This window comes from Elephas maximus, chromosome 2 (assembly GCF_024166365.1).
Source record: "Elephas maximus indicus isolate mEleMax1 chromosome 2, mEleMax1 primary haplotype, whole genome shotgun sequence".
Taxonomy (NCBI): domain Eukaryota; kingdom Metazoa; phylum Chordata; class Mammalia; order Proboscidea; family Elephantidae; genus Elephas; species Elephas maximus.
Genome location: NC_064820.1, coordinates 179,297,570 through 179,441,748, shown reverse-complemented (window position 1 = coordinate 179,441,748; position 144,179 = coordinate 179,297,570). Strand labels below are relative to the sequence as shown.

The 144,179-nt window shown below is 36.8% G+C and overlaps 1 protein-coding gene across 1 annotated transcript; it reads right to left on the bottom strand.

Moving 5' to 3' along the window:
- Positions 1–24,813: 24,813 nt before the first annotated feature.
- Positions 24,814–143,673, bottom strand: GABRG2 (gamma-aminobutyric acid type A receptor subunit gamma2). Its single transcript, XM_049874270.1, has 10 exons — positions 143,567–143,673; positions 110,126–110,277; positions 108,527–108,594; positions 105,153–105,373; positions 102,001–102,083; positions 98,691–98,828; positions 41,081–41,233; positions 30,214–30,419; positions 27,967–27,990; positions 24,814–26,561 (listed from the first exon to the last, which is right to left on the bottom strand). Exons 1-10 carry the CDS (start codon positions 143,671–143,673, stop codon positions 26,286–26,288), a joined length of 1,428 nt encoding a protein of 475 aa, XP_049730227.1. The 3' UTR covers positions 24,814–26,285.
- Between the last annotated feature and the right edge of the window lie 506 nt (positions 143,674–144,179).

The window sequence follows — 144,179 nt, the reverse complement described above, 5'->3', positions numbered from 1 at the left end:
ACCTTTTATTTCTTTGTCTAGCCTGATTGCCCTGGCTAAGACTTCCAACACGATGTTGAATAAGAGCGGTGATAAAGGGCATCCTTGTCTGGTTCCCGTTCTCAAGGGAAATGCTTTCAGGTTCTCTCCATTTAGAGTGACATTGGCTGTTGGCTTTGCATAGATGCCCTTTATTATGTTGAGGAATTTTCCTTCAATTCCTATTTTGGTAAGAGTTTTTATCATGAATGGGTGTTGGACTTTGTCAAATGCCTTTTCTGCATCAATTGATAAGATCATGTGGTTTTTGTCTTTTGTTTTATTTATGTGATGGATTACATTAATGGTTTTTCTGATATTAAACCAGCCTTGCATACCTGGTATAAATCCCACTTGATCAGGGTGAATTATTTTTTTGATGTGTTGTTGGATTCTATTGGCTAGAATTTTGTTGAGGATTTTTGCATCAATGTTCATGAGGGATATAGGTCTATAATTTTCTTTTTTTGTAATGTCTTTACCTGGTTTTGGTATCAGGGAGATGGTGGCTTCATAGAATGAGTTGGGTAGTATTCCGTCATTTTCTATGCTTTGGAATACCTTTAGTAGTAGTGGTGTTAACTCTTCTCTGAAAATTTGGTAGAACTCTGCAGTGAAGCCGTCCGGGCCGGGACTTTTTTTTGTTGGGAGTTTTTTGATTACCGTTTCAATCTCTTTTTTTGTTATGGGTCTATTTAGTTGTTCTACTTCTGAATGTGTTAGTTTAGGTAGGTAGTGTTTTTCCAGGAATTCATCCATTTCTTCTAGGTTTTCAAATTTGTTAGAGTACAATTTTTCATAATAATCTGAAATGATTCTTTTAATTTCATTTGGTTCTGTTGTGATGTGGTCCTTCTCATTTCTTATTCGGGTTATTTGTTTCCTTTCCTGTATTTCTTTAGTCAGTCTAGCCAATGGTTTATCAATTTTGTTAATTTTTTCAAAGAACCAGCTTTTGGCTTTGTTAATTCTTTCAATTGTTTTTCTGTTCTCTAATTCATTTAGTTCAGCTCTAATTTTTATTATTTGTTTTCTTCTGGTGCCTGATGGATTCTTTTGTTGCTCACTTTCTATTTGTTCAAGTTGTAGGGACAGTTCTCTGATTTTGGCTCTTTCTTCTTTTTGTATGTGTGCATTTATTGATATAAATTGGCCTCTGAGCACTGCTTTTGCTGTGTCCCAGAGGTTTTGATAGGAAGTATTTTCATTCTCGTTGCTTTCTATGAATTTCCTTATTCCCTCCTTGATGTCTTCTATAACCCAGTCTTTTTTCAGGAGGGTATTGTTCATTTTCCAAGTATTTGATTTCTTTTCCCTCGTTTTTCTGTTATTTTCTCTAGTTTTATTGCCTTGTGATCTGAGAAGATGCTTTGTAATATTTCGATGTTTTGGACTCTGCAAAGGTTTGTTTTATGTCCTAATATGTGGTCTATTCTAGAGAATGTTCCATGTGCGCTGGAAAAAAAAGTATATTTTGCAGCAGTTGGGTGGAGAGTTCTGTATAAGTCAATGAGGTCAAGTTGGTTGATTGTTGTAATTAGATCTTCCGTGTCTCTGTTGAGCTTCTTGCTGGATGTCCTGTCCTTCTCCGAAAGTGGTGTGTTGAAGTCTCCTACTATAATTGTGGAGGTATCTATCTCGCTTTTCAGTTCTGTTAAAATTTGATTTATGTATCTTGCAGCCCTGTCATTGGGTGCGTAAATATTTAATATGGTTATGTCTTCCTGATCAATTGTCCCTTTTATCATTATATAGTGTCCTTCTTTATCCTTTGTGGTGGATTTAAGTCTAAAGTCTATTTTGTCAGAAATTAATATTGCTACTCCTCTTCTTTTTTGCTTATTGTTTGCTTGATATACTTTTTTCCATCCTTTGAGTTTTAGTTTATTTGAGTCTCTAAGTCTAAGGTGTGTCTCTTGTAGGCAGCATATAGATGGATCGTGTTTCTTTATCCAGTCTGTGACTCTCTGTCTCTTTATTGGTGCATTTAGTCCATTTACATTCAGGGTAATTATAGATAAGTAAGTTTTTAGTGCTGTCATTTTGATGCCTTTTTATGTGTGTTGTTGACAATTTCATTTTTCCACATACTTTTTTGTGCTGAGGCGTTTTTCTTAGTAAATTGTGAGATCCTCATTTTCATAGTGTTTGACTTTATGTTAGTTGAGTCGTTACGTTTTTCTTGGTTTTTGTCTTGAGTTATAGAGTTGTTATACCTTTTTGTGGTTACCTCATTATATACCCCTATTTTTCTAAGTAAAAACCTAACTTGTATTGTTCTATATCGCCTTGTATCACTCTCCATATGGCAGTTCAATGCCTCCTGTATTTAGTCCCTCTTTTTGATTATTGTGATCTTTTACCTATTGACTTCCATGATTCCCTGTTATGTGTATTTTTTTTTTTTTAATTAATCTTAATTTGTTTGTTTTTGTGATTTCCCTATTTGAGTTGATATCAGGACGTTCTGTTTTGTGACCTTGTGTTGTGCTGATATCTGATATTATTGGTTCTCTGACCAAACAATATCCTTTAGTATTTCTTGTAGCTTTGGTTTGGTTTTTGCAAATTCTCTAAACTTGTGTTTGTCTGTAAATATCTTAATTTCGCCTTCATATTTCAGAGAGAGTTTTGCTGGATATATGATCCTTGGCTGGCAGTTTTTCTCCTTCAGTGTTCTGTATATGTCGTCCCATTCCCTTCTTGCCTGCATGGTTTCTGCTGAGTAGTCAGAACATATTCTTATTGATTCTCCCTTGAAGGAAACCTTTCTTTTCTCCCTGGCTGCTTTTAAAATTTTCTGTTTATCTTTGGTTTTGGTGAGTTTGATGATAATATGTCTTGGTGTTTTTCTTTTTGGATCAATCTTAAATGGGGTTCGATGAGCATCTTGGATAGATATCCTTTCGTCTTTCATGATGTCAGGGAAGTTTTCTGTCAGAAGTTCTTCAACTATTTTCTCTGTGTTTTCTGTCCCTCCTCCCTGTTCTGGGACTCCAATCACCCGCAGGTTATCCTTCTTGATAGAGTCCCACATAATTCTTAGGGTTTCTTCATTTTTTTTAATTCTTTTATCTGATTTTTTTTCAGCTATGTTGGTGTTAATTCCCTGGTCCTCCAGATGTCCCAGTCTGCATTCTAATTGCTCGAGTCTGCTCCTCTGACTTCCTATTACGTTGTCTAATTCTGTTATTTTATTGTTAACCTTTTGGATTTCTACATGTTGTCTCTCTATGGATTCTTGCAACTTATTAATTTTTCCAGTATGTTCTTGAATAATCTTTTTGAGTTCTTCAACAGTTTTATCAGTGTGTTCCTTGGCTTTTTCTGCAGATATCCTAATTTCATTTGTGATATCATTAAGCATTCTGTAAATTAGTTTTTTATATTCTGTATCTGATAATTCCAAAATTGTATCTTCGTTTGGGAAAGATTTTGATTCTTTTGTTTGGGGGGTTGGAGAAGCTGTCCCGGTCTGCTTCTTTAAGTGGTTTGATATGGATTGTTGTCTCCGAGCCATCACTGGGAAACTAGTTTTTCCAGAAAATCCGCTAAAAAAAAAACTGCAGTCAGATCCCTATCAGAGTTCTCCCTTTGGCTCAGGCTATTCAGATGTTAATGAAGCCGCCTGGGAAGGGTGGGGGAGGGAACAGAGAGATAGGAGAGTAGCACCTCAGAATATAGCCAGAGTTGCTTGTCTTGCTTGGAATGACTGTTATATCTGAGATTCTCGCGGGCGCGTCGCCTATGTGTGCTGGCTGTGTGGAGATTGCCCCCGGGGGGTCTGGCCCACTGGAGTCACGGTCAGATCCTCCGCTTCCAGCCCCACGCCCAGCGTCAAGGCTCCCCTACTGGGACGGTGCACTCTCAACTCCAAAATCAGTCGCTGCCTCCCGGGGACTTCTCGTCTCTCCAGCCGCGTGGCCGTGCCGCCCCCGTGAACTAGGTGGGCCCCCTCCCGGGGTTAGTTCAGATGGGTGGAGTAGCTCCCTGTGCTTGTGCCGCGACCGAGTGTCCTGGCTGGAACGCTGTTCTCCCCACTCCAATACCAGTCGCTGCCTCCCGGGGACTTCTCCTACCGGCTGCGTCCCACGCCGCCCGCGCGACCCGGCTGGTCCCCTTCCCGGGGTTAGTTCAGGGGGTGGAGCAACTCTCCGTGTTTATGGCGTACCTGCGTGCAGTCCTAATCCCTGCGGGACGGTTCCCCGGCTCGGATGCTGCTCTTTCTGCTCCAAGATCAGTCACTGCCTCCCGGGGACTTCTCCTACCGGCTGCGTCCCACGCCGCCTGTGGAACCAGCTGGTCCCCCTCCCGGGGTTAGTTCAGGGGGGTGGAGCAGGTCTCTGTGCTTGTGCCGTACCTGACTGGTACGCTGGCTCCAGGCTCTGGAAACAATCGCTGCTTCCCCGTATTAGTTCGTTCTCCGTCTCTAAATCTGTGTTTGTTGTTCAGGGTTCGTAGATTGTTATGTATGTGATCGATTCACTTGTTTTTCCGTGTCTTTGTTGTAAGAGGGATCCGAGGTAGCGTCTGCCTAGTCCGCCATCTTGGCTCCGCCTCCTGTAAATCTTTTGATTGTGATAGTTCTATCAAATTCAAAATTAAACTCTGAAGCTTTCATATATATTTGCAAGACAGTGATTTTTTTTAATAACTTTTATTAAGCTTCAAGTGAACGTTTACAAATCCAATCAGTCTGTCACATATAAGTTTACATACATCTCACTCCCTACTCCCACTTGCTCTCCCCCTCTTGAGTCAGCCCTTTCAGTCTCTCCTGTCTTGACAATTTTGCTGGCTTCCCTCTCTCTCTATCCTCCCATCCCCCCTCCAGACAAGAGTTGCCAACACAATCTCAAGAAGACAGTGATGTTTTTAAAGAAACTTTAAAAAAGACTAAAATTTAAGAACAAGCTGAATTTATGACTTAAGCTATATTTCTAAACATGTATCAAGAAACATTGCATTTCCCCCACTTCGTGTTTTAAACTATCAGTTTCTCTACTTAGCTATAAAGTGTTACATATTCAATAATTTTTATGCATGTAAGTTTATTATCAGTTTTGATAATAGAATAATATGTAATTCCAACAGCTGGAAAGTACACATTTTTCCAATGCACATGGAGTATTCTCAAGAATAGATAACATCTTAGGCCACAGAGCAACCCTCAAAAAATCCAAAATATTGAGATAATGCAAAGTATCTTCTCTGGCCACACCACCATTAATGTAGAAATTAATAACAGGAAGAACAAGGAAAAAAAATCAATTACATGGAAACTGAATAACACCCTGTTTAAAAATCGCTGGGTAATAGAAGAAATTAGAGATGGAATAAAAAAATTCCTAGAATCAAATGAGAATGAAAACACCTCATACCAAAACCTTTGGAACACAACAAAAGCATTCCTCAGATGTCACTTTAGAGTAATAGATGCACAAACCAAAAAAGAAGGGACAAAATCAAAGCTTTAGCTATACAACTCAAACAAATAGAAAGAGAACAGCAAAAAAAAGCCCACAGCCACCAGAAGAAAGGAAATAGTAAAGATCAGAGCAGAAAGAAATGAAATAGAGGATAGAAAAACAATAGGAAGAATAAACAAAATGAAAAGTTTGTTTTTTGAAAGGATCAACAGAACTGAAAAACCACTGGCCAAACTGACAAAAGGAAAACAGGAGAGGACACAAATAACCCAGATAAGAAATGAAATGGAGGACATTACAACAGACCTAACTGAAATAAAAAGGATCATAACAAAATATTATGAAAAACTATACTCCAACAAATATGCAAACCTAGAGAAAATTGACACTTTTCTAGAAACACACTACCCTACCTACCCAAACTAACAGAAAGTGATGTTGAAAATCCGAACAGACTCATAGCAAGAAAAGAGATTGAGAAAGTAATTAAAAAAAAAAAAAAAAAAAACCTCCTGCAAAAAAAAGCCCTGGCCCAAATGACTTCACTGGAGAATTCTAACAAACATTCAGAGAAGAGCTTACACTAGTACCACTCAAACTATTTCAGAACATAGAAAAGGAAGCCATACTTCCAAATTCGTTCTATGAAGCCAGCATAACTTTGATTCCAAAACCAGCCAAAGACAACACAAAAAAGAAAATTATAGACCAATATCTTTCACTCATATAGAAGCAAAAATTCTCAACAAAATTCTAGCCAGTACAATTCAGCATCATACAAAACAAAAACAAAACACTATGATCAAGTAGAATTCAGACAAGATATGCAAGGATGGTTCAATGTTAGAAAATCAATCAACATAACCCACCACATAAGTAAAAGGAAAGAAAAGAATCACATGATCATCTCAATCGACATAGAAAAGATATTCGACAAAGTCCAACACTCATTCCTGATAAAAACTCTCAATAAAATAGGTATAGAAGGGAAATTCCTCAACATAATAAAGGGCCTCTATACAAAACCAACGGCCAACATCATTCTTAGTGGAGAGAGGCTGAAAACATCCCTCTTGAGAACAAAAAGACAAGGATGCCCTTTATCACCATTCCTATTTAACACTGTGCTAGAAGTCCAAGCTAGAGCAATAAGGCAAGAAAAAGAAATAAAGGGCATCCAAACTGGTAATGAAGATGTTACACCATCCTTATTCATGGATATGATATACATAGAAAACCCAAAAGACTCCATGAGAAAACCACTGGAACTAATAGAAAGATTCAGGAAGTTAGCAGGATACATGATAAACAAATATCGGTTGGATTCCTATACACCAGTAAAGAGAATGATGAAAAGAAAATCAAGAAAACAATACTGTATATAATAATAAAATAGTCCCTAAAAAATAAAATACTTAGGAATAACTCTAACCAGGGATGTAAAAGACCTATACAAAGAGAACTAAAAAACATTACTGCAAGAAACCAGTATTTTCCTACATAAATGGAAAAACATACCATGCTCCTGGATTGGTAGACTCAACATTGTAAAAATGACAATTCTATCCAAAGCAATTCACAAATACAATGCAATCCAGATACAAATACTAACAACATTCTTTGAGGAGATGGAAAAACTAATCATTAACTTTATATGAAAAAGAAAGAAGCCCCAGATAAGTGAAGCATTATTGAATAAGAAGAATAAAGTAGGAGTACTCACACTTCCTGACTTCAGAATCTACTGTACAGTTACTGTAGTCAAAGTAGCCTGGTACTGGTAAGATGACAGATACATTGACCAATGGAACAGAATTGAGAACTCAGGTGTAAATCCATTCACCTGTGGTCACCTGATCTTTGACAAGGGCCTCAAATCCATCATACGGGGAAAAGACAGTCTTTTTAACAAATGGTGCTGGCAAAATTGGATGTCCATCTGCAAAAAAAATGAAACAGAACCCATATCTCACACCATACACAAAAGCTAATTCAAAATGGATCAAAGACCCAAATTTAAAGCCAAAAAGTATAAAGTTCACAGGAGAAAAAATAAGATCAATGCTAGAGGCCCTAATACATGGCATAACCAACATCACACAAAATCTAGAAGATAAGCTAGATAACTGGGATTTTCCAAAAATTAAACACTTATGCTCATCAAAACATTTCACCAAAAGAGTAAAAACAGAACCTACAGACTGGGAAAAAAAATTTGGCTACTACAAATCTGACAAAGTTCTAGTCCCCAAAATCTACAGGAAAACCCAATACCTCTACATCAAAAAAACAAATAACCCAATTAAAAAGTGGGCAAAGGAAATGAACAGGCACTTCACTAAAGAGGACATTAAAGCAGCCAACAGACACATATGGAAATGCTCCTAATCACTAGCCATTAGAGAAATGCAAACAAAACCACAGTAAGATACCATCTCAAACCAGCGTCACTGGCAGGAATCAAAAAAAAAAAAAAAAAATGGAAATAACAAATGTTGGAGAGGCTGCAGGGAAATTGGAACTCTTACGTACTGTTAGTGGAAATGCAAAATGATACAACCATTCTGGAAAACTATATGGTTTGTCCTTAGAAAGCTAAATATAGAAATAACATATTACCCAGCAATCCCTCTCCTAGGAATATAACCTAGAGAAATAAGTCATCACAAGAATAGATACATGTACATCCACGTTCATTGCAGCATTGTTCTCAATAGCAAAAAGGTGGAAACAACCTAGATGCCACACACTGGAGTATTATTCAACAATAAAGGACACCAAGGAATATGTGAAGCACCTCATAACATGGATGAATCTGGGGGGCGTTATGCTGAGTCAATCACAAAAGGACAAATATTGTATAAGACCACTACTGTAAAAACTTATGAAAAGGTTTATACTCAAAAATAAACAATTTTTTGATGGTTACAAGGGAGGGGAGGGGTGGAGATGGAAAAACATTAAATAGACAAGAGCTAAGTGGTAACTATGGTGAAGGGTGAGGCAGTACACAATACTGGGGAAGCCATCACAACTTGTACAAGGCAAGGTCGTGGAAGCTCCATAAAAGCTCCATAAACACATCCAAACTCCCTGAAGGACTGAAATGCTTGGCTGAGGGCTGTGGGGACCACGGTCTTGGGGAACATTAGCTCAATTGGCATAACATAGTTTATAAAGAAAATGTTCTACATTCTACTTTGGTGAGTAGCAACTGAGGTCTTAAAAGTCTGTGAGTGGCCATCTAAGATACCTCACTGGTCTCACCCCTTCGGGAGCAAGGAAGAATGAAGAAAACTAAACACACAAGGGAAAGATTAGTCCAAAGGACTAATATACCACATCTGCCATGGCCTCCACTAAACTGAGTCCAGTATAGCTAGATGGTGCCCAGCTACCATCACTGACTGCTCTGGCAGGGATCACAATAGAGGGTCCCAGGCAGAGCTGGACAGAAATGTAGAACAAAATTCTGACTCACAATAAAAGACCAGACTTACTGGCCTGACAGAGACTGGAGAAACCCAAGAGTATGGCCCCTGGACACACTTTTAGCTCAGTAATCGGGTCACTTCTGGGGTTCACCTTTCGGCCAAAGATTAGACAGGTCCATGTAGCAAAAGGAGAATAAAGGGGCACACAAGACCAGTGGCAAGGACTAGAAGGCAGAAGGGGACAGGAGAGCTGGTAGTAGGAACCCAAGGCAGAAAAGGGAGAGTGTTGACATGTCACGGGGTTGTTAACCAACATCATAAAACAGTAAGTGTACTGTTTAATGAGAAGCTAGTTTGTTCTGTGGAAACCCTGGTGGCGTAGTGGTTAAGTGCTATGGCTGCTAACCAAATGGTCGGCAATTCGAATCCTTCAGGCGCTCCTTGGAAACTCTATGGGGCAGTTCTACTCTGTCCTATAGGGTCGCTATGAGTCAGAATAGGCTCGAGGGCACTGGGTTTAGTTTGTTCTGTAAACCTTCAGCTAAAGTACAATAAAAATAAAAATATGCAATAAATATCATAAATTGCTTAAATGTAATATTTCTTAGTTTGTATGAATACCAACAACCACATTGTTCTGTAAAATCTTTCTAAATTGAATTACCACATTATTTGTTACATTACTAGTAACCGAGCAGAAGGCTTTTCGATTTTTCTCCTTCTTTTCCTTTAATTACTACTTCATTCTCAAAAAAGGTATTGACATAGATTCACGAATGCTAATTACCACAATATTGTATTTAAACACTAGAAAATTTGACAAAATCATCAATTATAAATACATTGGTGGCAACAAAACCAACAGTGTGTGGTCATAGCACATGTGGACAAAGCCATGTGATTTGAAGCTCCATTACGATTGGGAAATAATGACTCTGATTGCAGTGTAATTTGTTGTTGTTGTTGTTAGGTGCCCTCGAGTTGGGTACTGACTCATAGTGACCCTATGCACAACAGAACGAAACACTGCCAGGTCCCGTGCCATCCTCACAGTCGTTGCTATGTATGAGCCCATTGTTGCAGCCATCTCGTTCAGGCTCTTCCTCTTTTTCACTGACCCTCTATTTTACCAAACATGATGTCCTTCTCCAGGAACTGGTCCTTTCTGATAATATGTCCAAATTTTGTGAGATGAAGTGTCCCCATCCTTGCTTCTAAGGAGCATTCTGGTTGTACTTCTTCCATAACAGATTTGTTCGTTCTTTTGGCAGTCTGTGGTATATTCAAAAGTCTTCACCAACACCACAATTCAAAGGCGTCAGTTCTTTTTCGGTCTTCCTTACTCACTGTCCTGCTTTCACATGCACAGGAGATGATTGAAAACACCATGGGCTGGGCCAGGCACACCTTAGTCCTCAAGGTGACATCTTTTCTTTTCAACACTTTAAAGAGATCTTTTGCAGCAGATTTGCCCAATGCAATGCATCTTTTGATTTCTTGACTGCTGCTTCCCTGGGTGTTAATTGTGGATCCAAGTAAAATGAAATCCTTAACAACCTCAACCTTTTCTCCATTTAGCATGGTGTTGCTTATTGGTGCAGTTGTGAAGTTTTTTGTTTTCTATATGTTGGGGGAAAACCCTGGTGGCATAGTAGTTAGCAGCTACAGCTGCTAACCGAAAGGTCGGCAGTTCGAATCCACTAGGCGTTCCATGGAAACTCTATGGGGGCAGTTCTACTCTGCACTATAGGGCTTCTATGAGTTGGAATTGACTCTGTGGTGAAGGGTTTGGGTTTTTTTTGTGTGTGTGTGTGTGTGTTGATGTGTAATCCATACTGAAGGCTGTGGCCTTTGATCTTCATCAGTAAGTGCTTCAAATCCTTTTCACTTTCAGCAAGCAAGGTTGTGTCATTGGCATAAGACAGGTTGTTTATTAGTCTTCCTCCAATCCTGATGCCCCGTTCTTCTTCATATCGTCCAGCTTCTGGGATTATTTGCTCAGCATACAGATTAAATAGGTATGCTGAAACATACAATCCTGATGCACACCTTCCTGACTTTAAACCACACAGCACCCCCTTGTTCTGTTCAAATGACTGCCTCTTGATGCATGTACTGATTCCTCATGAGCACAATTAAGTGTTCTGGAATTCCCATTCTCTGCAATGTTATCCATAATTTCTTCTGATCTACACAGTCAGATGTCTTAACATAGTCAACAAAGCACAGGAAAACATCTTTCTCGTATTCTCTTTCAGCCAGGATCCATCTGACATCAGCAATGATATCCCAGGTTTCACGTCCTTTGCTAAATCTGGCTTGAATTTCTGGCAGTTCCCTGTTGATATACGGTCGCAACTACTTTTGAGTGATCTTCACAATATTTTGCTTGCATGTGATATTAATGATATTGTTCTATAATTTCCACATTCGATTGAATCACCTTTCTTGGGAATAGGCATAAATATGGATCTCTTCCAGTAGGTTAGCCAGATTTCTTGGCATAGGCAAGTGAGCACTTCCAGCACTCCATCCCTTTGCTGAAATATCTCAATTGGTATTCAGTCCATTCCTGGAGGCTTGTGTTTCGCCAATGCCTTCAGTACAGCTTGAACTTCTTCCTTTAGTACCATTGGTTCCTGACCATATGTTACCTCCTAAAAAGGTTGAATGTCAACCAATCCTTTTTGGTATAATGACTCTGTGTATTCCTTCCAGTAGAACCACAGTAGAAGGTTCAAAAATTAAATTAGCATAGAGTTTTGGCCTTGTAGGTATATTGATATATGTAAGGTGGGCTTACAAAAAATGTTTTGGTTGTTATAACTAACTCAGGGATATTTTTATTAAAAATATAATAAATTTCTACTGAAACACTGCACAAAAATTTTATAGACAGTCATTTTGGTGTCACCACCTGTGAGAGTGTCACCCTGTGCAATCTGTAACCCCTGCATCCGCCAGTAACATCATTGAGTCCTACCCTGTCCTGTAGGCTCACTATAAAGCAGAAACTACTCAACAGTGCACAACAAGAGTGTTTAAGTTATATAGAGTAACCAGAAATCATCTCTTTAACCACCTACCTCTGATTAGGCATTGGAACATTATACAAGAAGAAAAAAAAAAAGCACAAAAAATTGGTTTTGGTGACTACTTAAAAAATTAACTGAATAAATTATAAATAATTGCTAACTTATCAAGAAAGCAAGTATTTTTAGCCTTCCCCCTACTGAACAGAATCTGCCTGGAAAACTCTAAGGAAATATTTTTGGTTCCCCACCAAAATAGTTGCCTCTATCGGATGCCTTTGATGGACAATTAGTGACTAGCAAACCTCATTAATTTTTTTTTTTAATTTCATTGTGTTAGTAAATGTTGGCTTTTGTGATGGTCTTACAGCAATATCTGAAGAGAGAGTGCCTTGGAAGATTATTACGATTATGTGTGTGTGTGTGTGTGTATGTGTATATATATATACATATATATATATAACAAAAAACAAACAAACAAACCTGTTGCCATCAAGATGATTCTGACTCATAGAAACCCTGTATAACAGGGTAGAACTGCCCCACAGAGTGTCCAAGTGGTGCCTGGTGGATTTGAACTGCCAACATTTTGGTTAGTAGCTGTAGCTCTTAACCACTAAGCCACCAGGGTTTCCATATATGTGTATGTGTGTGTGTGTATATGCGTGTATGTGTGTGTGTGTGTGTATATATATATACCCCCAGGTGTCTGACAGTTTGTCGTACCATGGGGGCTTATGTGTTGCTGTGATACTGGAAGCTATGCCACCAGTATTCGAACATCAGCAGGGTCATGAAGAATATTGAATATACCATGGACTGCCAAAAGAACAAAAAAATCTGTCTTGGATGAAGTACAGCCAGAATGCTCCTTAGAAGCAAGGATGGCGAGACTATGTCGCACATACTTTGGGCATATTACCAGGAGGGATCAGTCCCTGGAAAAGGACATCATGCTTGGTAAAGTAGATGGTCAGCGAAAGAGAGAAAGACCCTCAGGGAGATGGATTGACAGTGGCTGCAACAATGGACTCTTGCATAACAATGATTGTAAGGATGGCGCAGGACTAGGCACTGTTTCATTCTGCTGTACGTAGGGCCTCTATGAGTCGGAGTCCACTCAATGGCACCTAGCAACAACAACAACAACAACAAATATGTATATACACACACACATTCAATTCCCATTAGTCACAGATTCCTTATTTGTGAATTCATTACTCTCTAAAATTTATTTGTAACAACAAAATATTCATACGCACAGTAGATGTGTTCAGAGTGGCAAAACATTTGAGTCACCCAATGCGTATGCTTTCAACTGAGATTGAACAAGGTGACACTGCCTTCCTGTTTCAGTTCTCATAATGTAAACAAATTTTTCATTATTTGTTTGTTTTTCTAATTATCTATTTTGTCACACATGGTGTTTCTATGTGTTGGAATCTATTGAACGGCAACTAACCACAACAATATTCAGTGCCATGTTTTTTGCATTTTTGTTGGTGATTTTGCTGGGTAAAATGTCCTCCAAATTGAAGGGCTCATGTGTAGTCTATCCAGTGTGTTTAAAATGGCCAATGCTGAAGTGCTGTCTAGTGTTTCTAAGCACAAGAAGGCTGTGATGTGCCTTAAGTAGAAAGTGAGTGTGCTGTATGAACTCTGTTCTGTCATAAATCATAGCTCTGATGGCCATGAGTTCAATGTTAATGAATCAATAATGTACGTTAAATAAGATGGCTTTAAACAGACATGCAAATAAAACAAGGTTATATGGTTGACAAAAATGCTGTGACCACAGATTCCCAGGAAGCTAACCCTGTATTTCTCTTAGGAATGATGTTCAGTATTCACCAATTCAGTATTCGTGGTACACTGACTTACAACTCACGACTTATTCATGTTACGATGAACCTTACTTACGACCGTCCTATTTTTTTTTGTATATCTTATCATATTGTAAGTAATATGTCCTATACACAATGTTGCAACTCCTAATTTGCTGTTATCGTTCTCAGATGTTCAGTGACAGATATTAATTTTATGATTTATTGTCCAAGGATTAGCTGAAGTTTTTTTCCAAACTGAACCAGGGGCTTCAGTTGTTTGAAAACATGGACCCAATTGCTAATAGCTTTGCTAAAGTGGATAGGCAGATCACGGAAGCAGTGAGATGTTAACATGAAATATATAAAGAAAAAAAGAAAAGGGCCATAAAACAGCTCTCACCAATTTTCTTTCTAAAAGCTCCATCCTTATTCCCAGGGATAATCCAGATGAACCAGAACCTTCCACAAGTAGAGTCGTTACTGCAACAGACGAAATGTCAACATCATACAACTCTTCTTCATTGTTGGAGTAAATTTTTATGATTTGTGTATTTTTTATGTATATATTAAAATATGTCTTTAAGTTTATATGTAATGCTTCCAACCCCCAAAGACAAATAAAGATTGGATTTATAAAGATACTGATGATAAAAGATAATAAAAATGAAAACTAAAAAACAAAACAAAACAAGGTATTTTACTTACTTTGGAATGGACTTACAAAGGGTAGTCAGGACAGAACCCCATTAAAGCAATTATAGGACATAATTACCATGAATAATGACAAACTGAATAAATAATATAATGGAGCCCTGGTGGCACGGTGGTTGAGAGCTCAGCTGCTAACGAAAAGGTTGGCAGTTCGAATCCACCAGCTGCTCCTTGGAAACCCTATGGGACAGTTCTAGTCTGTCCTACTGTATCTCTATGAGTCAAGATTGACTCAATGGCAACAGGATTGGTTTTTAGGTATATATATATATATATACACATAACATATACACACACATATATAATTTTTTAAAAATGAAGTATTTGACTTATAACCAATTTATGATGGAGAAGTTGGAAGAGAACCCTGTTATAAGTTGAATACTACTTATAATTATATATATATATATATATATACATATATATATATGAGGAGCTCTGGTGGTGCAGTGTTTAAAGTGCTCGACTGCTAACCAAAAGGCTGGATGTTCAAACCCACCAGCCCCTCCATGGGAGAAGGATGTGGCAGTTTGCTTCGATAAAGATTTACAGTCTTGGAAATCCTATAGGGTCACTGAGTCAGGTATGGTGTTTTTGGTTTTACATATATATGTAAAACCCAGAAACCCAGTGCAGTGGAATCGATTCTTTTATATATATATATATATATATATATATATATATATATATATATATATATATATATATATATAAAGATTCCTATTTTAAAGTATCATGGGCATTTTAAATGTAATTTTCATAAATAATAGTCTAGCAACATTAGTTTTGCAGATTTTGGTTTGAAAACTCATCTCTCAAGTGGCTATTATGGGTGCAATAAGATTCCAATGGTGAGAAGTCTAGCCTCCACTTTTAAAGAGCTTACAGGTTTACAGGGCAGGCTGTCAGGCATACATTTTTGTGAATGCACACATGTGCCTGTGCTTGTATATTAGTTTGTAATGTAATATGATTTCTTATCATCGGTGGTCCATAGAAGTTTGAAAGCCACAGACCTCAGGGTGGCAACAGGAATGTATTACTTTAATAATTATTACTAATTCTCTAGTGCAAAACTGGAAATGTCAACTATTTAATATAACATCTTTCAGAACACTTCAAGATTCTCTATCGTTTAGTACCCAGGTAAAAACTGAGCCACTATCACTGTTCCTGAAAACCAATATCTGTTCAAAATGAATGCAATTTCACACATATGACAGAAAATACATTTGTAAAAGAAAAACTGATTCAGTATTCTGTTAGATACTAGTGTTTTTTTTTTTTGTTGTTGTTGTTTTTTAAATAAAAAAGAATATGTATTATCCCAGGAAAATCCCCAGGTCCACCACTTTCTAGACTTATGTTCTATTTCAGCCTCTCCATATAGACAGCATTGGGAATGGGTAAGGATTTTGTGATCAGGTCTTTTTTTCCCCATTAATAATTCTCACCATACATTGAATTTCAATTTCTTTTACATTATACTGTTAACGGTAATTACAGGATGTTTGTGCAATAGTTACCATATCTACAATGCATAACACCAGAAAAAAAAAAAACCCAAAGCCATTGAGTCGATTCTGATTCATAGTGACAAAGTAGAACTTCCCCATAGGTTTCCCAAGGAGCAGCTGGTGGATTCGAACTGCTGACCTTTTGTTCAGCAGGTGATCTCTTAACCGCTGTGCCACCAGGGCTCCATGCATAGCACAGTGATAGATAGTAGTCACTTAAATCATTTATTGAATCAAATCAAATCTTCATTAACTAACAATAGTATTTTTGGAGAATAAAGAAAAAACAGAAAGAGAAAGAGTAAAAAGGGAGAGACATAGTCAGTAGAGGCTTAGGAGAGGAAAGGAACCAAATTTAAGTTCCAGGTAGATTTGTCATCTTCTGTTCAAAAGGAAGAGCCCTGGATGCGCAATGAGTAAAGAGCTTCGCTGCTAGCTGAAAGATAAATGGTTCAAACTCATCAGCCACTCCTCAGAAGAAAGATGTGGCGGTCTGCTTCCATAAAGATTTTAGCCTTGGAAATCCTATGGGGCAATTCTGCTGTGTCCTGTAGGACTGCTGTCAGTCAGACTCACCTTGACAGTAGTGGGTATTTGGGTTTCTGTTCAACAGGATTCTCGTTTGGCCCTAATGAGGAATCAGTCTCTTCTGTGATTTGTAAGAGTAGGGGGCACTGTTCAGTGAGAAAGTCATAGTCTTGTACCCTGTTGAACCTTGGGCTCAGAGTGTCAATACCAAGCTGGTTTGGCTGTAATGATTTTAGGTTAAGTTGTGCTAATTAAATTTTAATTGTTCCTATAGGCATTCTGTTTACAGAAACAGGACTGTGGCTTTGCTATTTTTAGTTTTGAACTCAGCATAGAATTATACCCTTGAGCTCCCAGTGACTCAAAAGCCCTATCTCTTTTTAAGCTCAGCTATAGCAGATGGGGAATATTGGCTCAGAATGTCCACCCTTTGTTATTAACGCTAAAGGCAGCTTTGGTCTGCAAAGCACTGAGCGACTTGGCACTCTTGCCATGGGGCTCGCCAAAGAGACATGTCTATTAACTCACATTAACTCCCAGAAAGTAGTTTCATAAATACATTTACTTGCCATTATAAAGCCAATTGGAAAGTTATTCATGTTGAATAGAAATCACAGTATAAAATATATGAGTCATCAGAGTTTCAATGCAATTCATTTTAAAAACTAGTTTTCTTCATGGGATAAGAGTCCAACTGAAAATAACTCAATGTCACCATTATAATCAGAAGGTTATGATGAGTAAGATGTGGACAAAGGGGCTCTGACATGCACCACATGGGCAAATAGTTGGAGAGGTTTTCTGCATGAGAGTTTTGCTGGATGATTTCCATTCTCCTCCATCTCCATGATGTTGTGTGCTCAGTGAAGGCAACCTATCTGGCCCACACTACCTGCATTTCCTTGGCCTCTAGGCTCAATTCGGCTTTGATCAATAGGGTAATTTAGATCAATAGGGTAATTTAGAAAAGGAAATTATGAGTACTTATTCCTCCTCTTCCTCCCTGCCTGGCCACTCTTTGGCAGCGGCTATAACATTTATCTAAAGCCACCGCTCCTGTTGGATGGCTTCTCTTCTACAGCTTTTTTAAGGTCCTGGTAACTTGTACTTTCACAACTAGACTAGTGTGGTAGGCAGAATAATGACTCCCTGAAAATGTCCCCACCTAATATCCAGAACATTTGAATATGGTGCATCACTTGGTAAAAGGGACTTTGTAGATGTGATTGAGTTAACTATCTATAGATAGATCCTGGCTTATGGGAATGAGTTCAATGTAATCACAGGGTCCTTATAAGAGGGAAGCAAGGGGGTGAAAAATAAGAAGTTGATATGACAAAAGAGACAAAGATTAGAGTGACACAATTGCTGGCTTTAAAGATGGGAGAAGACCACCAAGGAATACAAGGGATCTCTGTTGTTGTTGTTGTTGTCAGGTGCCATTGAATTGTCCCCAACTCATACCAACCTTATGTACAACAGAACGAAACACTGCCTGGTACTGTGCCATCCTCACAATCATTATTTTGAGTCCATTGTTGCAGACACTGTGTCAATCCATCTTGTTGAAGGTCTTCCTTTTTTTTGCTGATCATCTACTTTTCCAAGCATGATATCCCTTTCCAGGGACTAAGCCCTCCTGATAACATGTCCAAAGTATGTGAGACATAGTCTTGCCATCTTTGCTTTTAAGGAGCTTTCTGGCTGTACTTCTTCCAATATAGACTTGTTCCTTTTTTTGGCAGCCTATGGTATACTCAATATTTTTTGCAAACACCATAATTCAAAGGTGTCAATTCTTCTTTGGTCTTCCTTATTCATTGTTCAGCTTTCTCATGCATATGAGGTGATTGAAAAATACCATAGCTTAGTCCTCACCCGTACCTTACCCATTGCCATTGAGTCAATTCCAACTCATAGTAACCCTATAGAACAGAATAGAACTGCCTCATAGGGTTTCCAAGGAGCACCTGGTAGATTCAAACTGCCACCCTTTTGGTTAGCAGCCATAGTTCTTAACCACTACACCACCAGGATTTCCATTAGTCCTCAAAGTGATATCTTTGCTTTTTAACACTTTAAAGAGATCTTTTGTAGTAAATAAGAGATGTCTAATACAAAATCTGTTGCCTTCGGGTCGATTCCGACTCATAATGACCCTAAAGGACAGAGTAGAACTACCCCATAGGGTTTTCAAGGAGAGCCTGGTGGATTTGAACTACCAACCTTTTTGGTTAGCAGCCATAGCTCTTAACCACTATGCCACCAGAGTTTCCAAGAGATCTCTAGGTGCTGTAAAAATCTGAGAAAAACATTATCCCATAGTGCCTCCAGAAGGAGCACAGCTCTGCTGATATTTTTTTTCGCCAGTGAGATTTCTAACCTCCGTACCTGTAATATAATAAATTTGTGTTGTTTTAGGCCACTAAGTTTGTGGTAGTTTGTAACTGCAGCAATAGGAAATTAACACAGAAGTTAGGAGCTTTCTGCTGTTGCTAGGCCTAAGGTACTAAAACATCCTTTGTGGGTGGACCCTAACCTTACCCACAACTGTGTAAGTAACCTTTTCATGAATTTCTCTTCATTTGTCCCTTTGAGTGTACTGCGTGCTTTTTGCCAAGACCCTGATTGTTAAATGCTTATACTTCTTTTTATTTAGCAAAGCCACTTTTAGGGTTATATACTATGAATGTATGCTTTAACAGTGCCTGACAAAGACTCATTGTAACATTATTGATAACAAAAAAAAAATTAGAGATAATGCAAATTTTCAGAGCTAAAAGACTGGAGAAATAAATTATGGTACAGATGTGTAACAATAGAATGCTGGAAAACATTTATTCCACATGTATACATGAATTATTATGTAAAAATTAGGCTACAAAATATCCATGTATCTATCTATCTACCTGTCTATCATTTATCTAACTATAGAAGTATACATGTTGTTAAATATATGAGGAGAGAGAAACGAAGACCGAGAAAAAGATAAATGATGCTTTCAGCAGTTAACTGTTCCTAGTGAATTAAGGATAATTTTTTTCTTTGTAATGTTTTACATTTTTCAGATTTCCTACACGTTTTTCATTAGTAATCAAAAAGAAAAAAAATTTTAAAACAAGAACTAAGATTTCATCATATTTGGTGGAATGCTTTTTATTGTAGAGAAAACTTTTCCTGGTTTCACTTACAGAATAATAATTTCTTTTACCATAGCTATATGTGTGCAATTTCAATATGGTTATTTGTATTCTTGTTTAACTCTTCTATCATATTATGCACACTTGAGAGCAGAAAATGCTCTGAAATTGATTTCTTCCTGCACTCACAGCTCTCTGTGTGAGGCCCACAGTACATGTTTACTAAAAGAATTATATTGAACTTAATTTATAGATGCTTAATCAAAACTCTTTTGATGAGGAGCTTATTTTCAGGTTCATAAAATATACAAAGTGACAGAGAAAACTATGAGACAAATTTATATAGCAGGGATATAGACAGAAGACAAACAACCTGATTTAAGATGCAAATGAGTAGTGAATTATTTATATCATATTCTTGTCACAGACTTGTTGATTTAAAATTTGTTTGCTAAGAAGATTGGATGAATGTAAGTACTTAGCTGGGATAAACATTAGGATTGAAGCCATTCAAAAATCACATCAAGTACTGAAAGAGATAAAATAAAATAGCATATTGTAGTTCAGTCAAACTGGAAAGACTCCATGGATCAGTAGAATCCTTAATGAGAGACTGTTCAGCGTGGTAAGCAGATAAAGGCTCTTTAAGAATATGGAACTCTACTGAAGAAGACTCAAAGGAGTAAATAGGACAAATGAACCTAGACAGCTGTGTGGAGATATGACACAGCTTCATAGACTTTGAATATTAGATTATAAGAAATAAAATCAGACTGTAATAAATAGAAGAGGAGGGATGAAAGCAAAGTACGTCAGAGGACAAAAGGACAAACTCACTTATTTACATATAAGAAATTGAGTCAGCAAAACAGAGGTATTTGGGGAAATCTCCAGATGTGACCTGAGAATTCTAACCATGGTCCAGCAACAATTTTCCCTTTTTATGAGGAAAAACAAGGTTTTTATCAATGAGAAACATTCTTCTTAAGCAAGATAGACTATGGTTTTTTGCTCTTCCTTTTGTGATACTTTATATCTGCTAAAGTATATAACTAACATCCAATCATACCTTGGTAATAGCAGTTACACTTTACAATAAAACTATGAATTACGTGCCATTATTATCCCCATATTTCAGATGAGGAAACTGAGAAAGAGAAAAGTTGTATAACAGACCAGAACTTGAATCTAGATCATCTGGATCAAGAACCTCAGCTTTTCTATTTTCTTACACAAACAATAATTAGGGAAACCTTGCTTTAGTGTCCCAAATACGGCAAAATTAAGTTACAAATGGATTTTGCAACCAGTCTGCAATTTCTAACCTTGTAGTGAGTGACAACAGATGTATTACTCATATCTGTTTGCTGAAAGCATGGAAAGAATGAGGCTGCAGAGACTAGTGATAGGAAACCCCTTAGTTGTCTATTGTCATGTGTGCAGAGAGACAAAGGCCAACTTCAAGGCCATATTTTTTCTGATGATTAAATTTAAACAGAATTCCGAGAGGTGCGTTCCTAATGCCTGAACATTATATTTGATAAGATATAAAGGAAGTGAAAAATTTGTTTACTTATTTCTGTTGCTAGGTATTCTAAAATATCTGTCTCACTGCAATTAAAACAATCAAAGTAAGGTCAAGATCAAAGAAAGAGGGCATCCCCAAGTTGGGTAAATCCGAAAGCATTCACAGAGAGATAACACATTCTAGATTTTTAATTTCAAATCTTGAAATATTTTGAGGTATTGTAGAAAGAGCAATGCTGGGATACCTCTCCCAGATCTGCTGTTTACTAGTTCTATGATTTTTAGCAATTCACTGAACACTGAAAAACATATTAGAGTTATTGGTCTAGTTCATTCTCTCTTTCTCCTACACATATGACAAAAGTCCATAGTGACAAAGCATAGAGATAGCTATTTTTGACACAATCTCCAAAGACTGCATCATTTGATTAATTTAATTTGAACTTCAGAGACAAAAATTGTTTGCTACTAGTCAGGATAATATTGAGATTTAAAAAAAATATGATGAATATGCACTCAGCTAAAGATAAGGGGTTCAGTTAGACAACAGACAAGATGTAAGTGATAACTTCATTTTTTACGTGCCTACAAGGTGAGAAATAGGTATTTAAATTGGATCCAGAGAGTTATCTGGGACCAATAGAATGAAAGGCAGAGGAAGCTTAGGGAAGCTGTGTTTGTAACGGATTATGCTGTACTATTTTATCCTTTGGAGAATCTCAAAGGACTTCAAGGAAATAAAGCATTGTCTCTGGAGAATGGCTAAAGTCTACTCAAATCCCTATGCTTTTAAGTTTGGGGGTACATAGAAAGGTTATCTGGCTTTTAAAATTTTGCAGTATGTGAATTTTTTTTTTTTTTCAAAAAGAGACATGAATTTTTAACATATATTTTAAAAGAAAGTTTACAATGCAAATACTATTCTGTTCTACCGCTCAATTCATTGTGTAGTGAAAAGCTTGCAAGTGGCCATCCAAGGTACGACAATTGGTCTCTATTTGCCTGGAATAACAGAGGAAGAAGAGTCAGGAATACAGGAAGAAATGGAATATGTGGCTAACTGTCTCCGTGAACAACTGCCTCCCTTTCCATGAGACAAGAAGAAATGAATAGTGTTTGGCTATCATTACTGAACATTTTGATAACAGATTCTATTGAAGAATCCTGATCAGAAGAGGAAAATTCAAAACAGAATTTAAAATTCTCATGGAATCCAGACTTTCTGGAGCCACTGAGGCTGGATGAATCCCTGAAAGTATTGCCCTGAGATAATCTTTAAACCTTATCCCCAAAATAGTCCCTGAAGTTGTCTTTAAACCAAACAACCATTTAGCTCAAAAAAAAAAAAAAAAAATTTTTTTTTTTTTTTTTTTAGTAGAGAATGGCTGCCTTGAGCATTATGCTTTTTAAGATCTATATGGGAATAAATTGATAAAAGCAGCTCGAAAGATTAGTTAGGAAACTTAGGCGGCAGTGAGTTTATGCTAATGGGGGAGGAACAATTCAGAAAAGGAGGGTGAAAAATGATCATATGACTTAAATGTAATCTATGTCACTGAATTGTACATGTAGAAATTGTTTAATTGGTGTATGTTCTGCTGTGTATATTCTAAACAAAAACAACAAATTAAATAAATAAACGAAACATTGTGCTGTAGAGTCACATTATGGTATATATGCTTACTGCTGGGTTATTTTGAAAGCTAATTTCAATAAGAGTGATGGGGTCGGGGGGGGAACATGGAGCCATAGTGGTTAATCAGAATGTTGGCGGTTCAAATCCACCAGCCGCTCCTTGGAAACCCTGTGGAGTAGTTCTTCTCTGTCGTATAGGGTCACTATGAGTTGGAACAGACTTGATGACAATGGGCTTGGTTCTTGGGGAGGAGCATGGAAGCAGAACATTGGAGGAACTGTAATCGAGGGATAGATCTTTCAACCAGTTCTTGTATGCTACCGCATATTGTTGTTAGTTGCCATTGAGTTGGCTTCAAATCATGGTGACCCCCTGTACAACAAAACTACAATGTCGCCCTGTCTTGTGTCATGTTTATAATTGTTGGTATGCTCTAGTCCATCTTCATAGCCACAGTGTATTTTGAGTGCCTTCCAACCCAGAGGGTTCATCTTCCAGCACTATTTTGGACAATGTTCTGTAGTGATCCATAAGGTTTCCATTGGTTAATTTTTTAAAGTAGATCACCAGACTTTTCTTCCTAGTCAATCTTAAGCTGGAAGCTCTACTGAAACCTGTATACCATGGAGGATCCTGCTGGTATTTGAAACACATGTGGCATAACTTCCAACGTCATAGCAACATGCAAGCCACCACAGTACAACAAATGAACAGGCAAATGATGGGCTACTACATGGGGAGGAGTTATTATACCTAATCTATAGCTTGTAAAACAGAGGCTTAGAGAAGCTGAATGACTTGGCAACTGGCATACAACTGGTGAATGGTAGAATTGGCATCGCAACTCTGTCAGACACCAGAGTCCATATTTATAACCACACCTAATGTCTTGAGGTACCAGAGGCTTATACCATTTCTGGCTTCCTTCTGCACTTTACAGCCAAAATACATCACTTAATTCTTTGAAGTGAACAGGGTCATTATGAAAAACACAATCACACAGCATATAAATAGGGATCACTGAAAGGGAAGACAGTGTTGGGGAATGAAACAAGAAAAAAAGGTCACAATATTTAAGACAAAGTAGTCCAACCAGATCACTGAGATGCCACTATGTATTAGGATGCAGCATTTTTATTGCAAAAGTCCACAGGTTAGGCAATTCCTTTGTGAAAATGTTTTCAAATACATAGACAGGGAGCAGCTGATAATTAAGCTAGGTTATATATAATAGATATTTGTATTGCCAATACTATGCACACATTGGAAAGCTAGCTTTTTTGTGTCCCTATTACAGAACACATTTTGAGCTGACAATAATAACATATTTCTCACCATTGAAATTTGCCAACAACTCTCCCAAAGTGTCAACATTTAATATCCTAACAATTAAAAACAAGAAAATAATTCATTCTATTTACATGTGTTTGAGGTTATATACTAGAGCTTGGTATATTAAGGGTTTGCATATCTGGCAGCTAAATGTGTTTCAAGATTCATCCAGATGACTTGATGATGACTTAAATGGTTTTATATCACAAAACCACATTCTTCTTTTCTACTGCTTTTAGATTATAAAATCTATGCTAGCTATGACTAAGTTCCAACTTAGAGCAACGATGGCCATAAAGAAGAACTGACAATGGTCAGTTTCTAAACATAAGGATGCTGAATGAGTGCGTGAAGGTGAGGCTCAACTGATCATGTTTGAAGTCAGGACAATCACTTCATTTGATGACAATATGGTCAAATGAGGCCATAGTTATAGGCTGAAACTTCATGAAAGTCATTAATTTGTTCTTTCATTATTTTATTTAGTCCTTCAGTTCATTTTTTTCTTCAAAGATTATTGAATAGTACATTCTGAACGCTAGTCAGTTATGATCTTGCCTATGCCTGTCATATGTCCAAAAGTAGAATTGTGGATGTGTCAGGACAGACTCATCCCCAGTCCTAGAAAAATGATACACAGGCAACTCTAATTATGCCTTAGTAGAGTCATTTCTGGCCCTGGTGGTACAATGGTTAAGTGCTTGGCTGCTAACAGAAAGGTTGGCAGTTTGAACCTACCAACCACTCCAAGGGAGAATGATGTGGCAATACGCCCCCTTTAAGATTTACAGCTTTGGAAACCGTATGGGGCAGCTCTACCCGGTCCTGTAGGATCGCTATGAGTTGGAATTGACTCAGTGGCAATGAGGGTAGAGTTGTTGTTTTACACAAACTTAGGACATAAAAAGTGCTTTAAAAATAAGCCTGTACCTTGCCTAAAATAAAATTTGGATGATGAACATAAATAACCAAGGTTCTTTGGATCCTTCTGATTACTTCTATGAGATCAAGTATTACTTGACAATGCCTATGTGAAAAGATGACTCACTGGTTCCAAGTCAGAACAGAGAGATTCACCAGAGCATTTCAGGTGAATTTGCTTCAAACCACATTTATTGAGCACTGACTCTGTGCCAGGCACTATGTAAGGTGCTGAGGACTCAAAAGGGAAATTACAGGGATTCTGCCCACAAGGCACTCACATCACTAGAAGCAGATCTTGAGATGGAGACTATGCCTTATTATGATTTATCATCGTAAAAGAGAGAAAAAACAGCAAGCATGTACAATTAATTTATACACTATTTATGAAAATGGGCATATTTAGAGGTGACAAATATCAATTATTCAGTCAATATTTTACTTAAAGTATCATAATATGTCATACAAATTTTAAAAATAAGCTGTTTGAATATCCATGCATGAGGGAGAAGCAGCAAAAATCCTCTCCTCCAATTCCAAATCCAAACCCTTATACATTCATGATTCTTTTATAGCCCAAAGACACAAAATAAAAGACAATACTTTATGATGATAACTTCAGTCCATTTATTTTGGCTCTAAAGAGATGCATGCATTAAACTTGAAGTATTCTAAGCTATTGAAATATTTACATCATTTTACATGTGGTATGAGGAAAATTTTCATCCTGTCTTGGGATAGGGGTGCAATAGATGTCTAATCTAGGTTTTTATATTTATAGGGAGTTGTGATTCTTCTTATATAAAGGAAATATTCTATTAGGATCAAATTTACCGTAACTTGACCCCATGTGAACATAGGATACATTTCCTGTGACTTTCTCATCTAATTGTATCATGGATTAAGTTAGGATACCACCACTGTAGATATTCATGGATTTCATTATTTCCATTTCTGTACCTAAATATTATCTTGTTTGGTTTCAATGTTCTTACTCTAATTTCACTTTGCATTGCAGGTTTCAAACACAGCAAACATTAAAGTTCAAATTATATTAACCAAAGGAGAGTTGGGCACAGATAATATGACATTAATACGGTTTACCAGTTAGGACAAAAACAAATTCAGATCATTATAATTAATATAGAAGATTATTTTAAGTGGACTTAGAAGGGCCATGTTCTCTCCATGAGAGTCAGTGAATAAGACCCATATCAATATCCCCCCTTCCTCTTTACAGGTAAAGGTAGGAGACCCAGTAAACCAGATTGAACAAGCAGAAGGCCGTGGGGAAGAAGATCCGAGCATATGAGTCCATTTTGGCAATACGGATATGTATCCTCCCGTGTCTCCAAGCCCCTGTTCGGCAGTCTTCAAAACAGCAGAAAAAACTGGCACAGTCCTTGCCATCCAGACACTCATACCCGTATTCTTCATCTCTCTCTTGAAGATGTGTGGCATTGTTCATTTGAATGGTTGCCGATCGTGGGCGGATATCAATGGTAGGGGCCTGAGACAAGGGTAGGCAAGGGGAGGGACCAGAGTTAGTTACACTTGATAGATCCTAGAATTTTTGTCCACGATGTCACCAATGTGAATAATGGATCTGAAAATGGGTGCTTAGGAAATTGCTATGACATCGTGATCTACAATGGTGAAATTGAACTTAGAAAGAGAGCACATTTGCCAATTTCAACTTTTGAGCTTAAGCAGCGCAGCTGAAAATAATACCACCAAGCTAATAGCTATAGCAAGAAGATTGAACACCAAAAGAACTCAAAGTTTGAAGATTTAAATCAAACAACTACATGGCATTTTATTCTAGTAGCTATTAGATATGAAGTTAGATACATGGAGGCATTTAATGGTGCTGCATGTGAGTGGAACAGAGAAATAAAAATGCATCAATTTAGAAATCAACGTTTGTGTCATGCTTGCTTATAAGCAAATAGTAAACTCCATCACACTGAGCAAATACACTGTTAATAGAAAATGTTAAAAGAAAAAGAAAACTAGCTATGTATATACGTAGTGGATTGCTGGGTTTATACCACAACAGCCTAATTTATGTTTTAAGGGAATCGAGTATTTTGTCTAACATTTAACATCTAGAAATCTCAAAATGTCGGCAATGTTTACCTACATGTAAATAAAAATTCATAAAAAATGTTACTATCTAGCTGTCAAACACTTTTTAGCATCTGAGAAGAAACTAGTAGCAATTAAACACATGCTAATGTAATCTTTGCTGCCAGACCAATTATGAAATTTCTATAAAATTAATTGATTTATTTAATGTTGCTTAAGATGAGAAATTTTGAGGTTAATATAAACAGAAATCCTAATGTCTCTGAAAAAGCCATCAGAATTTAACTGAAAATAGAAATGTCATTGTCCAATAGGCCCAGTGATCACATTAGAAGGAAAGGATGAATGTTTTCACGTAAACTCTTTCAAAGAGAACATTGTTCTTATAGAACTGAAAAGTAGAGTTCAGACCCAGAGATTATTTTTAAATTTACCTATCAAAAAACAATCCCATTTTGTTAGGAGCAAGAGTTAAATTTTAGTTGTCAAAGGTCATGTACACAGGTGTAGCCAGCGAAACTGGGTCCCATCTTCATCTGAGAAGAGGAGGCCAGTCTTGACTTTGATATTGAAAGAAGACCTCTTTACTAGTGACATTGCATAGGTTTTATAGTGTTTGAACTTCATGTCCAAAACTTCTGTAAATTAGTGTAGTATAGCTGAGTCAAGTGTAGAAACCTGTAAACTTTCTTCTGTCTTGTATGTGTTACCTCTAGTACAATGCTTAAATGACTACTTATAAAAATAAATAAATAAAGCACCATGTAAGCGTTAATAGTTACAGTCAGCAGTGGCATGCAGTGAATTTCCATTCCAAAACATTATACCTTGAAGGAAAACATCCGAAGAAGCTTTGGGTTTGTAGACAGAAAAGAGAATAGCATTTTTTTTTTAACGAAAAGAAGGAAAGAAAAAAAAGAGAGAGAGAAAAAGAGAGACAAAATAAGATAAATTAAAAATACATTTTGAAAACATAGTGAGATGAACTGAAATTATAAACACAAAAGGATAGTACTGAGCTTAGGATAAAAATATATACCAGAAGTTGCAAAATAGAATCTTGTGATTTCCTGTGAAATTCTCAATAAATCAATCCAGAATTATCTGATTGTAAAAGCTAGTGTTGTCCAAATGTGAGGAAGCTTATTAGTGCCTGGTTATAGAAATACTATGATTGCATTTTCTAATTATCATCAAGGAGGACTTAATAGAGTTGAATTTTGACACAATGAGCCAAAGGGCATATTAGCTGAAAAAATTCAATTTTAGCTTCTCATTCAAAATTTAGGCTCTTACTTGTTTTGATAAATTACCTTATTAGCTTAAAAGAGAAAATACATGTAATTCCCAGGTAATTTTATTTTTTCAGCTCCCTTAGCCCCCTTTCACCTCTACCTTCTCTTTTTCTTCTGCCATCTCCGTGTCCCTAAATAGATTATCTAACTGTTTCCATCTCTACAACGAGATGCACTCTTCAATGACATAGCTTTTGGAGGGAGTCAGAGAGTTCTTTCCAAAGAATTCTTCAAAGCTTATTTGAAAGCTCATCCTCACATCCTTGTTTCTGTGAGCAGGTAGAAAAATGCCTCATGTGAATAGAACCATCTTCTCCAGGGAGAATGAAATGGAAAAGGGAAGAGGGGGAACAAACAAGAAATAACACGACAAGGAAAGTAAAGAAAACGATAGAGAAAATGGAGAGACAGAGAGAGGCAAAACAGACAAGGAAGGGAAGGACTGCGTAAAGCATAATAAATATTTGAAAAATTAAAAGGAAGCATTTTAAAAAATGAATCATTATTATTGGTGCTTCTTTCTTTACTTGTTACAAAGTATTACATCTAAAAAAAAAAATGCCACTTGTATAATTTCACTGGGGATCCTGCAGATGAAACCTAGAATCAGCTAGACTCTCTCAGTATAATTCAGTCCCCAGTGTTCACAGTTCAGATGGGGAGCCACTCTCATGGCTCTTAGAGCAGAAGACCAGGAAAAGCCATCAATCCAAGAGCATAGGGAAATTCCCTCTGACCCCAACTTGGAGGGAAATGAACCTTAAGTTTCATGGGGGTTCCTGTGATCCAGACATTTTGTTCTGATGGATAAATGGATAGCTATGTGTTCTCCTCAACATCAACAGTATAAGACAATTATTTTACACACATTTAGTCTCTGTTAAAAGTTTGGTGGCAAGTTGAAGTCGTCTTACCTGTTTCCAAATCATGCAGACACTGAAATCAATCCCAATTGAGAAATGTAGAAATCATGAACATCAACCATCATCATCAACTACTAATGGTGAGAACTTTCGTGTACCAGATCCTCCACAATGCTTTTACCTCCATTAACACATTGATTTCTCACAAAAGTCCCAGAAGTAATGTATTTTTATAAATACCCATTTGATACATGAGAAAACTAAGGCACAGGGATGTTAAGTAACTTGCCCAAAAAATAGGTGAGCCATGTGTCTTAAAAACAAATCAGATACATTTTGAGTATGAAATCAATAGAAGTTCTTTGGTGGAAACACACACACTCAAGTGCATGCATGCACACACACACACACACACAAACACCTATACACACACATTAAATTATTTGCAAAAGTGCAGTCACACTTAAAAGTTGAAGAACCTTTGGCTTCCCATTGAAATGTCTTGGATGAAAAGTTTAATTTAAAACATCAGTAATTTAAAAGTATTATACTAAGGGTACCAGGAAGATGAAAATCAATGAAACCTAGGCTAATAAAAAAAAAAAAAAAAATAGCATCTAGGAAATGGATACATTTCCCAGCAGTGGTAACAGTCCACATGCAAAGAGGAGAGCAGGTAATTTATTTGCACAACTACTGTAACTCACCGATCACACCCACTGGGGGAGTCTGCCTTAGAGAGTCAGTTCTCTCCATAATGGAACTTATGGCCAAACTCACACATTCCGTTTTCATCTTGATGCCCTAAGTGCTAAGGCTTCCCCTGCAGATAGGCTAACAAAAATCAAAGCTAAACAAAACCAGGTATTCTTTCTACATAAGATTATCAGTGACCTCAAAGGGAAATACTACATACAGGGTTTTTCTTCTTTTTGTCTTTGTCCTTGCTTGGTTTCCGGTTGCTAACAAAATAATGCAGGGTGCCATACTCCACCAAAGCAGAGAAGACAAAGATGAAGCAAACAGATACAAAGAGATCCATCGCTGTGACATAGGAGACCTTGGGGAGTGATTTCCTGGCAATGGTGCTGAGGGTGGTCATCGTCAAGACAGTGGTGATACCTGAACAGAGGGAGATAGAGCAGACGAACGTGTGAGTACATCAGCAAGTCAGGTCATTCATCACTCCTGAAACAGAACTTGGTTTATGACTTTCGATAAGTAGCCTCAGGACTAGCAAAGGAGGTGTTATGGAATGAACTGTGTCCCAAAAATACGTGCTGTAAATCATAACCCCTCTATCTATTGATGTAATCCCATTTTGGATTAGACTTTCATTTGTTATGTTAATAAGGACGTATCGGTGTAGGGTGTGTTTTAAGCCAATCATTTTTGAAATACAACAAGAGCAGGTTAGATAGACACAGAAGCAAGCAAGCACAGATAGAGGAAAATAGATGTCACACCACAGGAAGATCACCAAGGAACTGAAGGCTAGAAGCTGAAAAGAAACAAGGATTTTCCCCTAGAATTGACAGAGAAAGAAAGTCTTATTTTAGAGCTGGTGCCCTGGATTCAGACCTGTAGCCTCCTAAACTATGAGAAAATAAATTTCTGTTCACTATAGCACCTTTTATAGCACCTACTTGTGGTATTTCTGTTATAGCAACACTAGGAAACCAAGACAGAAGGCATAAGTGGAATTCAGTCACTCCCGTCTGCTATGTACCAGTCATGGGAAAAGGCACTGGATATTTACTACAACTAAAATAGGAATGTCCCTGCCCTCATGTACCTTATGTTTTAGTGAGAGAGGTGCTCTATGAATCAAATATATAAAGAAAAGTGTAATTACAAATGTTGGTATGTGCCAGGGAGAATAGCGGGGATGATGAGAATCTAGAATGCTGAGGGAAGGCTTCTCTGAGGAGGTTATGTTTAAGGCAAAGTTTAAAATATAAGAAGAAACCAACTGTTTTACCACTAACACAGGAGAGAAACTAAGGAAGGATGCTGAGGAAGCAAATCCAGAATCATTGTCTGTTCTCTGAATTGTTAGCATACCTGACGTCTGGGCAGGGGCAGGAGGATCAAGGTGATGTTGGTGAAACAGAAATTACATAATGCAGCAAAGACAAAGCATTTGTATTTTATTCAAAGTGCAAGGAGAAATCAGGGGAGGTGGTATGTGTGGGTGACACGGTCTGATGGATGAATTTTTTAGACCATTGTAGGATGGAAATTAGCATCTCAGAAGTAACATAAGAGCTTATATGTCCTGAAAACTAAGTGCTTCAACAAAAAACAAAACAAAAAACAACCCCTTTGCTTTTGAGTTGATTTCGATTCCCAGCAACCCTATTGGGCAGAGTAGAAGTGCCCCATAAAGTTTCCAAGACTGTAATCTTTACAGAGGCAGACTGCCGCATCTTTCTCTGGCTTAGTGGCTGGTGGCTTCCAACTACCAACCTTTCAGTTGGCAACCACGTGCTTAGCCACTGTGCCACCAGGGCTCTTGCTAAGTACTTTAGGTGCATCGTGTCTTTGAATCTTCACAGCAGGTATTTTCATAGATCAGGAAAATGAGTCTAAATGATCAGCTCTACATTCAACAGTAAAGTAGTAGAAGGATTTGAGCATGGAAATTGAATATATGATTCTAAAAAAAAACCCTTATTTTACTCATTGTACAATAGCAGTCAAGAAAACTGGCCCTCCACAATGGTTGTTTAATGACCAGGGACAAAACTGAGACAACCTATACGTATCAACCAGAGAACGATCAGTGGCTTTACTTCTATAAAAGCTGTGTTACTTTGATTTAGTATTAGAATGAATTCCAGCTTCTGCTGTACAGACTTAAGTCATCTTAATAGTCTGGTCCTCGGTTGTCCCACCTGTTGGACGATATATTTGCAGACCTACCCTTATCTTATCCTTCTGTGATTCTAATTCAGCATTTTCTTTCATAACTGGAAAGCATCATTTTGTACTCCAGAAACCACAAGCTCTTTCCATCTCCAGCTTGGTAACTTACATTTCTGATGGGGTGGGAAAAAAGAAGTTTCCATCTTCTAATTATGTGAAATTCCGAAGATAACTACTGACCAAGAGACTTCCAGAGGGCAATCAACTTCCTCTACCCCAAATGGAGGTTCTGGGAGCACTCAGAAGGTAAAGGAATCAGGCATAAGAGACTTGGATAACAATGGTAGAAGAAGGCTACAAGGCAGAGCAGCTGTAGCTATCTCCCTGTAAGTCACACAGGGTCATTATGAGTGGTAATCGACTACAAGGCTCACAACAACAACAAGACATGAGTAACTGGTATAGTATGTAAATATTAAAAAAGAGCATATCTCTTCTGGATCTCTTAAGCGTTGATTCTTCAGAGCCGTTTTTGAGGGGCTTACTTATGTTTCAGGGACCCATGTGGCTCTCTTAGTTCATTTAATCTTAATACCAAGTTTCCTAAGTGCATGTTGTGCTATTTTGTGTTACTAAATTCCACATAAAAAGGAAGATAAAGGCTGGCTGAAATAACTTTAAGGAAAGAGAGATCATCAAGAGAACTGTAGCTATAAAGGCCATCTAACCTTTTACTACACTATTATTTATTTTTTAAATTTTTATTGAGCTTCAAGTTACTACACTATTATTACTGGTTATATAATAAGCTGCCTCCTTTCCTGCTCTCTATACTCTGTGAGAGGCAGCTAAGTCATCTGTCTTGACCATTGTAACCCTACAGTTGAACAAACAGCTGCCACTCAATAAATGTTTGTTGAATGACTCAATGAATAGGGTATATATGAAGGATAAAAAAGCCTCAACCTACATTTGAGAAGTGGAATCCATATTGACAACTGGTGGGATACCTTTTTTAATGCAAATAACAGTAGCTCACATTTATTGATTTCTCCCTTTGGCCAGGCTTTGTGCCAAGCACTTTATATATTATCCTCAGGATGGTCTTATGAGGTAAGCACTATTATTTCTTTTATTCAGGTGAAATAACTGAACAAAGAAAGATTAAGACACTTGCTAAAATTTGTAGATGGTAGAGATGTGATATAAACCTAGGAAATCTGACTTCAGATGCTATGCTTTGAACCAAATTGTTATATTCCCTCTCTAAGAATAGGCTCCAGGAATTCAGGGAATATCAATTGAGACGTTTCAACAAAGAAATGCAGCACTGGAGGTGCTCACTCATCTATGCCAAGAAATATGGAAGACAGCTTCCTGGCCAACTGACTGGAAGAGATCCACTTTTATGCCTATTCCCAAGAAAGGTGATCCAACTAAATGTGGAAATTATAGAACAATATCATTAATATCACACATAAGCAAAATTTTGCTGAAGATCATTCAAAAACAGCTGCAGCAGTGTATCGACAGGGAACTGCCAGAAATTCAGGCTGGTTTCAGAAGAGGACGTGGAACCAGGGATATCATTGCTGATGTCAGATGGATCCTGGCTAAAAGCAGAGAATACCAGAAGGAGGTTTACCTGTGTTTTATTGACTATGCAAAGGCATTCGACTGTGTGGATTGTAACAAATTATGGATGACATTGTGAAGAATGGGAATTCCAGAACACTTAACTGTGCTCATGAGGAAGATCAAGAGGCAGTTGTTCGGACAGAACAAGGGGATACTGGTTGGTTTAAAGTCAGGTAAGGTGTGCGTCAGGGTTGTATTTTTTTCACCATACCTACTCAATCTGTAGGCTGAGCAAATAATCCAAGAGGCTGGACTATATGAAGATGAATGGGGCATCAGGATTGGAGGAAGACTCATTAACACCCTGTGTTATGCAGATGACACAACGTTGCTTGCTTAAAGTGAAGAGGACTTGAAGCACTTACTAATGAAGATCCAAGACCACAGCCTTCAGTATGGATTGCACCTCAACATAAAGAAAACAAAAATCCTCACAGTTGGACCAATGAGCAACATCATGATAAACGGAGAAAAGATTGAAGTTGTCAAGGATTTCATTTTACTTGGATCCACAGTCAATAGCCATGGAAGCAGCAGTCAAGAAATCAAAAGACACATTGCATTGAGTAAATCTGCTGCAAAGGACCTCTTTAAAGCATTGAAGAGCAAAGATGTCACCTTGAAGACTAAGGTGCGCCTGACCCAAGCCATGGTATTTTCAATTGCATCATATGCATGTGAAAGCTGGACAATGAATAAGGAAGCCCAAAGAAGAATTGACGCCTTTGAATTGTGGTGTTGGTGGAGAATATTGAATATACCATGGACTGCCAAAAGTACGAACAAACCTGCCTTGGAAGAAGTACAACCAGAATGTTCCTCAGAAGCAAGGATGGCGAAACTGTGTCTTACATGCTTTGGACATGTCAGGAGGGATCAGTCCCTGGAGAAGGACATCATGCTTGGCAGAGTACAGGGTCAGTGGAAAAGAGGAAGACCCTCAACGAGGTAGATTGGCACAGTGGCTGCAGCAATGGGCTCAAGCACAGCAACGATTGTAAGGATGGCTCAGGACCGGGCAGGGTTTCGTTTTGTTGTGCATAGGGTCGCTATGAGTTGGAACCAACTTGAAGACACCTAACAACAACAACAACAACGATAATAGGTGGGGGCATTGGTAGTTCAGTAGTACAATTCTTCCCTTCCAGGAGGTAAACCCAGGTTTTGTTCCTGGCCAACGTACCTCATGCACAGTTATCAACCATCTGTCAGTGAAGGCTTACCTGTTGTGATGATGCTGAACAGGATTCAGCAGAGCTTTCAGGCTAAGATGAACTAGGAAGAAAGGCCTGCAGATCTACTTCCAAAAATCGGTCAATGAAAACCTAATGGGTCACAATGGTTCTATCCCAAACCAGTCATGGGGATGACTCAGGCCTGGGCAGTGTTTCATTTCATTTAGCTGTGCATGGGGTCACCATGAATTGGCAGATTACTCCAAGTCAGCTAAGAACAACAAGAAGAATCGGCACATAGACTATGTGGCATGAAATGTCAGGCCGTGGGAAGAGCTATTACAGATTCCAAACTAGGGATGTGATGTGAGTCTGTGGATCTGACACATTGTCATGGTGGAAACTTAGGAAGCTTTAAGTTTTTCATCTACAAATGGAGGTGGTGAGAGAGGAAAAAAAACAAACAAGCTCGTGGGGCTCTTGTGAAGATTAAATTAAATCACATGGATAAAGTTAGTCTCAATAAATGCAAGGTATTATTATCATTTATTTCAAAGTTCTTCTCAAACTGAAAATGCTTCTCCTAGGTTGTCTACGCATTAATTCGTGTAGGAGTTCTTGGTTATATCTAATTACAGTTGATATTTTTATAGAGAAATTGAACACTAAATTGGCACCATGACCTTCATTTCAGATTCAGGCCTCAAGCCATACTTGGCCTATAAGAAGTGAAAATGTCCCTGTATATCAGAAATAAGTTCACTTAAAAAAATTTAGTATGTGATAACTTAGGTGAAACAAATTCTGACATGTAAGTTAAACACTGATCTAGCAAATTGAGAAGTTATTTAGGATACATGGGAGTTCATCACAAACATGTAAAAACATAATGTGGAAAAATTGCTTCATGATATTTTCAAGGTTCTGGCTTGAACCATAGACAAGAGAGCTGTTATGACATCAACAATAAGAAGTAGTGGTTTTAACAGATTGATCAGCCAGCAAAAGACAGCTGACATGGTTTTTAAGTCCAGTTTTGCTAAGCAAAGAAAGGAAACTTCTCTTACCTGAGGTAGATGAAAAATATCCATAGCTTTCATCAATTTTCCAAATCTTGGCATGAGGGATGTTAACTTACCTCAAATTACTTGGGTGAAAAATACTAATATATATATTCTTCATTCCATTCATCCTCATTACACCATGACTAAAGGTACATTCAGGTGTTGTAAGCTCCAAGAGCACTCTATCCCATGTCCTGGTGGTCTGTGCTCAGAACACAGCCAGATCCCCCAGCCGTATGGTATATTTATCTCATTCATCAAACAGTATGGCTTTAATTGTGTTCTATGGCAATAAGCTTAAAGTCTGCAGGTGTTTAAGGTCATCACATTTAACTCTTGATCCTAAACATTGAAAAAGGTGATGGGGCTTAATAAAATCTAGGGCAGTATTTGAAAGCATGCCTGCACATTAGAATCACCTGGGCAAATTTTTAAAAATCCCTACACCTACTTGAGACAAATTAAGAATCTCTCTGGTGGTTGGACTCAAGTTATCTGTATTTTTTACAGTGGCACAGTGGTTAAGCACTCGGCTGCTAACCTAAAGATTGATGGTTCAAACCCACCAGCTGCTCTGTGGGAGGAAGTTGTGACAGTCTTCTCCCATAATGATTACAGCCTTGGAAACCCTATGGGGCAGTTCTACTTTGTCCTATAGGGTCGCTATGAGTCAGAACTGACTCAATGGAAACTTTTTTTTTTTTTAAGTATTGATATAAATATGCAGCTAATTTTGAGAAGAACTGATCTAAGGAAGTCAACGGTGCAGCATAGGTAAAGATAGAGAAACTGTCTCAGGCCCACTCCCCACCTTCCCCCACAAATGGCCTCATGCCCATAGCAAATCTTTGTGCCATTAGCTGAGGTACAGATCTATACCAGACTAGCTGTGTGATCTTGTGGAAGTCATTTTACTGTGTAGAACCTCTGCTTCCTTAGCTCTAAAAAATATGATAATGATAATAATTTTTATCTTTATCACAACTGCTTCAATGGAATTGTTGCGAGGCATAGAAAAGGCTTGGAAAACACATTGAACTTGCCTGACATGTAAATGATCAAGAATTATTCTTATTGTGCTCCATTGAGTCGACTCTGACTTATAGCAACCCTATAGGACAGACTGCCTAGTAGAACTACCTCATAGGGTTTCCTAGGCTGAAATCTTTATGGGAACAGATTGCCGGGTCTTTTCTTCCACAGAGCTGATAACGGGTTCTAACCACCAACCTTTCGGTTAGCAGCGGAGTTCTTAACCATTTTGACCAGGGCTTCTTGATGAAGAGCTTGGATCATCTAACTGCTCTTTGCTTAGGGCCCTCACCCTCAGTCCTTGACTCACTCACCTTGAATCCTTCTCCCATCACTGTCCTTTGTCAATGAGCAAATGCATGGCTGAAATGAGCTACTCCAGTGTTCACAGAGGGAGTTAGATTAGGACTCTTGGTTCAAGAAGATAGGTTGATATGAAATCTTATCCTTAAAATATTTTCAAGAGGTATAAATTGGAATTCATCAATGCATTTCTTTAATCCATTTATAAGGACCCCAAACAATTTATAAGAGCATATACTAATTGAATAATCATTGAGGTACCAGCTATGTACCAGGCACTGTGCTAATGCAGATGATGAAAAAGATATTTATATTCTGATGTGAGACACAGACAGCTAAGTATCCAATGCAATACATTCTACTCACAGTGATGAGAAATAGTCCTAAAGTAATAGTCTCAACATATTTTTAGTTAGCATGCAGCATTTGACAAGATGTAATTGTTGAATAGGACTTGTAACACAGAGTACAGCATATAACAGGAGGAATCAAAATAACTTCATTTTTAAACAGATGGAAGACTAAATTGGGCTTGGAAGAGGACAAATATGCAAATGATGTCCTTTTTCTTTTTTCTCCCACGTAATTGTATGTAATATCTTATTTAACCCTAATAATATCTCACCAGTTGGGTGCAAGAAATTATACATGTTTCACTTATGAGGAAACAGATTTAGAGAGATTAAAGGGCATTTCATTACCATCTCTGTATGTGGGTTAAAAATCCAGATTAGCTGCTGTCTTAGTTATCTAGTGCTGCTATAAAAGAAACACTACAGGCGGGTGGTTTTAACAAAAAGAAGTCTATTTTCTCACAGTTTAGGAGACTAGAAGTCTGAATTTAGGGTGCCTGTTGTTTGCTCTAGAGGAAGGCTTTTTCTTTCCGCTGGTTCTGCAAAAAGGTCCTTGTTTCTTTAGGCTTGCATTTCTGGGCGATCTTCACATGGCTTGACATCTCTCCTCCATCTCCGGTTTTTTGGTTTGTTTGTTTAACATCCTTTCTATCTCACAAGAGATTGACTTAAAACACACTCTACACTAATTCTGTCTCATTAACATAAAAAAACCAATTCTCAAATGGGATTATAACCACAGGCATTGTTATTGTTGTTAGGTGCTGTAGAGTCAGTTCATATCGACCCTGTGCACAACAGAACAAAACATTGCCGGGTATCTGCCATCCTCACAATCATCGCTATGACTGAGCCCACTGTTGCAGCCACTGTGTCAATCCATCTTATCGAGGGTCTTCCTCTTTTTTGCTGACCCTCTACTTTACCAAGCGTGATGTCCTTCTTCAGGGACTGATCCCTCCTGACAATATGTCCAAAGTATGTGAGGCGCAGTCTCACCATCCTTACTTCCAAGGAGCATTCTGGTTGTACTTCTTCCAAGACAGAATTGTTCAGTCTTTTGGCAGTCCATGATATATTCAATATTCTTCACCAACATCACAATTCAAACACGTCAATTCTTCTTCAGTCTTCATTGTTCATTGTCCAGTTTTCATATGTATATAAGGTGATTGAAAGCACCATGGCTTGAGTCAGGCACACCTTAGTCCTCAAGGTGACATCTTTGCTTTTTAACACTTTAAAGAGATTTCCTGGAGCCAGTTTGCCCAATGCAATGCGTCTTTTCATTTCTTGACTGCTGCTTCCATGGCTGTTAATTGTGGGTCTGACTAAGTAAAATGAAATCCTTGACAACTTCAATCTTTTCTCCTTTTGTTATGATGTTGCTTATTGGTCCACTTGTGAGGATTTTTGCTTTCTTTATGTTGAGGTATAATCCATACTGAAGGTTGTGGCCTTTGATTTTCGTCAGTAAGTGCTTCAAGTCCCCTTCACTTTCAGCAAGCAAGGTTGTGTCATCTGTATAATGCAGGTTGTTAATGAGTTTTGCTCCAGTCCTGATGCCCCATTCTTCTTCATACAGTCCAGTTTCTTGGATTATTTGCTTAGCATGCAGATTGAATAGGTATGGTGAAAGGATACAACCCTGACATACACCTTTCCTGATTTTAAACCACGAGATATTCCCTTCTTCTGTTTGAACAATTGCCTCTTGGTCTATAAACGGGTTCCTCATGAGTACAATTAAGCGTTCTGGAATTTCCATTCTTTGCTATGCTATCTGTAATTAATGATACATACAGTCAAATGTGTTTGCACACTCTACAGAACACAGGTAAACATCTTTCTGGTATTCTCTGCTGTCAGCCAGGATACATCTGACATTAGTTGTGATATCCCTTGTTTCTCATTGTCTTCTGAATCCAATTTGAAGGCTTGGCAGTTCTTTGTTGATGCACTGCTGCAACCATTTTTGAACTACCTTCAGTAAAACTGTACTTGTATGTGATATTAATGATATTGTTCAATAATTTCTGCATTCTGTTGGACCACCTTTCTTTGGAATGTGCACGGATATGAATCTCTTCCTGTCAGTTGGCCAGTTATCTGTCTTCCAAATTTTTGGGCATAGATGAATGAGCTCTTTCAGCGTTGCATCTGTTTGTTGAAATATCTCAATGGTGTTCGGTCAATTCTTGAAACATTGTTTTTCACTAATGCCTTCAGTGCAGCTTGGATTTCTTCCTTCACTAGCATCAGTTCTTGGTCAAATGCTGCCTCCTGAAATGATTGAACATTGACCAATTCTTTTAGGTATAGTGACTCTATCTATTTCCTCCATCTTCTTTTGATGCTTCCTGAGTCATTAAATATTTTGCCCATAGAATCCTTCATATTGCAGCTCAAGACTTGAACTTTTTCTTCAATTCTTTCAGCTTGAGAAATGCTGAATGTGTTCTTCTCTTTTGGTTTTCTAACTCTAGGTATTTGCATGCTTTATTATAATACTTTGTCTGCTCATGCTGCCCTTTGAAATCTTCTGTTCAGTTCTTTTACTTCATCATGTCTTCTTTTTTGCTTTAGCTACTCTATGTTCAAGAGCAAGCTTCAGAGTCTCTTCTGACCTATTCTCCAAGGCAAATAGCACCATATGTGATTGGTTGAATAAACTGCACATAATCTTAAAAGTGTGTGGGGGACTCCCCATAATTTCAAATGCAATTTTCCCCAAAATATTCTTTTCAATGGCTCTTCTGTAAAGAGCTAGTCACTGTATATGGATGTCTTCAAAATATCCACACAAAAATTTTGCATGTTAGAATTAACAGCCAGTGGTGTGATGGTAGATAACAATTGACTCTCTATTAAAAAAAAAAAATAAAGAAAAAGAAGGCAGCCCTGATTTGTACCGTTTGCCTAAGTCATGGTGTAAATATTTCCACCTTGATTGATTTCAAGCTACCAATGAGGCATCACTGAATATGGAGTTAGGAAAAGATAAAACACAATGAGCTCTCAGCAGCTGGTATAAGCAGCTCCAGCAAAGCACTACCCAGACTTCTCAACTACTGGAACTCGGAATGGAAAAACAAACAAACCTGAAGTAAAGGCTACATTTTCCAAACTTTTCCAACCAAAACAAACAAAAATCTCTTGAAAATACAGGGTTTTTTGAAGTTATTTTAAATTCATTAACAAGTAAACTTCCTAAAGAAACTCAAAAAACTAATGACTTTAAGAAATTGCTGGCTGAATTTAAAAGCAAATCAACTTAGAAAGGAAAATCAAGATAACTTTGTGCTGGGTACTTATTTTGGGACACTACAGTACAAGGAAATGTGTCTCACCTAGAGATGTTCTTGCTGGAACAGCATCCTTATTGATCCAGAAAGACACCCAAGATAGGACAACGATGAGTGTGCAGGGAATATAGGTCTGGATGGTGAAGTATCCCATTCTTCTGCTCAGGTCAAAGTAGACAGACATGACCACATAATCTCCTACAACAGAGCAAAGATAACACCATGACACCATAACAAAAACTGGTGTAAAAAAAAAAACAAAAAAAACAACGGTGTGCACAATTTAAATTAAGGATTCTATACAAGGAGTATGGGGCCCTGGTGGCATAATGTTAAAGAGCACTCAGCTGCTAACCAAAAGGTCAGCAGTTCAAATCTACCAGTCGCTCCTTGGAAATCCTATGGGGCAATTCTACCCTGTACTATAGGGTTGCTATCAGTCAGAACCGACTCAACAGCAATAGGAATGTAGGTATACAAGCGGTAAGGAGCCCTGGTTGTTAAAATGCTCGGTTGCTAACCAAATATTTGGCTATTTGAGCCCACTGGCTGCTTGGTGAGAGAAGTATATGGCAGTCTGCTTTTGTAAAGATTTACAGCCTCAGAAACCCTATGAAGCCGTTCTACTCTGTCTTATAGGGTTGATATGAGTTGGAATCAATGCAACGGCAATGGATTCTTATACAAGGGGTGGGGCACATGTGTGCCGTATATGATTAAACGCTTGGCTACTAACCAAGAGGTTGGAGTTCCAAACCCACCAAGAGGCCACCTGGAAGAAAGGCTTGCAATCTGCTTCTGAAAGGTCACAGTCATGAAAACCCTATGGAGCACAATCCTACTCTGACCCACATGGGGTTGCTATGAGTCAGAATCATCTCAAAAGCAACTGGTTCTTATTTTTATTCATTCATTTTTTAAGAAGGGATATATTCTACCCACTTGGGTTAAGAAAACAATCAAACAACAAGCCAACACCCTGAATTGAATCCTGATCCTTATAGAAGCACTGTAAGAACTAGAGGGAATAAAATATTTTCTTTTTTGAGATGTTCTTTGACCTTGTCTTCTGTTCTTACTTAAAGCACACAATACAAATTTTTGTGTTTGGTGTGGACAGCAGAGAACAGTGCTTCTATACTGTTCCTGTCTTGCCTACAATGAATTCTGAGGTTTGCAACAATTTTCTTTTGTTCTCAAGACCTCTATTCATAAAAAGCCAGAGAGGGATATCCTGGTACTTGACATTAATAAATGAATATATTACTCAGAATTTATAACCAAATCTCAGTGCTGAGACATATTTATTATTGGATTTTCATTGAACCATATGGTTTTCCTTCACAGAAATTACTTCAATTTGTAATTGATTGTTGTGATGTCTTTCTTCCCTGTTGGGCGTTAGCTGCTGAGTCCATGAACAGTGCCAACTTTAGCCCACCATTGCACCACCAGTGCCTAGCATACTGCTTGACTCCAAATATGTATGCAATAACATTTGTGGAATAAGTGAATGAATGCATTTATAAATTTTAAACATAAAAAAGAAAAAAAAATCAAGAAGCTGTATTATGGAACATATAGATTAAAACAGGAATTTATATAGATTGTCCAGCATATGTACTAATAAAAATACTAAAGAATCAAATAATCATCATATAGGTATGAATGAAAAAAAAAATTAACGTTATCTAATTTGAAATTTCTGAGTTTTTAAAATGATGATTTGAAAATTGCTTTTAAAATCTCATGCCATTTATTTTGGATGATTCCCAGTGAAATTTTAGGGAATTTCAGTTTTTGAAATTAGAAAATATACTGTTAAAATATGTCCCAGTTTTTCTCTATGTTTTCCTTATACCCTTTGAGAGCACCAACTTTAAAGACTATGTCTTCCCTCAAAATGAGAAGTGAATAAATGAGACCACTTTTCAAATGTGGCTTCTTTTTTCTTTACTAAATTATATTTTGCTCTAATATACATGGATAATTAAATCCAAATCATGTGTCTTAGCTTAATTATTTGGCTTCCTGCCTGTGTTTCTCTATTTACTTGGCTGATTTAGAGCTGATTTGAAAATAAGGTGTTTTAGAAGCCTCATGCCGAGCAGACTGACTTAGCAGGGTGAGTTATTAATACTCAGGCCAGTTCTTCCTTCCACTCTCAAGCTTCATTATGAGGATTTGCTCTTCCAAGCTGCCAAGACAGAAAATCTTCATGGGCAACTCTTTAAGGGAGTAAAGGTTCTCCCTTAAACCTGCAATGTTTCCTGAGTGGGGTTATGAATGCCTTCTAACAGTACCTTTTGGTAGAATGATGGACTAATACTTGTCTGAGTCAGGTGTGGTTAAGGCAGTGATAGTGACAACTGACACCGACCAGGGAATTGAGCCTCCAGTGGAACACCAGTCCCCTCAACGACCAATTGTTGTTGTTTTAGCTGTCATCAAACCGGCCCCTGATTCATGGTGACCCCATGTGTTACTGAGTAGAGCTAATCCATAGTGAGTTCTTTAGCCTCAGTCTTTATGGAAGCAGTTTACCAGGGCTTTCTTTAAAAAAAAAAAAAAAAAATTTTTTTTTTTTTTTTTTCTTTCACAGAGCCACTAGGTGGATTCAAACTGCCAACTTAGGTTAGCAGCCGATCACAAAACACTTGTACCACGCAGTCTCCTCCAACATCGATAAGTAGCAATCATTCCTGAAAACTTCAAGATAGTAATGTCTTGCTGGTGGTAACTAAATTTTGGTTAACTCCATGATATTATACTTCTCACGGTCCAGTGGTTAAGAGCTTGGCTGCTCATCAATAGGTCAGCAGTTCAAAACTGCTAGCCACTCCCTGGAAACCCTATGGGCCAGCTCTACTGTGTCCAATAGGGTCACTATGAGTTGGAATTGACTCCCTGGCAATGGGTTTGTTTGGTTTGGTATTGACTTATCTGAACATACGCTATTTAAAGTCATAGGATTTCATAAACTAGTTTGGTCCCTGCTTTTGTCCTAATTTAGACTAGGGCAGAGACTATTCTAAATTAAACTATTCTGAATGCTAGTCTAATTTAGAATAGACACAAGCTATGATTGAAGATGAAAAACCTTTAATTTGAGATGACCCCTATTAATGCCTATATTTTTCTCTCTTGTTTGTTTGGCCAGAATATCAGAAGCAAATGCAAGCTCCCTTACTTTAGACAGAAAAAATAAGCCATTAGAAAAGATATATTTTTTAAGTGATAATTTCATAGGGTGTTTTCTTACTCCTCTTTTCCATGTCTTTGAGAATTCTTTCTCCATATTTCAAATGTGTGGAAATGAAAATTTACAAATTATAGTATTTGAAATATCTAAACAATGTTAGCAACTTCCTTCCTCCTCTCATATAAGTCAATAAGAATCTACACTTTGGCCTTAATGACCTGACTCTTCTAAAGGTGAACTCTAAAGTTGCCTCAAGTTAACAAGATAATTATCTCAACACAATTCACTACTTCCCCTTAGGGTAGAGCCTAAACTTCTTTGGCCTACTTATCTATCAATTTCTTTTATACGGTAATAGCTTCCGAGCATCTTTCATCTTTGCGCGCAAATCCCAAGCTTTTCTACCACTGTATTACGGATTCAAACTTGGAAACAGGCCGTTTAAAAGCAAAGCTGCTTCACAGTGTCAGCCTGATGCCGTCTTATCTCTCAGACCACATCGCTTTTTGTATTCTTAAAAACTCTCGGGCAGAGGAGCCTATAAAATCAAATCCTCTTAAAGCGCCGCATCAGTGATTCCCCAAGCCCGAAAGGTTTAAATGCCAACCAAGTCAAAGGTGGTTATTTCAGCCGCTTCAAATTTATTCTATTGATTCATCTTACCGTAAGCTATTTAAAGTCACAGCAGTTTATAAATTAGTTTGGCCTCTGCATTTATTCTAATTTGGGATGCTATAGACTCAGGCAATGATGGAGGAGAAAAGGTATATAATTTGAAATAACGCCTATTAATGTCCTTTTTTCTTTCCTTTTTTTTTTTTTTTTTTTGTGAGCTTTGTCCAGATTTAGGAGGAGACAATCAACATCAGTAAAAGAGACAGCTGTAATCTTTTTTTTTTTTTTTTAAACTGTGGTGTTAAATAGCCATGTAAATATTTTAAAATTCAGTGTTTATTAGAATGTTCAGGCTTTTATCTCAAACATGAAATAATTTTAAATCTTAACAGTTCATGATAGAGAAGTCTTTTCCTTTGTTGAATCCCTGAAATAATAAAAATAATTATTTTCTAGTTACTGGTAATGAGAGCCTACTATGTGCAGGCATTGAGCTGAATTGTTCGCATGTATTTTCTCTAAATATCCCAAAAACTCTGTCAGGGTGGTGAAAAAAACCTAAGACTCAGGTATACTTTCACTTTCTTCCTCTGTCATCATCATTTTTACCTTGTTGTATGCCCTTAGGCCTTTTCCTACTCATAGCAACCCCACGTGACAGAGTTAAAATTGCCCTGTATGGTTTTCTTGGCTGTAATCTATGGAAGCAAACCAGCAAGTTTTTCTCCTGTGGAGCCACTTGGTGAGTTCGAAGGACCAACCTTTGAGTTACCAGCTAAGCACTTAACTATTACTCCACCACAGCTTATTTTTACCTTACTCCACTGAAAGGTAGTTGCGTGGAGTCTACATTATTCTAATAGGTTCACTTTGGATGCTTAACTTCCTGCTATACTCTGCTTTACGATAATGGTGTTTACTTACCTAACACACAAATACGAATTTAGAATGGGCTGAATATCCCAATTTAAGCATGAATATAAATATTACACAAGGAGATATATTTATAATCTTACTGTGGTGAAAGGCTTTTCAAACATAACATAAAACATAAAAGGCATAAGGAAAGACAGGTTTACTTGAACTTCTATATTATAAAGAAGGCTATAAAGTCAAAAGGAAAAACATGACACTTGAAGAAAATATTTCCAAAATAATATTAATCAAAGGTTAATGTTACTGATAAACAAAGAATACCCATCAGTCATTGAGAAAAGGAACCCAAATTTTTCACTATGATAAAAAAAAAATGAACTGATAAATCGTGGGCACTAAATGTATGAACAATTCTCAACTTCAGTCGCGATCAATGAAATGCAAAGTAAAAGAAGAGTATTTCGTTTTTAGTCTATCAGATTGGCAGAAATCAAACTGATTGGTGATATCCAGCACTGCCCAGATGTAAAGTCTTAAAGAACCATGGCAGAAATTCAAAAATTAAATTTTTAAATAAGTATTTATAAAAATATCAAAGTTTTACTTTAAGCATTATTGTACTCATGAATATTTTTACTGGATAACTTGCTGAACTTAATCCTTTGAGGTGTGGATATAAAGTCATGTGAGCTGTTAACAATCCTAACTTCTTGCCAAGAAGGAAAAAGGGAAGGGAAATCAGCTTTATCAGAGTGGCTGCATTGTGCTTATTAACGAATTGATCTGTGATTTGAGCCTCTAAGCCAGATCCAATTAGAGAGAGAGGAGAACAAAAGCGCTTGGCTGTCAAAACAGAACCATCACAGTCTTCCAAGCTAAGTTTGCTAGGTAGGTGTGTTTTTATTTCAAAGCTTTATCATTTTTGTTTGCTCTATTATTTGTTTAAACTCATATGTTGGGGGGGAAAAGCATCAGTTGGGGAAAATATAATGAAAAATAAAGTGCAATGTATAGTAATTTATTCCCATGCTAAATCCATCCTTTTAAAGACTTTCTTTGACTTTTCCCCTAAGGGGAGTAGTGTAGAATCATGGTGAAGAACAGGTGATACTTTAAGTTAGATTCCCTGGAAGCAGAGCTTGAGTCCAGGATTCTTTCAAGGGTGACTTGAACTCTTAGATAAAGAGGCGTAAGGGAAGCATGACAGGGCAAGGGAAAAAAAAAAAAAAAAAACTAAACATGGATTTGCTTCAGCCTGATTTCATAGGAGGGACTGGAACAAACTGCAGCACAGAGTTAGTCCCACCTTGAGGCAAGGTGGATAGTCATTTGTACCCCGTAGGTGGGGGGAAGGGTCTTCATCTGCTATGACTCTACTTTGATCAAAGACAATTCTCCAGAAAAGGAGACAGTGATGAGCTGTTAGCAGCCACCACCTGTAGCATTGAGGGGATGGATGCACCATCTCAGGAATGGTGATGATGAGGGGCATGGAAGGCATTGGTACCCTCCACTGCAAGAGTTGTGGTGCCAGACTGCCAACGTTCAAACATCCTAGTCCTATCACTAACTGGTTGTGTGATTTGAGGTAAATTCCTTTACTTTCTGGGCTTCAAATTCCTTATCAATAAAGTAGGGATAATGATAGAACTCACCACATAGGGTTATTATGAACATACTAAGAGTTAAGACATATACTGAGATTGCTACAATTCCTTCTACATAGGAAAAGACTCATTAATGTTAGTTATTAATTACAAAGAAAGGTAGTCTATGTATTATAATTAGCACCATTCTAGCATATAATAAGTATTTGGTTTAGCATATAATATGTATAGAAGAAATATTTGTGAACATTCAAAAGTAAAATTAGAAGGCATCTTATAATTCATCTATACCAACCAACTCTACCCTCTTGAAAATTAAGCAGTTGAGGCCAATCGAAGATGGGCATTTTATTCAGACAGAGCTACCTAGTGGCAGGCCTGATACTCCTGCCTCCCAAATCAATAGTATTTCTGTAGTAAACAACCTCTTCATTATGAGCCAGTGGTTAGAACCATGTAGATAAAGCAAAAAAGTAGATAGTTAACCAATTGTTGAATGTGGTTAAAACAGAAAGCCGGTTTAAATAACTGGGACCCCCAAACAGAAAGAGAAGAATTGCCTTCATTTGTTCTTGAGCTTTATACAACAGGCATACTAGGTCCAAGATTATGCTAAACCCCAAGCCAGCAAACCAAAACCTAGCTGGTTTCTACTTCCTGTAAATTCCTGAACTTCCCAGGAGGCGAAACCTAAGTCAACCAATCCAAGCTTGCTGCCTCAGCTGTAGCATATGAAAGTCCCAATATGCCATATAAGGAAAGTAACAGAATTAACCCATCACTCTTTGCCCAGTGTTACTTTCTTGTTCTTACACCACTTTCCCCATATAACTCTGATTTCTTCTGCTTGTCCTTTGGAGCTCTTGTCTGACTTCCAGACCAGATGTCCCCACCACCCCCCCCATACCCATTCATGAATTACAAATAAATCTTAATGAGTTAATACACCAATTTAATCTAGTGGAAATTTTTATTTTTAACACTACCTTTTAGAGGCTGTAAACTCGTTTGTCTATAACATCAGCCTATCTGACTCAAAAACCATAGTTGAGTTTTCCTCTTGGAGAATAGGTTTAGATGAAAGGAACCTCAATATTTGCAAAGCCTCCAGAGAATGGTGGCTTTTCTAGGTTCACACAGTGAGGTATTTGCTAATATCTTAATTCTCTGCACCTAACAGACAATTGTCTTTATTACTGCATTAGTTTCTCTTTCTCACTCTCAGAAAAAGCCACCACAGATACTTAGTCCAATGTGGCCTTTTGTAATGTCATTCATTATTCTGAGCCCATCAGAGTCTAAAAACACAGCAAAGGAATTCACCTTGGGATATATATGAATAAAACAACTCTGTCTCAGAAATCTGAAGCTGAAGATACAAATGAATAAATTTGCCACTTTGATCCATTCAAAGGGAATACAATTTCCCAGCATAATTAAGTCTAACTCCTACAAACATCTGACTAGATACTAAAACATGTTTTACATGAGTACAGACTAGTTCAGAGCAGCATGAAATATATGAGAATCCAGTCCTAGGATTTAAATCCTAGCAATGCCATTAACAAGGTTCAGGGACTTGGGTAAGTCATTTAAATTCTCCCAGTGAAATAGGGATCATCATATATATTGCCAAGGGTGTTGTGAAAGGTAACGAAATAACCTTTCATATGTAGTTACTCTTAGGTACAGTACTGTTGAGATACCAGCACATCTCTGAATTTGTCTTTCCCAAAGCCAAAAACCCATTGCCGTCAAGTCGATTACGACTCATAGCAACCCGATAGGATGAGCAGAACTGCCCCATAGGGTTTCCAAGGAGGGTTTGATGGATTTGAACTGCTGACCTTTTAATTAGCAGCCAAACCCTTAACTACTACACCACCAGGGTTTCCTTATCTTTTCCAGAAGTCCCATTTCTGAAGAAATTTTGAAATGTGAATTCAGATTTCGCTCTTAGCTCTCCTGGCTCTAAAGTCACTCATTGGTTCATTTTCAGCGGTTCAGAAGGGAGATAATAATAAAGAGCACAGACAACAGTATAGCAAATCTGTTTCTGTCAACTCTCATAAAATATATACACAAACACAAACAAATATATATGGAGAGAGAGAGAGAAAGAAAGACTGGTTTAAAAAAAGAAATGGTATTTACAGGGATATCAGTGAACATCTGAGAAATCCTGAGAAAACTTGTAGTAGTCATTTACCTCCAGTCAACCACACACACTGAGGTAAGTGCTAGCTGAGGAAGGACTCTGTGCTCTGTGGAGGTAGAGATTATAATCTATTTGTCACAGAAAAGGGGACAATATGTCATAGTTTGACATAGAAATGATGAGACTACACTTCATAGAGGAAATGAGCGGAAATCCTATTTTGTTACATAGAAATGATGAGACTACACTTCATAGAGGAAATGAGCAGAAATCCTATTTTGTTACCTGTGGAAAGGAGCAAGATTTCCCAATAGAAAAATGCATTTTCCACAGACCTGTCCCTGGAAAATGGTACCTTTAGCCATGGGCTCGTTCCATGTACTGTGAAGAGCGAAGCTTGTTCTCCTGGAAAGTTGTTTGGCATTCATCAATTCGTAAAAACAAAAGAATATCCATAACAAGAACCGGGCTCTTGTGCCAAGTTGGCCAAAGACTAAATTTGTAATATTAGGGGGTTTCTTTAACAAATCACACTGATTTTCAATTTTCCTTTATGTGACATAGAGGTGATAAAACCCACCGTAGAAACCTCACAGAGTAATTGCAAGGATCGATAACTGTTATAATTACTACCATTTTTGAACACTTCCTATATGCCAAAGATTCTACCATGTACTCTAAATATCAGTCCAAAGTTATGTCTCAGTATTATTAGACATATTTTACTGATTAGAGTACAAATTCTCCCAAAAGTGTAGTAAGCTGCTTACAGCTACTAACAGTGGAATAGGCATCTCGCTAAGGTCTCACTCTAAATTCAAGGCTCACACATTATTTTCCACTAATTCTGAAATGATAACAAATGCAATTAAGATTCGAAGGGCAACCATGAAATACGGCCTCAAATTATAATTAGATGGATGTTGCCTTTTACGTCCTCAAAGAAACATTTTTCATTCTTTATAAATCTTTATAAACTTCATTTATAAATTATTTTTATTATTTATGAATTATAATTTTAATATACATTTTTATTCTTTTTTCAGCTCCTACTTAATTTAATTCATCATTTTTCACTTCTGCCAGTGTTTGAGAACCACCAGAAATTAAAATGTTAAAGAAGGAAAAGAAAGGGAGAGGAGATGGAGAGGAAGTAGAGACCACCTGGGAGCATTCATAAAGCAATATGTCTAAAAATGCATTTCATTGAGCATTGATTCCATAAGATACTAAAAATAATGGGTCCCCTAATCAGGAACATTGTATTTGGCTGCATAGCAGCCTACACTATTATAAGTTCACTGTGCACCTTGGCAGAGATGTGGCTCTGCACTATGAAAAGAAGATGCCAAGCACGTGCTCTCATGGAACCTGTTTTTAGAAAATACTTGCTATTGCCTACAAAACAAATATTCAGAGGTTCTTGCTATGGGACATACTCTTCTTTTAGGGGCAGAGTCTTCTCCATCTTCTGACCTATTGAACAGGAAAATCCGCTGTTACAAGTTTGGGGAAGCAAAGATTCCATTCTTTCATCTGTCCACTTCACTTGTTTCTCTTTATCTGATTGGTAAAATAGGGAAACTTGGCACTTATGTTTCTCTTTTCTGAATGGATTTTGCTTCTGTTTTTCATTTGGTAAGCACGCTAATATCAAGGTACAGCCTTACATTTAGAGGGTGATCTGTAGGCCTGTCTCACTCACTCTACTTTGGGTAATCAATAATTACCAGGCAGTTATTCTCTGTATGCTGTCTTGCACATTCACATCTCTCTTGGGTTAGTTAATCCCAAAAACTAGACTTGGATAAAAAATATTAAGAATCCCAATTATGACTACAAACCAATTCTCCAAATGGCTACACCTAGGACTGAAGATGATATTTGCTCTGTTGTCCAATTTATGAATGCATCTCACAGCTGGTTCCAAAATCAGTAAGTGAAGATAGAAATATTATTTATGATTATAACCCAGAAACCACTTCTGGAGAAATAAGCATGTTAGTAGACCAACATGTTGTCGTCAAGTTGATTCTGATTCATAGCGACCCTATGGGACAGAGTAGAACTAGCCCATATGGTTTCCAAGGAGCGGTTGGTGGATTTCAACTGCCGACTTTGCGTTAGCAACCAAACTCTTAACCACTGTGCCACTAGGGCTATGCTGGTCGAAGAATTTTATTTTTATTGTGGTTTTTATTCTTTCAGTGGGCCTGGTATAAACTTTTTTTTGAAGCCAGACCTGATTAGGCTAACGCAGGCACTGACATTTTCTTAAAGAAAAGGCTTCACAGAGGTAGAGAAACTTAATGTTACCAGAATACTAAGCTTTCTAAAACAGCTTTGAAAGCAGCTGGGAAAAGAATCTTCAAATTCAAGGCAACTGCAAGCAATGGTTGCAAAAGGTCAAATCACAAAATGTTCCCCAAGATGTCAAATCACTCCTGGGGATACTCTGCAAAATTATAGGCTTAAAATCTTGACCTCACTTGTTTTTGCTCTATGCCTAAGCAGTCAATTTTAAGGCTTTTCATTTTTTTCCCCCTCCTGAAATTCTCTCACCCAGAGAGTTGTGTATTTTGTCGTATTCAAGGCTATTTTTATAATATTTGTCAAAAGACCCTTACCAATACTCAAAAAAATTATTATAAGTTATAACATACTACATAAAACTTATTGTCATTGAGTCGATTCTGACTCATAGTGACCCTATAGGACAGACTAGAACTGCCCCATAGGGTTTCCAAGGAGCACCTCGTGGATTCAAACTGCTGACCTTTTGGTTAGTAGCCAAACTCTTAACCATTACACCACCAGGGCTTCCAACATATTACATAAAAAAAAAAAAAAAATTTTTTTTTTTTTTACATAGTTCTTATTGATGATTGGCTAAGATGATTATTTCCAGGATCTTAAACTTATTTTTTAGAATTTGTTTTAAAAAGGCTCAATTTGATTAAATAAGAAAACTTCACATTTTGATGGAAAAAGGACTGGTCTTAAAGTCAGCAGGCCTGGGTTCTAATTTCTGTCAACCATGATCTTGTTGGTAATCTTGAGTAAATCCTTTTCCCTTTCTGGTTCCCTTTTTCTCTTCTCTCTAAAATATAACTCAATGAGATCATGGATCTAGTGGAAACTCTTTGTAAAATGTTAAATGTGCTTTTAATGTTAAAAATGTAATTATTAGTATAACCGTATAAACCTGCATAGTCGGAATTGACTCAACAACAGGTTTGTTTGTTTGTTTTGTTGTTTTTTCTTTAGTTGAAACATATATCCAGATCTCACCAATGAGAGGTCTAAAATTTATATAAAAACAAAGGAACAGGGTATTTGAAGAAAACAAACAATAACCTCAGCTATTTCTTAGTGTGCCATTCACTAACTGTATGACCTTGAGCAGGTTACTTAACCTCTCTGGTATTAGTTTTGTAACATGGAAAAATAAGGATAACAGTTATCCTTATCTCATAGGGTTGTGATGAGGGTTAAATAAAATGATTTGTGGGGAGTATTTAGGACAGGGTTATAAAAAAAATTTTTTTTTTTTTTTTAGCAGGTGCTTAATAAAGAGCATAGATGATTTTTGCCATATATGCATTCATGTTTTCAGATAACTCAGAGGGTCTCATGACCTTGAGAATCTACTTGGATATCAGAGCTGTTCATTTTTATTTGTATTTATAGTAAATAATTTCCTAGTTTGTCCACCTGTCAGGAAATCCCATCCAAAGTTTAATTCCATCTCTTCCTCCTCCCTTGCACTGTAATGACTGTTGTTGTTGTTCTGTTGTGGCTGTTAGGTGCTGTTAAATCAATACCTACTCATAGCAGCCCCATGAGTGTGGCAAAGTAGAACTGCCCCATAAGTTTTCCTAGGTTGTAATCTTTATAGAAGAGGTGGCCAGGCCTTTCTCCTGTGGAGCTGTTGTCCCCTTGGGGCCAAAATCAAAAGGGCAGAACAATGCATTCTCATCGTTCCATTGACAAAAGTCTGTTACAGGAAAGAACACAAGAGAAGGCCACAGCCCAGCCGTGTATGTTCTATTAGAGCATTGCTGGCCTTGTGCTCTGTGTGTGACTCTTTGCAGGTTCCTGAGTCCACCCCAGTGTTGGTGACATCTGCCCTACCTCAATCCTTTGTGGAGCACACTGGCCTCCTTCTATGTATTCAAAAGGCTTTGTTTGTGACTTGATTGCATAATAAAGTAAAATAATAGGATGACTTGGGGAAAAGCATGCAACCACACCCATTTGCAGATTGTATTTGGAATTCTGACCTCAGGTTGTTTTGGTTTTCAATTTATACGTCAAAGAATAAATTCTAGAGTCAGCCTGCTTATCTCATGAGATATTGTGTCTCTTTTGTCTTAAGAAGGGTGGGCTGAGGAAGGGGACTCATGTCAAGCATTCTCTGTCCATGGGGAAGTGAAAGATTGTGCTTTTGAGCAGAATGCTGGTCCCACCAGAACAGATTTCTGGGAGTAACTGCTCTGAGATAACTATGATGGGAACCCGGGTATGGAGGCATCTGTCCCACATCTGGCTTCTGCTATTGCAGGGATTGATATAGGGGATTATCACAGGCCCTCCAAATCGGTTTTTTGAGTTGGCACTTGCATTATGTTCACAGATGGTACTCTGTGTCTAATCAGCATCAGAAACAATGGCATAATGCTCACCAACACTGAAACTGTCTCTGGCCTCATTGTGTAGGGAGTTTGCAATGCTTTCAGCCCTAAATTAGAATCTGGATTTGCTCTTACAGTGTCACGCTAAAAGGGACTTGAGAGATCAGATCAGTTCTTCCATTTTACAGTTGAAAAGCAAGCTCTGAAAGGTACAGGGTCTTGCCAAAGGTCATGGATCAAGTCACAGAATCTGCCCTGGGAGTCAGGTCTCTCAATTCATCCCAGAGTGTTTTTTTTTTTTAATATTCAGTAATACTGTCATTTAAATAACTAAACTATGAGTTCTACAATTGAACACCGGAATTACGTATTAAAAATTTAATAGATTTTTCTCTCCTCTTTTCCCATGCTTGAGTTCCTGAATAAACTTCAAAGTTAACCAATCCTGCTGTGGAGTGATTACTTTTATGATTTACAAAGAATAAGAAGGAAAAATAAGTCTTAATTTTAAAAAGCGATATCATTTGTGGAAACCCTGGTGGAGTAGTGGTCAAGTGCTATGGCTGCTAACCAAAAGGTTGGAAGTTCGAATTCACCAGGTGCTCCTTGGAAGCTCCATGGGGCAGTTCTACTCTGTCCTGTAGGGTCACCCTGAGTCGGAATTGACTCAACGTCAATGGGGTTGGTTTTGGTTTTTTCTATTATTTACTGAGGCAGTACTGTTATTCAATATTGAGGCAACAATTTATCAGCAAGTTGCTCAGGAGAGATTTCTGAAGAAGGATTTGACAATGGCATTAATGAAATTGTATCCTATTTAGAAGGAATCCAGTGTTTAAATAATAAGGTCATTGAACTCCCTCTCTCCCTTTCTATAAGCTTTGTTGCAGGAGAGGAGAACAAACAAACAAAACAAAACAAAAAACAACTCACTGCATCTCGGCAAGCAGTTTCAACGGGATGCGCTTTTTGTAGAATGTAATCACATGAATTTACATCTCCTTTACCTCAAACAATTTCTGAACAGCATATAGAATTCAATGGCACAGGAGTACTAATGGGAAAATCTGTGACTTCTAGTGTCAGGCCATTATAGAATTGATAAAAAGTTGCTTTAAGACAAGCACTAGTACTTTTCATCTTTGCAATGAGGAAGATACTTTTGGTGATGTTTTAAGACTTCTTAAAAAGGAGAAGACACCTCTCTTTCCTTGTTTACCACTTGTCAGCTTTTGTGGGCAGTCTATAATTGGGTCTAATGTCAAATTCATCAAGCTTACATATAGCTCATCTCTTGTGGAGACGCAAGGAAAATTTTGATGGCATAAACATTTCCCACAAACCCTCTTGCTCTTCTATGCCAGTCTGGCCATTGTTCTTAGTAAGAGAAGGCACTGTTAATACAGGGAATAGATTATAAACAAACTCCCTTCATTCCTAGTTCTAAAATCAGTCTTTCAAATCACTATCACTTTAGAGTAAGTACAGAAGATACACCAGTAGGAAAGCAGGAGAAAGCGTGCAGCTTAGATTATTTAGAATCAGAAAGACGCTCAAGGATCATTGAATCCAGCTATAACTGAAGCTCTAAGTGTTGAAATTATACACCCAGGGCCACACAATTAATTACTACCAGTTTTGGGATATAGAATTCCAGTTGCTTGATTCTTAATGTGAAATTTTCTTATAATGACTCTCCTTTGAGAGCACTGCAAAGATTTTTGCTTCATGCTACTGAAAAAACACAATAACCGTAACCACACCCAGTAACCCGCTGCCCTGTAATCTCTTCTGATTCATAGCAACCCTATAGGACACAGTAGAACTGACCCATAGGATTTTGAAGGCTGTAACCCCTGGTGGCGTAGTGGTTAAGTGCTATGGCTGCTAACCAAGAGGTCAGCGGTTTGAATCTGCCAGGCACTCCTTAGAAACTCTGTGGAGCACTTCTACTCTGCCCTATAGGGTCACTATGAGTTGGAATCGGCTCGAAGGCAGTGAGTTTGGTTTTTTTTTTGGAATCTTTATAGAAGACTGCCGCATCTTTCTCCTGTGAAATGACTAGTGGGTTCGAACCGTCGGCCTTTTGGTTAGCTGCAGAGTACTTAACCACTTTGCCACTAGGGTCCCTTTACCATAAACAGAAATATACAGTTTTAGACATTATCTTGACCAATTGTTTCAGCTTAGAAATGAGGAAACTGAGGCCCTAAGAAAGGGCCCATCACTCCCTATTCTGCCTCCTACTGAATTTGAAGTTATGGGTATTCCTCTGTTACAGTTCTCCAGGTGTGATGTGGCAGAAGAGACATAGGAGAGAGGAGAAAAGAGCTGGACGTGAGGGAAAATTGATTATCTGACTGCTGAGAATTGTGCTCATAGCAACAGCATTTTGCAAGTTCTGATTTTTCCCTCTCAGTCTTCCAGGGAAGCCAGAGCCATTTCCAGCATTGTTTCTTGGACATCTGTGGCATACTGTTATGTAAAACAAACCCAGACAAGGAAGGGGATGCCAGCAAATGGTCTCGTCTCACTTAGTCAACTGTTCTCCAGGGAGAAACTGACTGTGTCTCTCTGCCTCCAAGAGTGGAAGAATGCCACTTGCTCAATGTGAGTTGAATGGCCCAGATGAGAATCTGAGCTGAAATCAATATAGCTCTTCACTGTATCTCAGCCAGGAAAGAGAATTCAGTATAGAAAAGCAGAAGAGATGCTTGGCTTGGCATGAATCCTTGTTTTCTAATCCCCAGGAAAGGAAGGGCATTCAGGAAATTGGACTGGCAGTTACAAGAAAATATCAGGCTTTTCCCTCTGATTAATTCTGAAGACCTAAGCAAAAACATGATAAAGGCTAAATTTATCTCTCATGTTTCACATTTCTCTGGTATTTTTCTCTTGATGATCTCTGTCCTGTGTGGTCAAATATCTCTTTTCCACTCCCTGCCTAACTTTAAGCAGGTCCTCCACCAGACTTAGCTACCATTAGCAACATGCTGTGCTGTAAGCCTGTTTAAAACAACAACAAAAATACAAACAGCAGTTACTGTCGAGTTGATTCTGGCTCATAGTGACCCATGTGTGTCAGAATGGAACTGTGCTCTCAACAGGGTTTTCAGTGGTTGTGATCTTTTGGAAGTAGATGGCCAGGTCTTTCTTCCAACCTGACAATCTACTGAGTGGATTCAAACTATCAACCTTTTGGTTAGTAGCTGAGCACTTAATTGCTTGTGCCACCCAGGGCAGTAGAAATAGTGCAGGCTTTGAGTCAAATCTGGATTTGCACCCTGACTCTGGTTCTTATAAGATACATAACTTTGGGCAAGTTACTTAACTTCTTAGAACTTGAGTTTCTTCATATCTACATTCTTCTTCCTTCTTTACCACATTCTCTGACTTCTGGCTGATCTGGTAGAAATAAGACATGAGAGGCTAGATGGCTAATGAATGAAAAAAATCTTAATACATTGGCTTTCTTGGGGCATTTGTATTCTATAGGGAATTCCTGCAGACACAATGCTTTAGCTCAGTGGACAAGATCCTTAACAGGGGGATTTCAGGTATCATGACAGAAATGAGGCTGGGATTCTTTCTAGGGCCTTTAAAAGCATGTATTGAGAAGACTGATTCTCTAATCTGTCTTTAAGATCAAACTTCATTATTGTTCACTTCTGGGAATTTGTGCTTCCTGTAATGGCGGGACTACATGGTAAACAAAGATACTCCTAGTCTTATGAGCTTATATAAATCTTAGGTTCAGTCATAAACCCTAAAGCAGGCCATATAGCTGATTAGATAGAGAGGATACAATAAAACAATCTCATAAGATTCTGGAATAATCTTAATGTTTTCTACTATAGTTTTAATTTTAGGTGAAAATCCATTTATGCCAAATATCTAAAGAGGAGGAAATTGTGAAGGAAATAACATTAATATTCAAAACACGAGGGTCTTCTTTGTTGTTGTTCTTAGGTGCTGTTGAGTCGGTTCTGACTCATAGTGGCCCTATGCACAACAGAACGAAACACTGCCCAGTCCTGCACCATGCCCACAATTGTTCTTATGCTTGAGCCCATTGTTGCAGCCACCGTGTCAATCCATCTTGTTGAGAGTCTTCATCTTTTTCACGGACCCTGTACTTTACCGAGCATGATGTCCTTCTCCAGGGACTGATCTCTCCTGACAACATGTCCAAACTATGCAAAATAGTCTCGCTATCCTCATTTCTAAGGAACACTCTGATTGTACTTCTTTCAAGACAGATTTGTTCTTTCTTTTGGCAATGTATGGTATATTCAATATTCTTCACCAGCACCACAATTCAAAGGCATCAATTTTTCTTCTGCCTTCCTTATTCATTGTCCAGCTTTCTCATGCATATGTTGCTATTGAAAATACTATGACTTGGGTTAGGGGCACTTCAGTTTTCAAAGGTGACATCTTTGCTTTTTAATACTTTAAAGAGGTCTTTTAAAGCAGGTTTGCCCAATGCAATGCATCTTTTGATTTCTTGACTACTGCTCCCATGGGTGTTGATTGCGGATCCACATAAAAAGAAATGCTTGACAACTTCACAGGTCTCTTAGTGTGGGCAAATTTAATAACTTTGCTTTAAAAAAATCCTTAAAAAGAATGAAAAAGCTTCATTCAGGTAATCCTGCTCTCTTAGTCTCCATTACTTAAGTGTCTACACTTAAGATTTTTTTCCCTCTCTTCTCATCCTTTGAGACTCTTGTTGTATTGTTCATTGGCTTCAAGTAGGTTCCAACTCATAGCAACCCTATGCACAACAGAACAAAATACTTCCCGGTCCTGTGTCACCTTCACAATCCTTGCTATGTTTGAGCCCATTGGTGCAGTCTGTACTTAAAAATGTTTCCCTCTCTTCTCATCCTTTGAGAGTAGCACTACTGAATTCTAATGATGGTTGATTGCAGAGGTAATGGCATCTGGACATTACCTCTGGAATTTTGGATTTATGAATTCAAAAAGTTCAGGAAGATCAATCCTATTGGAAATTAAATGGATTTTTAACAACCAATGTGTATTTATCACTTGCTATGAGTCCATATTTTATGAGTCCATTCCAGTGATATAAACTAGAGATACAAGAGTGAACAAGACAGTTCCAGTTTTCAAGATGCCATTCATGCATAATGAGAGACTACAGGTAAATAGACAATTCAAATCATGATTATAAGTGCCAGGAAAAAGGAAAATAAAGGAGAGGGGTGCAAATATATTCTCAAAAGTTGTTATAGCTCATCTGAAACATGAAGGACAAATAGGAGTTGGCAAGTGAAAAATACAGGAAAAACATTCTATGCAGAAAACTGCAAGCGCAAAGACTCTGAGGGAAGGAAGAGTCTGACATATTTGTGTCTATAATGTGGAGTGTTAGGATTAGGTGAAGAAGAAGGAAGAGAAAGACGAGCTTGAAAAAGTCGACACTAAGGTTCATGTAACGAGCCCTGGTGGTGCAGTGTTTAAACTCTCAGCTGCTAACAGAAAGGTCAGAAGTTTGAAGCCACCAGTTGCTTCGCTTAACCATTTTTGCCACCCAGGGACCAGGTCATTCCCCTTCATTTCTTGACTCACTCAGCGCCAGTCACACTGGCCTTCTGTTGTTCCTTGGACACTCCAGGCAATCCTCTTCCCTTAGGAACTTTGTAGCAATTACCAAGCAATGTCTAGTAATCTAGGAATTCTAACTCCAAACTGGCACACAAAAACACAATAAACCTGGTACAACTATTTTGGGAAACAAGGAGTTTCTACTAGAGCTGACTATATCCATACTTATGACCTAGCAATTCCACACATAGGGATATAGCCAAGAGAAATGCATGCATGCGTACACCAAAAGACACGCAAATGAATGTTTACAATACCCTTATTCACCGTTGTCAACAAGTGAAACAACCAAAATGTTCATAAAAAGTAGAATAAATAAGTTGTGGTATATTGATGAAATGGAGTATTATATACCAATGAAAAGAAACGAACTTTTGCAACAAAGAACAACATTGATGAGTACAGCAAACCTAAGGTATCAGACACAAAAGAGTACATATTGTATGATCCTATTTACATACATTTCAAAAACAGGCAGAATTAATCTAAACAATATAAAAACCAGAATAGTAACAGAGATAGTAGTAAGGGTATAATGGCTACAAGGTTAATGAGGGAGATTTCTGTGCTGTTAGTCATATTCTGTATTTTTATCTGGGTGGTGGCAAAGGGGTTGTGGTCACTTTGTAAAAATTCGTTGAGCTGAAAACTTAATATGTATGCATTTTTCTCCAGGTATGGTATTCTTCGATAAAAATGTTCACTTAAAAAATTAAAGAAAATATTTTTTATTGCTGTAGCCTTAAGAGCTATTTTAATCCAAGCTTTACCTTGTAAAGCAGGGGAGGGTCTAGAAAGATTTGTTATTTGGTTTCTCTGCTTTATATTCTCAAAGGTCATAAGGTGGCATTTTCACCATCTGAGGTTATTTCTGTTAAATGAAATTTCATAGACCCTCATAATAAAGTTTTATTTTTTTTTAAATAATAAATTATCGGTATTTTTCTTGGTTTCATTACCAGGGGCTGTAATGAAACTAATAGAAAAGAGACATAAAGTATATGGTCATGGGTTGGGGATAAGAAAGTAAGGAATGAGTTCAAAAATATGTTAAAAGTCTCTATACCTGTGATGAAAATGTCATTATGCGACATGACGTATGGAGTGAAAAGTTCTTTTTAATCCCACCTCTGCCACCATTAGTACATTTTGCAGGAAGTGCTGCTTAGCTTCATTAGCCCTCATCTCCCCCACCTGTACTGAACAGACTGGACTTCAAGTATAAGAACTCAAAATCTATAACATAACTTACTTATGGAAGGTTGTAAAGTCCAAGATACAAATGAGCAGCTTTGGAAATTGAACTCTTTTAGAGTTTCTTTTAAAAATATTCTTGTTTTATACTTAACATATACTCATCTGTATCTCATCATTTATGGTGTTGTGGCTACAACAGAGTTTACAAATCACCAGGTGGATAAATAGCTTCACTCCTCTTAGCCCACACTCATCTCTGTTTATCATTCATGTTGTCACTGACACCTACAGAGTTTATTCATAATAGATCAACATGCAGTTTAGTTTTCTTGGGGCTAGCAATTTCCACTTCTGTCCTGTATAAGAATGGTCCCATGTGTATCCGGATTTTTCTATGTTCAGGTATAATTTTAAGAAAATAATTTAATTCTTGAGTAATTAAATTTAGTTCTGTGTTTTTTTTTTTTTTTTTTTTTTTTTAAAGCCAAGTGCTGTATTTTACTCTGTATTATTCATTTAATCAAAATAAGCTTTGTGGTAGGTCTTAGTTTCTCCATTTCATAGATGAAGAAAAGTCCATTTAAAATAGATAATTAATACGAGCAATTTGCTAAACTGGTAAATTGTGGGTTTGAAGTTCAAACCTCAATTTCTCTAGCTACTGAGCCCATACTTTTTACCATGCTTGCTTGAAAAACCAAGGTCAAGTGGATGTGAATAAGTCTAAGATGACAAATTAATGTCTGCTTAGGTATTTCCGTTTGAAGCATTTGACCACATCACCATACGTCTCTATTTCCGTTTGAAGCATTTGACCACATCACCATACGTCTCTATTAGTACTTTTGGTCAGATGTGTGGTAAGAAAGAAACCACACGTTTGTTACATTCCTGTCGAGTCTGAAAAAGGAACAGGCATTTCCTTAGCATTCCGATCTCCCTGGTTTATTTTTCTCAAGAAGGTTAAGGCACACTCGTTTTCCTGAAGCTGTTGGAAGACCTGTACGTAGAAAGCCCAGGTGGCAACCCTCAGCAATAAGAAAGTTACAGCTAAGAGTATCGGGGAACAAAAGAGCATATCAAATACAACTGAGGAGAAATTAAACAATATTCCTGTGAAATAGGAACACCGAATTCAATGCACAATGTGATGGGGAAGAAATTTGTTGGGGTGATAATGGATCATTCATACAAGAGGAAATAAAAAAGGCTAACTTAACCTTAGCGTCTGAGGCAGCACTTATCAAACTTTAGTGTATCTAAGAATCACCTTGGGGTCCTGTTTAAAATGCTGATTCCAGGACCCCATCTCCAGAGGTTCTGATTCAGCAGGCCTGGAGTGGGGCCTGGATATCTGTATTTTGAGTAGGTAGTTTGGGCAGTTCCGAAGCAGGAGTGCCTATAACACAGAGTGAGGAATCATGCTCTAAATCAAAGTAAAGGGATAAAGGGATAATTAATAAAGATTTTGAATGAAGCAATAGTTGAGTGATTCCAATCCTACTTCTTTTTATTTCAAAGCACTTTCTTTGCCTTACAGGAGAAAATAACGAATTGTCTCTAAAAGCCATCTTAAGGGTAAACATGAGTAGATAAAATAATCATTTTGATTCCAATCCTACTTCTTTTTATTTCAAAGCACTTGCTTTGCCTTAAAGGAGAAAATAACGAATTGTCTCTATAAGCCATCTTAAGGGTCAACACGAGTAGATAAAATAATCATTTTGATCAATGGTAGAGATATATGTACAAGCATAAAATCCCTTATCCCACAGCTCTTGGGGATAGGTGTGTTTTAAGGCATTTAAAAAATATATATTTTACCAAGTTTACACTATGCATATGACATAGGTTATGTAATAACCCAGAAGCATCTGGGGCTGCACACGTAGTCAAACATATCAATGTTTCTTCAGGGAAATATGTGAATATCATATTTTTACGTAAATAACATGTGCCTTATACATTTGTTTTCCGGCTGCACCCATCCCCTGTGAAGCACCCTCATAAGCACTATCATGTCAGTCCTTTTCTACATGTTACTATAAAAAATTAGCATAGTGTACTTACCAGAATACCTTGTGGGGCGAGGGTGTGACCAGTGCACATTATATGTGTACAAATATGATATTCATACTAAATGAGATAATGTTTATAACCAACTTACTTTTGTTATATTAATGTGATCATATCAGAGTAGGGTGGATTTTAATCTTAATTACTCCTGAATGATGTCTCATGAAAAGATCAGAAGAGACACAGACATACATGGGTGAAGACGTACAGACATATGTCATTTGAGGGCCCTCCTAAAGCAAAAATACTGAGGATTGTCAGCAGATGCCAGAAACTAGGAGAGAGGCCCACAGAAGGATCTGAAGTGGCTGAGATCCTGATCTGGACTTTGAGCCTCCAGAATTGTGAGGCAATAAATTCCAGTCTAGGCTTAAGCCATATGAACCTTTGGTTGCACTTATTATTTAAGCCACTTGAAGATGTTTATCTTATATTTTTGACTGAAACAACTCTATTTTACACATATTTTGATTCTAAGTAAATCTCTTTTGGCCTACATTGAGGAAAAGTGAATGTGGGTATCTTTATATACTGGAAAAGTGTGAACAGTTTTTTGTTTTTTTTTCTTGAGTAGAACCAATAACTACGTTTTAGACTTTCCCCAAGTATAAACTGAGCCTCCATCAGATATTCGCCCAAAAAGACGCAACATAGGGATACTTAATATCTCTCCATTTCTCGTGAACTTACAATCTATTCAGAAAGGCAAGAAATCTATGAGAAATAATTTAAAAAACACAATTTTCTTGGTTGCATTGTGGCTGCTGTAAGTGAAATAAATGGAAGCTTTGAAGACAACAGTGCGTGCAGCCATAGCCAGGGGAAATTTCATACACACAGTGAGACTAGGTCTTAAAGATGGTTATGATTTGACCATAAAGAAAGGACATGAGAATTTCCAAGAAGAGGAATAGAATTGTAGTGGAATGATAGTGGAGAAACTAACACCACCCAGTCGTCCACTTGGTGTCAGCTATGGGGCAAGGCCCTTTCCCTATACCATTTCTTTTTGTATCTCAGGACAACCCTGTGATAGAGACAATATTAACCATATTTTCTAGACTAGTAAACCCAGATTCAGAAAGCACAAGTAATTTTCCCAAGGCCACACTTTACATGATAGTGGTTTAAGTTATATTTAGAAGAATTTCTACAAATTTATGTTGAAAATATATTTTCTTATATGACCACAGGTTCATCTTGAATATTCCTGTCCTGCCAACAATACCACACAACAAAGAATTTGCTTGGGGTGGGGAGGGGGGTAAGTGAGAAGATAATTTGTCTGTTCTTTGTCAATATTTTTCTTGATGTAAGAGGGTCACTGATTGTTTGATGTTAGAGGAGAACTAGCACCCAGAAAACAAAGCTAAAAAACAAAATAAAACTCCCATAACAAAACACAAAATTTTATGTAATTTTCACCTAAAGCCTATAATATCAAAACAATTTTAACACACAATAATAAATACTGCCATGGCTGAGGCTTACAATGTGCCAGGAAACTGGATTATATATATATATATTTCTTTTTCTCCTCATTTTTTTGAAAATATTTTATTGTTTTTTAAGATGAAAAGTTTACAGTGTATTAGGTTCTCATTTAACAATTTTTATAAAAAATCATTCCATCATATTAGTTATAATTTTCACAATGCATCAGCATTCTCATTATTTCCATTCTATTTATTGTTTCCGTTGATCTAGTTTCTCTTCTTCTCCTTGACTTCTCATCTTTGCTTTTGGGTAAATGTTGACCATTTGGTCTCATATTAAGAGCTCAGCTGCTAACCAAAATGTCGAGATTTCAAATATACCAGCCACTTCTTGGAAACCCCATAGGACAGTTCTACTCTGTCCTATAGGGTCTCTATGAGTCAGAATCAACTTGATGGCAATGGGTTTAGTTTTTTTTGTTTTTTTTTTGGTCGCATGTAGTTAATTGTTTAAGGGACACATTATCCATGGGTGATATTATTATTTATTTTATAATCTAGTCGATTATCTGGCTGCAAGTTGACCTCCAGGAGTAGTTTCAGCTCTAGGTTAAAAAGGTATCTTAGGGTGATAGTCTCTGGGGTTCCTCTAGTCTCTCTCAGTCCGATAAGTTGGATCTTTTTTTTTTTATGAATTTGAGTTTTGTTCTATATTTTTCTCCCATTCTAACCAAGACCTTCTATTGTGTCCTTGGTCAGAACAGTCAGTAGTGTTAGCCGGGCACCATCTAGTTCTTCTGATCACAGATTAGAAGAGGCCATGGTTTGTGTGGGCTACTTTCTTCCTTGAGTATTTGGTTTCCTTCATTCTCTTTTACTCTACACGAGTAGAGAAAAATAACTGTATCTTAGTTGGCCTCTCACAAACTTTTAAGGCACCAGACTAGAGTGTAGAATATCAAATTAACTTATGAATTATGTTATGCCAGTTGACTAAATTATCCCACAAGACTATGGTCCTAAGCCTTTCAACCCAGTTAAATAATTCCATGAGTTCTTTGGATATGCCTAGGAAGTCTCTTTAACTGTGCCCTTTTGTGTTTTATTATATCGATGAATATATATCCAGCACACACAAACATATATTTACATATGCCTATGAGTTGGAATAAACTCGATGGCAACAGGTTTGGTTTTGGTTTTTACTGATACACCTATATCCACACGTGATGACACACATATCCCTTCCTATAGACATATGCATACACTTCTACCTATGTAACCACACACATATTTTTTAGTTATTATTACTGTTGTTGCAAAATTGAATATGTTACAGCATTTACTAGGTTGTCCCTTTTTCTTTTGTACTTTTATTTACTTTGGTCAAGTTATATGGATGTTGCCTTTATTTGGTATTGCCTTTTTTTTGGCATCACCAAAAATAACAAGTGTCTTCTATCTAGAAAGTGATTGCCCCTCTATCCCTGTTTCATCACTGGTGATTATCAAAGAAACTTTCTATGTTTATACCTATTTCTATCTTTTTTATAATACTGGAGCCATGCAATATTTTCCCTTTTGTGATTGACTTATTGCTCTCAATATAATGTCCTCCAGATTCATCCATGATATAAGATGTTTTGTGGACTCCTCATTATTCTTTATAGTTTTGTAGTATTCCATTGTATGAGTGTATCACAGTGTGTTTATCCATTCCTCCAGAAATGGACACTTAGGTTGTGTCACAGATTGAATTTTGTCCCCCCAAAAATGTGTGTATCAACTTTGTTAACCCATGATTCCCAGTATTCTATGGTTGCCCTCCATTTTGTGATTGTAATTTTATGTTGAAAGGATTAGGGTGGGATTGTAACACCACTGTTACTCTCATCACCTCCCTGATCCAATGTAGAGGGAGTTTCCCTGGGGTGTGGCCTGTACCACCTTTTATCTCTGTAGAGATAAAAGGAAAGGGAAACAAGCAAAGAGTTGGAGACCTCATACCACCAAGAAAGCAGCACCAGGAGCAGAGAGTGTCCTTTGGACATGGGGTCCCTGTGCCTGAGAAGCTCCTCGACCAGGGGAAGACTGAGGACAAGTACCTTCTTCCAGAGCCAATGGAGAGAGAAAGCCTTCCCCTCGTGCCAGCACCCTGAATTTGGACTTATAACCTACTAGACTATGAGAAAAATAAATTTCTTTTTTTTAAAAACCATCCACTTGTGTTATTTCTGTTATGGCAGCACTAGATGACCAACACAGGTTGTTTCCATTTTTTGCTATTGCGAATAATGCTGCAATGAACAATGATGTGCATATGTGTGTTCATGTCACTGCATTTATGTCTCCTGCATATATATCTAGGAGTGAGATTGCTGGATCATAAGGTATTTCTATTTCTAGCTTTTTGAGGAAGCGCCATACCATTTTCCATAGTGGTTGTACCATTTTACAGTCCCACCAGGAGTGTGTAAGAGTTTCAGTCTCCCTGCAGCCTCACTAGCATTTGATGTTTTCTGTTTTTTTTTTTTTTTTTAATCATTGCCATTTTTACAGGGGTGAGATGGTATCTCATTGTAGTTTTGATTTGAGTCTCTGTAATGGCTAATGATCACAACATCTTTTCATGTATTTGATGGCCATCAGAATGTCCTCTTTGGTGAATTGTCTGTTCATGTCCTTTAAATCACACCTTTATTGGGTTGCTTTCCTTTTTGTTGTTGAGTTGTTGAAGTTTTATACATATTTTAGAGATTAGACCCTTGTCAGACATGTTGGTGGCAAAGTTTTTTCCCAGTCTGTAGGTCCTGTTTTTACTGTTTTGGTAATATCTTTTGATGAGCGTATTTAATTTTTAGGAGGTCCCAGTTATCTAAATTATGTCCTTTTGTTCATGCATCCTTAGTGTGTTTAATACACTATTTATACCAAAAGTTAAGACCTCTAGTTTTGTTCCTATATTATCTCCCAGGAACTTTATAGTTTTAGATTTAACATTTACATCTTGATCCATTTTGAGTTAGTTTTTGTGTATGGTGCGAGGTATGGATCCTGTTTCATTTTTCTGCAAATGGGTGGTCAGTTTTGCCAGCACCATTTGTGGAAGACACTGTTTCTTCCCATTTGAATGGATTCTGATCCTTCGTTGAAGATCAGCTGCCTGTAGATGAATGGATTTACTTATAGTTTCTGAATTCCTTACCATTGGTTTGCATCTGTCATTGAACAGTACCAGCCGGTTTTGATTACTGTGGCTGTATAGCAAGTTTTGAGATCAGGAAGTGTGAGGCCTCCTACTTGGTTTTTCTTTTTCAGTATTGCTTTAACTATTTGGAGTCTCTTTCCTTTCCAAATAAATTTGGAGATTAGTTTTTCCATTTCATTAAAGAATGTTGGGATTTGGATCAGGATTGCATTATATCTATAGATGATTTTTGGTAGTATTGACATTTCACAATATTAAGTCTTTCAATCCATGAGCAGGGAATGTTTTTCCATTTATATAGTTCTCTTTTAGTTACTTGCAGTAGTGTTTTACAGTTTTCCTTGTATAAGGCTTTTACTTCCCTGGTTATGTTTATTTCTAGGTATTTTATCCTTTTCGGGGCTATTATAAATGGTATTAATTTCTTGATTTCCTTTTCAGAGTCCTTCTTGTTAGTGCAGAGAAACCCAAATGATTTCTGTGTGTTGATCTTCTACCTTGTTACTCTGCTGAATACTTCTATTAGTTCCAGTAAGTTTTTTGTGAAGTCTGTAGGATTTTTTAATGTATAGGGTCATGTCATCTGTGAATCAGGATAGATTTACTTCTTCCTTTTTAATTTAGATATGCTTTATTTCCCTTCTTGCCTTATTGCTCTGGCTAAGACTTCTGGTACAATATTGAATAAGAGTGGTGATAACAGGTATCCTTGCCTCATTCCCATTCTGAAGGGGAAATCTCTCAATCTTTCTCCACTGAGAGTAATGTTGGCTGTTGATTTTGCATGTATGCTGTGGGTTGTACTGTGGAACTTCCCTTCTATTCCTATTTTGCTGAGAGATTTTATCAGGAAAGGGAGTTGGATTTTATGAAATGTCTTTTCTGTGTTGATTGAAATGGTCATGTGATTCTTTTCCTGTGTTTTGTTTATGTGGTGAATTATGTTGATTGATTTTCCCATCATTTTATTATTATAACCATTTTGTTGTATGATGAGAACACTAAGTCAGGGAAGTTAATTTGTCTGGGGTCATTCAGGTAGGAAGTGGTTCAGCTGGTATTTAAACCTGTTTTTGCTCCTCCACAATCTGGTCGTTCCTTCCTTACAGAGTCTTTCCTTTGGTTTAAATGAAAAGCCATTTGATAATGGGAGCTCTGAAAAATACTCTTATTTTTAGTAATATTTTATCCTTAAGTGTACTGGTTGCTACAGGAGTAGTAAGATAACACTCTTACTCTAAGCTCACATTCATTTAACTGCTACTTTTTTAATACTAAACATATAGCAAGAAGGAAGGCAACAAAGATAACTGCAAAACAGTCCAGAACAAATCTTCTTTGATTTCCAGCTGGAGTAGAGAAGGGCTGGATGCCCTCATCTCTGATGTATCTCTGTCAAGCTTGGAAATGGAATGCTGATGAAAATACAATGGCTATGTATCACAGAGAAAGACAACAGTTCCTCTGCAAGTAACTTATCTAATTTCTGAAAAGAAATCTATAGCTCAGAAACCTAAACAAAGTAAGACAGAGTCCAACATGCTCACTTTAACAAACCTCTTAAAAAAGAATAAACTAAGTCAACATCCACTCAACACCTAAGTGCTAGGCATTCTTGCAACCCCCTAAGAGAAAAGGTCAATTAAAGTAACCTCATTTTGTTTTTTAATATCTTTGTTAAGGCACTTTTGACATATAATAAGTTGCACACATTTAAGATGTACAATTTAATAAGTTTTGACATATGTATATAGCCATGAAGGAGCCCTGATGGCACAGTGGTTAAGTGCTCCGCTGTTAACCTAAAAGGTTGGTGGTTTGAACCCACCAGCCACTACATGGGAGAAAGATGTGGCAGTCTGCTTCTGTAAAGATTTACAGGCTTGAAAACCCTATGGGGGAATTCTACTCCATCCTATAAGGTCACTATGAGTCAGAATCAACTCTACAGCATCAGGTATACAACCATGAACCCAACACCACAATCAAGATAATGAACTGACCTATCACTTCTTTGTGTTCTTTGTAGGCTTTCCCTTTCATTCCTCCCCACCCCACTTCAGTCTCCAGAAAACCATGGCTAAGCATTCTGTCACTATAGGTTAGTTTGCATTTTCTAGAATTTTAAGAAATAAATAATAGTGTATACTCTCTTTTGGCTTGTGCTCTCCACACAGCATAGTCAGTTTGAGATTTATCCATGTTATTGCCTATATCAATAATTCTTTCATTTTTATAACTGAGTATCATTTCAGTGTATGGATTTATCCAAGTTTCTTTATCCAATCACCAGTTGATGACATTTAGGTTGTTTCCAGGTTTTGATTATTACACATGAGTACTATGAGTATTTATAGAGAATTCTTCGTATGAACATATGATTTCATTTAACTTGGTTAATTACCTCAGAGTAGCTTTGTTAGATATTAGATGGTCACAAAAACAAAAACAAAACTAAACCCAGTGCCGTCAAGTTGATTCCGACTCACAGAGACCCTATAGGACAGAGTAGGACTGCCCCATAGAGTTTCCAAGGAGCGCCTGGCAGATTTGAACTGCTGACCCTTTGAGCAACTGTAGCACTTAACCACCATGCCACCAGGATTTCCGATCAGATGGTAAGTGTGTGTTTAACTTTTTGAGAAACTGACAGACTCTTTTCCAAAGCAGCTGTACCATTTTAGATTCCCGCTAGATTCCCATGACTTTTTCCTAATAATTAATAATAATGAGCATTGTTTAATGTGTTTATTTGCCATCTATATATGTTCAAATTATTTACCCATTTTTGTACTGAATTGCTTATTTTTCTATTATTACATTTTGGGGGTTCTTTTTATATTCTAGACACAAATCCTTTATCTGATATATGTTTTGCAAATATTTTCTTCCAGGGTGTGGCTTGTCTTTCATTTTCTGGGCAGTGGCTTTTGAAAAACAGTAAATTCTGATGAAGTTCAATTTATCATTTTTTTTTTTCTTTTATGGATCATACTTTTGATGTAGTATCTATAACTCAATGGCAACGGGTTTGGTTTTTTTCGGTATCTGCAAAATCTTTGTCTAAGCCAAGGCCACAGACTTTCTTCTAAGTCTTCTTCTATAAGTTTTATTGTTTAAAGTTTTGTATCCATGATCCATCTTGAGCTATTTTTAGATACGGTGCAAGGTATGTATGTTCATATGTAATACGTCTTTTTTCCTCTTACTGATGTTAAGATTTTTTCTTCATTACAAGTGTTAAGAAATTTGATTATGATATGATTTGGTAAAGATAGATTTCTTCCTGTTTCCTGGGTTTAGCGTCCATTGAGTCTCACATCTTTGGGTTGATATTTTTCATCAAATTTGCAACTATTTCAGCCATTATTTCTTTATATTTTTTAAATACTTTTTTTCTGTCCTCCCCTCTCTCCTCCCTCCTTTGAGAACTCCCAAAGGCTACATTATGCTACATTAATTATATCAGGCTGATTGAAGTTGCCGCACAGTTCACTGACGCTCTGTTTTTCTTAAATTCTCTTTTCTCTCCATGTTTCATTTTGGATAGATTCTATCAGTATGTCTTCAAGTTCACTAATATGTTCTTTCGCAATGTCTAATCTACCATTAATTACATCCTGTGTGTTTTTCTTCTTACTCATAGTAGCATTAATCTTTAGCTAAGTTCAGTTTGATCCTTTTATATAGCTTCCATGTCTTTACTTAAATTTGAAATATATGATACACAATTATGATAATAGGTCTAATGTCCTTCTCGGAAAATTCTAACATACTAATGAATTCTCGGTTGGTTTCTAGTGCTTGATTTTTCTCCTCATTGTGCATTGTATTTTTTCCTATAAATATTCTGGAGCTTTGTGTTTTGGGATACAATTAAGTTATTTGGAGATATTTTCATCTTTTGGGGCTTTGTTTTTAAATTTTCTTAGGTACGACCAGAACCCTGTATAGCCGATGGCTGGATAGTCCCTTCCACTGAGTTAAGACTTTTCTGAGTATGCTACCCAATGCTGCATAAATTATGAGGTTTTCCAGTTTGGCTGGTATGGACAGGCTCTGTTTTTAGCACTGTGGGAGTGACAGGTACTGACTCCTTTAACCTTTTCAAGTAGTTCTTTCCCAGCCTTAGATCGTCTTTTCACATGATTACACTGATCATTGCTTTGCTGAATAGTCCAGTGGAACCCTCACCACATTTCTGGGGTTCTCCCTCTGTGCCATTTTCTCCCCTCCAGTACACCATTTTGTGAACACCAGCTGCTTTGATATTTCCAGACTCTAAATTCCATCTCCTCAACTCAGTCACTGGGCTGAGCTTCTCCAAGGTTCCTTCTCCTTTCCCTACAGCCTGGAAATTCTCCCAAAGTGCAAAGATGAGACAATCGTAGGAGTCATTTCGTTTATGTCACATTTCTCAGGAATCATCATCCATCATTGTCTGATATCCACTGTTTTGAAAATTGTTGTTTCATATATTTTGTCCATTATTTTGTTTTTGTTGTTTCAGTGAGGAGATAAATTCAGCTCCTGTAACTCCATGTTGTTTGAAAGTGGAAGTTTGGTTGCTCTTTGGAGAAGAAAAATGCTGTAAACTTCCTCTGGTTCCCATTTTAGAGGTAAAGATAAAGAAGTTTAAAGGTTTAGAGATTTGCATAAGATCATAACACTAGTAAATTAGGGTAGCCACGGGATTTGAACCCAGGCTAACTGCTTATAGATGGTACATGCTAAAGTCCGATGTATGCTATATGGCCACATATTTTGAAGTGAGGCTGTTTCATGAGGTCCTTCTAACGTCTTTATGATGGAATTGCTGCCTCGCTTATTGACGCAATCATTACTACTTGTTGAAAATAAGGTTAAGTCAGGATTCCAAACAAAAACTCAGTTTAAAGGTTTCCCTTTTCAGAAAGATCTGACCTTTTAAATCTGTTCATTTACATCCAATATCCCATTATAAATTTGGATTTAAACATGTTATTCATTAAGTTGAATTAAGAAACAGTGTTTCCTTCACCATTTGTCCTAAATTTAGCATTTTCTCTTTCTTCTATTCTTCTCTTATAAATCCCCATGATTCTTATCTCAACTTTTGTCTCTGTTCCGAAGTGAAAGATGTTTGTCTGAGCTTATTCTAATGAGGGTTTAAGATTTATTTCCAATATATATTCTATTAAAAAAAAAAAAAAAAACTATGCTAAAGTCCTCTTTAAACTAGAAGAGTAAATTATTGATTTTCTTATTTCAATGATCATGCAACCAGGTAAGGGAAGGTAATGTTGGATGGAAGTCTTTCAGGTACTTATCAATCACTAAGCTAGTTGCTGACCCCCAATGTTCAGTGGGAGAAGACCACCCAAAGCCATCCCAAATTTATAGGATCTTAGAGCTGAATGAGGAGCCCTGATGCTGCAGTGGTTAAGAGCTTGGCTGCTGACCAAAAAGTCAGCTGTTCGAATTCACCGGCTGTTCCTTGGCAATCGTATGGGACAGTTTTACTCTGTCCTGTAGAGGTGCTATGAGTAAGAATCAACTCTACAGCAATGGGTAGAACTGAATGAAGTAAATCATGGGGCTGGGGAGAGCATCAATTGTCCAAAATCTCACTGAGTCACTTTTCAAAGTAGCCACATTATTCCATGGTGTGATGTTTCAGTGTGACCTACGTTTAGTACATTCTTAGAGATTTCAAGTATAAAAAACCCTAAACCCACCGCCATTGAGCCAATTCTGACTCATAGTAATCTTATAGGACAGAATAGAACAGTCCCATAGGGTTTCCAAGGCTATAAATATTTATAGAAGCAGACTATCACATCTTACTCCCATGGAGTGACTGGTGGGTTTGAACTGCCAATCTTCCAGTTAGCAATTGAGGGCTTTAACCACTGTGCCATCAGGACTCCTAATCTCAAGTATAGAGAACTGATTTTTCTTTTTTTTCCTTCTCCTCATTTAAGAAAAGCCTTTTTGAAAAGGACTGAGGCCCTAGCATTCCCTCTGATAACTGAGCCTCTTTTACACAAGGACCCCGAATGGCAACACTGGCATCCAAATGAGATGCTGAAGAGAGGAAATGGGAGGCAGCCTTATACTTCTATTTTATGACTTGAAAAATTGAGTCAGAGAGCTCCCCAAACCCCAGACCAGGAAACATAGGACACCTAGCCTTGTATTTTAGCCAACTCTTTGAGATTTAGTGAAGGGAGAGGAGCACTTTCATGGCAAGGGAATGATAAGCAATATTTGGAGGCTCACTGACGGGTGGGTGGCTTCCTACTCTAGCATGCTCTGCTTAGTGATTTTTGTGAAAAAGGTTAACATCCACCCAGGGTTCTGGCAAGTACATAATGGGTTTAGTAAAAGGAGAAAATTTCTGAATGCAGTGAGGGGTGATGAGCTATTGTTTTTAATCAACTGATCCTGTCTCCTGTAGCCACAAGGTGAATAAAAGTAAGAAAGCACAAGCAGAGTCTTTCCCACAATATATTATGTGACAACTTGGATTTGCAGGATAATTTCAAATACAAGGGTAGATTTTTATTTTTAAATGTTAATAGTTAAATGTGTTTTAGAGAAACACAAACTTACACTTTGAATCTGTGAGTTCAGGGATTTATTTTTGGATAAATAATAATAATGATAATAATAATAACAACAATACATGCCAGACACTTGTCTAAGCACCTTACCTAAGATCCTCCTTTGATCTTTACGCAATTCTATGACATGCGTACTATTATTATTCCCGTTGTTTCAGATGAAGAAATTGAGGCACTGAGAGGATGGATTAAAGTCAGTGGTGACTCCAGAGTTCAGTTTGACTCCAGACTATGTGTTCTTAACCATCACATTGCACTATGGTTTTAAACTCAGAATTTAAAAGATATTTAGTTTATATAAAAATAGCAAGTAAAGAGTAGTAGAGGTAGTATTTAACTATGCAAAGAGAGCGAAAGGCCAAGTTGAAGGTGATTGCACACTGGACCAAAACAGTAATTATTCTCTCCTGATAAGAGTTAAAGTCCAACTAGGAGCTGGGTGGAGAGCCATGAAATAATTCATCACAATGCATAAAAAAAGAAAAATCACAATGCATATTTAAATATTTATTTGTGTTCCTATTTGGAGCCCTGGTGGTACAGTGGTTAAGACTCAGCTGCTAACCAAAAAGTCAACAGTTTGAATCCACAAGCCACTCCTTGGACACCCTATAGGGCAGTTCTACTCTGTCCTATATGGTCGTTATGAGTCTGAATCAACTCAGTGGAAATGGGTTTAGTGCTTGTTCAGACTTGTTTAATGTCTATCTCCTCCACTTGCCTGTAACTATCGATGAAGGCAGAAAAGGAAACAGGGCTCAAAAAGGCTAAGTAACTTACCCAACCCAGTGCCGTCGAGTCGATTCCGATTACCTACTACTATTATATCATTATATTGACTTAATGGCAACGGGTTTACCCAATAATATACTAATAATAATGACACATAGATTCAGAAGAAAGGCTTAGCAATATGCTTCTGTAAAGAGCATTGTTGTAAGGAGCCATTTAGTTGGTTCCAACTCATAGCTACTCCATATACAACAGAATGAAATGTTGCCAGGTCCTGCACCATCCTCGCAATCCTTGTTGTGTTTGAGCCCATTGTCACAGCCACTGTATCAATTCATCTCATTCGAGGGTATCCTTTTTCTTGGCTGATGCTTTACCAAGCATGATATCCTTCTTCAGGGACTGGTCTCCTGATAACATGTCCAAAGTAAGCCAGACCAAGTCATACCATCCTTGTTTCTAAAGACCTTTCTGGTTGTACTTCTTTCAAGACAGATTTGTTCATTCTTCTGGCAGCCAATGGTATATTTGATATTCTTCACCAACATCATAAGTCAGAAACATCAATTCTTCTTCGGTCTTTCTTATTCATTGTCCAGCTTTTGCTTTCATACGTAATCTGGAAAGATTACAGCTAAGAAAATCCTATGGAACTCAGTTCCAGTCTGTAACACATGGGGTGCCATGAGTGAGAACAGGCTCAGCAGCAAAGGGTTTAATGATGAAACCAGGATTCTAACTAGTTTTTTTTTTTTAACTCCAAAACCTGAAAACTTAATACTTGAATGGCCTGTTGAATGAGTAAAACTTAAAAAGTTCCACTGAGATCAATGTTGTATGACTTCACCTGCATTGCCCAGGATAAACTATGTCAGTCAAGGATTGATGACTCAAAACCTTCCAAGGGCTGGGAAGGTATCATAAATGAGTGAAATGGCTGTGTGAAGACAGGGATTATGGTAACCCAATTAATCCTGCCCAGTCTCAAGTGAGCAGTTACTGCATAGGTCCAGAAAACTGTAAGCACTTGATAGAGCAAAGTCAGGGTGGGCACCAGATTTTATTTGATACACAAGCTGTAAATCTAGAAGCTTCAATGAAATCTCCATATTTTTAAAATATTGGCTAATATTATTTTTTAAACAACACATGGGATGCCATGGGTTGGAATCGACTCGATGGCACACAACAACAACATGGGACAAACGAAACAAATTTGTTTGTTGAATTCATCCTGAAGTTTGCCAGTGAGTGACTGCACAATTCCTATATTTGAACGAGTGAGTTGCCCAATTTCTGCATGTCTTCAATACCCTGTGTTACTTTCAGTCACAACAGAACATGAACACTCCCAGATTAAAAATCCAGTCACACTTTAAATTTATATCAGAGATTTATCCAAGCATCTGAAACTTGTGAGACTCTGAAGTGTAAACACATTTAAATATTATTGGAGAATTATTGGGGTTTCTGATTTATATATGCCCAGAGCTACTTCTCAAGTCTAAGGCATTGGCATTGGCATATATGTGGTGTGTTTTTAGTAGAAGGTGAAGAAGATCAGTATATACAGACATGTCTGTGTTTACTGGCTTATTAAGGAAGACCATTGAGTGGTTTCTAGATGTGTAAGCTGAGAAAATTACTTATTTCTACTAGTTACCCTTTATTTTCTTTTGAAAGCCTTTTTTCCCATTCTTAGTTCACGTGGCTTATCTGATCACACCTTCAGCCCTAAGAGTTAAAATATGGCCATAATTGGTTCAACATGGACAAGTGACCCAAGCTAGGACAATCGATACATTCAAACTTGAACCCAGGATTTTTAGTGTGATTGACAGAAAAGAGGCATGCTCTTTGCTCCGGGGGTTTCCGAGAGAACAGAGTCATAAACCTGGAGCTCCTGACAGCCATTTTGCCACCTCAGGTGTTGAGGCTCCCAGAGGATGAATTCAGCATAGAGGAAGGCAGTGGTGCAAGACTGAGAGATCAAGACTGAAGCCTGATATTACAATTTCGTCCCTGGGGTTCAACTGTGTCTGATTTCAGACCCAGACCTACTTTTTGACTTTTGGTTGTGTAAAACATTCCCTTTTTTTATATAATAAGTTCTTTGAATACAATACTCTTAAGTGCAATAGTCTTGAAAAATATTGTGGACTTCAGTTTCCTCATTTATACAATGACTTATATTGACCACTTCATTGGATTATCATAAAAATAAAATAATACTAAATAATCTGAAATGTAAAATGATTATCTCTGAAAATTCTCTATACCAGTGATAAAGCCATTCCCAAAACTACCTGCAGCATGTAAATTGTATGGGTTATTTACCTTTGGAGCCCTGGTGGCACAGTGGTTAAGAGTTTGGCTGCTGACAAAAGGTCGGCAGTTGGAATCCACCAGCCACTTCTTGGAAACCCTGTGGGAGCAGTTTTACTTTGTCCTGTAGGGTCGCTATGAGTCAGAATTGACTCGTCAGCAACGGGTTTGGTTTTCTTGGTTTTTATCTTGTCCTTTATTACATCCAGTGTAAAGGTATTCTAGAATCATTTAAAAAGTATATTTCAGTTCATCCAGTTACACTTTATAGTTTTAGAAATTTTTTGTGTGTGTTTTGATTTGTTCAGTTACTTTAGCTTTTATTTGGTTTGATTTATTTCTTAACAGGTGCAAAACTCAAGCAGAAGATTAAATCTTATAGTTATTATGATGTAGGATATATGAATTTCACTAAAATATTCAACTTTCTCCTTAATTTTAACCAACGAAACTTTCTCTTAACTCTGAATAATTCAAAATACTTCAAAGTATATAAGTATATATATTTTTCATATTTTAAAATAAGCATATATATCTGCATGTGTGTGTGTGCATGCATACATGTGTTTGTGTATACCTTATAGAGCCAGCAAAATATTTCAAGCTCCAGAGTAGTTGAATATGGGAAGACATATATTATACAAAATTCTCTTAAACTTAAGAACCTTCTAAACTTGACTTTCGCCTTTAGTAACATTAAGACATTGCAAAGTTAATGAAAGCAATAATTTATCCATGCATTCACACATAGTTTCTAGAAGATTCTTTGATTGCTGCCTATTCCACTTTTTACAGACCTAGAAATTCAAATGCCAAACTAAGATTTTTCCACAAAAACAACAATTAATTTTCCCCATGGGATTCCCTCAGTCTTTGTTGAAGACCAAGGACTGTGAGAAGTACAGACCTAGAATTTTAAAATATGCTTGTATTTTCAGAGATAAACCTATGGATCTTATGTGCCCTACATTAAATCACAAATGCTTGATCTCAAGAGTTAGGCTGAGTGTAGAAAAGGATTGTAGTTTTCTTTCTACATCTCCACCAAACTTAATTTATCCCAGTTTTAATGATTCAGTTCAAACCCTTCTATCTCCATGAAGCTTCTTCCAGTTATCGCTTTTCAGTTCTACAAAAAGAGTTTATGTATGTGCCAGTCACCGTACTTGCTGCTAAGAAGGTAATAAGGAGGTTGGACTTTCAGGACATTTTATCTTCATTCCTTTTTATAAAGGAAAAGTCCACTTATCAAATTCAAAGAGAACTTCCAATAGATCAGTTACTCATAAATTTTATTGTATAAGATATTAATAAATATAATTTGTGAGATGCTTTAAAATATATCCTAACCTAAAAATCTATAAAATGTACATTTTATTTACCATTTACAAAAAATACAGACTCAAGGCTGTTCGAGCAAGGGTCTGTCCATTGGTTACTAGTGTCGTCTTTCATATATAAATCACACTCAAATCCATCTACTTTACAATATTAAGTGTAGAATCTTTTTAAATATTTCCTCTTTTTATAATCATTTACAATTAATGAGCCCACACCTAAATATGAAATTCTATGTAATATTTTAAATTATATCATTAAAAAATAAATCAACATTTGTAAACAGGTTTTGAAAGAAACACAACTGACTCTGGATAAGTATTAAAGTCAATGGAACTACATGGACATGTACTAATGTAATCCACGAGCCTCAAGTGTTCCAGTTACCATGGACGTTAGTCAGTACTCTCAACAGAGGCAATTGAGAGGGTAGGTGTATCAGCTAGTCTGCAAGTCAATTAAGTAAGGAGAAAGAGTGCTTCTACAGACTTATAATTATCTGAATAAATAAAATAAGTAGACTAAGTTTTTTGGAAGTAGGTGCCACACTTATTTAACTTTGAGCCTAATATCCATTTGTACAGTGTTTTATATAAAATATCTATCCAGAAAATACTGAACAAATAATAAATAAGCTATCTAGCTGCAGAGTATCTTGGTGAATGAAAGCAATGCTGGATTTCCCTACCATGTTTTAACAAGCATTCTTAATCTAAACTGTCTAATTTCCTTCTTGTATGAAATGATCCTATAGAGCTATAGACTGCTTTGCAATTACAAAATAATTTTCACATATTTTAGTCTGTTTAAATTATTATAAATACTGTATGTTTGGCTAAATAGAATATTTGAATCCCTATCTATAGGCATGAAAACTGTGGCTCAGAGAGACTAGCAACTTGCCCAAGTTCAAGCAGCTTGCAGAGATGGAGCCAGAGCTCAGGCTAACTCCTCATCCAGAAATCTCCCAAGTCTACCTGTTGGTTTAGAAAGAACCATTACTCAAATAAAAGCTACAGTCCTGCAGTGCAGGCTACAACTTCCTCATATCTCTTCTGTACAAAGAATTTCAGTTGGTATAATTTCATGTTTAGACACGAAATTGAAATTTTAGAGTGATGGATCTCAAAGAGAGCTCAATATGCCCCATGACTATGATCTAATGCATTCTCCCAGGCCTGAGAAAGGACTCCTGAGGGACTGAAGATGGTGGATTGAAGGTGAATCCAACATCAAGTGCCTATCATATCCTCAACTGCAGACAGGTCATATTAGCCTGCATGCCAAGCCTATGCCTGATACTTCCACAAACCAAAAGTTGAATGTAGGAGATAGGGAAAGGAATGTATAAACCAAGCAACAGCTCACTCGGCATTAAGATGGCACAGATATGGAAATGCCACCTTCACCACTGGCTGACATTTCAGCAGAGGCTCCCTAAACAAACTCCAGTTATTAAGAACTGGGCTGGCAGTTGGTCTGTGTGAACATCTCTTTCCCACCAGCCCCTGCCTGGGAGCCTCTAGGCATCACAGTCATGGGGGTGAGCTTCCCAACTGCCGGAAGAAGAGTGGGTGGCTGTAGGCAACTCACTAAAATAAGACCACTCAAACATTCACAGTTAAGAATTACAAAAGCTCCTAAATAGATAATGACTGTACTAATACCCTCAAATTATATTCCAAATATATACTAAGGTATTTTAAGAATTGGAAGTATTTCTAGGATAATGATTTTTTCATTAAAAATGAGGATGACGTGCTACTGAAGCATGTGTGCATTGATGTGCTCCTCTGCAGTAAAAATAGAGATTTCTGTATGTGGTACATTATCATGGTTGTCACACAGGGATTCATGTAGAAGCTATTTAACATTTAGATCTGGCTTATTGTTATTCCACTGAACTATGAACTGCTCAAGGGCAAGCTCTATGTCTGATTATCGTCCTGAACCCTGTTAATGGGGCAAGGAGCATAGGAGGTCCTGAGTACATAGCCAATGAACTGAGCTGAGCTAACAACAAAAGAGCTCATCAGAGTTTCTGGTTATTCTAATAGAGAAGTGCTGGACCAACGTCTACAGGCAGACTTTTCTCTCTGAACTGATTTTGAAACCCAGCCCTTCTGTTCACTAATCATGTGACCTGGGGCAAGTTATCCTTCCCAAGCCTCAATTTTTTCATTTGTACAATGGCTATAATAATATCTACAGCATGGAGTAATTGAGAGAATTAAATATAGTGGAATTAATTGGAATTAAATATAACTGAACTAAATATAATGGAATTAATTATCATTTACACAACAATGAATGTCTTTTTTTATTTTTTTCACTTTTAACAGTAAGTGAGGTATATTTTCTTTAGAGCAATCAAAATCCAAAGCCAGAATGAAAAAAAAAAAAAGAAATGCAATAAAGAAAATACCTCTAAGTCCAATATGTTTTCAGTGGTTCCACCCACTGATTTCCATGAATCCCTCATCTGTGTTGAGTCTGTGGCTATTCCTAGAGTTGATGAATTCAACACTAAATAAACCTTTAAGGAATGAGGAAGCTGGTGTATTCAAGTGTCTGTCACTAATTTAGGAGTCCCTTGGTGGTACATATGGTTAGCACTGGCGTACTAACTGACAGGTTGGTGGTTCAAACTCACCCAGAGGTGCTCTGGAAGCAAGTCTTGGCAATCTGTTTCCAAAAGGTCACAGCCTTAAGAATGCCTTTGGAGCGTTTTTACTCTGACACACATGATGTCACCTCACCATGAGTCAGAATCCACTAGACAGCAACCAGTTTGAGTTTTTTGGACAATAATTTAAAGACCAAGGAATTTTTAATTTTTTATTTCAACAGCTAAAACATGGTGAGGAGCATGGCTGAGAAACCAAAGCAGCACTGTTGAGCCTGCCTTTGGCAAAACCTCATAGCGGCTTGGCAAGTGCCTCCCATGCCTTCCGTGTCTAAATCTCATGGGTATCTAAAGTGGACTTTAGCTGCAGAATTATTGTCTCCCCTCCCCCTTTACCCCGTATCTCTCTATATCACTTTTTCATCAGAGGCATCCTTATAAGAAATTTTACAAAGCAGAATGGAATTTGTGGTTAGTTAAATTTTATTTCAAATACCCCTATTTTTCTTACTGACTGTGAGGACTTGGACTAATTACATGAATTTCTTGAGTTACAGTTTCCTTATCTCTGAAATAAGAATAGTGGTCATGTCTACCTTGAGGTTTTTATGGGGATTAAATGAGAAGATTTATAGACCTTACTGTGCGTAGTCTGTTACACATAGCATGTTTTCAATAAGTTAAGAGATTATTAATTTTTAAAACATTGAATAGTTACGGGGTCTTAGTAGAAACCGCAGTTACTCTTCAAGAAATGTTGGACCAGGCTACCAGTTTTCAAAATGAAATAAGTAGGTGTTTCTCCCAGTGTTAGAACAAATACCAGCAGTAATGTAGAATCTTGTATGTTCTGCTGGATCTCCATTTAGAGACAACAAAATTCATTGAATGTTTTGAAATGAAAGGGTAATTCTCTTAAAACCTGCTTCTACATCTCTACGTGAATTCTAATGTCAAATTGTTTACAATCCTACATTCCTTGCCTGAAAGTTTAACTTCTAATTCCAGTAAAACTTAAAAGGCTACGTTTAATCAGCTCAACTGTCTCACACTGCCCCAGGGGACATCAAACTGTTAACCGTTGTAGGTTACTTACTGGCATTAGGTGAAAACACGTAAATCCTAGGAGCTTCCAAATTTTGTCTTCCTCTACCTTCCTTTGACTGCAGTCTCTTTTATCCTTTCATTTCCACAGTTAGCCTAGATATTTTAATAGCAGTTTTTCCACCACAGTGGCAGAAAAAAGTCAGAATTTTGCCTTTTGGGTCTCTTTAGTATTACTTTTTATCAAAAAAAAAAAAAAATTATCATTCTTAAGTCCTGATGGCAAAATCTGATCACAGGAACCCAAGTGAGAAACAGGAACTTGAGTCACACTCCCAGCCCTGCTCTTGCTGGAGTTGGGATAAATGATTCATGTTCCTCATGTTTTAACTTCCTTACCGGTGTACACACACACATACACACACACACACACACATCATACTTTAAGTCTTAACTCCGTGGAATAACTCTAGAACTTCTTATCTACAGGGGACCTTAAAGATAATTATTAAAACAATGATGACTTACATATGTGCCACACTCTCAACATACTATAAAGTATGTCCACATTCACTGTCTCATTTGATTCTCTCTATGCCAGTCATACCACAACCTGTCTGTCAGTTTATCACACTGTGGTGGCTTGCATGTTGCTAAAATTTAAAATACCATTAGGCTCACCCATAGTGGACAGGTTCCAGCAAAGCTTCCAGACTAAGGCAGACCAAGAAGAAAAGCCTGGTGATCTTCTTCCAAAAATTAGCCATTGAAAACCCTATAGGTCGCAACAGAATATTCTCTCATACAGTGCTGGAAGATGAGCCCCTAGGTTGCAAAAAAAAAACCCAAAGCCAAACCTGTTGCCGTCGAGTCGATTCTGACTCATAGCGACCCTATTGGACTGAGTAGAACTGCCCCATATGGTTTCCAAGAAGCACCTGGTAGATTCAAACTGCCGACCTTTTGGTTAACAGACATAGCTCTTAACCACTATGCTACCACGGTTTCCCCTAGGTTGCAAGGCACTCAAAATACACAGTGGCCACGTCAGTGAACTCAAGCACACCAAAAATTATGAAGATGGTATAAAAAAAAAGGACCGAACAATGCTTTGTTTTGTTGTACTTGAGGTCGCTATGAGTCAGAGCCCAAACTATGGCCACTTAGAATAACAACACACCTCTCTCAGAAAGGAAGTCTGCTCACCATGCATAGTTTACTAGGAGAAACTGAAGCACAAAGGGCTAAAGGGATTTGATGAAAGCAGCACAGCAAGTCAGAGGCCCACCTGGTGGTGGAATCTGCATTTTAAAGCTCTTATTCTAGTTTTTCTTTCACCATTCTGTGATATTTCAACTAATAATTAATAATTATAGACATATAAAAACACTTAATACGCCACTCATTCCTTAGAAACCATTGAATGCTGGCATTGTATAGCAAAGTCAAAAGTAGGCCATCTTCTTAACTCAATCATTCTTTCCCTCTTGATTTGTATTTTTCTTCATTCTGTTTTTCCTCAACATCTGACACAAGAGAGAAGACCTGCAATGTAAGTAAGCTTTTAAGTTCTTAAGTTTTAAGAACTTAACAGAGAGGCTTGAGGGAGGCTTACTGGAAGGAGATCAGGAAACCATTTCAGGTTAAAGTCACAATTATCAAAACTCTGAATATTGCCATCAACTTGAATAACAAAACAGATTTGTTACAGTATGCAATTGGCAAGATGTACCAATGAAATAAAAATTCCTTTTTATGCTTAGCCTTAAGTAGTGGCCAATAAAGGAAGAGGCGTCATGGGACTCAGATACTTGGTGCTTAGCTCCAGTTCTACTAATACCTAGCTGTGTGACATTGTTTTAAATTATTAATAGCACTATACATCAAGTACCTGATTTATAAAGCAGAGGAGTAGAATTGCTTTTAGTAATGTTTCATAGATGAAAGAAAGGGCTTAAAAATCACAGCTCATGATTAAGATTGAACACAAGAAAACATATAAGTTCTGTTTGAAACTATTTTGACTACGTCTGTTTTTTGAGCCCTGGTGGCAAAGTGGTTAACAGCTTGGCTGCTAACCAAAAGTTCAGCAGTTCGAACCTACCAGCCCCTCCTTGGAAACCCTATGGGGCAGTTCTACTCTTTGTTATAGGGTCTTTTATGAGTCAGAATCAACTTGACGGCAACCCTTTCTAATTTATTTTTTATTATTAGAGGCAAGGTCCTTGGGTGGCACAAATAGTTCGTGTTGATTACTAACCAAAACGTTGGCGGTTCCAACCAGAGGTGCCGTAGAAGAAAGGCCAGATAATCTACTTCCATCCGATTACAGCCATTGAAAACTCGGTGAAGAACATTTCTACTAGGACACATATGGGGTCACCATGAGTTAGAATTGACTCCATGACAAAGGTTTTGATTTATTATTAGAAAAAGACAAGGATTATTTCCCCCCCGTGCAGAATAAATAAATAACAGCCATCAAAACAGCCTGACCTTTTCATTATTCTGTGCCCATTCTTTATTAAATTGTGTTCAATTATTTCCTCCTACTGCCAAGTGGATGATTCTGGTTTACTGTTTCTTAGAAGTTACCACTGTCTAATAACTGTAAAATTGAATTTAGTACTAGATCAATATTTGTGGGCTTGTGTTTGTTGCAATTAATAAAACTGTCCCTGTGGTACAGCAGGGAAAATCTTGCCCATGTTTATAAAACCTGACAGTTCCCATCACCCTACAATCATTTTCATGTTAATGTTTTGTGTTACCACCTGCTCCTTCTGAAGGCGATTTTACATAAAAAGGAAATCATGGCTATAGGTCATTGACAAAGTGAGACAAGCTTGACCCAAAAGAGTCTCTTTTCAAAAGGATAATCCTCAGAGGTAGAGACATATTCATGCCTGTCCTGCATTTTCCTTGAGAGTAAGTCAGCCCTTTCCCTTGCTGAAGGTGATTTATCCTGATGTTTTAGAGACCAACAGAAACTGAAACTGATCACTCACCAGCACAGGGCTCAATTCCCACCCAGTTTATGAGGCGTTACTTTCACTTGCTATAAGAAGACAAGATCTTTGTCAAAGACATGGTCCTAACTGCAGGATTATGTGACCTAGAGTGCTGTATGAACCACTGTCTCACTGCCTCTGAGGATGGCTTCATGAGGAAGGACGAGTGGGAACTTCTGACTGCCTGCATTTACAAGGCAAGGTAGATAGGATGTAAAAAATTATGCTAACATCAATTTTTGCATATGCTTCCAGAGTTCAAAATATATGCTGCTCCTTTCTACCAAGACCATTCCTTCATAGCCTTCCCAGTGCCCCTTTGTGTAAGAGGATCATGCATTCCCTCACTGACATCATGCTTGGCAGCATAATTTGCTTTGGTCAATTTTATGTGAGCTACAATGACTTATGCCCATCAAGGCAGACACTTTTAGAATGATTGTGTTCTTCTGTCATTTTCAACCTCTTCCATGAGACTATGTCTCAGAATGAAGAAGCGCTTGGATCATAGAAATATGTGAGATATAAACATTTTTTGTTCGTTCTCATCTGAAATATTGTTGTTCATCTGAAGTATATGAGACTGTAATAGCTTAAGCTAGACTATATGTTAACATAATATAGTCTAGCTTAAGCTATTACAGTCTGTGCCATGTTTGTATGAAAAAAAAAAAAACATTGCGACTGAGTCTATACTGACTCATTGCGACCCTATAGAACAGAGTAGAACTGTCCCACAAGGTTTCCAAGGATTTGAAATGCTGACCTTTTGGTTAGCAACCGTAGCTTACCATAGCTCTCAACCACTGTGCCACCAGGGTTCCTATCTGGATGGATCCAGTTTAAGTATATATATATATATATATATATATATATATATATATATATATATATATATATATATATATCTACCACTCATCTCTCGGTTTGTTGCATTGTGGTTATTTGCATGTTGTTATGATGCTAGAAGCTATGCCACTGATATTTCAAATAACAGCAGGGTCACCCATGGTGGACAGGTTTCAGTAAAGCTTCCAGACTAAGACTGACTAAGAAAGGCCTGGGGATCTAACTCTGAAAATTAGCCAATGAAAACCTTATAGATCACTACAGACCATTGTCTGACTTGCTTGCTTTGGACACATCATCAGGAGAAAATTATGCTTGGCAAAGTAGAGGGCCAATAAGCGAGACCCTTGGTGAGACAGATTGGCATAGTGGCTGCAACGATAGACTCAAACATGCTGGCAATTGTGAGGATGATGCAGGACTAGGCAGCTTTTTGTTCTGTCACATAAGTTGTCTCCATGAGTTGGAGTTGACTTGAAGACAGCTAACAATAACAATATAGATACATATTGTATATAAACAAATATAAATATATAAACAGATATACACACTACATAAAGATATACACACTACAGGGACATGGGCAAGTGTTTCTGCAAACTCAAATTCAGAAACAACTCCAAGGCTTAATTACCACATCACCGGGTTGGAATCAGAATGGAAGTCAGGAAAAATAGGTGTCTGTTCAGTAACTTACTCTGTGATCTTGGACAAGGTCCTTATATATACATGTGTTTCTACAAAGCTGGTTGTAAAAGATAATTTCATTTTGAAAACAGGCATCCCCTCATAGAATTGCTGGAAGAAGTGAATGAGATGGTGCACATAAAGTCCTTACAATGGTTAGTACATTCTGTTACTATTATATTAGAGATGGTAGTGTCATTTCTATTATCATAGATTGCTGGTGCAAAACACCATATGTTGTTGTTGTTGTTAGGTGCTGTCTAGTGGGTTCCAACTCATGTTGACCCTACACACAACAGAAACACTGCCCAGTCCTGCCCCCCTCCATGATTGTTGTTATGCTTGAACTCATTGTTGCAGCCACTGTGTCAATCCATCTCATTGAGGGCCTTTCTCTTTTTCACTGACCCTCTACTTTACCAAGTACGATGTCCTTCTCTAGGGACTGATCCCTCCTTACAACATGTGCAAAATATGTGAGACAAAGTCTCACCATCCTCACTTCTAAGGAGCATTCTGGCTATACTTCTTCCAAGACAGATTTGTTCGTTTTTTGGCAGTCCATGGTATATTCAATATTCTTTACCAACACCTTAATTCAAAGGTGTCGATTTTTCTTGGATCTTCCTAATTCATTGCCCAGCTTTCACACACATATGAGGCAATTGGAAACACCATGGCTTGGTGTTAAAGTGACATCTTTGAAACACCATATACACCTGGTCAAAACACATATTTAAACTACTAAAAAATTGACTAAGAAATTAATAAATTAAGGTCACACTTTTATCATATTGATTTCAAGTATTGTGTTTCTAAGACTCTGAGTGTCTATTCTTTTTCTTCTCTGAAACCCTTGTCACAGACAGCTACTGTCCCATCTTCAGCCCCCTTCCAATTTTGCATTCACAGTAGATTAAATTAAATTAACATCCACCCTCACACCTGACACCCACAGTGAGCTTATTTTTCCCATGCCAAATTTGTTAGACCTGAGTCAACTTACCAACCATCTCCGTGGCAACACCCTGGGCCCTTTACCCCCACAGCTGACACCAAGAATCAGTACACATGACAGATAAAATAGATTTGTTAATTTGTGTGTTTTATATAATAAGAAAACATGAGAATATTTCCATTAGAAACTCTTGGAGACATAGAAGACCGCTTTATAACTGGATAGCTAAATATCAGGATACACAGAATAGCATTTTAGAACTGAAAATACCTTCAAAATCAAGCTAGGCTGTTCTCTTATTTTACAGATGAAGAAAATAAGAGACAAAAGAGAAAATTATTTGCCCAAGGTCATTCAAATATATGGTGAGAAGACAGTACATCATCCCTTAACCAGGAGTAATTCTTTTTTGCTCTATACTGAACTGTCTTATTTCATCAGAGAAAATGGAGAACAGGGTTTTGTTGTAGACTAAGCAATTGTCCACTGTGTGTATCTTCTGAGAAATACAACGCAACGAAGTGTTAATTGGCTATGCAAGGCTGCTAATAAGTGATGTGCAAAAAAAAGGCAACAAAACTTTTAAAAGCTGCTTAGAAGTGAGTTAAGGAACAAAGAAAAGTACAGAGAAGACTATTTGCACAAGTGTCCCTATCTAAATCTTCATAATTATATTTAAAATCCATCTTCCACTAAAGCAGATAGTAGAGATAAACCAAATGAACTGATAATTGATTTACATTGTTTGTGCTAGATATTAATGATTAAGGAGCCCAGTAGTAGAGTGTGAAAGGAAGTGACACGTAGGCAGACCAGGTTCTGGCTCCTTGGGCAGCTGGCTTAATATCTGTTTCAGTCAAATCTTGGTTGAGTTCATAGGTTTGATAATCATTTCATACTGTTGTTTTTTATATGCTCTAAAAAATAAAGAATATTCTTCACTTTTACTATACATAGGTAGGTAGACAGACGGACAGACAGACAGACAGGTAGATCCAAACCAAACCCACTGCTATCAAGTCAAGTCCGACTCATAGCGACCCCATAGGGTTTCCAAGGCTATAAATCTCGACAGAAGCAGACTGCCATATCTTTCTCCTGTGGAGCCTCTGGTGGCTTTAAACTGCTGAGCTTTCAGTTAGCAGTTGATTGCTTTAACTACTATGTCACCAGGTCTCCTTAGATAGATAGCAAGATATATGTGTTTCATTTTTTATTTATTTGTTTTTTTTCCCCAGGAGTTGTTGGGTGGCACAAACAGTTAAGTACTGGGCTACTAACCAAAAGGATTAAAGTTTGGCAGTTCGAATCCACCTAGGGATGCCTTGAAAGAAAGGCCTGTTGATCTCCTTCCAAAAGGTCACAGCCATGAAAACCCTATGGATCACAGTTTTACTCTGCACACGTGGGGTCTCTATGAGTTGGAATCTGGTTTGGACAGCAACTAGCTTGTTTTCGGTTTTTCATTCTTCCTTACTTTTCATTGAGACACAACCAAAACCGAACCAAACCCACTGCCATTGAATTGATTCTGACTCATAGCAACCCTATAGTGGCCCTATAAGACAGAGTAAAACTGCCCCATAGAGTTTCCAAGGAGCGCCTGGTGGATTTCAACTGCCGACCTCTTGGTTAGCAGCTGTAGCACTCAACCACTACACCACTAGGGTTTCTGATTGAGACATAGGTGCACATAAATTGAGACATAGGTGCACATAAATTGTTTTCCAAAATAAGAAAATAGTAATTCAAGAAGAAAGACATATAGCTCTAAAAATACAACACAGCTTGGCCGGGACTTTGGTAAATTGGATTTTGTGTGCCCCATCTATTGGGACAAATGATAACTCAGGCCTAACAAATTCTTTTCACTGGAGAATGATAGCCAGATGCTTAACAGAAGAAAAACAACTATATTTTCATATGAAATCCCTCAATTGTCTATTGATGGCTACGATAAATATAAGTTTGTTATGGTGAGTTGGAGATGACTGGACATTGGCTGTTACATAAGTAGGATGCCTACTAATCCATGCTGTAGGTTGGAGTTACGCAATTGGCTGCTAGTTTACAACCTCTGATTTTGCTTATTTGGATTAATTTTTCTTTAAGTAAAATTACAATTGAACTCAACCTTTAAAATTTGGCCTAAAATTTTATTTTTGTATCAATCTAATTTCACTTGCAGTCACTGATATTGGTAACAAGAAATCACCAACTAAGGAAATGTCATCACTAAGTGGTTACAACTGGTGTCCATGATTGCATTATCTCTTTAACAAGGAGCTATTACACAGCTCATGAATTACACATTTTCTATTACAAAGCTCTTCACCATTTAGCAGTGAACAATAGATATAATGATGAAAACCAAGATGCGTGGTGCTGTTCATAATATAAGTATAAGCAGATTAGAAATCCTATTTGGAAACTATTCCAGTGAACTGAGTTGTTTAAATTGACGCTTTCACCTACAAATCTTATCAGCAGGGTCATTTATTTACAGTATTCCAATATTTGTAAATAAGGACATCATTTTATATAGTTAATAGGGAAGCCCTTATGGGCAAAACAATCAGGTTTGTGTTGGGACTGGGAGAAGAACTATGCTTTTAAACAAATGTTATTGGTTAACACTTCTGTTTATCATCATTCTGAGGGATGGTGTATAACAGGGAAGAGATAATTTTAGAGTGAATGAAATGGAAGATGAAGAAATGTGAAAACATAGACGTGTATGATATGGTTTCTATGCTAAATGTAACATAAACTGACATAAAATCATAACACACTGCTGTCGGGTCTGTTCCAACTCATAAACGATTGTATGGGACAGAGCAGAACATCCCCATGGGGTTTCCAAGGCTGTAATCTTTAGGGAAGTACACTGCCACATCTTTTTCCCTTGGAGTGGCCAGTGGTTTGAACTCCTGACATTTCACTTAGAAGCTGAGGGCTTAACTACTACACCACCAAGGCTCCTTTAACTGTCATAAAGCATGGTCAATTTCTTGAAAAGCAAGGATGTCCATATGTAAATTTAAACAAAAAAAGACTTTATAAATCATGTTCCATGTATTTGTTAATCTTCTCCCCCCACCCCGCTCCGGGAATTAGCTGATCTATTTCTTTCCTTCTGGAATGTACTAATTCAACTGGCTGCCCTTGACTTTCTAACAGAGATGGATTACACCAGCAGCCACTGAGAATGGTAAACAAATGCCAGTCAGCTCCTAGTCCATATGCCAAGCAAATTCTTTCCTGGACTGTTACGCACTGCAATGTGTTGTGACCTTCATAATAACCTCTTTTTTTAAAGAAAAGAATGCTAAATTAAAAAAAAAAAAAAACACTGTTTTCCTCACTGCTATTTACTGCCCTTTTCAGTCTCTTTCTGCAGTGATGAATAGCATAATTTTCTGAAAGTACAAAAAGAAGATGAAACATTCAATTACATCAGATATGATGAAAGTTGTCTTCAGTGAGCTTGATCGCAGTATGAGTTCCATGGACTCAGTCCCCATCTTCTCTCTCACATTTTAATATACGTATTTTGGATTTATTTAATACATAAAGTGTATTTGGAATCACATACATAAAGTGTATTTGGAATCACAGGCTGGATAGGAAGGATGTTAATAGCTGTATCATACTGATGCAAGTGTCCTTTAAATGTAGCAAATAGAATTGTCAAATGGTTGGAAAATAACTTTTTTTGATCTGGTTGCCATTATTGATGGGCTGTCAAAACAAGATATTAATCTTGTAAATTACTGGACATAGAAGTTATGCAAACCTTTATTATTATTTTTTTCTTTAAGGTGGAATTTTTCTGCATGAACAAATGTATATAAGAACACTGCTTCCAATAGTTTCTTAATTAAGGACAGATTTGGATGGTGACCCATAGGTTCACTTGGCTAGTAAATAATAATTTCTGTAAAGCAGTTTGCTAAATTAAGCTTCTCACTTGATATTTTTTCTATATCTAAATATAATTGCTATTCCTACATATTAATAGTGTGTTGATGTATAATATTTTTTATTGCATTAAGCACTAATAAACACATTGTATTACACTGTCACTGTAAAATTAGCTATCATCAAGCTTAGGAATAATACTTTTTATTTTAATTAATATACCCTTTTAACATGTTTATGAGAAGTGGTGGGTTAAAAATTTGAGATCAGGATTAATAATTACTTCACTGTAGGTCCTCAAACAAATTCTTAGCCCCTCTAAAGGTCAGTTTACACTTCCATCAAATGGGAAAAAAATAATACTACTCTTTGTGACTTGATGTGACATGTAAGATGATGCAATCTCTCATTACGGAATATAAAGTTGCAAAACTCATTTTCTTTACTTGTACATAAGTGAGATACATTTCCCAGATCCATTTTATCTCCATGGGCATGCAACTAGTTCTTGCCAAGGGAATATAAATAGAAATGTTGTGTGTCACCTTGAATCCAAACAACTTTCTTTGAATTTCATGTGACTTGTCCATGTAACCTCTCTCCACCCCTCCAGCCCCATCTTCCAGCTAGGTAGTATCAGGGCAACCTTGGAATTTAAAAGTTAAATACATGATTTTAAAAGAATGCATGTGAATTCCCCTCCCCACAACACAAGGGAAGTCAGCACAACCAAATAAAAGCAAAAGCTAAGAAGTTTCCTGGACACCTCCAAACACTTTGAGGGAGAGAGTAGCTGGGGCTGAGGTCTGGGAACCATAGTTTCAGGGGACATCTAATTTAACAGCCATAACAAATTTTGTTTAGAAAATATTCTGCATCCCACTTTGGTGAGTGACATCCAGGGTTTTAAAAGCTTCCGAGTGGCTACCTAAGATGTATCAATTAGTCCCATTTCACTTGGACCAAAGGAGAATGAAGAAAACCAAAGTCACAAGAAAAATATTAGCCCAAGAAGCTAAAGGACCACTTAAACCAGAGACCCTACCATCCTGAGACCAGAAGAACTAGATGGTGCCCAGTTACCACCAATGACCTCACTGACAGGAACACAACAGAGTCTCAGACGGAGTGGGAGTAAAATGTGGAGCAGAACTCAGATATATGTAAAAAGACCAGACTTAATGGTCTGACAGAGACGGGAGGAACCCCAAAAATGATGCCCCTGGACACTCTGTTAACCCAAAATTGAAATCATTCCTGAAGCTGACTCTTCAGACAAAGATCAGACAGGAATATAAAACAAAAAATAATATACGTGAGGAGTGTGTCCCTTAGTTCAATCAGATACATGAGACCAAGTAGGTGGCTCTTGTCTGGAAGCAGGAGGAGGAGGTAGGAAGGGACAGGAACTGGTTGAATGGACACAGGGAACCCAGGGTGGAAAGGCAGGCTGTGGTGTCATATTTAGAGGATTGTAACTAATGTTACAAAACAATATGTGTATAAGATTTTGTATGAGAAATTAACTTGAGCTATAAACTTTAACCTAAAGCACAATTTGAAAAAAATGAAAAAAAAATTGTTATGTGTGAATATTCTAGTACCGAAATGGAAATAAATTGCCTTTGGCATACAATTTTTAACATGCATTTTTATATTTATAATAATGCATTGCTAAAAATAAAATAGATGGAGAAAAAGTGTCATTTCCTTTACATTAAACACCCAAATGTCACAAAGTTTGTTTCTGCAACTGACTTGCTTTGAAAATATTGAAAACGTGATGAAGGGAAAACATTCTAGGAAAACACTGATTTATAAAGAAAGCAGCTCTTACATTTCAACACCTACATATAACCTTGGTTATATTAGGATTTATTCATAAGTGCTAAGGGCCATGGCTTTAAAGAAGCATCCAGTCAGATGTGTTTATGCCAGATAAATAACCTTCATCCTAGAGAGGGCAAATGACTTCTCTGTGGCCCTCTTGGCCAGATGTCCTTACATAATTCATACACTTGCCAGATATCAAGAGTTAGCCTTTCTAAATAGAAGCTTGAAAATAAAATAAAAATCTATTATTGTGCATCCAACCTCTGATTTATTTTAAGATATATTACGTTGCTTCAAGTAGCTTGAAAAGTTTATTATTGACTAAAATAGGCTCACAAGCTACTCTGACTCAAAAAAAGTTACTGTGACTTAGAAAGTAACTACAGGATTGATGCTATAGTTATTAGTGTTCTCCTATCATTTAGAATTTTCCTTTCCTTTTGACCACTTCAATAAAAAAAAAAAAAATCATTAACTTGTACCTTTTTTTTTCCCCCTTCCCTAAATAGCTTATTCAGTGATCAGTAAATTTTTAAGTGTGTTCTCCTTAGCTAAAAAAGATTTCTCTCTTGCTTTCCCAATGACATCTAAATTAAAACACAGCGTGGAAGCCGGGCCTTCTTTATTTAACTCACATTTAGAGAATTATTTGACCAGTAAGTACATACTCATGGAGGCAGACGAGGCTTCATAAGAGAAGGCTGGTGTTGACCTTGGTATTAAATAATGAAAATAGGGCATCAAAATGAACAAAGGCATGAAGTAGGTACAACCTACACAGACAACCTCAGCCAGGGGAAAGGGTATGGTAAGGTAATAATGGGCAATGTTTGAAGATATAGGTTAAATTATAAATATTTTAGAAAACAGACAATGAGCATGGACTTTATCCATGGTGCCAGTGATTTCAAAATTCTGCTATGAATCCCAGTGGAGGAAAGCAAGAAGAAATTTACAAAATTAACTGTCACAATAATCAAGCTGCCTCTCAGGATCAATGCTATTTTTTAGGTTAACTCTTCTCTCTTTACAGAGGCAAATGGAACTTATTTTATTACTATTGTTATTGATCCTAATATGTAAGCGACACATGGGATCACTTACACATTAGGAGCAATAAGAATAATTTTTAAAAAAACAGTTGCTGAGGAGTCAATTCTGACTCATGGCAACCTCATGCATGTCAGAATTGAACTCTGTGCCACAGGGTTTTCAATGGGTAATTTTTCAAAAACAGATCACCAGGCCTTTCTTCATGGGCACCTCTGGGATTGTGCATAGTTTTGGACTCAGGCTAGTGGGCTGGAGGAGTGAGGAAACTCGAACTTACTGAATTCTTCAGATATCTTAAAAGTTGAAAGCTGTGATTCACAAGTACCCACTGAGACACAACAGGAGGAAAACAATAATGATTAAGAGCATGAGCTTTGGGAGCAGACCACTTATGTCCACGTTCTATCTTCTACACTTGATGTCTGCAAGTCAACGGACCTTTCAAAGTCTGTTTCCTTACCTGCAGTGGTACCGTCAGTGCTGATGACCGTAAATATGAAAATCAAAACAGGTCATTTACATAAAATCCTTGCCACCTGCATGTAGCTAATAGTAAGTTTTAACTTTTTCTGATTAATGTGTAAAGGACAGATTGTAACAGGGAGACTCACAGTAGGGATACCACTTAATAGGCTACTGACACAGCCTAGATGACAAGACACAAAATCTAGAACTAGGACAGTGGCGTTGGCAACCGAAAAGAGGACACTGTTAAACAAGATATTTTCGAGGCATAAGTGCCTTCATGATTCATCAGATGTGGGAGGCAGAGACATGAGCCTCGGAGTGCTCACACCTGCCTCACTGGGACAATGACGATGCTACTGCCAGAAATAGAGCCATCAGGAAGGGATGATTGTTTGAGGAGAGACATGGCGGATGCAGACTCTGTTTTAATGTATCGGCTATGCTTTAAAAGTATTCTCCAAATCTTACCAGTCTACAACCAAAACAATATAGGTCTCAAGTGTGGTGGTAAAGGAGACAATTTAGATGGTGGATGTACAGATTATCAAATATTATTGAATTATTTGGTGAGGAAATTATTTTCTAAGAAATGTTCCTTCTGTCTACATCAAGGATAATGTTTTACTTTGATGCTAGTTTCACTTTATTGTCTCTTAAATACCTCTCTTTCTCAACATATTCACAGCCTGGGGAACAAATATATCCACTTAAAATTTAAGAACATTTGTTTGGTTTCCACTATACTGTTTTATCAACTTCTATATATGCCAAATGATTTTTTTTTTCAATTATGGTCCTGATATGAACTTTCTTTTTTAAAACGCATCCATTTTACTAAAACCAATAAGTCAATGTAAAGGAAATATACTAAGAAAGCAACAGTGCAGGTGCCACTTGGATATAACAAAGTCATGAAAGGCTAGAACGAATGAAGGGAAAATAACTCTACACTAAGCTAAGTTAAATTTTAGGCTATACTCTTCCCCAGTTACAAGGATTCTTAAAGGGGGATACATTTACTCCAAGTCTGGAAGAAAACCACATTATAATATAAAATGGTTAAGGTCCAAAAGGACCAAAAATTTGATCTTCTGATGATTTTCAAAGAATGCTGTTAATATAACATTTTTACAGATATTAACTAATTATGAAGCTATGATTTGAAGATAAGAACCGTATCAGAAACCAAACAAAAGATCAAGTAGAAACTTCCAGGCATTACAGAATTGTCACAAGAACCAAGCTGCCTCTCAGCGCCAATGCTAATTTTCAGTTCAGCTGTTCTCTCTTTACGGAGGCCAATAGAATGGTTTTAAGAACAAAATACAAATCAGCAAGAAGTGGACAAGAAGACCAATGTGGAAGGCTAAATACCAGATTAAAATTTTCAAAGGAGTTGAAGAGATTAATGATGCTACTCAATATCAAAGGAACCCTGGTAGCTCAGTGGTTAAGTGATAGGCAGTTTGAACTCACCAGATGCTCAGTGGAAGAAAGATATGGCAGTCTGCTTCTGTAAAAATTACAGCCTTCGAAACCCTATGGGGCAGTTCTACTCTTTCCTGTAGGGTCGCTATAAGTCAGGATCGACTGGATGGCAATGGGTTTAGTTTTTTTTAATTTACTCAATAACAAACCTAATATCTTATCAAATGTGATTTTTATTTGTATATGATTTCTATTGTAAGCTTCATAGCCCTGGTAAGCTTGGTAATTCTAATTGCCATGCTTTAAGTAGGTAGACAATTTTCTTTAGGAAATATCTCTTAATAAACATTAAATTGGCCTGGGTCATTCTCAATATGAGACATTGGGGATGGGAAATGATATTAGGCACCGAGATGTAAAATCATCTCCCCTCCCCCATTTGGTCTTGATGCCACTTTGGTCTCAAAATTACTAAACAAAATGCAAGATAGTTGTATACGTAAAAAAACATTAAGTTGGTAAATTTTGTGTTACATACATCTTTACAGTAAAAACACAAAGCTGGTCAGTATAGAAATATGAATATATAGAAATATGAATATATATCAGAACTTATCATCCAATTTCTCTTTCTGGAAGCATGCAGAATTGGAGAATATTTGTGCACATGTTCTTTCTTGGATGGAAGTTGGAACCAAATAAGAGACTACTCTTGGTCTTGATGACCAGGATGCCTTGTGAATATGGGAACAGAAGGCTACTTTTTTAAAGTGTACCTTAATATTGCTTTGACCTTCTTTCAGATTCTTTTTGCAAAAGAATAAAGCTGCTCGGGATAAATTTTCAAATTCTAAGAACAGCTTTAGGTCAAGATAACTCTTTGATTCAGGTTATTGTGTATATGAAGGCAGAATCTTAAATTTCTCTCTTTGCATAAGTCCTTAATTTTGGTTCTCTTTGTAGAATAGAACAAGAGTTTATTCCTAATTAGACAACACAAAAATATGTCCTATTATTCCAGAAAAAAAAATTCAGATGTGTATAGGTAAATCGACAGAAAATGACACAATACATGAAAATATATTTTAAAAGACACACCTTAATAAAGACTAATTTTTTTTAACAAAATAATGTTTAAATTTGAAGTTGGGATGTACTTAAATTCACATAATTTTTAGAGAAGTAGCTGGAGTAATCTGCATGGAGTATGTATGCAGAATTGCAAAGGTTTCCATCTGGTTACCTCTGAAAGAGATCTGGGTTGGGAGTATGTTTAACTTTGCCTATATGGAGTTTTAACCAATTAGATTCAGCCCTTTAAAAATCATGAGATTTCATATAAAAATATAGATTTTTAGCTTCTCTTGAAAAAATTCCAAAATCCATACCACATTAGACCTCATACACAATTAATAATTATAACTAATATTAACAACAGCTACTTATTCAGTACTCACTGTCAGTTATTCTAAGCATTTTACTTTTTTTTTTCCCCCATACACACAATATCCTTGTATAATGTAAGTGTTCCTATCCACACTGGATATTTAGGAGTGTTGATCCCACAATAAGATTCAGTACTTTGTTCAATGTCTATAGCTAGTCACTGATGGAGCTGAAATTCAAACCCAAGTCTGTTTGACACCAAAGTCCATCTCTTATCCACTGGTGGAATCAGTTTGAACTTAATAATATTAAGTTACTGAATGGAGAATTATTCATATTCACCATGGTCAGTTTTTTTTTTTTTTTGCATTTATGGAAAGCTTATTATTCCTATGTGATTATTTTAAATGCTGCTGTATTGATCTCTAAAAGGAAACATTAATCCTATACTGGCCAACTCATTTTTTAACAAGTCTTTTCTTTTAATATATGCTACTCATTTTTATTTAAGGAAGTTGGACAATAATTTTCTAATTCAACTTGAATCCAATTTGATTCAAATTGATTAAATGCATTTCTATTAATCTATTTTACTAGAACAACAATTGTAACTTTCTCTTGAAAATTAAAACACTCCGTTTAATCTTATGAATATGATTTGCAGACAGGTATTGAGAAGTCTTTCCAATTACATATACCAGAATTTTAACTCTGGAAAGGTCACTTGAAATTATTTTCAAGCATATCTTACCAGAAGTCGTCTTCACTACCTCAGTGGTATTTCTCAGTCCAACAAATGAAAACTGATAAAGCCTCCAAGATCTTGTGTCGCCCACTTCAACAGAGCTGCGCTTCCATTGATAGACAATTTCTTCACGAGGATAGCCATCTGCCATGAGATGGGAAATATGCTATTAACATTATTACCATTGATTATATGTAGCAACCACCTTCCATGAAAAAGACACTGAGGGAGGTACTGAGAGCTATAAAGTTATGACTTAGATGAGGATACTGGACTAAAGAACATCACAATTGAGAATAAATGGTATCACATCTCAATGGGAAGTTAAAGTTTAAAGTCTGAAGGTCAAAATCACCCTTAAGAAACCCTGAAATTACATAGGAGGTCTGCTATACATGGTTTTTCAAGTACTATATGCATATTTTACATTGTCTCGGGTGATGTATAAAATGCTAACTGTATACAATAAATAGTAGATCTGCATGATACAGTTTCATTGTAAAAGAAGTCAGTATGGCAAGATTTTGAGAGTCGTGCAGAAACAGAAAACACTGGGAAAACAGCAGACTCGAATCCCTCTCCAGGGCATGCTCCTGGAGCAGAAGATGGCTGGGAAGAATACCCTCAACTATTTACATTATTTAATCTCTCTGTCTCTCTCTCAATTTGTTGGGACTCAGTTTTAATGTATACAGAAATTTATAATTGCATGCAGCGAGTGGAAATGCTTGGTATGCTACCTGACACACTGTAAGACTCAATAATGGTTCTTATTATCTGAAAATAGACTATAGCAACATCATTGGTGAATTCCATTGAGCCCTTTGGAGACTGAGAGTGGGTGAATATGTCCAGCCAGGAGACCAGAAAAGCTTCATGGGAGGGATACTAAGTACATTGAGAGGTGGCATGCTGTAGTGGTTACTAGTTCCATTTACTAGCCATAATACCCTGGACAAGTTTCTTAATTTTTGTGTTTTCTTTAATAATTCCTTTCCTTATGAGAATGATAATCATGTAACTGAGGTTCAATGTACATTTGTAGAATGGATACACATTATTATTTAATTTATTATTAAATAAACTATTCAATGAACCCTTACAAGTAAAAAAAAAAAAAAAAGAACAAAAAACTCTAGTTAAAAAATTAGAAATCATCTCAGCTATGTGTCTGCTAAGAATACTATGTAGAGGAATAAGTGATAATGAAGGCTGATTGGCTGCTTGAGGTAAGATACCTTAAGTTTCCGCCTTTTCTTTCCTTTTGGTTCAATTCTGTGGCTATTTCATGTTTATTAGTTAAGAAGGGAGAAAAAAGGAAGGTGGGTCTCCAGAGAACTATGAGAGGCAGTAAAAACTGATGAAAAGAACGACGAAATTAAGAGTTTTTTTTTTAATGGAGAATATATTGGTGGCTGAATTGTTTTGATAGCAATGGTAATGTTAAATTGTGTTTGGATTTAGAGAACTTCATTGAATAGTGACATATGCCACAGAAATCACAAGATTTTTAGTTTTAGCTGAGTCAAAGGAAGACTAGACCCATTTGGGATATTAAAAGAAAAGAATCCTAATCTCATAAAGCTCTGGGGGCCTAAAATTTATAATTAAATATATTTCATCCTTGGATGAGATAAAACATATGAAATGAGAATTATAATGAGAATTTTTCTAAATATACATGGTATAAAACCAAACCCAGTGCAGTCAAGTCAATTCCGACTCATAGCGACCCTATAAGACAGAGTAGAACTGCCCCATAGAGTTTCCAAGAAGCACCTCGTGGATTTGAACTGCAAACCCTTTGGTTAGCAGCCGCAGCACTTAACCACTACGCCATCAGGGTTTCTATGGTATAGAGTGATATTTTTCCTCTGGTTCCCTCTGGAATTCATAAAATAATTAACAGGAGGTTATTTTTGTGGTCATTGATTTAAGAATAATATGGTTATTATGATTTAGTTGGTTATTATGATTCTCCCTGGTGTTCTGGGAAATTATATTTATAAAAATAAAAAAAAAATACATACTTAAAATTCATCATCAGTTTTTAATTCACAATTGGCAGGCCAAAGATAAAGAGGAGGTGAGCTACCTAACATGGACGCTGAACAAATAGTAAGGCAAACATTTTAGGAAAACTGAGGTTTGTTTTTGGTTCAGGCAGGGAGCACCTCTGAAAGTTACTAAAGCTCAGCCTACGTAACAACATCATTGATCCTCTTTCTGTAAAGTCTGTTATCTGATAATAAAAGTTAACTAAAATAATAGTGAGTTTTAACTGAGTCTATTGTGTGTTGGGAACACTGGTGGTGTAGTGGTTAAGTGCTATGGCTGCTAACCAAGAGGTTGGCGGTTCGAATCCACCAGGTGCTCCTTGGAAACTCTATCAGGCAGTTGTACTCTGTCCTGTAGGGTTGCTATGAGTCAGAATCGACTCGACGGCAGTGGTTTGGTTTATTGTGTGTTAGAGGAGCCCTAGTGGTACATTAGTAAAGCTTTGGCTGCTAACTGAAAGGTTGGCAGTGTGATCCCACCAGTCTTCCCATGGGAGAAAGATGGGGCAGTCTGCTTCTGTAAAGATTATAGCCTTGGATATTCTGTGGGGCAGTTCTGCTTTGTTCTATAGGCTTGCTGAGTCAGAATCCACATGATGGCAAAGGGTTTAATGTGTGTTAAATAGCCTACCAAGCATTTTACATAAATAATATGAATCAAACAATACCTCTGTGGAGTTGGGATTTGAACTAGACCCATCTGAAACCAGAGCCCAGGCTTTTATTCATTGGTGGATAACTAATTCTAGACACAACTAGAACTCCAAGTTAAGGAGATATTTTTAATTTTACTACCTTTAACAGACCTATCAAAAATGAAATCAGTAAATGACACTGTTGGATCTCTGTGCTCCCTGATGTGTAAAGGAAGTAAATAAATAATCAGCAAATGTTTTACCACATTCTTCTTCTGGGTCAATGGGAAAGATGTATAATCAACGACTGCACCCTATTTTTTGAGTCCAGGCCTGGTCTTACAACTCTTCTCAAGAAAACAGTCCAGACAACCACTACCAACTTATAAAACTTATTTGCAATCCCTGATTAAAAACAAACCAAAAAAATTCTTACTTTTGCAGGAATCTCCCTAATATAGACAAGCAGGGGTTATGATGAAAGGATTGTCAAAATCTTCTAAGACAACAACATCAATTGATGCAATTCTGCAAGTTGCTGTGACCCTCCCAGTTAACTGACCCTACAATCACACAGACTACTGGTGAGAGGGGCTGCCGACTACAGAAGGAGGTATTACTTACAACTAGAGAACTCCAGGGGGCAAGAGTGTTCATCCATTGGGAAGTTGTGCAACTGTAGTTGGCACTCAGCATCAATTGTCAACCTAAATAGAAAGATATTATATTCTCAATCTAATATTAAAAATGTACATTAGCACAATTTCTAATGATCATTAGCCTTCATTCCTGGAGAATATATCTTACATTCTTATTGATAACACAAGGTGATCTCTCCTAAAGAAATCCACCATGTTCAATATTATTTAAGACTTAATGCAGTCTATTTATTTTCAAACACCAAGTAATAACATCTCATTCATGCAAACTTCATTATTCAGAATTTATAATGACTTGTGCTTTTTTTTTTTTTGGACAAATTAATTGCACACATGAGATTGCTCAGTGAATACATTTAACTTAACAGAACAAACCAAGCTTATTTATTGTTTATGTGCAAATTAATGCTGATAATGCTCAGATCTTATATAATAATTGAAGCAGGACATTCTGTTTGTAAGTGCTCCTTAGCTGTAAATTTAAATTATTATATGTGAGTTTAAACAAACCTACATCACACAACAAAGTATGCGTTCTTACAATGGGACATTATAAAGCCATTAAACAGGATTTATAGAGTAGAAGATATCTAATGGCCTACAAGAAATGTTAAATACACAGTTACACACCTATTAGAAGATGTTTCTCAGTGATTCTCAATTAGTGTCTGTCAGGTGTGTTTATTAAAAATATTTTCTGGGTTTCAATATGCGCTGGACCCGAGGGGGCAGAAGATGAAAGGAGTTCCAGATGTTTGGACCATCTTTGGAGAAATATGACTATATTCTGAACTGTCATTGCAATAGACTAATGATGTTTTTTAAATCCCACATTTGTTAGCAATATTTTTTAGAATGTACGGACATTAATGTTGAAGTAATAAAAATGTGATTTTACAAAAATATATTCACTTTAAAAGGTTATCAAGTTCAGAGTAATTTTTAATTGGGACGGTTTTCTTATTCTAGGATGTATAACTACTAATTAGTGAGACCTTAATTGTCTGAAAGACATTGTTTAAAGTGAGTTGTTTTCTCATTTAGTGTTATTATGCCTCTCTTGTAGTTGAACTTGTCCAAAGTTACGTAATTAGTGGCACAGTTGGAATTTGAATGTTTCCACACCTGAAGGCTTTAATCACTGTTAAGCAAAAATTATATGCTCTTCTAAAGAAAAGATTAATTTTATTCATAAATAAGATCACAATTTCTTTTATATTTTATTATTTCTAACAAATTAAAATTAAATTATTATACTCTAAAACAAACATGATAGACCATAGATAGGAAAGTAAACACACACATATATAGCTGTACACACAAATGCTCATATAGATAAGAACCGAGAATAAAGCTATCTCTGTATATTGTTAACACATTGAAACCTTGACTGAATAGCATGAGTGACATCTTCAAGATGGTTTCATAATAATTCCATAAATATCAGTGATTTCACAAATTAATGCAGTCAAAAACTACTATAATGTTATGAAAATAAGAAAGGGACTTAAGGTAGAATAATTGGCTTAATATTTCAATAACTAGACTAAGGTCTGATGCATCAAGCACAGTTGGGTTTCGACTGAATTCTAATTTCAGCCATTGCCTTATCTCCAGTTTAATGAATACATGATGAATACATACAATGAATTGCTTTCCTAAATGCAGCCATTTAGCCTACTATCTACAATACCTCTGATAAAGATTTTGGAGCTATTTTAAGATATTTATTTTGTATGTAAGATATTGTATAAGACATAAAATATATGTCACAGTGCACTTAACATTAATCATTTTAAAGCTAGCAATTCCAGGATACTAATATCCAGAACAGTATCATATTTAAGGTGACACTAAAAAAAGAAAAATTATTCATGTTTGTTTCTGAAAATGTATACAAATACTTTTAATATCTGGTTTGTTTATAGTATATCAGCCCTTAAGTTAAGGACTTTATATATCAATCCATTTAGCCTTTACACCAACTCTAAGATAAGAACTATTATCTCTATTTTATAGAAAGCTGAGGAAATTAAAGCTTTAAAAAAAAGCCTGTGCAGTTTCGGTGCTAGAGAGTGTCTAATAAGTGTGTGTGTGTGTGCGCACGCGCGCGTGCATGTGGCTTCTTTCCCAATAATCTCCATGAATTTCTATCTAGTCCCTCTAAATAAAAATATAACAAGTGCAAATCAAGCTTACTATATAAACACAGCCTTATAAGCCTGCTAGAACCAAGACTTCTTCTTCCACTAATTTCCTGCTATATGGAAATTCTGGAGAGTTGCCCATATTCAGACACAGAGTATTATACAGACCTAAGAGCTAAAACCAGATCTGTCTGCTTCCTAAATCTATGTGTTTATCTATTATACAGTTTGATAATGTAATCTCACCAAGGAGAAATGTCAAAGTAAAAATGTTTTAATGAATATAAGTATGATGAGCCACAGTGAATGGCATAAAATCTTTTAAATTAAAAAAAAAAAAAAACCTTCCAAATGTTGTCTAATATTTAGATCAGAAGATAAAAGACAGTTTCTTCAATTTATTTTTCAAAAGGTGTGTATTCCTAAAATAGCCAGCAAGTTAATTCAAACAACCTGTTGATGTAATGAGGGGTGAGGTGCCGGGGCTTGGAAGACAATTCAGTCTAGTTACTTGCTATTGTGCAGCTAAAAAGAGAAGAAAGTATGGAGACATCTACATCAAAATTCCTTAGTGATGATTTTCTTGGAAAAGGAGATATTTCCAAGCGTAGCAAAAGGTGGTTCCAAGGATGACCGACTGTGTCTTAGTTTCCACATTTTAAAGAACCAGGACACACACACACAAGCCAAAACTGATGGAAAGGTCAGATCATCTTGCAAACATAGGCGAAATTTCATGCCACTTGTGAGAAAACAGAGTTTCCACATGAGTCACATAAAATAACAAGTGGTGAGTGCTTTGAAAAAACTCATAGAAATGAGAAAGAAAAACTAATTTTGTAGTGTCACTTGCTATTTTGATCAAACATGCCAGCTCTGAAGAAGGCTTGAAGTTTCTTTATTTGAAGCAGGGAAGGTTGATTCCTGTTTTATTCCCAGCTGTTACCCCTTTCTTTTTTCAAAAGAATACCTTAGAGTGTAGAGTACTCGGCCGTCATTCCAAATTCTCAACATCCTATTGGGGGTGGTTATCCAGTGTGCATCAGCCTTTTTTGAATTTCTGAAGAAAGTGTCTGGAATCCAGATTTTCCCCACCATGTTGCTGTTTAATCGGAGGACTTTAATGGTGCTGTTAAATTTCAGACGTCTGTCATACCATGTTTGGGCAAAAAATATATCAATTGTGTACTCCTGTTTTCAAGAAAATGACAAAACAGAACATTGTTAACAGTAGGATTGAATTCCAGAAAATTCATTTGTATTTTTCTTTTTTCTCATTGCCAATATGAGCCAAAGCTACATTTGGCTTTAAATAGTTCAAAACAGAGTGAAAGCTTTGCTGGGGAGACTACTGACTCATCCGTCTTTTGTAGAGCAGCTTAAGAGAAATGGACCTGTCTCCATGAGCTCTGGGAGAAGATCATAGCCCCGATACAATCATTTCCTTTCTGTGTCTATAGAGCAGAATTTCTCCACCTTGGCACTCTTTTAAAAAAAAAAAAATGTACTTTAGATAAAGGTTTATAGAAGAAACTAGCTTCTCATTAGTACACATATTGTTTTGAGACACCGGTTACCAATTCCATGACATGTCAACACTCTCCCTTTCTAGACCTTGTGTTCCCTATTAACACCTTTCCCATCCCCTCTTGCCTTCTAGTCCTTGACCCTGAGCTGGTGTGCCCCTTTAGTCTCGTTTTTTAACCTTGGCACTCTTGATATTTTGTTCTTTATGAATTTTTTATTTTGGACCCTAGTGGTACAGTGGTTAAGAGCAATGGGTTTGGAATCATTTTTTGTGGAGGGTGTGTCCTGTGCCTTGAGGAATGGTTAGTAACATCCTTGGTCCCTAACCACTAAATGCCAGCAGCACCCCTCACCCTGAGTTATGACAACTAAAAATAGATGGACACATTTCCATATGTTCCCTAGGAAGTAAAATCTCCTAGGTTCTGAACCAATGCTGTAGAGTGAAATAAAGTCCAGAATGCTCAAAAAAGCCCTAAACTAGAGCTCTGGAGACTCAGTCGCCTTATCATAAAATGGAGAGTCTAGTAAGGTCATTAGAATATAGAAAAGGAGAATACACATAAAGCACTTTGCTTCATGCCTGGCCGATGGTAAACACCCAAGGAAAGGTGACTATGTTTTCTTTTTTTTTTTTACTATTATTATTATTGTTGTTCTTTTTGCTAAATGATATTAATCAGTTAAAATAATCTCTAATATTGCATTAGTCTCTGTCACAGATTATGTTCTTAAAATACTATGATATCAAATGACTGTGCAATAATTCCCCTCATGTACACATAACTAAAGTAGAACATGGATGATCTAATCAAAGAGAAATAGGTAGAGTGTGAAAGACAGCCCTTTATTTGGAATCAAAACAACTGAGTTCTACTTTGATTATTATTTTGAGAGTTCTGTTTTGGGGAAACCACTTTTAGTCTCTGGGCCTCATTCTTCTCATCTGTAAAAATCACAAATAAACTCAAATGAATTTGCCACCTCTACAATGCTACACTTCTTCGCTTCTCAACTCTATCATCACAGTGATCATCATGTTGTTAATAAAAAAGTTTACTGCTGTTTTTATTCTTGTTGATGTTACTATTCATCCAGTATTTGTTTTATGCCAGTCTTCCTGCTAAACACATTTCCCGCATAGCCTCATTTAAATACCACCTTATGTGAATAATAAAAACAAGAAATAAATGATAATTATAATAAACAACAGATTAAATTATATGGTATTTATAGCATTTCAATTAACTTACCCTAATTATGCATAGTGTTATTTTATTACTTGATTTTAATCATGTCTATAAATGAGAAAATAAAAGGAAACAAAAGCTCTGCTTTCCTAGATTATGAGAATTGTGGGGAAGATCTTCCACATTTCTTAGTCCAGTTCCCTACACACACCACCATTTTATGGTGAAAACCCTGAAGAAATAGGGAGATTATTACTTATTTGCTCCAAAATACATGACCACTCAGGATCAAACTAGAATCTCCTTTTGCCTCATTCTCATTGTTCTGTGTTCTTTCCCAGCAACACCGGCCATCATGTCTAATTGCGATTCACTACACTTAAGTTGCTGTAATGCAGTGGTTAAGAGCTCGCTACTAACCAAAAGGTCAGCAGTTCAAATCAGTGGATCCTTGAAAACCGTATGAGGCAGTTCTACTCTATCGTATAGGGTCCCAATGAGTCGGAATCGACTTGACAGCAATGGATATAACAGGTATGCTTGCCATAAGCCATCCAACATTTGTTCATAATTTAGATTCATATTTGCAATATATAAATAATAAGATGCAAAGCTATTTTACAAAATCCTTTCTAATTAGCGATGTCCCAGGAGCTAGAATACTTATTTTTTAGTTTCTCACATTTTAACACACACACGCAAATGAAAAGCTCTATGATTTTTTTAACCAACACTTTACAAACTGTGGTCCTGGGACAGTAGTTCTGGTGACTAGTATTCCTAAAACAAAGAGTTCTGAGTAATCTACCTATAGTTTCCCCCTCATAGATATTTACAATTCACATCAGAATATTAAAGATTCCGAGAATCCTAGAATAAACATTTTGGAATCTGTTTAATGGTTAAACAAATAGCCTTATTTGTATGGAGTACGAGGTTAGTGATATAGTTCTTATCCTTCCAAATGAGAGCAATTAAAGTCTTTTTCTCTGACTGCATAGAGAGTGTCCTTATTTCTAGCTTGGCAAGCATGGTCTTAAAGTTATAGAATCACTACATTATGGTTTGGTATGCTATGGTATAGGATTGGATAAGATGGGATGGGATGGGATGCTACATTGTCTTGTTTTGTGCTGTGATATTATATTATATTAATCCCAATCTATTTTATTTTTATTTCAGATTTGGGTAGAAAATGTTATTAAAGAACAAAGCACATTTATTATTATATCTTATGTGCTATTTCTTCTATGAAATATTTCTGATTTGAAGCAAATTATATCCTACTATACTACTAATGTTCTAAAAAGTAGTGGAGCACTATATTTTATTTTGTAACAGGTAGCACTTACCAAGTACATGATGATAGTAGCATATTTACAAAAATTAATCTTATTTTTATAACAAATACATATGATCACATTTAATTCTGATAACAAATAGTAAAAAGTAATGACCTTCATATTACAAGAGAGCAAAAAATATATTTGCTTTAATTATCTGACCTTTCCAAAGTCTTGCACCCATTATTTTTTGAGAGGAAGAGGGTTATGTCCTCTGTTATTTCCATTATACCACATTTCCTCTGTAATAGGTTGATAAAATAGACAAACTATTAAAAACTTACCATGTTGATAGCATTCACTGGACCAATGCTATTCACATACATGTCTGTGTGAATTAATGTTGGTTTCACTGCAAAAAGAACCATAGAAATACGTGTAGACAGAGAAATACAATATTTTAATATTTCAGCCTTTGTTGCTCTAGAAATAGACACATTTAAATATATTAGAAGTGATTTACTCACACCTAATTTGGTGCCAGTGACTAATTCACTATCTAGTGATTTGCAGGATCATCTTGTTTTCAAAGAAACACCTCCTTTTAAGATGTAAATGCAATAAACAAGCATAGTAGAGTTTTGAAATGAATTATTCTTTTAAAACTGTATATAATGAATAAATCAGAATTCTGTTCTCAGCTTTCTTCATCCTTCTTTCAAGTGTCTTAAATTTTAACATTTTTCATTCAAGCTCCAAAATCTATTTGGACATTGTCACTTGACATGACTAAGACAGAAAAATAACTACTTAGTGATCCAGATAAAAATATGCATTAGAAACTTGAAGGAGATATAAAAAGCAACAGCTAAATATGAATAGCTTTTGAAATATTACTCCCTCTTGATTCCCTTTATGACCACTTTATCTTTATCTAGCCAACACAAAATCAATCTTCCTCAATGACTTATTGGATGCTGTGACTCGACAAATAATATGAGGAAACCATATGGAAACCCATTACATACCTATTTGTCAGAAAGGATGGATATTAACAATCTGTGGTACAACATCCATGACCAAATGCAGGTGCTCCATTTTTATTAAACATTTACTGAACAGGAATTCATAATATCATTCTGGGCTTCCATTCAACAAGCACATTTGTCTCATTCTTATTTTCTTTGAAAGTGCTCTGCCCTCTCTCTCTGTGGTAGATTGGATTCTTCACTGTCCCCCACCTGCACGTCCTTGCCTTGGCCTCATTCAGGGCACTTCCTGGCCTTTTGTCTTTGGGCTTGCCCACTGACCTACTTTGGCCAACAAATGTGGGCAGAAATGACAGTGTGCCAGTTTTAAGCCCAGGCACTAAGAAGTTTTATGAGTTTCTACTTTCTCTCTTGCTCTTTGCTGTCATTGTGAGGAGGCTCACAGCTAGTCTGCTAGTCCCAGGAGTAGTATGAGAGATACTTAGAGGGAACCTACCCCAGATGAATAGCCTGGCCCGGGCTAGATTACAATACTCCCAAAAGAGTGCTAAAAGTATGCTTAACATTTTACGCTACTTGGATTTTGTGGTTGTTTGTTACACAGAAACAGGTAATTAATTTACCCTTTTTTTTTTTTTAATCTTTTTTTGCTTATCTTTTGATGTTACTTCATAAACACTTTGCCACCATTCTTCTACAGCCTCTGTATGGGGTGGTTAGGGAAATTTGAATTTTTAACTCTCAAATCTCACTTGAAAAATCATATTTCTTCATTTTGAGTTTCTCAATACCGGGCCTGAATGCTATTTATATACTTTTTGTTAATTTGTTTTCATAAACTATAAGGAAAGTTTCATTTAAATTTTTATGACTCTGGAAATATGCTTCTGTTTGCCTTCGGCATGGTAGGCGTGTGTTCCTGTCTACACTATGCTACAAAAGCTTTTAACATACCTCCTATATCAGGTCGAAGTTTATTGTCATATCCTTCCAGTAAGTTGTTTAAAATGACGGTGACATCACCCTCAGGAACTTTGGGTGTCAAGACCCATGTTTTATTAGAAGCATAATCTTCATAGTCATCATCAGATTTTTGGCTAGTGAGGCTGAGAAAACAAAAGCATTGGCCAAGAAACACTTAGGCTACATTCGTTAACTTTCACCCATAGAAGACTGGTGGAAAGTCTTCTCAGGATCATTATACTAACCAAAATGCACAGATAGAGATTAAAACATATTCTCATAAACTCTCCAGTTTTCCAGAAAGCTCTTCGTTCATGTCTATAAATACACCATTTTCTACCAGTTATTTTTGCCTTTCCCATATTTGATTTTCTTCCTGCCTACCTTCCCAGCACCACCAAGGACTTACAAAAATCTAATTTTGTGAACGTGATGCTTAAATCATCAGAACATCTTCTACGAATTCAAGCACAATGTCTACTTCTTTCTTTGAGAAGTTAACTTGTTCCAACCCATTAATGAAAATAAGAGACTGATAATTAGATTCACTCCCACAAACTGAGCGGCTGCCTCTCCCTTCTCAATTGAACTACTAAAGAGGGCTCAGCCTTGCTGCCTTTTCTTCCCCCAGGGTGTGTGTATGTGTATTTTTCCCCCTCATTTGCACTGAAGGGAAGGGTGGTTCATTTATCTTTGGTTCTTAAGAACCTGGTACTATGAAGAAAAATGTAGTTGTAGACTTTAAGCCACCTTTTATTACAGAAAAGTTTTCTAAGCTGGGAAACACATACTAATGGCTAATTTACTGCAATCATAGAAATGTGACTACCTATTTTGATTGATCATAAAGCCACATCATATCCTGCGTCTCAATTTTATACCCCCAAACCTGTCAGAAAACTCTGCACAATTGGACTAGAAACTAAGGCTGTTTTTAGAAGGTGATTGGGATTACTAGATACTGCCTCTTTCCCTGCCTTGAGTTCCACCCCACCCTTCACAAGATGTTTATATTTTCCAAATCCAGGGGCCATGCAAACTGTTGGCAATAGCTACCATTTTCATTTTTATCAGCACTCAGTAGTTTATATAGGTTACTTCTGTGGTTTATGGTGAATTGAAAAAATGCAGATTTAAAATGTAAGTTTCCCCACCCCATGTTCAGTTTATCTTCTCAAAATATGGTTTAGACTAGATCTTGTCAGATATCAAATCATTTTTAGTTTCTTTTTCTAAATATAGGGTATAAAATGGATTTTGTCAGATGTCATATCATTGGCACATTATTCTGAATGTGTGTATGTATGTATATCAAACCAGATTCATCACCTTTCTATCATACTCAGTTATCAAGATATAGAAAACATATACATGTGTGTGTATGAAAATGTCTCTGAAAATGAGAATGGGAGATAATGAAGTTTTAAGAGTAATCACCACTAAAGATCAAATTACTAAGCAAGTAAAGCAACTCCCTCTTTTTCTATTCCTTTAAAGCTTCACAAATAGGAAACACTATAATTAGCTGCACATCTACATAGACCCTAACATAGCTAGGGTTTTACGTTTTCCCCTTCAGTTAGCACACAAGCTTTAAACAAGAACTGAATTTTATGGAGTGATTGCAGAAGGTATGATGGGGTGGGCAAAGTTTTGGCCAGCTCTCAAAAAGAAAGTCCTCAGTTCAGTCACAGAAACCAGTTCTCAGCTAGGAAATTCCTTCTTGGGCCTAAATTCATCATTTCTTCAGAGCGCTACTGAGCTCTAATAGAATGCTAACCCGATGGCCTAAATCTCAGTTTAAGGGGAAAAAAATCTAAAGAAACAAACAAAAAAAACACAAACTCTCTGATTAAAGAAAAACTTCAAACCCCTCCAATAACTTATTGAGAAAAGAATGTAGTTGATCCTTTGGAAGTCACCATAATGAAATTTTACCATGGTTTTATTTGTTCACGCAAAAGTGGCTTTTCAAACACTCCCCTCTCTGTGTGTGTGTACATGTGTGTGTCTTTCTCTCTCTCTTTCTCTCAGACACATGCATGCTATTAAAGTTTCTTCCCTGAAGGGAATATGTATTTAATTGTTTGTTTCTGGCGCCTTCTCATACTAATAAGTGATCCAAACATCATGTTGTTGTATTACTGGTATTACTGTTATCTAGCAGACCAAATGAAGTTGAATAGCAGGAAAAATACCCTAAGAGATAAGGAATGATTGCTTAGAAGGAATACTACTTTTCAGAAGTGCGCCAAAGATTCTATCTGAGTCTACACCTAAAAAAAAAAAAAATCGAAACAACAACAGAAATGGTCAAACTGATTCTTTCGTATAAAAAGGTCTGTCACAGACTTTTTCACACATCAGCATGTCTACTAGCTAGAGGCAGGTAATATAGAATAGAGGAATTAAGAACATAATTTTGGGAGTTAGAAAGTGCTAGATCTGTTTTCTAAAGTCATGCCCTGCATGGTCACTTACTGTTTTATAAGCAAGTTATTAACCTTGATAGGTTTCAAATCCTCATTTTAAAAATATAGATAATACTATCACCTATGTCATATTTTTGTGAAAGGTTAAGATAATGCTTATCAATTGTTTAGCACAGTGCCTGATGCACCACCCTGAAAATAGGTCCATTATAATTATTGTTAGAAAGTGACCGCTGCTGGATTTGTAATAACAGCCCCAACCATGGAACTAAAACCTGACTCTACCGATGCTGCTTCCAGGCCTGTGTCCAATATGGGCTGAGAAGGACTAAAAACAGATGTTTCCAGGAAGAAAAGTAATGAACCCCTACGGTATAAATAAATGAAGGTTTTCTTTTGTAGGGCCTTCACAGCGGAGATCTAAATTAAAGGGTTGATACCTAACCTGGGAAGGTTTCCAGATTTGTCTAAAAAATAAAAACAAAAAAACAAATTCTCTCAATTCAATGTTGCCTGTTTCTCTGGGCTTCTTCGGAGGCAAGAACCCCGCACATTTAGGGGAGGCGGGTCATCTATGGATGATGAAATCTGCCTGGCAGATGAGGCATTCTGCGGAATCAAGAGCTCCATGAGAATGCATGGGCAGAAATAGGCTGATAATAGTTCAAGAAAATTGAGTTAACAGTTGAGTGGGCTGAGAACAAACATAAACTTGGAACTTCTGGCTAAAGGCATCTATCTGAATTTATAAGCCTTTGGAAATTATTACTCTGTGTGCCCTTTGATTTTAAAAATAGTAATCATCATCATCTCAAAGAGGGAAAGAATTGAAGTTGGAATTATGTTTAAATTAACTGACAATAATTAAATTTTTGTTGTTGTTGGAGGGTCTCAGGATAATTTATGAGAAACAGTGCAAGAAAAGTTGTGGAGTTTTCATCTCTGAAGCTTTTAAAAATGGTTAGAAAGCAACAGACTGAGAGTTTTGGACCAGCAGCATCAGCATCGCTTGGGAGCCTTTAGAAATGCAAAACCCTGGGACTCACACAGACTCTTGAATCAGAATCTTTATTTTAGCAAGATTTGCATGTGATTAATATGTATACTATAATTTGAGAATCTCAGTCGTAGAGCATTTAGACCAGTGGTGCTTAGTCCTGGCTGCATGTGTGTGTGTGTGGGTGTGCGTGTGTGTTAGGGTGGGCTTTTTAAGAAATATGGATTCCCTGATTTGTCCTAGACCTAAATCTGAATCTCCATGCTGTAACTTGGATTATTCATTTTTATTTGCATCTTCATAGTTTTATGCATGGCTTGAATTTTTGCAATGAAGATATTTCATGTTCGTAATCAGAAACAAAGATGATTATATTTAGGAAAAAAGTGGCTTTCAAAAAGAAGACAAATACTGAATAAACCTTGTTTAATGGAAGGTTGCTCACAGTTGATACGGAAGATTCCAAATATTTGAATTTTAGCACATACTCTAGGCGCTTGCTACTGTGAAGATTAATCATACAGTGTACAGAATTTTAATTTTTAATTCATATGTTTTAGATTCCTATAGATTCAATAAAGTTCTAAGTTTATGGGAGTGGGGTTTCTAGACATTGTAACCTTTCTCAGGTTAGTGCAACAGCAAACAATTGGATAAGAAACAAAAGCATGTGTTTTTTCATTCATTTATCATTTAGTTATTTTCAAATTCATTGGTGTTTGGTATCATAAACACAGAAAGTATATTTTTCTTTCCCAAACATAGGTAGGTGGCTAGTAGAATATGATAATAAAAAATAAAAATAAAACTCATTTAGTTTTATGCTTAATATATTAAAAAATTAAAGTAGTATTTCACTCTAATGGTAGTTTCACAATTATTTTGTTGAACCACACTTTGCCTTATTTTATTTTATTGGTACAATGTAGTTAAATGTAGGGTATTTTATATGTTAAAATAAATCTCTCACCGCATATATGCCAGCAAAATGAAACCTTTGAGTCTTATCTGTTAAAAATCCCCATTCATTAGATTTTCTGCTCTGTTATTGTTACCTCTATTATGAATCTCCACTGTTTATATTTCATAAATCTCTATTCCTTTCTGTTACCACACTCACAGAGATCCCCTGCTACTAAAATTCCAGTCAGACTGTAGAAGCCTGTGGGGATCCCACATGCCAAAATCATCTTTACCGCAGCAATCTGCTGTTCCTTACAATATCATGTTACCTGAGAGTTGGTTCAGCTCTGGAAACCAGGCTGAACTACAGTAGATTTGCATGTACTGTCCTTTCTGCCTACAACATTTTCTCTATCCCATCCCCCAAACCAATTCTTGCAATGGATTATTCCTTCTTATCTTTAATTTCCCACAGAAACATTCTTTCTCATGAAGTCCATCCTTGACTGCCCTATCTACATTTGGCCTACACTTTTCGTGTTCTAGCCAGTCCTTTGATTCCTGAAAAGCATTAGTTACAATGTGTATTTACTGATTTTCTTATTGTATGCCCCCATTACCAAACAATAAACTCTGAAAGGCATGCATAATGAAGATCTGGAGAAAGAATAAATTTTGGCTAAGTTTTTGCAGAGAAATAGCAATACCTACAGTAAATGCTGTCAATTGTGTAGTCACTGTGTTCTAGGAAAAACTCTAAGAATTTCACACACATTCTCCCACTTAATTCATAAAATATTGATGTTCCTATAATTATTCCCATTTTATAGATAAAGAGACATGGTAATATTTACCAATATTCACTTTGTGTTGCACAAACCAAAACGTTTAACAATTATGCAGCATGGCTTTGTGAAAGGAATTGAGGCCAAAGAATCTGCTACTGTACATTCATCACACAATGAGATGGTCCACAGTAAATGATTGTTCCAGCTCATTTTCCTTTGGGGCAATAAACTGATTTATGCCTGAATCCAATAAAAGATATGGTGCCTTCAGCACAAAGTTAATAACGTTCAGATCTCATAAATCCTCCATTGCAGATACCAATGATTTGATCTCCACACAATGAGAAATAAAAGCAAAGTTTGGAATTTAACTTAATGGATGTGATAAACTGCCTCAACGAAATACTTTCTCAAGTTGGAAAGCAATGTACACTGGAGAGGGAAGGCAAATATACAAACCAGTTTATTTCAGAGTACCCTCCAGCTACCACAAAAGGTAGACTTTGGTTAAAAGTCTAGGAGCAGGTAGGGTAGGTGAGTATTCATCCTTAAAGGGCATAAGAAACTCAGAACATGTTCATGGGAGGATAGGGCTCTACTTTTCACTGTCCAGGACTGGGAGTTCTTGAGAGACACCACGTTCTGTAAACAGGAGCTCTGAAGCACCAGTTGTTCCTTTATCTAGGGCCCTTCAATGGCTTGTGGGATTCTGTACCTGCTGATTTGTTATTTGACTGAGTCAATTTTCAGACTATACATTCCAATATGTGAAACGAAAACAGTTTATTTTATTAATGGCCACTAATGACCCACAGAAAACCCTGGTGGCGTAGTGGTTAAGAGCTACAGCTGCTAACCAAAGAGTCGGCAGTTTGAATCCACCAGGCGCTCCTTGGAAACTCTGTGGGGCAGTTCTACTCTGTCCTATAGCTATGAGTTGGAATCGACTCAACGGCACTGGGGTTAATGACCCACAGCAGATATATGTCTGTGTGAGGTGTTATTAGCTAAGAGGAATTTGATTTCAAATATCAAAACATTCACACTAAATGTGGATACACTGGCACATATAATTACAAAGTCTGAGGTAGAATGAGCTTCAAAGTTCTTTGGTTCAGTGTGTCAATTATGTATTTAAAAAGTAAGAATCTTGCTGTATCTCTCTTCTGCCTTCTGTAATGCCAGCTTCAACTGAAAGCTGACTGGACTTTGTCCTCACAAGATGCTGGGGAAAATTCTTTACCTCTATGCTTATGGATAACATTGCGAAGAATGGGAATTCCAGAACACTTAATTGTGCTCATGAGGAACCTGTACATACATCAAGAGGCAGTTGTTCGGACAGAGCAAGGTAATACTGAGTGGTTTAAAGTCAGGAAAGGTGTGTGTCAGGGCTGTATCCTTTCACCATATCTATTCAATCCGTATGCTGAGAAAATAATCTGAGAAGCTGGACTATATGAAGAAGAATGGGCCATCAGGGTTGGAGGAAGACTCATTAACAACCTGTGTTTTGCAGATGACACAACCTTGCTTGCTGAAAGTGAAGAGAACTTGAAGCACTTACTAACGAAGATCAAAGACCACAGCCTTCAGTATGGATTACACCTCAACATAAAGAAAACAAGAATCCTCACAACTGAACCAATGAGCAACATCATGATAAATGGAGAAAAGATTGAAGTTGTCAAGAATTTCATTTTACTTGGATCCACAATCAACACCCATGGGAGCTGCAATTAAAAAATCAAAAGATGCATTGTATTGGCTAAATCTGCTGCGAAGGACCTCTTTAAAGGGTTGAAAAGCAAAGATGTCACCTTGAAGACTAAGGTGTGACTGACCGTGATATTTACAATCACATCATATGCATGTGAAAGTTGGACAATGAATAAGGAAGACAGAAGAAGAATTGACATCTATGAATTGTGGCGTTGGTGAAGCATATTGAATGTCCCGTAGACTGCCAAAAGAATGAACAAATCTGTCTCGGGAGATGTACAAGCAGAATGCTCCTTAGAAGCAAGGATGGCGGGACTGTGTCTTACATACTTTGAACATGTTGTCAGGAGGGATCAGTCCCTGGAGAAGGACATCATGCTTGGTAAAGTACAGGGTCAGTGGAAAAGAGGAAGACCCTCAATGAGATGGATTGACACAGTGGCTACAACAATGGGCTCAAGCCTAACAAGATTGTAAGGATGGTGCAGGACTGGGCAGAGTTTCCTTCTGTTGTGCATAGGGCCGCTATGTGTCGGAACCTGCATGACAGCACCTAAAAACAGCAACATGCTTCCTTGTGTATACCCATGACCACAGAGGGATAAAATCCTCTACAAACGGTCTCAAATAGAGTAAGAAAAAACTTTCCTAAGAACTCCCAGGAAATCCCATTAGCCCAAATATATGTTTGAAGCCAATGTCTATGACTAGGGGATAGGATTATACTAATTTATTTTAAATACATGTACCATCACTAGGTTCAAAGACGGAATCACCTTTCCTCTCTTCCCCCCCCCAAAAAAAGAGATACAGAATTCAGAGACACCAAAGGAAATTGGGGTATTTTAGAGGGTGAGGAGGGATTGTGCAGACAGCAACCACAGCACTCACAGGGAGGGGAGTAAACAGGAAAAATCATCAGTATCAGGTCATGCCCTAGGTTTATCACTAAAATCCGTTTTCTCTGGGTTAGAATCCTCGCCCAAGTTTTTGTTTGTTTCCTTAAACATGGGAGGATATGAAGCAGCTGGGACTCCTCATGCATTCTTGTGTCTCTCATATACTTCTAGAGGGAAAATATGCTGGTGGTATCTACCAATAATGAATACACATCCATGCTATAACCCAGGGATGTCATTCCTAGGTTATGGCATGCATAACTTTGTACGTGTCAACTACAATATGTACAAGAATGTGTATAGTTGCATTGCTGGTAATTGTCAGAATTGGATATAATCCAAATGAAGAGTGGCATGGACAAACGAAATATGATACATTCAAATATTGAAATATTATGTAACAATAAAATTAGTGAATTACTGCTATGTGATGCACAAAAATGAATCAGGCAAATATGGTTTTGAGAAAAAGATGTCACACGTATACACATAGACACACAAATATTTTATGTCTCTTTTTATATAAAATTTGGCAACAAGCAAATTCATCAATAGTGCTTAAAGTCAGGATAGCAGTTACTTTGAAGGGAGAGAGAAAAGATAGAAAGCAAGAGAAGGATGAGGAGTTTTTCTAGGGGAGTTGGCAATGTTTTATCTCTAGACTTCATTGGTGATTACATGTGTATTCATTTCCATTGGTGATAATTCATTGAACTATATTAGTGTTTTATGCACTTTTTATACTATATATATCATAATTTTAAAAAGTTTAAGAAGTTAGATTTAGTCATGAGGACTAGAAGCAAAATATTAGATATTTAAAGGCAAGAATTATTTCTGCCTTCAACAGTGTCATTTTCCAAAACTTTGCATAGTGTCTGGTACTTTACAAGACGCTCAGTGAATAATTTTCAAAACAGCGAATGAACCAATAAGAGTATGGGTTATTTTTAAAGAACATTTGATGTTTGTGAAAAAATAGTAAATTGTCTATGTAGCAAGTATGGCTGATACTAAAATGAGCTGATTATATAATACACTCTCCGATGATCACTACCTCTTATTTAAATGCTACTGATTTTCTGCAAAGGAAAACTTAATTGACTTACATTGAATATATATATATTGTTGAGGGGGTGGGAATCAAAATGAAACGAGGCCAAGATTAATACAAAAAAAACAATTCTAAAATTACCTTGACTACCTATACCTATTTGGTAGGATATAAATAAATGTATTGATGGTAAATTGTACTAAGGAAATAAGTGCCAATGGATATAAACATTCTTATATTCTAAATCCACTGCCCATCTGTCAGTTTATGGTGCTCTGGTGGCTTGCATGTTGCTGCAATGCTGGAAGCTATACCACAGATATTTCAAATACAAGCCGGGTCACCCATGGTAGACAGGCTTCAGTAGAGCATCCAGACACAGACAGACTAGGAAGAAAGGCTTAATGATCTAATTCTAAAAGTTAGGCAAGGAAAATCTTATGGATTGTGACAGAACATTGTCTGACTTGCTTGTTTTGGACAAATCATCAGGAGTTACCAGTTGCTGGAGGTGAAGATCATACTTAGTGAAGTAAAGGGCCTCCAAGGTCAAGGGAAACCCTCCATGACATGGATTGGCACAATAACCCACAAAGATGAACCTGAATGTTCTGGTAATCCTGAGTATGTCACAGGACAAGGCAGGGTTTTATTCTGTTGTACCTAGGTCACCATGAGTTGGAGTCAACTGGACAGCAGCTATCTATCCATCTGCTTATCATTTATCTATCTACTTACCTATCTATCTATCATCTATCTACTATCTATCTATCTATCATCTATCCATCTATCTATCTATCCATCTAACCATCCATCCATCCATCCATCCATCCATCCATCCATCCATCCATCCATCCATCCATCCATCCATCCATCCATCTATCTTCCATCTATCATCCATCTATCTATCTATCTATCTATCTATCTATCTATCTATCTATCTATCTATCTATCTATCTATCTATCTATCTATCTATCTATCTATCTATCATCTATCCATCTATCCATCCATCTAACCATCCATCCATCCATCCATCCATCCATCCATCCATCCATCCATCCATCCATCTATCTTCCATCTATCATCCATCTATCTATCTATCTATCTATCTATCTATCTATCTATCTATCTATCTATCTATCTATCTATCTATCTATCTATCTATCTATCTATCTATCTATCTGTCATCTATCTATCTGTCATCTATCATCTATCTATCTATCTATCTATCTATCTATCTATCTATCTATCTATCTATCTATCTATCTATCTATCATCTATCAAGTCCTAAGGAACAATGATTATTAAACTAGCATATTCTCAATTTATCTCTTTATTTGTAAAACACATTAATGTGATTATTTATGAAGTAATAAAAATAATAATTCGGTTTCTTATTTGTGTGGACTTTGCCACAGAATAGAAGCTATTGAAACATTGTTCCACTTAACAGATGGCTTCAAAACCTGAATTATTTTGGGAAAACTGTACACCTTATCTTGAATGCTACATACAAACGTGTGATTTTAAAAAAGTCAATAAATGGAAGCAGGTGCACAAGTATGTCAACTTCAAGCAACAAAATTTTGTAAATGATGGTACAGAACTTAGACACTACAGGTTTTTTTTTTTTTTGCTATTGGGCTATAATGACAAACTAAACAAATGTAAAGTTTAGCGCCTATCTCCTTCACTCAGAAACACACGCAGGGTCTGTATTTTTTGCTATCATTTAACTATGAAAATCCAAGACCAATTTGAAGCACAGAAGATGTACAAACCATCACAAACTAATGTCAGAGAAAGGCGTAATTATTTATTGTCAGGAAATACACCAAGGAGGAAATACTTAGCATTTGTTTATTTACATGACAATTATCTTGCATTAAGGATGCATGGTGCCCAGCACACACTGAATGTCCAACACAGGGTTTAGACCAGTGGCTTTGAACTCCGGCTTCACGTTAAAATTACCTGAAGTGATTTTAAAATATGGCGGTGCTCAAGGCCTCCCTCTGGAGATACTGATTTAATAGTTACGGGGTAAGACCAAGACAGTGGTATTCAGGTGACTTCAAGGGGCAGTCAGAATTAAAAGCCACTGCCAGAGATTGTGACAGAACCACCTGGACTTTCTTTTCTTAGATTAAATGATCACTTTGGTAACCACCGTCAGGCCATTCAGAAGTTACTTACTATAATACTTCAAGGTATACTGGAATTCAAAATAGCATCATCCTCAGTATTTATGCCCGGTTAAGATTGCCAAATACCAGTGTTTTCCAAAGCTTGGAACACCTGTCTTTGGTGCACATATGCAGTTTTAAGTGATACGTGGGTGGAGCATTAAAAGACATTGAAGCACAAGAATGTTACTATATTTTTTAATTTTCTTTCAGGCCATTTAACTGTATTAAGGACAAAATCTCATTTAGTTTCTAATTTGTCTTCAGCCACTCTCATATTTGCTAACCTGCTTTCTTGTGACAGCAAATTTTCCAGTTTTTTAATGAAATACTTTTATGAAATGAAATGTATTAAATAACTATATTCAAAATATCATGGGTTTTATGGAAAATATCAAAAAATGACCAAGGGTCACTAAGATGTGGCGCAAACCATAAAGGTGACTGAATTCAGGAAACCCTGCCATATATATTTAGTTTTTTTGATCCTTCAGTTAAGCAGCATATACTTTGAGGCTCTATTTTATGCAAGGCAGATTTGCAGATGGAAAAAAGCGCAAAGTACAATGCTGATATCAAAACAGCTTTCATCTATTTGAGGAGAAAAAAAAATACCTGAAGAGCTAGGAAAATGCAACACTTAAATAACAATGCAAGACAATAATAAAAACATTGTCACATGGCAGAACATGACTAATCTCTGTCTGTCAGCATCTTCAACTTGATGTCAAGGCTATTTATATCTATGTACCACCGTGTTTGTTTCCAAATCTTGATTTCTGTGGGCAAGAAGGACATTTTCCTCCATAACACAAAACATTTTTAGATGTCAATATTCCAATGGAAAAAAAAAAAGGCAGTAATGTATATAAACATGCAAAATGGTTCACATATTTTCAGGGAGGCCACAGGTGAATAGAACTTTCTCATTATCCATGGACCAAAGGTTAAACTGTCCCAGGTTTAGAATAGTTTAAAGGCAACTGAGTGTAATTGTATGAAAATAAAGGCTGGTTCTATTATATGAATTATCTGCACACATTGCAATACATGCAAATGTATTGATTCTAAATGTATTCCAAATATATTGAAAATTCATATCGCTATAGTCTGTTGTACTCTGTGAGAGTAGGGAATAAAATATTCAAGTTTTATTTGAATATTTGGAATCATGGAGCTAATTCTCATAGGTGGCAGAATAAATTTTCTCTTTCATAGTGACATACTAGCAACATGTGTACTTAAATCTGAGTGGCCATGATTCTCGAAATTTTGTCTTCTTTTATTTATTTCTTTTCTTTTTCCTTTTCTCTTTCTTAGCTAAAATTGTGCTACAGCTTTGATGTAGGTGTGCAGTGGTATTGTATCGTAGTTTTCATTTGCATTTACCTCATGGTTAATGATGTTGAACCTCTGTTCCTGTGCTTATTTGACAACTCAACAACTTGGATGAATCTTCAAGGTGTTATGCTGAATGAACAGTATGATTCCATGTATATGACATTCTTAAAAATACAAACTATGACAGTGAATAACAGATTAGCTTTTGCCAGGAATTAAGAGTGAAATGAGGGTGTGACTACAAAGGGTTAGTAAGAGGGAGTTTTTTGAGGAGAGAGAACTGTCTGGTATCCTCATTTTTTTGTGGTGGTTACAAGAATCTACATGTGAGGTAAAAATCATTGAACTATACACAAAAAAGGTCAGTTTTTCTGTATATTAATTAAAAAAATAAAAAAGAGCAATTATCCTATAAATTAAATCACTGAATTTATTCAAAATGTTCCCTGACATGAAATTTTGTGAAATTCCCTGACATTGACTATGAGGTAATTGAGTCTGAACATTTAAAAATCTCCTGTAGAGTGGGAACAGGAAAGCTGATAATAGGGAACCCAAGGTTGAGAAGGGAGGGTGTTGACATGCCGTGGGGTTGCTAATCAATGTCATGGAACAATGTATGTACTAACTGATGAGAAACTAGTTTATTCTGTAAACCTTCAACTAAAGTACAATAAAAATAAAATAAATAAATAAAAATCTCCTGTAGGGAAATAAAATTTAGTTAATAAAATAGTATTGTGGTTTTTTTGTTTGTTAATTTTATGCACAGATTTTTGTATTTCTTTCAGGCTTTTCTATGGTATATTACCTTCCCAGGTTTTACTGTACACAGATTAAACCCCAAAACTTATTTTATGGATAAGAAATAACCATTACTGTCGAGTCAATTCTGACTCATAGTAACCCTGTAGGACAGAATAGAACTGCCCCATAGGGCTTCCAAGAAACAACTGGTGGATTCAAACTGCTGACCTTTTGTTTAGCAGCTGAACTCTTAACCATTGTGCCACTAACACTCCAAGAATTAAATATCCTTTTCTTAATAGTCTTAAAATTTTTAAACCAATCACCCAATTAACTGCTGCAAATCATACATTAATTTTTAATTTAGAAATAGTCTTTGCCATTTGTTAAATGCAAAGTACATCTATACATAAAACTATGTCTGCTTAAACACATTAGTTAAATATAGTGAAATAATTTCACAACATTGCTGTAAAATAATCACTATACTTCAAATAATTCATATAATAGCAGAATCAACAGCTAGTTCTTGGTCCTGCTGGTTCTCTTATATAACTCTAAGACTGTAGGAAGCTAAAAGTCAACCATCAGTTAATTGCCAAGTAACTGAAAATTGGTGGGCAAATTGCAATCCTCACCATTCCCCAAAACATATAGGCACATTTCAAGGAAAAAAAAAAAAAGAATCATATGTATTTATAGGTTAAAAAAAAAATTGATTGTAAAATATGCATCTGTTTACTCAATGCCTTTAAATCAGAGACAATAAATGAAGCAAATAAAAAAAAAAAAAGATAGATATTAGTCTATATGTAAATTTATGATACCAAAACCCACAAGCCAAATCCATTGCTGTTGAGTAGATTTCGACTCATAGCAACCCTACAGGACAGAGTAGAACTGCCCCATAGGGTTTCTAAGGCTGTAAATTTTAATGGAAGCAAATTGCCACATCTTTCTTCTACAGAGCAGCTGGTGGGTTCAAACCACTGACCTTTTGTTTATCAGCCAAGTACTTAACCACTGAGTTATCAGTTCCCCAAATTGATGAAAGTAGGGTTATAATATACACTGTATAACAGTATACATAATACACAATATCTATACTGTATCTATGGGGCCTTGGTGATGCAGTAGTTAAGCATTTGGCTGCTAAATTCCAGGTCAGCAGTTCGAACCCACCAGCTGCTCCTTGGAAACCCTATGGGATGGTTCTACTCTTCCCTATGGGGTCGCTGAGTCAGAATTGACTCCATGGCAGTGGGTTTGTTTTTGTTTTTATACTGTATCCAGTCCCTATGTGATGCAAATGTCTAATAAGCTCCGAAGCTGTCTCAAAGATCAAAAGTTTGAGTCCACCCAGAGGAATCTCTGGAGAAAGTCCTGGTGATCTGCTTCCAAAAACCCAGCTGTTGAAAATCCTATGGAGCACAGTTCCATTCTGACACACACGGTATAGCCATGAGTTGGAATTAATTTCACAGCAAACATATTTTGGACTTTTTGTACTGTATCTAAAATATCAGATGGATCTTGGCTGAAAGCAGAGAAGGCCAGGAAGATGTTTCTCTGTGTTTTATTGACTGCAAAGGCATTCGACTGGGTGGACCATCACAAATTATGAAGAACGCTGTGAAGAATGGGAATTCCAGAACAATTAATCATGCTCATGCAGAACCTGTACATAGACCGAGAGTCAGTCCTTGGAACAGAACAGGTGGATGCTGCCTGGTTTAAAATCAGGAAAGGCCTGCACCAAGGTTGTGTCCTTGCACATAGTTATTCAATCTGTATACTGAGCAAATAACCTGAGAAGCTGTACTATATGAAGAACGCAGCATCAGGATTGGAAGAGACACATTAACAACCTACGATATGCATGACACAATCTTGCTTGCTGAAAGTGAAGAGAACTTGAAGCACTTACTGATGAAGATCAAAGGCCACAGCCTTCAGTATGGATTGTTCTTCAACAACAAAAAAAACAAAAATCCTCACAACTGGACCAATAAGTGACAGAGAAAATATTGAAGTTGTCAAGGATTTCATTTTACTTGGGTCCACAATCAATGCCTAGGGCAGCAGCAGTCAAGAAATCAAACTACTATATTATATTGAGCAAATCTGCTGCCAAAGGTCACATTGAGGACTAAGGTGCTCCTGACCCGAGCTATGGTTATTTTCAATCACCTCGTATGAATGCAAGAGCTGGGTAATGAATAAGGAAGACAGAAGAAGAATTGATGTCTTTGAATTATGGTGTTGGGGAAGTATATTGAGTGTACCATGGACTTCCAGAAGAACAAACAAATTTGTATTGGGAGATACACAGCCAGAATACTCCTTAGAAGGGAAGATAAAGAAACTTTCTCTTAAGTACTTCGGACGTGTTTTCAGGAGGGACCAGTGCCTGGAGAAAGACATCATACTTGATAAAATAGAGAATCAGCAAAAATAGGAAGATCCTCTAGGAGATGGACTGATACGGTGGCTACAACAATAGGCTCAAGTATAGCAATGATTGTGAGGATGGCACGGGACTGGGCAGCGTTTTGTTCTGTTTTACCTACTGTTGCTATGAATAGGAACTGACTTGATGGCACCTAACAACAACATATCTAAAATATATGATACATTAACTTTTTAGAGCCTGTCCTTATTCTAGAATGTAAGTACTGCAGGAGCAAGGACTATATTGGCCTTGTTCAAAGCTATATTTTCAGCACCTGGCATTGTTCCAGGAACATCTCATTGCTGTTGAGTTGATTCTGACTGATAGTAACCCTATAGGTCAGAGTAGAACTGCCCCATAAATTTTCCATGGCTGTAAATCTTTATGGAAGCTGACTGCCACATCTTTTTCCCATGAAACAACTGATGGGTTCCAATTTCTGATCTTTCAGTTAGCACCCAAACACTTAACCACTGTGCCACCAGGGCTACTTTCTAGGAACATCCAAACCCAAACTCAAACCTGTTGCTGTCAAGTCAATTTTGACTCATAGCAACCCCTTAGGACAGAGTAGAACTGCCCTAAAAGTTTTCCAAGGAGCTGCTGGTTAATTTGAACTGCTGACCTTTTGGTTAGCAGCCTGAACAACTAACCACTGTGTCACCAGGGCTCCTCTAGGAAAATAGTAGGTAGAGAATAAACAAAATTTGATTCACAAAATAAAAGGTAATTCAGTAGGACACATTCTAATCACTTAAATCAGAGTGCGTAACCTTTTCCTCCAATCTCCTGTATTATGTGCATCTGAATTTTTGTGATATATTTTATTAATACTTAAAGGTGTTAAGAAATCAGCTTGGGAGATTACCTACAGCCTGTAGTCACGGAGAATAAAATCAAATGAGGAAATCCCTTCCTCCCTGTATGACTTTCTATAATTTTTACTTTGTTGCTAGTTTATCAGAGAAACTGAGCAGCAAATGTAGATAGTATCAGATCTGCAAGGATGAGCTCCCACCTTGGACCTTGGAAATCTGTTGAATGGGTTTTGTGTCAAGGGCACCTAGAAAATCAGAGTCAACTATGGCACACGATTGGAGGAGTGTCTGAGTTCCCATGTACCCTTAGTTTTATGGCACTGAGGCCATTTTTTTTTTTTACTGTTTATTTTTATTATATAATGGATTTCAGTAACATGTGGTATGACTGGGAAGGTTCGTTTTTGTTTGTGATTGAAAATTATTACTCCAAGTATACTGATTAGTTTACTTACAAATCATTCCCTTTGTCGTCTCCCATTTTAAACCATCAATTAGAAATCAATAACAATAATAAATATCTCTCAAATCCTGAGACATCTCTTAGGTACTGAGTATGTATTGAATATTAGAAGGTTCAAAAGGAAAAGAAGTAACAAGCTCTGAAAGTACTACATGTAAAGGAGGTGAAAAAATGAGAGTAGTGTTTTGAAGAGTCTAATGAAATTTAGTGTGGCAATATAGTTGTGTCTGATGGAGAGGTGGGCAGAAATCCATTCACGAAGGAACATATTGAGTGCCCAAATGCCCAGTTTGCCTGAGAGAACACCAACTGACACATATGGTCCTGGCACAATTATTAATAATCACACTTCCACTCTACAAAATGTATCATTTTATAAAACAAATATATGGTAACATGAACTATAAATCTAGTTGAGAAGACTGGATCTTATGGTCAAAGAGAAGATAGTGCAAAGCTTTAATGTGATAGCGGCATACTCATATTTGTGTTAAGAGGTAAAGTCTTAAATGAAACTGTCTTCATTTGCAGATGATAATATTGTATATAGAAAATTATAAAGAATCAACAAAAAACTACTAGAAGTAATAAACCAATTTAACAAGATAACAGGACATAAAATTATTGTAAAAATGAATTGCATTTCTATATGATAGTGATAAACAATTGGAAAACAAACACTTAAAATACATATTTTAAAATAGAATAAAACAGAAATATTAAGAATAAACTTGTGGAAAATGTGCAAGATCCCTACATTGAAATGTACAATAAGTTACTGAGAAGAATTAAAAGATGTCTAAATGAATGGAAAGATAAACTAGGTTCATAGACTGGAAGACTTAAAATTATTAGTATGTCAATGCTTGTAACTTGATCTATATATTCAGCACCATCTCAATAAAAACACAGCAGTGTTTTTTTTTTTTTTTTTGAGAAATTGGCAAACTGACTCTAAAATGTACAAGAAAATTCAAACTTTCTATAATAGACAAAGCAAACTTGTAAAAGGAAAACACATATGAATGTCTCACATTACCTGGTTTCAAGAATTACTACAAAATTACAATGATCAAGGTTATACAGCAGTGCATAAGAATAGACAAATAGACCAACTGAATGGATACTAAGTTCAGAAATAGACCTACACATATATGTTAATAACCTTTTGACAAAGATACCAATGTAAATGGGAAAACAAAAATCTTTTCAAAAATGGGGCTAAACAGTTGGATAAATGTATGGGGAAAATGAATCTCAATCCCTAACATATGTTAAACTATAATAATGATAATTTTAGAAGGACCGTGAAGGTAAATGATGAGGTATTGCTCTGAGACCTCTAGGAAAAAAAGAAGAAAGAAAGAGAGTATCTTTGCAACCTCAGATAAGGCAAAGATTTCTTACAGAGGACGGGGGGAAAAAAAAACTAACCATAATTTTTTAAAAAATGGCAAATTGATCTTTATAATCAAATATTTTTGTTTTCCCTTTCTATCCTCTCCTTCCCTCACCTCCTCTCTCTCCCCCTCTTCCCATGTTCCTCCCTTACTCTTTTTCTTCCTTCATATGAATAGCTCATAAAGTAAGAAATCGAAGCCTCCTGCCAATAGCCATGCTGGAGTGAGCTCGGAAGTGGAATTTCCAGCACCTGCAGTTGGCTGGAACCCTTGTCAACAACTTGACTTCGCCTTCATGAGAGATTCTGATCCAGAATCAACCAGGTAAGCCACTCCTGGATTCCTGATCCTCAGAAACTCCATGAGATAAGAATTATTTCTGAGTTTGAAAGGCTGAGTTTTGGATGACTTGTTCTGTAGAAATGTGTAACCAAAACCGATAGACAATAGCTAAAGCTGTCAAGGATTTGGAGCAACTGTCATACACTGGAAAATTCTTTTTGTAGTTTCTTATAATGTCAAAATATACCTATCCTATCACCCAGTGGAAACTCTGGTGGCATAGTGGTTAAGCGCTACAGCTGTTAACCAAGAGGTTGGCAGTTCAAATCCGCCAGGCACTCCTTGGAAACTCTACAGGGCAGTTCCACTCTGTCCTATAGGGTCACTATGAGCTGGAATAGACTCAAAGGCAGTGGGTTTGGTTTGGGTTTATCACCCAATAGTAGCCTTGGTGGCACAGTGGCTAAGAGCTACAGCTGCTAATCAAATGGTCAGTAGCTCAAATCCACCAGGCACTCCTTGGAAACCCTATGGAGCAGTTCTACTCTGTCTTGTAGGATCACTATGAGTCAGAATCGACTTAGCCACAATGGGTTTGTTTTTGGATTTATCACCCCATAATTTCACCAAGTGAAATGAAAACATCCCGTAGAAACACTTGTACAATATTGTTCTTGTGAGCTTTGTCCAAATAGTTCCAAATAGGAAGAATGAAGAGGAGAAAGGGTAAACATATTCTAATTCATACAATGGAATAGTGCTCAACAATAAAAAGGAACTCATGATACATCCAACATGTTTCTCAGAAACATTTTATTGAGCAAAAGAAGTCAGACACAAAAGAGTACACATATCATTAACTTCATCTATAGAAAGTTCTAGAACAGCATAGAATAATCTATGGCGAAAGAAATCAGAAGAGAGGCTACCGGGGAAGGGAAGGAGGGAAGAGGGAAAGGATGATTGAAAGGATAAAGTCACAAGGGAAGTTACTAGTGTGATATAAATTGTTACATATGTATGTATGTATTATATATGTATCTATATATACATATGTACATGTACATACAGGTAGTTACGACTTACGAAGTGTACAAGTTACAACAAACTGCACTGATGACCACCTATTTTTTTGTGCATCTTATCAGTAGTAATATGTACTACATACGATGTTGCAGTACTTCATTTGCTGATGTTATCATTCTCATGCCAGCCCCTAAAAACGATTGGATTTAGAAAGATACTAATAATAAAAGGCAATAATAATAAAAACTAAAAAAAAAAAAAAAATGAGGTATTCGACTTACATCAAAACTAATATACGATGGAGTTGTTGGAATGGAATCCCATTGTAAGTTGAGGACTACCCATATATATTTGTGTGTGTGCGTGTGTGTGTGTGTGTACATATGTATACACATATGTATGATGGTTATACTGGTGTTTACATTTTTCAAAACTCATCTAAATGTACACTTAAATTCTAAACAGTGTTGAATCTAAAATATGTATTTATTTAAAAAAAATCGTGGGGAAAAATTCTCTCTGCAATTTGGTAAATGACATGGAAGGTAGCAAAACTGACAATAAAAAAAGTTAGGCAGTTGATGTAGTAACCTAGGTGATGGATGATAATGAGTTTTGTTATGATTAGATGCAAAAGGCGCAAAGAAAAGTGAAGAGTTAGTCATGATCTTACATAGCAAAATGCTAGCTCAGATTGTCTCCTTCCTCATTAGATTGAACAGCTACTGCTTCCGTTTCATGCTGTCCAATATAACCTTGACGACTGCAAGTAGCAACATGGGTTAGTTCTCAGAAATGAGATGAGCGATTTTGTTCAGAAGCTCAGAGACAATGGTTTCACATTCTCTTTACAGAATAATGCAGTTAGTGAAGTTGTCTTCAGGAAGAAAGCCCACGTCTCAGCACATATTTCCTCTTTACGTTGAGATCTAATCCACATGTATTAGAGCTGTTATTACATTTACAGTAATAATCTACTAAAAATGAATGAGGAATAAAGGCATTCTGGTAACTTAGGGACTTCTATCAAATTTGCTTCTCTCACACAATAATCAGAGTATTGAAAAATTAGAGAATTTTTATGGAGAAATTCCTCTCCATTTGGCCAGGACTTTCTTTGCTATGATGTAGAGTTTGACAGGAGTGGAGTGACTACTTGTGCATTTAGGATATTCCCACAAAATAAATAACGACCCTGCAATAGTAACATCAGCAGCATTAGCAACTTGATAAGAATGCTTACCATGTGCCAAGTTCTTAACATGTATTACACCAATTGCTACTCAAGCTTATAAAGAATTAACTTTTTTTTTTTTTTTTTTTTAATACAGAGACAGAAGCAAAGTAAAGCCAAGTAAGTTGACTGAGGACAATTGAGTAGTAACTGGCAGAGGTAGGGATTTGAGTCCTGGTCAAGTCTGTCTTCATAGCTTGTGCTCTTTATGACTATACTATTCTGTAGGACCCATTTGTTTGCTTGTTGTGTTTTTGTTGGCAGTCACATAGGCAGGACTTAGGGTGACATTACCGTGGAAGAGATGGAAAGTTATTCTTTCTTCCTTTTATAAAAGAAGACAAATTTTGGGGAAAAGAACATGTAATTTTCATTATTTAATTAACCAAATATTAAAGCATCTAATAGAAGCTAGGCATTTCTCTAAAAGTCTGGATTCTATTAGTGAACAAAATAACATAGATCTAAGCCCTCATGAATCCTGGCTCCTAGCTGAGGGGTAAGAAAAAAATAAAGTAAAAATAATAAAATCAAACAGTGTAATAAAAATATTCTATATGCTTACCAAAGGCTATAATTGCTAAGGAAAAACAAAATAAGGAAGAGGATAAGAGGAATTAGGAGTGCAGGTTGAGAGGAGTTTTCAGTATTACATTGAGTGATCAAAGTAGGTCTCATAGACAAGGTTGCATCTGAGAAAAGGCTCAAAGAAGGTGTATTAGCCAGTGGGTATTTGGGAAAAATAGACTGGATAAGGAATAGAAAGTGAAATGGGGCTTTCTCTACTGTCATCATGGCTGAGGTCCCAAAGATGAGAATAATAGGTCCCAGTTATTACACTCCCACTTAACACAAATGCAGTAGACTACTAAAAAAAGGCAGAACTTGCTACAGAAGGCCAAAGTCTAATCCTGGGTTCCTTAACCTTCACTTACCTGGCAGTTGTATAAGAGAAGGTTAAGGGTGCAGTGAGAAGATTCTTGTGGAAGAAGGTTACTGGCTCAAAAGTAGAAAAAGCTATGCAATATTATATACCTTCCTCCCACAGGATTGTGGAGACCATGCAGAACCAGGCAGTGTTTGGTTCAGACATGCAAAGAGTCACTATGAGTCGGAACCAACTCAACAGCACCTAAAAACAACAACCCATAGGGTTCTCGCTCCATGCCCACCTCAAGTTAAGTGAAAGGGAAGTCGCGCTCATAGGTGTCTACCATGAAAGAATCATAACAAGGTGATTAGCTATTTCCACCCCAAACAGGAAACTTGCATACCTGCTTCTTAGTGTTCTCTGAAAACGGAGTAGGTAGAGAATTCACAGGGGAATTGACCTGTATTCTCTAGAACCTGGGCAGTCCAGTGACTGCTGCAGTCTGATTCTTTCCTAAAAAACTATAGAAGCAACAGGCTGGCTTGAACTACCCCAGTTGTTAGTCTGAGAAACAAGGGCTTTCACTTCCAGAATTTGACAGGTGATTTTGCTGAGTTTTGTTTTGTTTTCGTCTTTTCCACGTGCTAAATGGATGTCAGAAAAATAGCCATGCTGAAACTATCTTGAAAAGACTGCTTATTTCGGAAGATAATCCAAACAGAGTCAGGGTGGGTGTATCTTTGGAGTGAAGCTGAGGGGGCGTTGTATAGCACGAACCTTGTCAGAGACAGGGACCTAACTATGGAAAATAGCGCCTACGGCAATTAGCATTATATTCCTGAATGATCTCTCACAACTGGCGATGGGAACTTGGTGTGCTAATTGGCACACCGCTTCAAGCAATGCCCAGGGCACACACCCTGCCTGCCCTCTACCTTAGTTAGGCCTCTGGTCAGGGAACAGTGCACTGCTGGAGGTCCCCAGCAGTGAGTTTTCTCCATAAAAACCACTAAATCCCTTAATGAAAGAACAATTCAGTACTAGGCATCTGTCACTTATATGGCACAAATCAACATCTTTCTGCTTTTTTAACTTTCCTCCCTTCCTCCAACCCAATCTTGAAAAAGCTTGGGCAGCATAATAAGAAGGAAAGAAGGACTTTAAACAAAAAGTGAAGAAATAGTGTCAGGCTGCTGAAATCTAAGGTCAGACATGATCAGAGAAGGAAAAAGGCTTTCAAATGAGAGATGGAACAATTAATGTGGTTGAGACTTTAATGCCTAACAATGAAATGTTCTAAACCCTAAAGTTAATGGAAAATTTACTTGAGATATTGTCCACCTGTGGAAAAGAGAGATTCAGTAGAGGAAATTTAAAGAGAAAGATAATACAGGCTGTACCTTTCTAAGTCCAGTCTGTTCAATAAATTGGACATAAGAGAAATTCAGGTAAATTAAGTATCATAGTAGAAAGCATAAAACCGAAAGATCTTTTAATTAGTAGTGGTATTTAAACAAGGTGTCCCTGGGTGGCATAAACCATTAAGTTCTCAGCTACTAACTGAAAGGCTGGGGGCTCAACTCCACCCAGAGGCATCTGGGAAGAAAGACCTGGTGACCTGCTTCTGAAAGGTCACAGTCATAAAAATCCCTAAGAAGCATAGTTCTACTCTGCACACATGAGGTCGTTTAAGTCAGAATCAACTTGATGGCAACTGGTACTATCTAAACATGTGTCCTTCTGCTAGCATGCGCTTTACACTCCCTCAGCCAGATTTTATTATGAGTTAGCATGAAAGATTTTTAGAGGTAAATATCACATATCCCAATATAGAAATACCAATTAGATGTCTCAAAGGTATACACAATGTTGGCCTTATATGGTTAAGGGACTTCCCCAAGATGATTTAATTTATTAAAATCAGAGTTTAGAATAACCTATTTTATAATACCTAATAACTTTTTTTAATAACTTATTCTATAAAGTGTGGGTTTATGAATTAATTATTTACATAATTTAAGTATTTAAGTAATTTTTTGTGGAATTAAAACAAGTATGATCAATTCCATATGTACATTAAAAAAAAGAGGTACCTTTTGAAAATTATCTTAAAAAATTGAAAAAAAACAATGTAGGCTTCTATTAGCAAAGAAAAGTCAAAAGAAGATGGCTTGCTTTTAAGACCCCAGGCACTACACAATGAACTAGGAGGGAGAACAGAAGCACTATACCTGTTATTAAGCCAATCATTAACAGGGATGTCCCATGGAACCATGACCCTAAACCTCCAAACCGAGGAACTGAATCTCATGAGGTATTTGGTTGTACATAAGCAGTCTCAGCAGCTACTCTTTTTTTTTTTTTTGTCATTGTTGTAAATATTTATCACCCAACTTTGTCAGTTCAACTTCTTACAGGTGTACAGCTTCTTGACAGCAGTTACAATAATCAGCAGTGTGATGTTACCCTTAATCAATGTGAGAGGAAGAAGGAAAGTCAGGAATAGGAGGAGGGTATGGAATGTTTGGCTATTTGCCTCTATGAACAACTGTCCCCTTTGCCATAAGACTAGAAAACTACCATTATTGAACATTTTGATCAAGGATTCTATTGAGGAATCCTGTTCAAAAGGGAGAAAATATAGAACAGAATTTCAAATTCTCATTGACTACAGACTTTCTGGAGCTGTGAAGGCTAGGTGAACTCCTAAAATTGTTTCCCTGAGGTAATCTTTAAACGTTAAACCAAAAAAATCTCCTGAATTCTTCTTAAAACCAAATAGTTTAACAAAGCTATTTAAAAAATCTGCTTCTTTTAAAAATTGCCTATATGGGATCAAACTAACAATAGAAACTCAAAAGATTAGAAAGAAACCTTAGGGGGCAATGAGTTTATGTTAATGGGGAGGAATGACTTGAATAATAGGGTGAGAATGGTTGCACAACGTAACGAATGTAATCAACGCCACTAAATCGTACATGTAAACACTTAAAAAAGTGAGTTTTGCCGTGTATATTCTCAACAACAAGATAAATATTTTTTTAATAATAAAATAAAACAACAGCTGAGAAAAAAAAAGGAGGTGGTTTTGTTCAGTAATAGTTTTTACATGGAATCATCTAGATGTTACTGACTCTACAAATTATCCCTTCAAATTTTCCCTAATAAGATGTACTAGGGAAAATCACTGTCTTATTAACTAGCAAGAAATATCTGAAGACAGCTTCAGATTTAAAAGTTGCCTTATTTGTTCTTTCATTTTGGAATAATTTAAGAGGAATTCAATCTTTTATCTAACAAAAACAATATTTAATGAGATAGAAAAGCCATTATCCAAATGGAGATTTGTGTTTATGATTACATAGCACCTTGCATTTAGAATGATGATAATTTGATAAGAACTAAAATCTTGCTTTCCTATTCTAATAGAATAAGATGTAGCAGTTACTGGAAGAATATAGATTAAAAAAAGAAAAGCAGTTGATAACATTATTAACACTTAATTATAACCATCTATTTTTTTTTACTATTATTCTCATACCAAAGGATTATAAACTATCAATATTCAAAAAAAATGAAGAACTAAAATCTCCTTATGTACATATTTTTTATAGATCATATGCAGTATGGTTTTCACTTAATGCTGAAAAGTTCCAAAAATTCACTGTATTTTTTATTTTGTTTTAAATTAATATTTTTTAAATTAATTGTCGCTCACAACTCATATATATTTAATGTGCTCATTTTTTATCTTTTCTTGTAAAGGAAAATAGGACAAATCTAATAGTCAAATATTTGGTTGTATTTGGCTAATCATATTGGATTGACAAATACTCAGAGAAGATGTGTCAGTAGGAAATGATGGCAAGAAAATAGATCAATGTCACACAACAGCAACAACAGAGAGGCCTTATGTGCACATAAATTAATGGGTAGGAAGTTGTTGGACCATAAATATATCAACTGGCTACTGTTTAATAAATTCAATCTATGCTAAAATAATGTATACCACAGAGTTGCTTTATTTAACTATCCTCAATATAGTTATTTGTATAGCATATAGATCCAAAAAAACTAATGAAAAATAGTTGCAAGAATTTTTTTTATTTTTAATTTACACTTTTTTCTCTTCAACAAATGAAAACCTCTTTAATGAGGGGAAAAAATGACCATTTAAACAAAGATTATTCTGATCAAATAAAGATTGTTGGCCTGATGGAGCAGGAGAACAGTGGGATGCAGATCTTAAATTCTTGGAAAAATACCAGGCTTAATGAATGGTCTGACTGAGACTGGAGGGACCCTGGAGGTCATGGTCCCCGGACCCTTTGATAGCCCAAGATTGGAACCATTCCCAAAACCAACTCTACAGACAGGGATTGGCCTGGACTGTAAGACAGACGATGTTGGTGAGGAGTGACCTTTGTGGCTCAAGTAGGCACATGAGACTATGTGGGCAACTCCTGTCTGGTGGTGAGATGAGAAGGCAGAAGGGGACAGGAGTTGGTTGAAGGGACACAGGGAATACAGGGTGGAGAGGAGGAATGTGCTGTTTCATTAAGGGGAGAGCAGGTGGGAGTGCACAGCAGGGTGTGCATGTCTTTTTGTATGAGTGACTGACCTGATTTGTAAACTTTCACCGAAAGCACAATAATAATAAAAAAAAAAAAGATATTGTTGAAATACTAAAACCACCTAATTGGATAATTGCTGATGAGTCTCCCATAGTTAGTGATTCTCAACTTCTCTGTCCTATGACTTCACCAGGCCAGAAACATGTTATATCATGTCATAGCACCAGATGACATTCCTGTGTTGCATATATTGGAAATAAAATTTGACAATTATTGGCACACCTCTTTGATTGTTTCCTGCCAGTTCATGAGATTATAAACCCCATGACGTTAGATTTCATATCTTCCCATCCCTGTACTTATACACCCAGTCCATAGTCCAGATCTGGATCAACTAGTATTCTTTTAATGAATTAATCAATAAACTATACATTTATTTCCACCTTTTATATCTAGAGTTATTGTCCTCAATATGTATTTCAAATAGGCTTTCCAAAGCACTTTACAAAGAGAACTGATAGCCTGAAGAAAAAAAAAAAAACATACACAACTATTTAGTCATTCATTTCTTCTTGCCAAGGTTATATTGACACGTTGTACTGGGTTTGTATTATTTAAATATGCCTAAGTAAATTACAGAACTTAGTGTATATTTTCTTACTATATAGACTACATTTCTACGACTAAACTTGGGTGATGGCAGAGTTTCAATAATTTCAAAGAATCTTTGCCTAAAATACCCCTTTTTCCCCCATCATTATGCTATTCCTATGGTTTTCTTTATGAATGGGTGGAGAGTGTAATGTCAGTGCTACTTATTCAGCATTTGCATGACAGTGTATCTTTACAAAGTTATACAATGATTTTTGCAATAATATAGAATTATTACCATATTTTGTGCTCTTGTATCATAATACTATAGGAATTAATATGATTTAGAATTAAATTTCATTTTTACCCTAAGCCTCTAATGTGTAACTTAAAAGGAGCTTTTTATTTTCTTTTAAAGGTTATTTATTTTCTAGAACATGGAGGAAATGAATAGCAAATAACCCTCCTAGTAAGGCAAACTGGAGGGACCTTTCGCAACTCAAAACAATTCAGGTATTTTCTTACTTTTAATGTGTGGGGGGCGGGCTGTGGTATAAACCATGACTGTACTTGAGTAGTTTTATAGTGTGGTATGTTGTCCTAGAGATATACCCAGAGGAGATTTTAATTCTGCTCTACAGTTAAAATCCAAGGAATCTTAGACAAGTTCCTTAACTTCTCCATTTCTCATTCTGTAAAGCTGCCAGGAGAAAACATGATCTCTCCCATCTAACTCTTCAGTCTATTACAATAATAAGAATGTGGTGCAAACATTCTTGGAAAAAAATTAAAGTCTGAATGGATTTATTGAAATTATAGCTTCCTATTTTTTTATACCTTTTTTTTTTTTATGCCTTGGAAATCAAACTCACATGATTTGGTATCAAGTTATCACAGAAGGCGGCAAATTAAACAATAGCTTGTATAGTTGAAGTGATTAAATATGTAGATATCCAGGTATTGAAGACAGAACATTATTTTTACTTTAATATTTGGTATCATTGCCTCAATTTTGTCTTTTACTTTTCTAAGAATTTTAATAGGGAATCCGAAGGGCAACAGTGAGCAGGTTAATCTGTAACTTTGCTCAATGGAGGGCAAGATCTCATATTTAGAAATGTTGGGGTGACATGCATTTAAGTTCCTGGGTAATGACTGAATTAAGTTACACTTTGCTTATATAGATACTTCCTTTGAAAAAATATATTTCCAGATTTTCTAGACATAATTTTAATTCGTGGTTTAAATAATGCCATTTAACTGATTCATAAACTCATATAATGATGGAATAGCAGATTATTTGTAAGAATTTTTGTCTAGAAACTTCAAACAAATAATCATATATAATCTAATAATGGTGTGATTGGTGAAGACTGAGGATCTCAAACCAGGCCACTATGTAGATTAAAATTTTTTTTAATGTATTCAAAGGGTTGATTGGGTCTAAGGTATATTTTCTAGGTTTTGTTATCCGAGGATAGCAACAGAAAGTCATAAAAATAAGCTGATAAACATCTTAAAGCTAATCAATCCCAGCTACTACACTTTGCACATACAATATGCTGAAACGAGTATTGATGGGTTAAAGCTGTTCAAAGACCACATAAGAAAGCTATCAACAGTTCAGCAGTAAAACCAGTTGTATATTAAAGTGGTAATACGTATATCATTTTATATATATATCTACCTATCCACATACAAACATTCATATTAAATGACTTGCCTAAAAGCAACATATAATTAAAAAAATTTTTTAAATTATATGTTGCTTTTAGGCAAGTCATTTAATATATCTAAAATCTTGATTTCCTAGTCTGTCAAATATGGTTGACAGTAACTACATCACAGGGTTATGGTAAAAATTTTAAATATAGGCAGACAGATGGATAGATGATAGAGAGATGGAGACAGGTTTGGTTCAGTGTATGTATGTGTGTGTGTATATATATATATATGATACTACTAGGTATGAAAAGTCTGAAGTTAATTTTTTGCCATGATTATATTGCTTCTGATTTTGAAGATGTCACATAGATGACTTATAACTCAGTAGCAGAGTTATTATGAATTCTTCTCTCTTCAGGGAAGGTATCACAGCTGGAGTATCCAGCCAAATTGAAACTCTGGCTCTTTAAGCATTTAAATTGTGCTGACACTCATAATGGTCAGACAATTCCTGAACTGCTTTAATGATAACTTTTACTTAAACGTCTATGATCAGTCAACTTAGCAAGAGTGCTCTGGAGAACTATGGGTGTGTACCATTTCTCTAGGGCCTGCCTGTAGGAAGCTTCTCTTGGAATGGGAAGTAGTGCTGTCATGGTGAGAGGTAACAGAGGCTTTAGTCACATAATCACAATAAATATTAAAAAATAAAGTCTTTTAAGTCAGTCTTAACTTCGTCCTGATTTTAGTGGAAATTCTTGGCGTGAAGCAATTTTAAAATGTATAAAACAAAGACTTCTATTATTAAATAGTCTATAAATAAATGCTTTTGGAGAGAGAAGCCCTGGTGGTGTAGTGGTTAAGAGCTTGACCTAATAACCAAAGGTATGCAGTTCCTCTCCACCAACAGCTCCCTGGGAATGCTATGCAGGCAGTTGAATTCTGATCTATAGGGTCTCCATGAGTCGGAATTGACTCAACGGCAACAGGCAGCTATTCTAAACTGAGCCCAAGATATCAAATAGTTGTTTTTATAACTATGACTATTTAAATGAAAAGCACTTTTTGAATTCTTGCCTACAATGAAAGTATTTTGTCTCGATTACATCAGGTAGCTGGATTCTGGTAAATACTGGGTGATGTGTATTTCTCCCCACCACCCAGTTGGATGTGTACCTCAGGGCAAACTTTTTGAAATGCTAAGTCTACAACTAAGTAATTAAATATACTGAGGAAATGATTTTTTTTTCCTAGATAAAGCAACCTGGAACATTTAGAAAGATAAGGAATATAAAGCTTGTCTATTAAGTCAATAAACAAAAATATATGAAGGACTCACAATGTTGACTTTGCACTCACAGTCATAACTTACCGGAGTTAAAAACTACCTAACATTTAATTATGGGCTTAAAAACCTTATCTGCTGTAAGAGAAGTCATCTGAAGCATTTCTGTTCAGGCAGCAGCTAAGAAGAGAAAATATTTACAAATCTTTGACTCAAAAGTTAAAAAAACAAGACAAACAAACAAAAAAATGAAGTGCTAATATAGCATAATCAGATTTAGACTAATCTCAAAATTCGATCCTCTTTTCATTTCTGCTCAATCTATCTTTGAAGAAATAATTATTAATCTCTCTAAGTATATTATAAAATCTTATTATAATAGAAATAAATTTGTCTTTATTATTCCTATTTCCTCTAAATGGTTTTCTGTAGTACCCCAATTTATTTCATCCCTTTTAGGACATTTTTACCCTGGAATGGCGCGTAGTTATATTGAAGAGTTTAAATAACTATGAAATTTGACTTTAAACCTACATGTGTGTATATATGCACACGTAATGTATATAGAAAAACCAAAAAAAACAAACCCAGTGCTGTTGAGTCAATTCAGACTCATAGCGACCCTGTAGGACAGAGTAGAACTACCCCATAGAGTTTCCAAGGAGTGCCTGGTGGATTTAAACTGCCAACCTTTTGGTTAGCCGCTGTAGAATGTGGATATAAATACATACACACCCATATATGCATTTTTTAAGTTTTTAACCAATTACTTCTGGTATGTGATGGAGGTTTATTAAAACTCTTTATAACTGTTTCTTTTTCATTATTGTTTGTATAACACACTTAATGAATTACATATAAATTTAAAAAATCTAGATATGAAAGGGTGTATTGTGCACAGCTGAACAATAAAGTAACAATGAGCAAAGTACTTGTAAACATTACATTTCTTGGTGAAGAAACTTTCTGAAATTAACGAAGAATAGACCAGTTTTCTTCAATGTGTGCTCAAGGGGTGTTTGCTGAAAGACAAGGTTCTTGGGCTCCACCCCAACCTAATAATTCAAAAACTTTCAATGGATGGCCCAGGATTCTTCATTTTAGCAAGTTCTCTAGATGATCCTTACAACAGCACTGTAAACAAGGTTTCACAGTTTAGAATATTTGTGTTTTAGAAATTCTTGATTTAACTTATGAGATGTCAGCTATTAAAATTCTTACACCAATGCTTTATTTTCCTTGTTGTTTTACTTTTGTATAGACACAATCTAATGATTTTCGTCAATCTACTGAGGGAAAACACTTTATTCTTTGGAGTTGTTTATATGAAAATGTCAATTAATTTTTAAAATTTATTTTACTTTATGTTATTGGCTGCTAGGATTCCCCCCCCCCTTTTTTTTTTTTCTTCAGGATCAGTTTCACAGATCAAAGTTTCCATTTACCTTCAGGCATACTCAGCCATTCCAATGGACTTTTTATGGAATTGCAGCAAACATAAACTCTGATTACATTCTATGCCCCAGACTGCAATAACTTCATTCCCTGTCATTACTTAGAAAATGTAAAAGTCCCCTGACTAGCAAGTTTCTGTGACATTAAAACTCCCTTTAGATCTATTTAAAAAACTCATCTAGGCTGCTATGGTAACATTTCACAATTAATCTGTATCACCAAATTTTACTTTTTTGTGATAATGGAAAATAAAATATGAGGCTGTTACTCTATGACAACTTACATACTATTCTGTTACGAAAAATAATAATGTTACATATTTTTCTGTTAAAATAGGATCCTCAGAGATGAATGCATAAGAACATCCACATCTCTTTAGTTATAAAATTGTTTATGAAGATGGATGTGAAGAAAAAGTACATTCCTCTATGTCTCATCTATACTTAAATCCACAGGTTTCATAAGTGATAGGAAGAGAGAAATGATATTTTTCTATCAGCAACCAATCATCACACTCTCTAATTTCTGACATATTAAGTTCAAGAGCTACATGCAACATTAAACAGAAAAAAAGTGTTGAAATTTTGAATAGAAAAATGTTTTTCAGGATTCCACTGAAATGTATTGCACGTAAAATCATTTCCAGTAAAAGGCCCTCTCTTCTAGAAACCTACTTAATTTTATACTCTTAGTGGAAATACATTATGTTTTTATAATAAAGGAAGGAAGCATCAGAAGTTCTGGAAGTGTTAAACAAACCCTATCTCTGCTTGGAAACTCAAAAAAAAAATTTTTACTCAGTATTTACTGGGTCTTCTACTGGGTCTCTTCTTTATGATAAATTCACATTCTCCCATTACCCACCCCAGGGAAGGAGTCCAGAGGAGCTGACTAGATATTTTTTGTTAAATAAAACACTAGTTTAGCCCCCATCCCTTCCAACTCTCTTTATTATATCTACTACATTCCAAGGAAAACCTTAGTAGTGTCTTGATTTCTCTTATAGTGTTTATGTTATTTTATTTTGTGTGCATTTTTGGGGGTAGTAATCTTAATAGAGCTTTATTTAAAAAAGACAGCATAGAAGAGGTCAAGTCCTATAAATAGTAGACTTCTATCCCACCTTTGGGCATGACTGAACATCCTGAGGAGGACTGTTTAGGTAGAGATATGAAGGGTAAATAAGATGTGGAGAGATACTCCCCTGATACTTCCCTTAGTGCAAAGCAGTTGAAGAAAATTTAGGTTCAAAGTACTTCAGAGAGCACACCTGCTCATCTCCCTCTTCCCCTCTTCTGTGTTCAGCACAGCTAGGCTCTAAGGCACTAATGCATACTTCACAATTTTGGCATAACATTCACCTGGTTCAGCATATTTTTCAGTACTGCAGCAAGGCCAACTATTTTTCAGACATATATCCTTCCACTCCATGGATTCAGTCAACTACATTCTCCATGCCATGTCCATGTCCAACAGTCCCCCTCCCATCCCACGGAAGAGGGGGCAATATTCAGAGCAGGATCCTAGGATTTCACTAGCACTCCTTGGCTTCATCGGCCTTCTGTCTGCACTACATGGATGCACTGTCTAGATTAAGAGACGTCCTATTTATTGAGCTAGATAAATCTCTATTTGGCCCAAGCGGGGCTGCTGTCCCTGGTGCTGAACCATGTTTGCCCGTCTGGAGTTGGCTGCCAGGTCATTGAGGCTAAATAGAAAACCTGACTGTCTGACCTTAAGAATACTTAGGTTCAGGAGCAGGCAACACTTTAGTGTACAGAAGCAGAGCCTCCCCGTCTCCTCTATTCCTTCCTTAGACATATCTCCCGGGAGTGCTCCTCCAGGACCCCATTTGCAGCTTTCTTACCCGGACCCCCACCCAAAACGCCTCCAACATGGCCTCAAATGCTGGCGTGTTATCAGCACAGCCCACCTGGATATCAGATTGCAGCAATGTCAGAACGCTACTCCCCAAACACAGTCTTTATGATGTTGGCTTTTCCACGCTAAAACAAAACCGATAAATAAAATCAAATAAATTAATAAATAAATCAGTGCATAAACGCAAGTGACCTTCCTCTTTCCTGCCTTCCTTTCCCACCCCATGTATTCACACTCGTCTAAATTTAAAAGCCAGATCCTAGGAGAGAGTTTGCATATATTCGAGTGGTCTCCCTAGTTCCACATCCCCAATCCCTTCAGCCACCTCTCCGGAACAAAACGGCACCAAAAAGGGCACATCTTACCCTGGGTAGAGCGATAGCAGGAGCAGAATCCACACCGTCATTTTCTGGGAAAATACAGGAGTCGAGTAGACTGGGCTTCTTGTGCTCCATATATTTGGCGAACTCATCGCTTTTTTTTTTTTTTTCCCTCCCCTAGCCTTCTTTCTTTGGGTTGCAGAAGAATCCCTCCCCTTTGTATTATTGTTATGCTTATGATCTGATGGTGGCTCCCCCACCTGCCTCTAGTAGGTCCTGTCGCTGGGGAGATGGATTGCTACCAGATTCGGGTATTAATATTCAGGGGGCAGAAAGAAGATGAGCAGAGAAGCTTGCAGATCCCATCGAAGCGTCAGCTCAGTCAGCGGCTTCCAAGACTGGGGAAATAATGTAATTGAGGCAGGGGGAGGGTGCAGTCAAAGAAGCACGCCAAGGCAATTAAGGGAGAGAGAAACGCCTGCACTTACTCATGCCCCTCACACGCTCCTCTACTCCCCCAGGTCCCTCCGTCTTTTTTTGGTTTATTTGTTTTGATTTGCTTTCTCTTTTAGAGGGGGCAGGGTTGTGTGTGTGTGTGTGTGTGTGTGTGTGTGTACAGAAATATCACTAGTGGCTCAGCGTGATTATCACGCAGATT

Excerpts from the sequence above, each read along its gene's own strand:
- GABRG2 (XM_049874270.1), bottom strand. The coding sequence starts at position 143,673 with ATGAGTTCGCCAAATATATGGAGCACAAGAAGCCCAGTCTACTCGACT. Across the intron at positions 102,084-105,152 it reads CGAGTACTCTACACTCTAAG|GTTGACAATTGATGCTGAGT; the intron begins GTATTCTTTTGA and ends CTTTCTATTTAG. Across the intron at positions 30,420-41,080 it reads TCCAGCAAGAACATCTCTAG|GTATCACCACTGTCTTGACG; the intron begins GTGAGACACATT and ends CCCTCTGTTCAG.